Source organism: Argopecten irradians, chromosome 4, assembly GCF_041381155.1.
Source record: "Argopecten irradians isolate NY chromosome 4, Ai_NY, whole genome shotgun sequence".
In the NCBI taxonomy this organism is placed as follows: domain Eukaryota; kingdom Metazoa; phylum Mollusca; class Bivalvia; order Pectinida; family Pectinidae; genus Argopecten; species Argopecten irradians.
Genome location: NC_091137.1, coordinates 12,563,395 through 12,684,763, shown reverse-complemented (window position 1 = coordinate 12,684,763; position 121,369 = coordinate 12,563,395). Strand labels below are relative to the sequence as shown.

Below are 121,369 nucleotides of genomic sequence, written 5' to 3'. Positions count from 1 at the left end.
GGCTACAGGTGGCCTAGTCTGTAGGCCTACTGATGGTTTTTATGTTTCTTTTCCAACATAAAGCCACCGTGTAATGTTAGGCCTATAGGCAGAGAAATACATATAGATCTAGATATATATAGGGTATTGTTAGTGTCCTTCCTTTACGCATAAGATATTCAAAATGTCACGTTCAGGGCGCTGTGGTTATGACCAAATAAGCAATATTGGCCACCGGAAGAGTATGATTGGGTTTTTTTTTTTTTTTTTTTTTTTTTTTTTTTTGTTATTCAAATGTCACTTAGATCTAAATCATTTTAAAATGATATGATAACAAACGACAACAGAGATCTGTCCAAGTCCCTGAAAAAAGCTGTGCCTACGCCTATCACTCACTACCGTTCTATTGATTTGAACATATTTTATTTGCACGTTATATACAAATGGGATTAGGCACAAGTTGTTAACTTTATGTACACTAGAAACAAAATCTAGGTATATTTTGCACAAATCTTTTGATAAAAGAAAATTGGGAACTGGCAAGTCCATTTTGTAAACTGAGTTTATAAAAGATTTCCTACATTACAGTTATAGTATGATAATGTTTAGTTAAATCTATAAAGAGGTAAAGATGGAAAGTTATGCTCTTCTTTTATAAAAAAAACCCATATCCAATACTGGCGTATTTATAAAGGATAGTGGAGGAAATCCGGAGGATCCGTAGATAATCATCTAACTTCAGAAGTGTACGATTGGTATTGGCGACTGCCAACGTCAGTGGTTTTCGAACAATGTAGATTCGAACAATGTAGATAGTGGTGGATTATTTTTTGTGTTAAGTGTTCGAATGCCATGTGGGACAGTTGCCAGGTTGTGACCGTTGGTCGGGTTTTTTTCTTCAGAGTACTCCGGTTTTCCTCCATCAATAAACCTGGCATATCCTTGCTCGACCCTGGCGTTATTTGGACGTTAACTAATACCATATGGATACAGAGTATTCAAATGTTTCAGGATTACGTCCAGTTTGACTGTTTTCATATATATACATGTACATGTAGTCAAGCATGAGTATGGCACGTGATCAACATTGTCTAATGTCATTAACAGAGTTACCCACAGATGTACACAACATACATATCCGAGTTATCAAAAAGTGTTTATTGTATTGTAATCGGTTTTTTTAGAAGGGAGGCAACTCTAACAAATGAAATTATGGAGCAATTCTTCTAAGAATATATTCTATGGGGTGCGGTAATAAAATAATTTACAAATATCTCGCACACATGCTTATAATTATGGAATACTAACAGGTAAATTGTACATGTATGTAAATGAGAGTATGTATAAACCGTTGATAAAAAATAATAATACGAGGCCCAGGGGGCTTGTATCGCTCACCTGCTGCTTTTTGTGTGTGTGTGTTTTTTTTAGTAATTATCATAAAACTACTACAGTTAGAAATAGCAAAATCAACCCCAAGATTTGTTTAATTCTGAATCACAACCATATAACGATGCTATAAATAGAAGAAGTTTTTTGTATGAGTGTCACAATATTGACCCCTTTTTGCCCCGCCCCTCAAGTCCACCATCACCATTTCTGTAATTTTGAATCTTCAACCGGTATAAAGATGCTACCATTGCAATAGGCCAAAAAAATGTCTGTTTAGGGTTACTCGACCGACCCAAAAAAACTTTAACCCCCCCCCCCCCCCCTTATATTTTTTCCATATTTCTACGGAAAAAAAATTACAAAGTCGGGATTTCGATCTCAGACTCCGACCATCATTTTAGAATGAAAGACACTAAAAAAAATCCTCCCGACCGACCGACCCTATTTTTTGCCAATGTAACCCTAAACAGACATTTTTGGGCCTTATGATTGATATCCCATACTTAGTTTCAGAGAAGATGTCGTTTATATGGAAATGGCATAATTGACACTCTTGGCCCCACCCCACCCCTGATACCTCCAGGGGGTCAACCCCACTATTTGTACAATTTTTTTTTTATCTCGAATCTATAAGGATGCCACCATTGCATTATGAGTGCTATATCGTGTTTAGTTTCAGAGAAGATGTCGTTTATATGAAAATAACCAAATTGACCCTTTTTGCCCGCCCCTCAGGGCCCCAAGGGGTCAGCCCCACCATTTGTACAATTTTCAGTCAAAATCTTATTAGGATGCTATCAGTCAAATTTCAACGGTTATCGAGAAGAAGTCGATTGTTGACAGACGGACGGACTCTGGACGCTGCAATAAACTGACAGTGAGCTGCTAAAAACATAATGTTGTTTTCTAAATGATGCCTTAAAGTTCTTGGAAGTGTCCTTTTACTTACTTCTGAAAATGTTTGTGTGTTTTCCCATCGTAATCATTAACTTAATTGATCATTTTTTAAAGATACTCCACCGCCGACAGAGCATACATGATATTCATCATTTGAACAATAATTGGTGTTTAATCGTGTATATATATGTCTAATTAACACAAAAAAATAATACGAAATAATTTATTTTGCCATCGGTGCATGCGCAATCAGAACTTCATTCCATATAGGATATAGTGCCATGGAATTTTTTCGGGATGCAATTAATTATTTTTTATATCTTTAACTTAAAGTAAAATTTAGAAGCTCAAACTTTTCAATGGTGACAATGGTGGAAAGTAAGTAACTTTTGTAACTGAATAAAAATACTAAATCGTCTGCTCTTGTTTTTGAAAGTGAAAAAATACCGTTTGTCAGCGGTGGAGCATCTTTAAACTAAACTTTATTTATTGCTTTCTTGCATCCATACAAATGGATCGATAATAAAGCGTTACTTAACACACAGTACATTTAAACAACAACTTACACCTTTATCAAGCCAGCTTTCCTCAGTTCAAAGGAATTTTTAATAGAGTTGTCTAAATCCTGTAGAAGTTGTAGATCATTAGAAGATAAGAGTCGTATCAAATTTTCAAATCTGTTAGATAATGGTTAATTACATGTACATCTTTATGTCCATTAAAGAAAAATTGTACTCATTGTAGAGTTAACGGAACACTTAAAAACGAAATGGGTTTTATCCTCAATGTCATTACAAAATTTGCAAAACCACAGAGGACGGGGAATCCTTTTTACACTACCCGCCTCGATTTCTAAACTGTGGTTACTAATTCGCAGTTTTGCGAGCAATTTTCTCACTTCAAAATCCTTTAGAAAGACAGATTTCTTCCTTACAGTTTTGTTTAAATTGTTTACTATGGTATATCTTAGTTGTAAAAATGGCGTTGAACGTACCTTGTATCGATTCCTTGAATAATTGCTTCAGACTACATTTTAACGCCCTACTGGAATTGTCATTTTCAGAGTTAAAGTAAAGAAATCTTACTTTCCTTTATAACATTCGCGGAAACGCAGGAAAATCAAGAATATGTTCCACTTTCATGTATATTTTTACAGACAGTCAGTGCTTCTTTCACCAGGAAATTGATGTCTTTTTGAGAAATCCTTAAATAATATAAAGCTTGTCAGGAATTTCTATTTTGATCTTTCAGGATATATATGTCATCGGTTCATTAAAAAAAGTGAAGTATTTATTTGTTGCGCTGACTTTGTCAATTTCAATTCATTTTTGTCCTTAATGGATATTTAGAGAGTAGTAGAGTTGTGAAAGTAGCTTCCTTTAATGTTTTATATCATTCTCAACACGTCGTAAATTATTACTCTCAAATTGTTGTCATTCCTTTACTTATTGTAGATATTTTTATTTAATTTTCCTATGTGATCGGAACCCCCGAGTATCGAGGATGCGATATTCTGTACGTGAGTGTGATTATCTTAATTTACCAATGTAGCTCACACTAGCTAATGTTATTTGTATTAAATATGTGTCTGAAAACAAAATGTATTTCAGTGTAGTTTTCGTAATTAAAGAAAAAATGTCACACAACATGATATATAGATGTCATGTCCTGTCCATTACAATCTTTCCTGTCTTTAGGACTTGCCAAACATTAACCAATCAAATTCGACGTTACAAAGCTACTTCCGGTTTACGTGTAACCTGCCATTTTCCTTCCACGGTGGAGATATTTTGCCGGTGTGCAATATCTCTAAATTCTTAATCTCAAAAGCACATGGGAACATGTTAACGAAGTTTGAAACGAAGTCTGCAAGGGTGAAAGGTAATAGAGACTAGATAAAATGTGCAGGTTTCGCTAAAACTTGTGGTTGTAATAGGCCAAGTTCGCTGCACGACATTTCGTACCCTTCTACTATCATCATATCAGAAACGTTCTAAGTGGTACTGTATTCTTCATAGATGAAAAAAGCAGTAAATGCTAGTTTGTTAAATACTGCGTAAAGAAAATATCATATCGTTGGTAGTTTTTGTGTTTTATGTTAATTTATTAAACGAGGTACAGCGAGTCGTTTCGGTACCAAGTCGTTTCGGTACCGAATCTGCTAATGTTTTATTAAACATTTTTGTTTGTACAATATGTACAAGGAATATTGATAAGTCATTTACTACTTTCATATAAAGTCTTAATATATATACACAGTCACACCAATTTAAAGTTGCAGTTTTAATTTGACTACAAAGACGTGTGATACATAAACATTGTATCTGATAAATATTTGTGGGAGGGGTGGATACCGTATCAAAAAAATTAAATAAAGAGATTCTAAAGTCTACATATTGTTTGTGAAATATGTGCTTCTGTTATTGATATACTAGTATGCTAATTAATGCATTGTATATCATTATAAAAAAAATTCAGTCTAAAGTCCTGACTGTAAATATTAATTGATATATGGATTTCCATATATACATTTAAAGATGCTCCACCGCCGACAGACCAAAAATGATATTCATCATTTGAACAATAATTGGTGTTAAATTGTGTATATAATAATCTAATTAACACAAAAAAATAATATAAATAAAGAGATTCTAAAGTCTACATATTGTTTGTGAAATATGTGCTTCTGTTATTAATATACTAGTATGCTAATTAATGCATTGTATATCATTATAAAAAAAAAATTAGTCTAAAGTCCCAACTGTAAATATTAATTGATATATGGATTTCCATATATACATTTAAGTACTGAAATAACATTTACAAAAAAACAAAAGCAATTTCTGCAAGCACTGAAACGACGGGTCACCCTGTATTTCATCAACATCTGTACCAAAACTACTTGAAATTCTTTTAGTGCATTCAGGGATGAAAAAAATGGGCTTCCAAATTAGGGTACATAGAGTTAATAATGGCGATAAATTTGATAATGACTTTGACACCCACCAATTTCTTAAGTACAAAAATGTAGCATGGGATTGTATCCAGTACTGCATTCCTCATCACAATTATGTCCAGTTTAGATACAGTGGTTGATTGAAGTGTATCAGATTTAGTGATACTCACCCAAAATTTGACCTAGTTGGTTTAATATTGCAATAATATTATTTTCAGGTTTATCCTTTCACCCTAAAAGGCCTTGGGTCCTGGCCAGCTTGTTCAATGGAGTTATCCAGTTGTGGGACTACCGAATGTGTACACTGATTGACAAGTTTGATGAACATGATGGTAAGAAGTGTCAGGAGAATTTAATCCAAAAACTATTATTATATTGTCGAAATAAACAAATGTGATATCTTAACATTGATATGATTGGATAGGAAGACAGGGTAATTTGAATTTGAAACTCTTAAAGCAATATATTTACACCCAACATTAATCATAAGCTATAATTCAGATGGATGAATTCGTATGAGTAATTCGATTGAGTTGGATTTCTGTTTATTGGAACATGTCACATGGTTGTTAAAAGATGAAGTAAAGATGTTTCATTATTTGTTTTATGTGTTTACAGGACCTGTGAGAGGAATCTGTTTTCACCAGCAACAGCCCCTGTTCGTGTCCGGCGGTGATGACTATAAAATTAAGGTTTGTTCAGAAGCTAAGAATTCAAGTAAATAGTAGGGTCGTAACAATACACCATTACACTGATATATCAATAATATTGATTTTTCATCCACAACCACAATACATGATACATATACTTTGTATCTCAATACCTAAAATCTTTATTGAAATTGAGTTGTCCGCCTTTACATGCTCTTTTCTTAAACAGGAATTAAAATGTGGCAGTGAAAACATTGGCTGTCTGCACCTAAAGAATTATGTAGATTGTCTGTACAAGAACTTGGCATATTTAGTTGTCATGTTTCTGTATCGACAATGACTTATTCACCTATGACAGTAAACATGCCTATGCTCCTTTGTTTATGTCGTCTTATAGCAAGGTTATATGTTGGAAGATGTCGGTAATATGATATTGTTACAGCCCTAGCAATTGTAAACACCGATTGTGATGTAATAATTTGAATTACTGCTCACATTTAGTGTTATCTATCATCTAAGAATTATAATTGTTTGGAATATAGCATCTAAATATGATTCAAATTTGGAGTAAAATAGATACAGTAAGCTAAGGATATTGCCAATAGTCCATATGTCTTTTAAAATTGAAAAATAAGAAAAGAACAAACAAAAGCCCAAAAAAAGGTAAATAAACATAAGTCATTAAAAGTGTCTATACACTTGTGCTGAATTACATGGAAAAAGATTGTTTCTTGCTTTACTTAATTTGTTGTTATAAATTTTGGAATTAACATTTTTACCAGGTATGGAACTACAAACAAAGGAGATGTCTATTTACACTTCTTGGTCATCAGGATTACATCAGGACCACATATTTCCACCACGTAAGTATTCAACTTCAATTTTAACTTCTGGAGATTTGAATATTAAAAACTGCACACATAGGAATTAGGATATTCTTGATAAAGCCAATTTTCACATATGATTTGTACATGAGCTTTTATAATTTGATGTTACCATTATATTTATCAATGTTAGATAGAGGTTTCTTTAGACTATTGTTGTTATTTAGGAAAGGAAACCCGGATGGATTCAGTAGATTTTACCTGTAAGTCAGAATGTCTAGATGGATAAAAAAGGTTCTGTACATGTTTTGGGTAATTTACAACAAAGTGTTGTTTTATGAAGGATCTTGTTTATAGTAGAGATATATTTCATATAGGAATATCCGTGGATTTTGAGTGCCTCTGATGACCAAACAATCCGGATATGGAACTGGCAGTCACGTAGCTGTGTTTGGTATGTATGTTATCACAGTGTGTATAGCTACCAGAAATGTTATTGGTTTGACCGATATCAAAAATTATTTTCAACTTAATGTTTGATACATTTTTAGGTTGGTAAATATATAGTTTGAGTCATATCCTTGGAAATTATATGCTTCACATTTCTATAACAGTCTGTGTATGACTTGTTGTTTTCACAGGTCAGACACTTTATAATGTTTATTGAAGAGAAACTATATGAAATGTAATGAATTAAGAGTTATCCAATATATCTATAAGAGTTATTCTATTTACCAATATCTTAAGATTAAAAAAAAAATTGAGACTATTAAATCAATGGTGCACACAAGGGCGACAGATGTACTATACCTTCCATAGGTAACTAACACTAAACAACCAGCAGTACAGTACTAAGACATTGACTCATCGTTCAGTCGCCGTCTGGTTTATCGACAACCAGAGAATAGTTGCCATATGATTCTCAAATTAGTTTTCGTATATTTCAAACCTTATAAAAGCTACAATGTTTTGAGATACATATCCAACTTTCAGTGCGAAGTAAACTATAATAATGTGTTTACATAAATACAAACAGCTATCTACAAAGTTTGATTATTTTATCTGTTGTTTATTTAGCATTTTGGCTGGCCACAGTCACTTTGTGATGTGTGCGATGTTCCATCCATCAGAAGACTTAATAGTATCAGCATCCCTCGACCAGACTGTCCGTGTCTGGGACATCTCTGGTAAAAATCAGTATTTAGTTTTTTGTTTAAATTTTTAAATATTTGTAGAGTTTTTCAGCAATTGTTACATTTATTTATGATCTACTGCAGATCTAGCCTGTATGGTATTAAGCACTCTGTGACAAAAAATGTGGTAGGTTTATCAAATTTTGATACCACAACTACTGATGACAATATCTAATAATGGGCTTACCAAAAACAGTATAGTCCTTGAGTTAATATGTAGGCTCTCTAGATTCTTCCATACAACAGTCTCTGTATTTTAAGATTTGATCCGGTAACTCTGTAATGTTTTTCTATAAAGGTTTGAGAAAGAAGAATGTGGCCCCTGGTCTGCCACTATATTTTAAGATTTGATCCTGTAACTCTGTAATGTTTTTCTATAAAGGTTAAGAATGTGGTCCCTGGTCCGCCACTGTATTTTAAGATTTGATCCCGTAACTCTGTAATGTTTTTCTGTAAAGGTTTGAGAAAGAAGAGTGTGGCCCCTGGTCCTGGCGGTATGAATGAGCGGTCCAGAAGTCCTGGACAGACAGACCTGTTTGGTATGTCTGATGCTGTGGTCAAACATGTATTAGAAGGACACGACCGTGGTGTCAACTGGGCAGCCTTCCACTCAACACTGCCCCTCATCGTCTCGGCTGCGGACGATCGACAAGTTAAACTGTGGAGGATGAATGGTAAACATTACATTGTAGCAGGGATTTAATGACAAGATTATCACTGAAACTGCTGCTATTGCAATCTTATTGTATTGAAATTCTGTCTGAAAGAACAGTCCTGCTGAAAAGTTTATAGTCAACCAACTGTTTTATGTCTTCTGCGTTGTCATGTCTGATTATGATCTCTCATCTTAATGTCTCAAGTATCTGAATTTTTATATTAATACAAATTTTATAAATCCTTGAATTATTTCAGGAGTAATAATATTGATAGAATGTGAAAGTTGTGTTTATTTCCTATGTTTTGTTGCTGGAATGTTTAATGTGATAAATGACCACAATTTCAGAGTCGAAAGCCTGGGAGGTAGATACATGCCGTGGCCATTACAACAACGTGTCAAGCTGTCTGTTCCATCCTCGCCAGGAACTCATCATGAGTAACTCGGAGGATAAAAGTATCCGAGTATGGGATATGAGTAAAAGGTAAGAACTTCTAGTTACTAGTTTCCCGATACATTCAGGATATGGAATTACAAAAACAATATTGTATATGATATTTTCAAGTCATTCCTTTAATTATGCCAGAATATTCTGTATCAAAATTTATTTCTCAAGTCAAAAATTTTGCAATTTTGGATTAATACAGGAAATATATTGCTAAATGAGTGTCTAATATTTATTCATTACTAACTTTCCCAGATGAAGTTTCTGACACTACAGTTGCAACCAATTATGCAGTATTTGTGTAAATCATTGTACATAAATTATTTAGCATCATTCCGTAAACTGTACCAATCTTTACTGTTACCAGGACAGGCGTGCAGACATTTCGACGTGAACATGATCGGTTCTGGATCATGGCTGCCCACCCCAATCTCAACATTTTTGCTGCTGGCCATGACAGTGGTATGCTTATCTTTAAGCTCGAGCGAGAACGGCCAGCATATGCTGTCCACAATAACATCTTGTACTATGTGAAGGAGCGATATCTCCGACGTCTAGACTTCACAACAAACAAGGACAACCCGGTGATGCAGTTAAGAGGGTGAGTGGCGATCACTAGATGTATTAACATTTCTGTATCATAAATAAATTCAAATCAGACTTCATAGATAGTCCTCTTTAGCTTTCAACATATTCAATGTTTCAACTGAAATGTTCATCTGAAAGAATAGGTTATTGCTTAGCAAAAATATAAATATACATATTTAAAGAACTATTTTACTATCTTATAAACTAAAATTTCCAAAGAATTTGAAGCCTGGTTTGAATGATCATGTAACCTTTACTAGTGCTCTTCTTTTAAGTTTTAATGTTGCTGAAAGCTTACACAATTCAAATGTTTGTGATGCTTTTGCCTACCTGTATTTTTCATGTAAACTTACACCTTGCTGTAAAAGCAATCTGCACCACAATTCTGTTAAATCTCCTTAGGTGATTTTAGAGAGGAGAGGCTTTATGTACTATACATGTGATGTAGAGCTTGTTGTTTTGGCTGTGGTAGCCTGATATTGTGTCTATCTATCTTCAGTGCTGGCAGGGGTAACAAGTGAGTAGTAGCCTGGCAATGTAGATTGAAGTGTTCAAACAGTGGACAACACATTAACACACATTCTCAATATGCTTTCCATGTTTATGTTAAGTTTGTTGCATGTCATGTCGTCAATAGCTGTTTTATAAATGTAGAATTCATAAAAATGTTTTAATTTTCTTTCATTTTGACTAAAAGAGCTACAATAATGACATGTGCTCAGAAATATAAATCTTTTTAAAAATGCAGATCTGTTCAAGGTCTTAAAGATCAAGCATATTGCACCCTGTTATGGTAAATGTACTTGTCAGCTTTATTTAGAAACTTCATTGCTCAACGTTGTCAAATCTAGCCAGATTAATCATTGTAAGATCTGTGGAGTGGTGACTGCCATATACATAAATAGTTGGAAAGCATGATAATGCATTTTGAAGGTATCAAATAAATCCTTATTTGACAAGTTTACTGTGTACTATATATCACACATAGACCTGGGTTTGTCATCCCCAATAACTAATTACCTGCACTTTTTACTTTGTCACTCACATAACAATACCTGTTAAAATTTCTAAGACTTTTTCTGCAAGTTTTCTTGGATAGGGTATGATTTAGTCTCTTTTAGAAAATAGCCTAAAATTTCCTGTCTATGACTCATTTTGTCCTATAATTGCCTTCCTTGGGCTCACTTTGTCCTGTAATTGCCTTCCTCTGGTTCACATTGTCCTATTATTGCCTTCCTCTGGTTCACATTGTCCTATGATTGCCTTCCTCTGGTTCACCTTTTCCTATGATTGCCTTCCACTGGTTCACATTGTCTTATGATTGCCTTCCATTGATTCACTTTTTCCAACCTATGACTGCCTTATATAGAGACACACTTCTCATGATCACTACAATTGCTTTCCTGATTTCCTTGCTTCATTATTTACTTTCTTCTAATATTGTATTATGATTTCATTTACAAATTTAAAGCAAGGTGTGTGTCACATATTTATAATTTTAGAGGAAACATTCATTGCCTTTTTGCTGTGTTCTTTAGTTATAGTTGTTACTGTTGAGAGATAATCTCTGTTAATATTAATTTTCATCTTTTAACTTCCCTCTGTAAAAAGTTGTCATGCTTCCTATGCCAGTTGGTTTATTCCCTATGTGTAAGGGGCTGTCTGTGTTAATATACTAATTGGCATACATTTAACATCTGATTACTTAGGGTTGAAATCCATCATCTGACCAAACTAAGTCACCTATCATACTTAAGGCTGAATATCAGATCTCTTTCCATTAAGTAATTGCTGAGTTGCATATATCTTTGGCGTGTGAATGTAATATGAATGTAAATGTTTCATGTTGTGAAATATTGCCCGCATATCTTTTATGTGATATTTGATAGATGTATTTTAGATTGATGTTGTATCTTTGCTGTTTATTGTATCACAGATGTATCTTTGCTATATAATATTTTATAGATGCAGTCTTGGTATGTGATATAGATAAATCTTTTGTTATGTGATACATTATGTACCTTTCTGTTTACAGTGGTACCAGGTGTCCAGTATACAGTATGTCCTATAACCCGGCCGAGAACAGCGTCCTTCTCTGTACTAAGTACAAATTTATATCATGAACTCTTTATAACCCTCGAGACACACAATTTATATATACCGCCGAAACAGCGTCCTTCTCTGACAGTAAGTCAAATTTACACATGATACCTACTTTATATAACCCGTCCGAGAACAGCGTCCTTCTCTGTACAGTAAGTACAAATTTATATCACTGATACCTACTTTATATAACCCGCCGAGAACAGCGTCCTTCTCTGTACAGTAAGTACAAATTTATATCACTGATACCTACTTTATATAACCCGTCCGAGAACAGCGTCCTTCTCTGTACAGTAAGTACAAATTTATATCACTGATACCTACTTTATATAACCCGGCCGAGAACAGCGTCCTTCTCTGTACAGTAAGTACAAATTTATATCACTGATACCTACTTTATAAACCCGGCCGAGAACAGCGTCCTTCTCTGTACAGTAAGTACAAATTTATATCACTGATACCTACTTTATATAACCCGTCCGAGAACAGCGTCCTTCTCTGTACAGTAAGTACAAATTTATATCACTGATACCTACTTTATATAACCCGGCCCGAGAACAGCGTCCTTCTCTGTACAGTAAGTTCAAATTTATATCACTGATACCTACTTTATATAACCCGGCCGAGAACAGCGTCCTTCTCTGTACAGTAAGTACAAATTTATATACTGAACCTACTTATATAACCCGCCGAGAACAGCGTCCTTCTCGTACAGTAAGTACAAATTTATATTTCTGTACTGATACCTACTACTTATATAACCCGTCCGAGAACAGCGTCCTTCTCTGTACAGTAAGTACAAATTTATATCACTGATACCTACTTTATATAACCCGTCCGAGAACAGCGTCCTTCTCTGTACAGTAAGTACAAATTTATATCACTGATACCTACTGTATATAACCCGGCCGAGAACAGCGTCCTTCTCTGTACAGTAAGTACAAATTTATATCACTGATACCTACTTTATATAACCCGGCCGAGAACAGCGTCCTTCTCTGTACAGTAAGTACAAATTTATATCACTGATACCTACTTTATATAACCCGGCCGAGAACAGCGTCCTTCTCTGTACAGTAAGTACAAATTTATATCACTGATACCTACTTTATATAACCCGGCCGAGAACAGCGTCCTTCTCTGTACAGTAAGTACAAATTTATATCACTGATACCTACTTTATATAACCCGGCCGAGAACAGCGTCCTTCTCTGTACAGTAAGTACAAATTTATATCACTGATACCTACTTTATATAACCCGGCCGAGAACAGCGTCCTTCTCTGTACAGTAAGTACAAATTTATATCACTGATACCTACTTTATATAACCCGGCCGAGAACAGCGTCCTTCTCTGTACAGTAAGTACAAATTTATATCACTGATACCTACTTTATATAACCCGGCCGAGAACAGCGTCCTTCTCTGTACAGTAAGTACAAATTTATATTACTGATACCTACTTTATATAACCCGTCCGAGAACAGCGTCCTTCTCTGTACAGTAAGTACAAATTTATATCACTGATACCTACTTTATATAACCCGCCGTCCGAGAACAGCGTCCTTCTCTGTACAGTAAGTACAAATTTGTATTACTGATACCTACTTTATATAACCCGGCCAAGAACAGCGTCCTTCTCTGTACAGTAAGTACAAATTTATATAACCCGTGTCCACTGATACCTACTGTATATAACCCGGCCGAGAACAGCGTCCTTCTCTGTACAGTAAGTACAAATTTATATCACTGATACCTACTTTATATAACCCGGCCGAGAACAGCGTCCTTCTCTGTACAGTAAGTACAAATTTATATCACTGATACCTACTTTATATAACCCGTCCGAGAACAGCGTCCTTCTCTGTACAGTAAGTACAAATTTATATCACTGATACCTACTTTATATAACCCGGCCGAGAACAGCGTCCTTCTCTGTACAGTAAGTACAAATTTATATCACTGATACCTACTTTATATAACCCGGCCGAGAACAGTGTCCTTCTCTGTACAGTAAGTACAAATTTATATCACTGATACCTACTGTATATAACCCGGCCGAGAACAGCGTCCTTCTCTGTACAGTAAGTACAAATTTATATCACTGATACCTACTTTATATAACCCGTCCGAGAACAGCGTCCTTCTCTGTACAGTAAGTACAAATTTATATCACTGATACCTACTTATACAGAACAGTCCTTCTCTGTCAGTAAGTACAATTTATATACGATACCTACTTTATATAACCCGCCGAAAACAGCGTCCTTATCTGTACAGTAAGTACAAAGGCAGGGTTCATGATGAATATGCTTCATTTGTAATAGGTATTTTTTTAGCAAGCAATCTTGTTATGGCACATTCCCTACCATGGTTTTAAGTGCTTATAAATAAGTTATGAAGTGCTTAAAAAGTATATGTTTAATGCCTATATTTGAAGTAACAATTTCTGTATGAACCCTAAAAATGTATATCCGATATACTTGTATAACCCAGCAAAGAACAGTGTCCTTCTCTAGACAGTAAAAATTTTGTTCTCTGCTTATGTCACTTATGATTCCTTTAATACTTTGAAATACTGATATATCAACAGATTTAATTCAATGAATTTAGGAATGAATTTTGAAAAAATCTTAAAGGGGAAATAGTCATGTTTTGCTTCATCAAAGTAGATTTAAAAGTATGCGTATATGAAGAGAAAACTTTCTTCTTAGTTACACTGTATATTTGTACTGATGGATCTTTTCTTTCTAACAGAGAACAAGTAACGTTGATAACTCCACTTATGACCTCTACGGTATCCCCAAGGACAGTGACTCATCCAGTCCTGATGGTATGTAGTTAATCCAGGCAAACTGCCCCTACTAACCATGATAAAACCTCTCCATCAGTATTACCTGGCACAGTCTATGGGAATTTTGGTCACGAAAGATAAAGTTTGAAATATGTTTATGTAGGAAGAGAAAAATCTTTTAAAAACAAAAAGATTACAAGATTGTACTTATTTAAACAGAATTTTAATTTAATGATAAAAATATTGTGCACTTCTGTTTGGCATTAATAACTGATTCTGAAGCTTAAAATTTAAGCTCAAACAGTTTTTTGTAACTTGCGCTTATATATTCAAAAAGCCTTTTAAAGGAATCAAATCAAATGTGTTATTTAACTGATATATATATTTCAGCCCCAGAAGGAAAGCGATCCTCTGGTTTGACAGCAGTTTGGGTGGCAAGAAACAGATTTGCTGTATTGGACAGAACCCACAATGTAAGTGCTTTGAAAGGGATAAAAAATAGATGGACTTCATAATATCTTGGGCTTAATCATCTTATATCTATACTAAATTTCTGACAGGCATATGTTTGTAATATGGCTAAATCTGTCTCCTATTGATTCTTTTGTTCTCTTTGGTTACGGTAAAACTAAAGCACAGAAAATCAAAACCTCCATATGGGAAGTCATTGTAATATGTGTCATTACTATTACATCAAGTGATAACATCTTATGTCAGTTCTATAAGCAATGCTTCTCTACTATTTATTTCTTGTTTTACAGATTGTAATTAAAAACCTGAAGAACGAAATTACCAAGAAGCTACAAGCACCAAACTGTGATGATATCTTCTACGCTGGGACAGGGTGTCTCCTTCTGAAGGATTCTGATGGCGTTACGCTGTTTGATGTACAACAAAAAAGGTAAAATGTTATTCAAATAATGTTACAATTTCTAAAAGTTTCTTTTAGGCTCAGCATTATGTAGTATATAAATAGAACCTTTGAGGAAATAAAATACTTGATGCTTAAGTCTTATCATTTTTATAACACCCAGGTATATTGGTGCACTTACTATGGACCCTTGTCAGTACTTAAGTTTAATCTCTATTTTACAGAGCCCTTTCCTCCGTGAAGATATCCAAGGTGAAGTATGTGGTTTGGTCCTCAGATATGTCACATGTCGCCCTTCTCAGCAAACACAGTAAGTTCTTGTTTGTACCTGTACTGATATGGCTTCTAATAGAGATGGAGTGAGGTGTTTGTAGCTGTCTCAATTATGGACAGATCTTGTACTTCAGTATAGATTAATAGAATCTTTCACCCCCTTTGGGGTTAGACAGGAGAATCTCAACCCGAGGGGTAAGATTCTTAAGTTGACAAACACAAGGCTTCATACAATTGTTGAGCACGTGCAAAGATCTTGTGTAGTTTGTCTTTACCGAAGATAGAAAAATCTAACACAGGTAATATTGTGGATAAATGCTACTTTGACCAGATTTTAAAGGCCCACAACAACTGACGGAATTGTGAAAATTAACATTTAATTTATCTATTAGAAATTGTTCCAGAAACTATGATTAGTGTAGTATTTATAGTAAGGTAATAATTTTTGGGACGACAAAATTATCAATCTTGTTTTACAGTGACATTAAACTTTAAGATTAAATTGTTTCAGTTAAGTTATATATCTTTAAATGTAAAATCCCATTGAATGTAGCTGTAGGCATTCTGTTATCTGATATATGAAAACCTAAGGACTAATCAGTATTTATTTCTGTTTTCCAGTCATCTCCATCTGTAACAGGAAGCTGGAGAACTTGTGTACCATCCATGAGAACATTCGAGTTAAGAGTGGAGCATGGGATGAGAGCGGTGTCTTTGTGTATACGACAAGTAACCACATCAAATACGCACTCACCAACGGGTATGTATTCTGATATTGTCGCAGTGATATTTTCATGCTCATATACTACTGACTTCCTGAAACGTCATTTGACAATCAATTAATTGACTATAAAATTACCACCCATGTGGTTTTCTGCTGGAACCAAAGTTTCATCTGGGAGTAAACTACATATTGAAGCTGTTAAGTAACCGTAATTGAAATGTGATAAATGATCTACCTTGGCTGTGTCAATTCATTATTTAGATTCCGTATTGAGCTTTCTTGTTATGTGTATGAAAATTAAGTTGTTTTGCATTTTTACATTACCGCAATCCAAAATATCTATATCATTTTCATAATTTGGACACAACATATGTGAAATTACTATAATGTTGTTATATTTTGCTCTCAGTGATCATGGTATCATCCGTACCCTGGACCTGCCGATCTACATTACACGAATCAAAGGCAATAGTGTCTATTGTCTAAATAGAGAATGTGTCCCTGGACGTCTGGTCATCGACCCAACAGAATTCAAGTTCAAACTCGCTCTTGTTAACCGAAAATATGAAGAGGTAAACAATTTAACAGCTACTCAATCTGCTGAATTTAACATAATCTAGTGCAGGGTTAATCATCAGACACATAACAAATTGTGTAAATTCCTTCCCTGTCCTTTGTTTAAATTGCAATGTTAAAAGTAGAATTAACATGTAGGTACATCATTATCAGTATTACATTAAAAATGATATATTGCCTTATATAGGTACTACACATGGTGAGAAATGCCAAACTTGTTGGGCAGTCGATCATCTCCTACCTACAGAAAAAAGGCTACCCAGAAGTGGCCCTTCACTTCGTCAAGGATGAGAAGACTCGCTTTGGTCTTGCCTTAGAATGTGGTAATATTGAGGTTAGTATTCCTAAAATCAGATTATTAAAACACAAATATATTATGTTGTCTGCCCTTATTAATTTGTGTTGCACTCGGAAGATACAGAACAGTCTACAAATTAATACCGTAAAAACTTGTGTAATTTGCGCACTTTTTCTGTACAAAAATAAAATTTGAAGTAGGGGGTGCGCAAATTACATTGATAGAGTAGTTTTAAAAAATTTACGGGGAAAAAATCTGTCCATTCTGAGGGGCTGGTGATCTATGAATGTTGAGGTACCGCTCTGTGTATAGTAGCCATTTTATATAATAAAAGGTATTAATGATTGTAAAAACAATGCCTCACCTATTATAGTGGATTATCTATGTCTAATTAAAGTGTTAAGTTATGACCACGATGTCTTGTTTACATTTGCCCCGAGAATTTCAATGGCGACTGACTGAAAGCATGGCTTCTACTGACAGCAAGAGATGTATACCCTGTACACCTCGTAGTGTAATGGGACAGCCACAATCAGTGACTTTGGCCGGGTCAATGTAGTTTACCTGTATTTTTTTAGGGTAGAGAGGCTATAGAGAGAGTCTGTAGAGAGTGTGTGTGTGTATACACAAACATGTTTACCCCGGCTGCAGGTCGTGTGCAAAAAGTCAAAACACACGTGGGATTTATAAGATGCCTAAACTGACCTATATATTTAGGACTTTCAATAAGTGATTTGCAATTGCATTACTGCAGAATTAACAAGCTACAAGATTAGTGACATTTTCAACAGTTTTGGTGTGTATAATTAGCCTTTAGCTTTGCACATGAAACTCCGTAGGGCCCGACTGCAGGCCGTGTGCAAAAAGTCAAAACACACGTGGGATTTATAAGAATACGGGAAGATGCCTAAACTGACCTATATTTAGGACTTTCAATAAGTGGTTTGCAATTTTATTACTGCAGAATTAACAAGCTACAAGGTTAGTGACATATTCAATCGTATTGATAAATATAATTAGCCATCAGCTTGGATCTGGTACCGTACAGGTAGTGAGTTTACTCACAATGTGATTGTTGCAAGCTAACGTATCCGCTAGCCGATTGCTTTTGATTGTTAATGATCTCAAACACACTAATTTACTTATTGTGACAATTTTAAACAAATAGATTCTAATCTTTTTGAATATTCCTGATTACTATTCATGTGTAATATCTCAAAACATTGACATGTGCATGGAGTACGGCGAACCGGACCGCCGATGTTTTGGGACATCTGCAAGATATTTTAGTTTCAGGTTACGGTGGCCAATAAAAGAAAACAAACACAATGTGGTTTTAATGTTATTTCTTCTTAATACAACACTTCTTTGTGCAAGTTTTCAAGCATTTCTGGGGAATATTTAGCATTGAAATTGTCACCTTCATACATCGATTTTGGGACTCCCTGGACATCGTTTTTCCCCCAAAAAATTGATGCGCAAAATATACTGATAGTAGATTTTTTTCAGCATTTTCAGCCCTAAAAAGTACCTGCGCAAATTACACTGGTGCGCAAATTATACAAGTTTTTACGGTAATTCTCCCACCGTTCACTGATTTGTCACAGGTTTTAACCTTTATAGATTTTTTTGTCCACCCCTACTAGGGTATGACAGATTGCGTGCCCTAACTTTTTAAACTTGAAACTCTGTTTATCTTGTTGTTGAAAATGCTTATGTAGGCTATTATCTCCTCTTTTTCTTCAGTATATGGGAGAAAAAGAATCATTCCCTACCTATGAGGGTGTAACAACGAAATCACAACCCTCGGGGAAGTTCCTGAATGTCCAAACCTCGGCAAGCCTTGGGTTTTGATTTGTTGTCACACCCTATAAGTATGGAAAGATTCTATTAATCTTTAAAGAGAAAAGTACAAATATAATTTGTTATTTTGCACAGAAAAGATATTATTTATACAAATATTAGACAATGGATTTCAAATATAAAAATTTGGTGTGGCAGATTGCATTGGAGGCTGCACGGTCGCTGGATGACCAGGCGTGTTGGGAGAGGCTAGGTGAGGCGGCTCTACTCCAGGGTAACCACCAGGTAGTGGAGATGGCCTACCAGAGGACAAAGAACTTTGACAAGCTCTCCTTCCTCTACCTCATCACAGGAAACTTAGAGAAACTGAAAAAGATGATGAAAATCGGTAGGATTCTCCAAAACTTTTGTCCTAATTTCATCTTAACCATAGAGAAACTGAAATAGAGATTTGGTATATTTGTTGTAAATGGTGATCTGTCATCTTTAATAGGAAATCTGGAAAAGCTGATAGTTGGTACACTTTTGAAAATAAGTGCATGTCTTTGGAAATAAAGAGAAACTGTAGGAGTTAAAAACTTTATACAGAATAAGGTGTGTGAAAGCTGTATGAACAGAACTATTGTTTCTTGTTATAATTACTATAGATACAAATAGAATATATATGGTTTCTTTGTGAACACTATAAGTCACCAGTGTTAAAATACATTTTGTAGATATGAATTTTATCTTGTAGCTGAGATCAGGAAGGATACGAGTGGCCACTTCCAGAATGCTCTGTTTCTGGGTGACGTCAGTGAACGTGTGAGGATCCTGAAGAACTGTGGCCAGAGTAAGTTATCATATTTCATGATGTGACATCAGGTTAAGATAGGAGATGCCTCAACTTTAATATTTTAGTTTTTGTAGCCTGGAAAAAATGTATTGAAATATTTTATTTAAGCATTGATGTAACTATTCGCGCAGCAGATTCTCACAAAGTTTGCAAACAAAATTTATTTCATACCCCAATAAAATTAAAAATTAGTTACATTAATGCTTATTATTAATTTTTCAGACTGCTTGATATCACAAAATACGTTAAAATGTACGATTCCATTGATTTTCCAAAAGATTTTTTTTTCTTAATAAATACGCAACGTTGACGTCTCTATTGTGATGCGTCATTATCAGGTTTTTCTTCATAGTATATGAAGAAAAAGAATCTGCCAATCACAAAGTCAGATTTAGTATGAAAACAAATAAAAATTGATTATCTCTTTGTTAGTAGCACCAAAGACATTTATCTGTAAGGTACTTAAATGAAGATATGCAGAAAGGGATCAAAAGAAAAAAAGAAAATGAGAGTATTTGCATTTAATGAATGATATTAGCATTGCTATTCTGCTATGATATTATAGATAATAGCATCAATGATATCCAATCCTTTTGTTTAAAACAATCAAGTATTTTGAATTGATAACTGATGATTTATTTAATGATTTGCCTACCTATAATTATGTGTTTGATTTGTTTTAGATTCCTTGGCCTACCTATAATTATCTGTTTGATTTGTTTTAGATTCCTTGGCCTACCTATAATTATGTGTTTGATTTGTTTTAGATTCCTTGGCCTACCTATAATTATGTGTTTGATTTGTTTTAGATTCCTTGGCCTACCTATAATTATGTGTTTGATTTGTTTTAGATTCCTTGGCCTACCTATAATTATGTGTTTGATTTGTTTTAGAGTCCCTGGCCTACCTATAATTATGTGTTTGATTTGTTTTAGAGTCCCTGGCCTACCTATAATTATTTGTTTGATTTGTTTTAGAGTCCCTGGCCTACCTATAATTATTTGTTTGATTTGTTTTAGAGTCCCTGGCCTACCTATAATTATTTGTTTGATTTGTTTTAGAGTCCCTGGCCTATCTGACTGCTGCTACACATGGTATAGAGGATGAGGCTGAACAACTGAAGGCGAATTTTGGTGAGAAAGATCGTACTCCTGACTTGTACCCAGCAGCCAAACTTCTCCACCCTCCAGTTCCCATCATGCAACAGGAGAGTAACTGGCCCCTCCTCACCGTATCCAAGGGATTCTTCGAGGGGGCAATGGCAGCTGGTGGAGGTAAGTCTGGACATAAAGTTTAAATGTTTTATATACAGAAAATCTAGTATATAAATCATGCAGTTAGATCTGTTTTGTGAGTCTCCTGAGTTATCACTATTTAACTTTAAACCAGTGCAGCATGTACAAGATGTGACGAATCATAAGAAAAATTAGTTGTGGTACACACCATGTTAAGTTCTACAGCTTGTGTCAAATTAAAGATCAACCACTACACTCTAAGTGTAAAGGCTGTGAGCCCTATTATCTTCACATTTACTTTCTGGTATATATTGTTATCTACTGTTCATAAATTTTGAAGTAAGGAGACACCAAATGCATCTATGTGTTTGTTATCTAGGTAAAGCCAAGGGTCTGGCTACGGCAGCATTAGACATAGAGGATGGTGTTGATGACGGATGGGGAGCAGATGTGGATAACATTGACCTTGGTGATGGTATGTAGTTCAATATGGATCTTTAGTTGTGTTTGCGGATTATACAGTCTAAAGTCTAGAATTATCTTTGATCCATACTTATTGATATGATGTTATACTAATAGTTTTGATGTAGCGCGTTAGCGCTACATGTAGAATATTCTGTAGCGCGTTAGCATGTAGAATATGTCTGTTCATTGCGTTCATACCACCTTTAACGCAATCAAAACACTGTTCAATCTTTATATTTACATAAATAAGTCTACTTTTACGTCAAATTTAAAACGGTGATGGTTGCTAAGTTGGGTAACTACGGTAGTCAGGATGACCGAAGATATAGTTCCGATTGTTGAATGTTATAGCTGCAGTTTGATTTGAAATATAACAATGACACCTTTAATTATTTTTAAATTATATTTTTTTTTTCCAATTTGATAATGTATCAATAATGTCCATTTCGAATAAAAATTGAGATAACCAAGGCGGAGCGACTACCGGTATCGTTGTCAGGGTAGTGATGCGGTCCGAAGTGGAGCGAGCCGCCATATTTGATTTTCAACCGAGGAAAGTAACTGTGAAATAGTCTGTTGACCAAATGGTATGACTGTTGAGCTGCTGAAGGTTTCTAATGTATGTATCGGTCTACGTACGCGATATAGACTAAATTCTTCATAGTCACGACTTTTATTTTATTGTACGGATGATAGACAAGTGTTTGCATGGTGTGTGACTGACTTAACTATGGGATTCCTTGAACATTCCTGAGGAAAGCCCCAGCGATTCTTTTTGTTGTTTATTACCGTTACAATGCTTGAACACATATTCTGTTTTGATGTCAAATACATTTTAATTGGATCTAATAACAACTCTTTATTATTATTTTGAATCCGATAACGATGAAACTTTGTTTACATTTCATACAGTAGGCCAACCGAGTAGGCTAATGACGAGCATGTTATTGTCTGTGCCGCCTAAGGATCAGTCTTGAGACAAATAGAAGACCGAAATCGTTTTTTAGTTTATTATTAATTCAAAGCAAATCTGTCATCTGTGAAAAGGTAAAATGTAAATTAAGTAATTATAGTTTATTTAGATTATCATATGACGCAAAATCTTACCGAAGCGTGAACTGGAAATCGTCCGATCCTACTTTGGGTTTGTATTCATACGTCGTTGCGTTTACGCTAATTTGAACGCAACTCCCCTCCCGTTGACTATATAGAGGCATATGTAAATATATGATGTTATACTAATAGTTTAAAAGTCTAGTGACAGAGCGTACACTAGGTTACATTTAACAGCTTCTGTGTAACAAGTTTTGGACCAGACTTTTAAAGGAATGTTATGCAAGATTTAAAATTGTGTAAGGTAAAAAATAAACAATAAAAAGGAATCTTCAGGGACCTGAATATTTCACTAAAAACAAAAACTGATGGTTTAGAATTTGATATTTAATGTAGATATTTGTTGATATAATTCTGTATGGAGGAGATGAAGAAAATTTTAGATGACACAATTTGGTTTTGGAGTCAGTGGTAAGATTGAAAAGTTCTGGTTTTAGATGGATTTGGAGGTGATGGAATGGATGAGGATGACATTGGAACAGGAGAGGATGGAGGAGGCTGGGATGTTGATGATGTAGAACTTCCCACCGACCTTGACATTGGTACCACCCCAGTGGCTGGGGAGGAGGGCTTCTTTGTACCACCCACTAAAGGACAGAGTCAGGCACAGGTCAGTACAGTTAGGATTTAATCTCCAATATTTGTACAAGGAGACAAAGTCTTAAGTGACCTATTCTAATAGCTTTTTGTCAGTTGTCATATATCTGTGAACAACTTTCATTTTTTACCTCAGTAGTGGGGCAAAAGGGGTCAAATATTTCAAAAAATGTTGAAATCCTTCTCTGTAGAGCTTCACGATATAATTGAATGAATCAAATGTTCTTCATAGATTGAAAGACAAAATTAAAATAGAATAATTGACTCTTTGCAAATGCTCTTCCAAATTTAATTATTTTACCAAAATTTTTAATCTGATAACATTCTGATAATTTAACAAAACAAAACAAAAAAGAGAGGAAAACTAAATATATTTTCACATGTGTCTTAACAGACATTAATAGGGTGCATGGGGTCAAAACATTTTGACGTTTTTGAGACATTCTGTATCAAAATCCAGATGACTATTAAGGTCCATTGGCCTGTTGTGAAATATTCTATTTTATCTGATTTCTAGGAATGTTATGATTACGATATGTTTTAATCTTTTAGATACATCTTTTGCTCTATTGATGTTTTGTTGTTGTGTTTCAGGTTTGGTGTAACAATTCCCAGTTACCCGTGGATCATATCTTAGCTGGATCCTTCGAAACAGCCATGCGGGTAATTGAATAAAAATCAATAATATTATTTACACACTTTCTATGCTGTATGCTCATAGTTCAAAACAGTTATAATTTATGTTTACATTAAGTTACTAAATACCATTCAGATAAATTTGTTGTTGTTATTAAATTTGAATCTTGAATAGAATTTGATTTATGTATAATTGATTCATAGGATAATGCTAAAATAGGGTTGTACAATGTACTGTTTTTAAACTCTAAACCTCGAGTCGAAGTAAGAAATTATTGTTTAATTTAGATTAGATGGAACTGAGCTAGAATAGCAGATTTCAAATTCTGATAAAGATATTTTAAGGCTGTAAATGATGGGTAGTTTGACTGTATTTTAAGGCTGTAAATGATGGAGTAGTTTTGACTGGAGTAGTTTTGACTGTATTTTGATTTGTTTTGTTTGTAGCTGCTCCATGACCAGATCGGTGTGGTAAGCTTTGATTCCTATAAACAGCTGTTCCTACAAACATACAGCCGAGCAAGGACGTGTTTCCAGGGGGTACCATCACTGGCACCAATGTATGGCTTCCCGCATAGAAACTGGTGAGTTCCAATACAGCTTCAAAGGTCAAGCTGTAGGCCCAAAAAAACTTCACAATAGTTTGGAAGGACTTTCACAATAATCAGCATGATTTACTCAATTTTAGCATAGATAATACTGATTTTTGTGTTGCAGTCATCAAATCAGGGGTGTATACATATAGTAAAGCCACTGTCTGTTTAGTCTTATACTGACCCATGTTAATATGTTCTCTCTCGTCCCAAGGACACTGTATTATTACTCAGGTTATCATTTGTTCATATTGTTTTATTTATTCATGTATGATTACATAAAAAATAAGTTAATTGTGCCAATATTATTCGTACAGTAAAGTAGGGAGGCTTTACTAAAGTTCCTTCACAGTAACTCTAAATGAATACATAATACATTGAATTACAGGAAGGAGGCTGGAGCCAGGAATGGTATGGCCGCTGTTGGTCTGAAGTTAAACACACTGGTTCAGCAGCTACAAGTAGCCTACCAACTAACGACATCAGGGAAGTTTCCCGAGGCCATCCTCAAGTTTAGGCATATCTTACTTAGTGTTCCTCTCCTCGTGGTCGACAACAAACAGGAGATTGCCGAGGTAGATGTCTGATGATAGCTGTTGTGTATAAATCGGGCAGGGATAATTCAGTGAATCAAAACTTGTTTATCATTCATTAAAGCAAAGTTATTTTCATCTATCACTTACTTCGCCTTTATCATATATGATGATTTTACAGCTTTAATAATTTTACAGCTTTAAAACATGCTGGGAAAATGTATATCAATTGATATCTTCAATAAAATTTGGTGAATTTGACATTTACTGAAATTTTACACCAATCTCTGTGTGCAGGCTCAACAGTTGATAGAGATATGCCGAGAGTATATAGTGGGGTTGTCTATGGAACAGAAGAGGAAGGACCTTCCTAAGGCTACACTAGAGGACCAGAAGCGCCTCTGTGAGGCAAGTATCAGAGGAACATTTTAATTAAGATTAATGGAAATTATTATGATGTTGCTACATCATAGACATCAAATGTTGCAAAGTCATTTGTATATATTAAAAATAATGTCTGCTATTTTCATTCAACTTATAGTGATAGAAATGCTGTTTTGTTAGTTCAGAACCTATTCTCATTTATTTCTTTAAGTAGTCATTTGACCTAGAAATGTAAATGCCATGGAGTTGAATGATTATCACCTAAATAGATATACTAGCATGATATTTGGGAAGTTTTAAGTTTCTAAAGAAATTTATGGAGACCTGAGCTGGATTTTTTATATAAACAGACCAATTACCTTGGCCAACCCATGGCTTGTTGCGCTATATTTTTTCTGTTCCTCAGTTTTATAATCAATATACATGTGTTACAGATGGCGGCCTACTTCACTCACTGTAGTTTACAGCCAGTACACATGATCCTCACTCTCCGAACTGCACAAAATCTCTTCTTCAAGTTAAAGAACTTTAAAACAGCTGCATCATTTGCCAGACGGCTTCTGGAATGTGGCCCCAAACCAGAAATAGCAACACAGGTATGGATTTCAGGAAGTACCAAAATCTGTAACCTCAAATTGGTTTTTGATCCCTGCCATTGACAAAACTTTTTGATGAATGAGGTTGGTTTAGGTTATAAAACAAGAGGAAAACTGCAACCAAAATAAGAAACTGTTGATAAGACTATTATTTATAAAACCGTTGTGTCTGGAAAAATCTACTGCTGATACATTAAGTAGGAGAAATGTTACTAAATAAACCAGTGCTTCAGATTTAAGATGTTGTGTACTTTCAGACAAGGAAGATGTTGGCTGCCTGTGAGAAAACCCCAACAGATGCACATGAGCTGAAATATGATCAACACAATCCGTTTGACATCTGTTCTGCTTCGTTTACCCCCATATACAGGTACAGTATCTGATATAGGTTGTAAGATTGGATGTATTTGTATCAACGAAGGACATTTGTTGTAATGGATTATCTTCATGAAATTTTTTAGCTTTTTACTTATTTTGCTTGTTTGTAAACCAACTTATTTTCATATGTGATTATTTTTCGCGATGATGTGATTATAATTCTAGTTTGGGGTTGTGGTGACTATGATTCATTGTTAACACTCCAAATCTATGATGGAGTACTGTTTTACTCTATTTTCTCCATTATTTTGGTAACGATGGAAAAATAGAGTATGAAAATCTATAAAATGTTAAAGTTGAATTTTAGACTGTTTTAATAGTGTTTATTGTCTTGAGTCTGTTATGTGTATTTTGAGATATTGAGTGGTTTTTGTTTACGTTAAGATGTATTGATGTTACAGAGGAAAACCAGTGGTGAAATGTCCCTTCAGTGGAGCTTGTTATCATCCCGACTATAAAGGCCAGGTGTGTCGGGTAACACAGGTAAGGATTTATATGTCTGGTAACACAGGTAAGGATTGATATGTCTGGTAACACAGGTAAGGATTTATATGTCTAATGTATTAAATATCCTGATTGTCATGGATATAAAAAAACTTCTGTTTTAAATTCTCTGTTCGTCATAGATATAAAAAGAATTGCCATGGATACCATATTTTTTATGCTAAAATTATAATTGACAATTATCTATCAAAACCTTTTTTTTTTCTTTTCAGGTGACTGAGATTGGAAAGGACTGTATAGGATTAAGGATAAGTCCGATACAGTTCCGGTAAGGAGTGATGCAGATAAATGAACAATGAAATATACTGTTGTATAGATGATAAGATATATACAGCAAACAACTTCCAAGTATAGACAGTTTTAGCAGGAGTATGGTAAAAGGATTCTCATGTGTTCTGGAGAATTGAAATAAAAACTATGCTTCATGAGCATCTAAATATTTAAATATACTGGAATTAACAGTGGTGGTTACAACAAGGATATGTGAATTATCTCTCACAGAAAATTTTTAAGAATACTTCTTACTTTTCTGTGAACTGATAAGGAGTGCTGGATGAGTGAACTTTAAAGACTTAGAACATTTGGATTACATAGTAGTACCTATGTACTACTTATGGAGTATATATGATAATTGTGACTTGTGGAGTACGGAGATTGGTGATATCTGTGGTGTTAAATTATTTTATGTGTATTTATGACTGTGATAGCAGAATGCGAGGTGACAAGCAGTTCTCAAGTGCTGGGCGATATAATCTGAAAATTTCACACGGAATTGACACAAGACCGAATTATCGAAAATAATGCCAACATCTAATGTGCAACATATTGTTTCAGTAAAACAAACTAATATCCTTTCTAAAAATGTTCAATTCATAATACAAGTTTTTGTGAAATAACTTTTGTAAAAACAAGTTTTCCTATTGTTGTGAATTTCCCTGCCAATTGAATGGGTAGAAAATGTGTAATTTGTTTTATGCAATTAGATTCCTGGTATAAGTATAAAATCATGTTACATATGTTTACTTTAAATATTGCATGAACATCAATAAATTCTGAACATTTATTTTTGTCTTTTTAATTTGTCATGGTGCTTACTCATAGACCTCATGTAAATTTTAATCTTCTGCAATTTCTGAACAAATTATTTCAAAGTAGTAAAATTATTATTACTTAGTACATCTCTTACTCCCATGGACCCGGACAGATAACAGACAGGTTTTTCATTAACAATAAAGAGCCTAGGCATGCCCATTCTATATATAGACATTCCTCTAGGAGATGAAGACAGAGAAAACACAAGGCTATTTATACAAATGATAGATTTTATTACTCTGATGACATTGGTGATATATGGTGATCACAGACAGGTACAGAGTTTGGATTTCAATGATAACTTATGGCTTTGGTGAGAAAAACCTCCATGTAAATGATGTAATTTTCATATATATACAATCATACCTACAAGATCTTTACAACGTAACAAACAACATAGCACTAATCATAGACCAAATAGATGTTTATCAACGATATGTTCATATTACAATACTCTAAACTGATGGAAGATCATCAATGATAATCAGAATTAATTTATGCATTTAGCACATTGTACCTCATACATAATTTCTGATACCCAGTGTGTTTTAAAGAGAGATCTTATGAAATTCTCTTCACATGTAAATATTATTTAAATGTTGAAGTGTTATGTATATATATGGCAGCAGTGTTTCAGTGCCAACTTCAAACATACATTTGTAAGTTATCAGTAATTATTTTTGCTTTATTAGTTAAGGAAAAAAATTAAAACTGCTAAAATAAATGTATTGTAAGATTCATACATGACGGTAAAAACACTTCTGGGGTTTGTCTCTCCAACATGCACATTAAACCTGTACCTAATTCATGATTGGATTCAAATAAAATATTTATTAGTGATACTGGTTAATTCTCAAAAACATTAAAAGGACTTTATGAGATGCATGCATAAAAAAAACTTATTGAAAAAAAAAAAATGTAAAATTTTTGGAATACATGTAATGTACATATATAAAAATGTAATCATTTAAATCAATGATATAATTGATGTTTTTTTTACTATCCAGGTATATTAATGTAAAAAAACTTCAGAAAAAAAAAATCACAAAGTATAATTTGTTTAACCGGACACTTTGTGTCTGGGAGACTCCACGGCAACAAGTGAAATTAGTAAGAGTCTGGTTGAATGAGATTATGAAAGTTGTTACCTGCCCCTTACATCAAAAACAAAAATTTACCCATTATTTCAATCAAAATACCCCATATAACAACCAAAATATGTACCCTTTTCACCTACAAAAATTCTTTCAAATATGTTAAGAAAATTGTAACAAAGTAAAATCTACAAAATGAATTAGATTCAGTAATGTCTTAAGTTATTGCCCATGCAATCTTTTTGGGTCAATGATCATTTGCTTTAATAATAAATTTATTGCTGGAATGTTTTGTTAATATTAGCAACTCCTATACAAATATACAGTAATCAGTGAATATTTTAAAAGCATATTCATACAAATTAAGCTTATCTCCACATACTCTCATACCATATTTACTTTAGCCAGGCCTAAGGCAGGCTCCACAGTCGTAGCACTTTAACATCAGCACTTGTACTTCACACTCATTGCTCATACACTCATTGCATTCAACCTTCACTTTGTAACAACTATATGTAATAGTAAAAAAATATTCTACATGTGTTGGATAAAAATTTACATTAAAAATTGCAGTATGTAAAAAACTCATTTATTTATTTGTAAACAAGATAAATCATTCTCTCCTATTTATGTTGGATAAAAACTTACATTAAAGAGCATAAATGATATTCATCATTGAACAATAATTGGGGTTTAATCGTGTGTATATATGTCTAATTAACACAAAAAATAATATAAAATAATTTATTTTGCTTTTGGTGCACGTGCAATTCGAACTTCGTTCCATATAGCATATAGTGCCACGGAATTTTTTCGGGATGCAATTAATTATTTTTCATACTTTGAACTTGAAGTAAAATTAGAAGCTCAAACTTTTCAATGGTGGTAATGGTGTAAAGTAAGTAACTTTTGTAACTGTAGAAAAATACTAAATCGTCTGCTCCTGTTTTTGATAGTGAAAAATTACCATTTGTCAGTGGTGGAGCATCTTTAAAATATGCAGTATGTAAAAAAACCTCAATATTTTATTAGCTTATAAACAACATAAATCATTCTCTCCTTTCTATATTTCAGTTATCATTTACAAGTGCATAGTAGTCATACCATTGTTTACATCATACATGAATATAGAAGGCATCAATACATGTGTACACTTGACATTACAAAGTTTCAGTAGATGTCAGGTCGCCGTTTGGACAAATGAACCAGAATTTAAAGCATTCTTTATTATGTACATGTATAGCATTTAGAAGATGTTAGATAAACCTTAGTGGTATCTCATGGTTACATGTATACAGGTGAGCAAAGAATGTCAAATGTACACATATGCTTTTACCATGCTTACAAATGGAATTTCTTCAGAAACCAGATGATTTCATAAAAATAGACATGTTAGCTTCTTTAACTTGTTTAAGCACTTATTTCTGTAATAACAATGTCGCTATGGCGATGCATAAAACATAAACGAACGAGTAGGAGTTGGTTGATGCTGAGGCTCGGATTTCTGTCAGGGTTGGGTCCACATACACCATACCACCTGTAATACAAGAAAATCACTTAAAAAAGTCTTATATTATTGGACTGGCAAGTCACAAAGGGACCCAATAAGTTTTACCTTGACCTTTTAATGTATGAACATTGACCCGTCCCCCTGACCTTGACTGTAGGTCAGTGAATTTTGATCAATATTTTGATCAATATCAGATAAATATGACCTACAGTATTGTTAAACTATATCATTTTTTTCCTAGTTGAAATCCAAGATGCCTGCTGTGACAACCATTTTGTATTTAGCCTGAATAATTGACACTATTTTACCGCTAAATCCTCAATAGGCTTTTATCTATAGAAAATACATATAGTATATATAATAATTGAACTTAGATGTTTATTGTATATGTATTTCTAATAGCAGGGTGATAGTAAGATGATACTGTAAGTTTGACATCTTGTTCTTACCTAGAGTGAAGAAAACTGTGGGTGATTTTTTACCAGCTCCTCCTCCACTGTACCCTGCGATTCTCACAGCATACACAATATTTTTCTTAAGTCCCTGGATAATATATTCAGTGGGCTTTCTGTCAACTCTGACCTCTGTGGCGGTACGGAAATTCTCATTGGCTTGCCAGTAGTAGATCTATTGAAAAAGAAAATTAGGAGATGTTTTAAGAAACTGGTCACCTTTGACTAAGGTTAATTTAAAGAAGGAACTGTAATAATGGTTTAGAATCCTATGTTGTAAATTAAGTAAATTGGTTTGGAGTTCATAGATAAGTTTTTTATTTCCAATAGGTGTCAGGAGCCAACCTTTTCATGTAATCTCAACTACTAACAAAATTCTTTGGTATAACCTTATGATTCAAACCTTATATAAAGGATTTTTTTTTTTGGATAGATTTAAACTTTTGAATGGCTTCATGTAGGAATCTCCTAATGCCCTTAACCCCATATAACTTACCATATATCCTCGGAGAGTATCCTCTGCTACTGAGGTACTTATACCTCTCCAAGTGATCCTAACGGCCTCCGCCCCTTGGGAGTGGACATGCGTTTCCTGGGGGTACAGGAATGGAGCTGTAAACAGTCACATAAGTTTAACATTACATTAATGTTAACACCAAAACATGAAATTTCTCATTTTGATACGTTATCCAGAATAAGGTCCCTCCTCCTACAATCAGCCACATTTGATCCTTATTACAGATATGTAAATACAAAGAGATGCTAATTAACTCATTCACCCATGAAATTTCATAAAAGACTGTTCTAGTCCTTGTTTGAGGTGAATTTAAATACGTCCTTACAGGTGAATGAGTTAAGTTCGCCTGCCTAAAGTTTCATTTTTCTATAACAGCCAGTGATGTGTTACAAGAACAAAATGTGCCATACTTCAGGTAAAGTTTTCTAACTTTGGCATAAGCTAGTTAACACGCCACGACTATGAAGCGGTACCAGAGAACTTACCTGGATTTTTTGTTTCCTGTGTGTACTTCTCACTGAGTGGTCCCAGCCCAGCTGTGTTGTATACTTGTACATCAAACCAGAAGTAGCTGTCAGCCTCTAGACCAATCACAAGGCCTGCATCTCGTTGTCCTTGGTAACGTATAAACTGTTTTAATGGTGGGTCTTCATTATTATTTGCCCAGTAGTTGATCTGTATGGATAAAATGCATATATCAAATACAAGTCCATCCTAACTTTGGTGAATAGGGATATATTTGTATTTGAATTCTATAAATTCAAGTCAACCTGGGATATCTATACACAAACCTGTCCAAACTTAAACTCCTATTTGAGGATCAAGGTATCTAAGGGGAGATAATCTGTGGTAATACTCCTCTTGAATAACTTGAACAGTGACAGTACTGACCTGGTAACCCCTGACGAGGCCTTTCATGGCTGTTCTGGTGTTGGGTACTTGTGTCCAGTAAACTTCCATGGCTGTAGAGTTGAAGCCTTCAGCATTGACCTTCTCTGGAGCAGCAGCAGGCACTGCAATGTCAAGGTCACACAAGATTTAGCTATTAGAATTTTATATACAAACCATTGCCTTTCTCTGGAACATGTAGATGAAATAGACTGACCAAGTTAAGAATTGATTACTTACATCCTTCTGCTGAGTAGATGATGACTTCCGTGGAGTTAGGCCCCCTGCCATAGTCATTGAATGCTTGAACTTTGACCTCATATTTCATGTAATAATTGGTATCACCAACTTGGTGAGTATATCTTGTTGTGTTCACATTGTTGATCTCACGCTGTTGTAAAGAAAAAGTTATTTTATATTAACGACCTTGAATAAAACGACTATTTAAAAAGTAATTTAAATTAAACTAGATTACAATGAACCCCACAAAATCATAGTAATGATTAGTATGTATATATATTTTTTGAAGGGTTTTGATTGTAAAGATAAATCAAATTTGGGATCTTTACCTTTAATTTACTCTCGCATATACACAATTTGTTTTTCAGCAGACTTTACTGTATCCGATATTGTTCTGAGTCTTCTAACATAAGGATTTACTGAGTTTTAATATTCAAGTGTATTTAAGCCACCAAAGGAAGAGAAAAGGATTATCAAATTTAATTGTCCCATACCGAACTCCATTGGTGATTTGGGTCATTGGAATAGGTTCGCCAGTACACCATGTATCGCACATTTGGACCTCCACGGTAAACTTGGGAGAGTACCTAAGGGAGAAAACCATGAAAACATATGCTGTTAAGGTAAAGTAAAAAATAACTATTTCATGCTACATGTCTTAATGAAAACCTCAAATGAGAACAAAATTAGTATTAATATCAAGGAATTTCATAAATCTTACTTTCATTCTACCATGAATTAAAGGACTTTGCTATATAGAGATTGACTACACTACCTGACAATGGTGAGATCACCCACACTTCCTGACTTACCTCCCAGACCATGGTGAGATCACCCACACTACCTGACATACCTCCCATACCATGGTGAGTTCATCCAAAGTTCCTGACTTACCTCCCAGACCATGGTGAGATCACCCACACTACCTGACATACCTCCCGACCATGGTAAGATCACCCAAAGTTCCTGACTTACCTCCCAGACCATGGTGAGATCACCCACACTGCCACCTCCACCATTGACACCTGTTGGGGCTCTAGAGGGGGGAGCAGGCTTGGTTTGGTAAACCTCTGTAAAAGAATTGCTGTAGCATTTCAGTCTTGTATCGTTGGAAAGAAACATTAATAAGCAGGGTTTTTGGGGATGGTATTTGCATAAGTTAAACCTGTCATTTGGACTTAAAACCCCAAAAGTTTTTTACCGAGGTACTTTATTGTTTTCTCTTACTTTAAAACCCACAACTGCACTTTTATCAAGGCCATTAAGTGTTATTATTCCAGGGTTTTCCCCCCTAATTTTGATTGACTTACGTGATGGTTTACTGTGGACTCCGATTCCGTAGGAGTTGGCAGCCTGTACTCTGAACCTATAGCCATTTCCTGGGTCAAGGCCAGAGACCATAATGTTTCTCATGTCCCGTGCATTTCCATCGATAACAGTCTCAATATCAGGTACTCCTGAAAACAAATTAACACAACTTTTATTGAATTTTTCAGATGATATTGATGGAAGTATTCAAGAAGAACAAATCTGTCTAGAGAGGTCATTAATGATGGGTAAATAGAAATAGAGAGTTTTGTCAGGATTGTCTTTGTACAATCATGATTGATAAATGCATTTTTGGACAGGTATTTTTATATAGAGACGTTTTTACATTCGGGTTATTGTGACCTTATATATAGGTGTACATTGATAAAAGTGGCCTTTAGGTGAATGAAGTCTTTACTTTATAGACAGGTTATTGATTCATACTTATATTTATTTATAGAGTATGTAGAAGTGGCCTTTATAGACAGATCTTAGGTAATAATGAGTAGAGATCAGCAAGTATTTTGATATCAATTTTGCATTTATAAACAAATTATTGGTTATAGCTGAAACAGACATGTATACTAGTATATTGAACTAAACTATAAAGGAAACCTGTGTATAGTGACCTTTTTGTGTTTTCCCTTCAGTGGTCGTTATAGACAGGTTTGACTGTACTTGACATAGATGGATTTATCATAGATCTCTACTGACCTGCTCTAACAGTAACCCAGACATCTGGTCGGATCACAGCCTCAGCCTGAATGATGTAGTAGTCGATAGGGCGGCCATTACTGTCTCCAGGGAACCAGTACAACATGATGGTGGTCGTCGTGACGGTATGAGGATCGGCAAACACACCTCCACATTCTCCAGGTGGACCTGTGACATCACATGATCATATGGCAAATTGTCATTCAGATTCACATAGGGTTTTTTTATTTTCTGTGTTTGATTCTCATTTTTATAAACTTTTTATCAATATTCAGAAATGAACAAGATGATAAATTCCTACCCAGAACAGCGAGCTTCCCAGCAGTATAGGCCTCGTTGAGTGGTGTCCTAGCAACACATTCATACTCGCCCTCGTGTTTAAACTGGACATTCTTTATGTACAATCCTTTGGAGTTGGAATGGGTGCCCTGGCAACGAAAAAGTTACTTGCTTAATAATAGTCCTTACAATGCAACAAAAACTGTAGGATCATCCAAAATTAAACAATGGCAATATAATGGATTCAAACTTAGGCAATGGTTACCATACCAATATAATGATACTACATGGATTCAAACTTTGTGAATGTACAGAAGTGGAGTTGTTAACATAAAGGTACTTAGTGTCTGAAAACTTACCAATGTATAATGTACATCATTGGCGATATCCAACTCTCTGCCGTTGAATTTCCAAGCATACATGAGATCGAGAATAGGGTCATACGAAGCCTCACATCGAAGGAAGGCAGTATCGTTGAGGTTGACCTCCATTTTTGGTGCCATAATCCTGTTCATAGATGTTCCCACTGTAAAACAATAATATTCACACTCAACAGGAGAAAAAATCAACCAAATGCAAGACTTTACCAAAAGAGCACTGTTTCCTGATGTTCTATATCCATTACAGGTTTATGGTCTCATTTCCTCGCTATAATATACAGGATATTGACCTGAGTTGAACCCTATGACTTTCTATCTAAATTACAACTTCAGTCGACTCGAGTTGAATTTGTATAAAACTTACATCTGATGTTAACCTGAGTTGAATTTGTATGAAGCATACATCTGATGTTGACATGAGTTAAATTTGTATATAACTTACATCTGATGTTGACCCGAGTTGCATCTGTTTAAAACTTACATCTGATGTTGACTGTATAAAACTTACATCTGATGTTGACCCGAGTTGAATCTGTATAAAACTTACATCTGATGTTGACCCGAGTTGAATCTGTATAAAACTTACATCTGATGTTGACCCGAGTTGAATCCTGAGCTTCGCCATGTTTGTTTACAGCTTTACAGGTGTAGAATCCACCATCATTCTGGTTAATGTTGCTGATGTGTATGTCGCCATTGACACGGATTTCGATATTTCCTCCTGTTGAGAGTGGCATGTTACCGTTTTTGAGCCACTCAATTTGAGCCTTAGGTGCGGCCTCTGGGTTACAGGACAAAGTCAGGTTACCACGCTGAGCGGCGTCCTGACTCTCCTTCATTGGTGATTTACTGAATGTTGGTGCGAAAGCTGGAAAATAAATACCAGTATGTCACACCAAAAAAATAAAACAAGAACTGAAGAAAATTTAATCACAAATGGAAGTACAAACCATAAAGATCCACTGCATCAGTGACAGAGGCCATATTTATTAACATTCTGTATAAGCCACAATTAGCTGAGTGACAGAGACTGTATTAAGCTATTTAGACACGCTCCATTAGCTGAGTGACAAAGACTGTATTTAGCTGTTTAGACACACTCCATTAGCTGAGTGACAAAGACTGTATTTAGCTGTTTAGACACACTCCATTAGCTGAGTGACAAAGACTGTATTAAGCTATTTAGACACACTCCATTAGCTGAGTGACAAAGACTGTATGAAGCTATTTTGACACACTCCATAAACTGAGTGACCAAGACTGTATTAAGCTATTTAGACACACTCCTTTATCTGAGTGACAAAGACTGTATTAAGCTATTTAGACACACTCAATTAGCTGTGTGACAAAGATTGTATTAAGCTATGCAGACACACTCCACTAGCTGAGTGACCAAGACTGTATTTAGCTGTTTAGACACACTCCATTAGCTGAGTGACAAAGACTGTATCAAGCTATGCATACACACTCCACTAGCTGAGTGACCAAGACTGTATCAAGCTATGCAGACACAAAGACTGTATTAAGCTAAGTTGACAAAGACTGTATTAAGCTATTTAGACACACTCCATTAGCTGAGTGACAAAGACTGTATTAAGCTATTTAGACACACTCCATTAGCTGAGTGACAAAGACTGTATTAAGCTATTTAGACACACTCCATTAGCTGAGTGACAAAGACTGTATTAAGCTGTTTAGACACACTCCATTAGCTGAGTGACAAAGACCGTATCAAGCTATTTAGACACACTCCATTAGCTGAGTGACAAAGACCGTATCAAGCTATTTAGACACACTCCATTAGCTGAGTGACAAAGACTGTATTAAGCTATTTAGACACACTCCATTAGCTGAGTGACAAAGACTGTATTAAGCTATTTAGACACACTCCATTAGCTGAGTGACAAAGACTGTATTAAGCTATTTAGACACACTCCATTAGCTGAGTGACAAAGACTGTATTAAGCTATTTAGACACACTCCATTAGCTGAGTGACAAAGACTGTATTAAGCTATTTAGACACACTCCATTAGCTGAGTGACAAAGACTGTATTAAGCTATTTAGACACACTCCGTTAGCTGAGTGACAGAGACTGTATTAAGCTATTTAGACACACTCCATTAGCTGAGTGACAAAGACTGTATTAAGCTATTTAGACACACTCCATTAGCTGAGTGACAAAGACTGTATTAAGCTATTTAGACACACTCCATTAGCTGAGTGACAAAGACTGTATTAAGCTATTTAGACACACTCCATTAGCTGAGTGACAAAGACTGTATTAAGCTATTTAGACACACTCCATTAGCTGAGTGACAAAGACTGTATTAAGCTATTTAGACACACTCCATTAGCTGAGTGACAAAGACTGTATTAAGCTATTTAGACACACTCCATTAGCTGAGTGACAAAGACTGTATTAAGCTATTTAGACACACTCCATTAGCTGAGTGACAAAGACTGTATTAAGCTATTTAGACACACTCCATTAGCTGAGTGACAAAGACTGTATTAAGCTATTTAGACACACTCCATTAGCTGAGTGACAAAGACTGTATTAAGCTATTTAGACACACTCCATTAGCTGAGTGACAAAGACTGTATTAAGCTATTTAGACACACTCCATTAGCTGAGTGACAAAGACTGTATTAAGCTATTTAGACACACTCCATTAGCTGAGTGACAAAGACTGTATTAAGCTATTTAGACACACTCCATTAGCTGAGTGACAAAGACTGTATTAAGCTATTTAGACACACTCCATTAGCTGAGTGACAAAGACTGTATTAAGCTATTTAGACACACTCCATTAGCTGAGTGACAAAGACTGTATTAAGCTATTTAGACACACTCCATTAGCTGAGTGACAAAGACTGTATTAAGCTATTTAGACACACTCCATTAGCTGAGTGACAAAGACTGTATTATGCTATTTAGACACACTCAATTAGCTGAGTGACAAAGACTGTATTAAGCTATTTAGCCACACTCATTTGCTGAGTGACAAAGACTGTATTAAGCTATTTAGACACACTCCATTAGCTGAGTGACAAAGACAGTATTAAGCTATTTTAGACACACTCCATTAGCTGAGTGACAAAGACTGTATTAAGCTATTTAGACACACTCCATTAGCTGAGTGACAAAGACTGTATTAAGCTATTTAGACACACTCCATTAGCTGAGTGACAAAGACTGTATTAAGCTATTTAGACACACTCCATTAGCTGAGTGACAAAGACTGTATTAAGCTATTTAGACACACTCCGTTAGCTGAGTGACAAAGACTGTATTAAGCTATTTAGACACACTCCATTAGCTGAGTGACAAAGACTGTATTAAGCTATTTAGACACACTCCATTAGCTGAGTGACAAAGACTGTATTAAGCTATTTAGACACACTCCATTAGCTGAGTGACAAAGACTGTATTAAGCTATTTAGACACACTCCATTAGCTGAGTGACAAAGACTGTATTAAGCTATTTAGACACACTCCATTAGCTGAGTGACAAAGACTGTATTAAGCTATTTAGACACACTCCATTAGCTGAGTGACAAAGACTGTATTAAGCTATTTAGACACACTCCATTAGCTGAGTGACAAAGACTGTATTAAGCTATTTAGACACACTCCATTAGCTGAGTGACAAAGACTGTATTAAGCTATTTAGACACACTCCATTAGCTGAGTGACAAAGACTGTATTAAGCTATTTAGACACACTCCATTAGCTGAGTGACAAAGACTGTATTAAGCTATTTAGACACACTCCATTATCTGAGTGAAAAGACTGTATTAAGCTATTTAGACACACTCCATTAGCTGAGTGACAAAGACTGTATTAAGCTATTTAGACACACTCCATTAGCTGAGTGACAAAGACTGTATTAAGCTATTTAGACACACTCCATTAGCTGAGTGACAAAGACTGTATTAAGCTATTTAGACACACTCCATTAGCTGAGTGACAAAGACTGTATTAAGCTATTTAGACACACTCCTAAGCTGAGTGACAAAGACTGTATTAAGCTATTTAGACACACTCCATTAGCTGAGTGACAAAGACTGTATTAAGCTATTTAGACACACTCCAATAGCTGAGTGACAAAGACTTTATTAAGCTATTTAGACACACTCCATTATCTGAGTGACAAAGACTGTATTAAGCTATTTAGACACTCCATTAGCTGAGTGACAAAGACTGTATTAAGCTATTTAGACACACTCCATTAGCTGAGTGACAAAGACTGTATTAAGCTATTTAGACACACTCCATTAGCTGAGTGACAAAGACTGTATTAAGCTATTTAGACACACTCCATTAGCTGAGTGACAAAGACTGTATTAAGCTATTTAGACACACTCCATTAGCTGAGTGACAAAGACTGTATTAAGCTATTTAGACACACTCCATTAGCTGAGTGACAAAGACTGTATTAAGCTATTTAGACACACTCCATTAGCTGAGTGACAAAGACTGTATTAAGCTATTTAGACACACTCCATTATCTGAGTGACAAAGACTGTATTAAGCTATTTAGACACTCCATTAGCTGAGTGACAAAGACTGTATTAAGCTATGCAGACACACTCCATTAGCTGAGTGACAAAGACTGTATTAAGCTATTTAGACACACTCCATTAGCTGAGTGACAAAGACTGTATTAAGCTATTTAGACACACTCCATTAGCTGAGTGACAAAGACTGTATTAAGCTATTTAGACACACTCCATTAGCTGAGTGACAAAGACTGTATTAAGCTATTTAGACACACTCCATTAGCTGAGTGACAAAGACTGTATTAAGCTATTTAGACACACTCCATTAGCTGAGTGACAAAGACTGTATTAAGCTATTTAGACACACTCCATTAGCTGAGTGACAAAGACTGTATTAAGCTATTTAGACACACTCCATTAGCTGAGTGACAAAGACTGTATTAAGCTATTTAGACACACTCCATTAGCTGAGTGACAAAGACTGTATTAAGCTATTTAGACACACTCCGTTAGCTGAGTAACAAAGACTGTATTAAGCTATTTAGACACACTCCATTAGCTGAGTGACAAAGACTGTATTAAGCTATTTAGACACACTCCATTAGCTGAGTGACAAAGACTGTATTAAGCTATTTAGACACACTCCGTTAGCTGAGTGACAAAGACTGTATTAAGCTATTTAGACACACTCCATTAGCTGAGTGACAAAGACTGTATTAAGCTATTTAGACACACTCCATTAGCTGAGTGACAAAGACTGTATTAAGCTATTTAGACACACTCCATTAGCTGAGTGACAAAGACTGTATTAAGCTATTTAGACACACTCCATTAGCTGAGTGACAAAGACTGTATTAAGCTATTTAGACACACTCCATTAGCTGAGTGACAAAGACTATAATAAGCTATGCAGACACACTCCATTAGCTGAGTGACAAAGACTGTATTAAGCTATTTAGACACACTCCATTAGCTGAGTGACAAAGACTGTATTAAGCTATGCAGACACACTCCATTAGCTGAGTGATAAAGACTGTATTAAGCTATGCAGACACACTCCATTAGCTGAGTGATAAAGACTGTATTAAGCTATGCAGACACACTCCATTAGCTGAGTGACAAAGATTGTATTAAGCTATTTAGACACACTCCATTAGCTGAGTGACAAGGACTGTATTAAGCTATTTAGACATACTCCATTAGATGAGTGACAAAGATTGTATTAAGCTATTTAGACATACTCCATTAGCTGAGTGACAAGGACTGTATTAAGCTATTTTGACACCCTCCATTAGCTGAGTGACAAAGATTGTATTAATCTATTTAGACATACTCCATTAGCTGAGTGACAAGGACTGTATTAAGCTATTTTGACACACTCCATTAGCTGAGTGATAAAGACTGTATTAAGCTATTTAGACACACTCCATTATCTGAGTGACAAAGACTGTATTATGCTATTTAGACACACTCAATTAGCTGAGTGACAAAGACTGTATTAAGCTATTTAGCCACACTCATTTGCTGAGTGACAAAGACTGTATTAAGCTATTTAGACACACTCCATTAGCTGAGTGACAAAGACAGTATTAAGCTATTTGGACATACTCCAATAGCTGAGTTACAAAGACTGTATTAAGCTATGCAGACACACTCCATTAGCTAAGTGACAAAGACTGTATTAAGCTATGCAGACACACTCAATTAGCTGAGTGACAAAGACTGTATTAAGCTATGCAGACACACTCCATTAGCTGAGTGATAAAGACTGTATTAAGCTATGCAGACACACTCCATTAGCTGAGTGACAAAGACTGTATTAAGCTATGCAGACACACTCCATTAGCTGAGTGATAAAGACTGTATCAAGCTATGCAGACACACTCCATTAGCTGAGTGACAAAGACTGTATTAAGCTATGCAGACACACTCCATTAGCTGAGTGACAAAGACTATATTAAGCTATGCAGACACACTCCATTAGCTGAGTGACAAAGACTGTATTAAGCTATGCAGACACACTCCATTAGCTGAGTGATAAAGACTGTATCAAGCTATGCAGACACACTCCATTAGCTGAGTGACAAAGAATGTATTTAACATTATGTCCCCCTTATTTACTTACAATAGACTCGGAGCTGAGCCTCACTGAAGGTGGTTCCATGAATGTTAGTGGCAGAACACTGGTACATCCCATTGTGGGTGTCTGCGTTGGCGTTTGTGATGGTCAGGACATTTTTACTGACGGTAATTTCAGGTGTAGATGTTGAAATCTCCACTCCATTATGATACCAGGTATAGTACGGTTTAGGCTGACCTCCGGCCTGACAACGCCAGGTCAGGTGAGCACCTTCGTCAATGTGCTGGGGACGAAGTGGTACCAGAAAATATGGTCGCGCTGTAAACATAAGGTCATATGTATATCATTGGAAAAACTGCAATATATTCACATCTATTAATTAAGGAATGCAGAGCTTAATCTGCAATATCAGTGGCAATGCTTTGATAAAAAGAAGATACAATGTTATAAAATGAAATGTTTGAGAAAAGAAAAGGATGCAGGTAAATTTCAAGATATTTCAATAATTATTTTTTTGTTTTTGCTTTTGTATTTTGCTATTCCAGAATGAATACTAGTACATTTACGTCATATGAAATAATAAAATGAAAATCTATATAAATCATGAACACATGAAAATGGCTCTTATTTAACCAGTCTACATTAAATTTGTGCTGACTGACCTTCTAAGGTAATAGTGACCGATTTGGAGTCACTGGCAGCGTTACCACGGCTGACCAAACAGGTGTAGGTGCCTTCGTCCTCACGCTGGATGTTGTCAATGGTCAGCACACGGTTAAGGTCGCTAAGCTTTGTTCTGTCAGGCAGTGGTTTACCGGCGCGACTCCACGAATAAGTCCAGGAATTCTTATAGTTCTTAGCTCTAGAAGACAAAAAGGATAGAGAATATTCTCATTAAATAGAATAATAATTCAAGTTTCAAATCGAAGAAAAAAAAAAAAAAACTACCGAAAACTCACAAAAAAAGGTCGAGTGGCTATGAAACCTGATTTTCATCATTTTAAACATTACCATTGACCTACACTAGGTACTTACGATCCATAGGCAAAACACTCGAGTCGTAGCTCCTCTCCTCTCATCGGAGGTTTAGGGAAGACTGCAATAAAGTCGTTGTGGATATCGGGACCCCAATCTGCTCTGGCAGCTACAAACACAACAATCCAGAATCTCTGAATTTCATCACAGATAGGCTTATCTGATCAATTCTATCTCAACAAGCTGCCATTGCTTTGAAAGTTTTCGATGAAAGATAACTCTATACTATAAAAACACAGAATGTAACCTGTACTTATTCTAACAGTAATAACATTTCAGCACTTTTTGCAACAGAGATTATGCCATAAAACATACACAAACTGACTGTACACTAGCTGTCTATCAAAATGCCTGGGAACCACACGTCACTTTGTACTTAGCATTGTCTATGCTCCGACATTTGCTCTGATAGTGAAATGGTACACATAGGTGTGTGAGCTTGAAGCATGGCTATATAATGTCTGGTGATCGGTCAATTCATCATTGTTCAAAATTGATTATGCCCTATTTGATTGCTGAAGTATAACTATGTTACCATTAATTTGAATGCGTACCTGAGTCGGACACACTGAGAAATATGGGTAGACTAGTCTTGCTGGGCGGTTGACGAGATCCAACGACAGTTGAGGATAATCCTGACAAAGTAACCTGACAGTAGTAGTCTCCCTGGTCTACCCGCGTAACCTCGGTAAAGTACAGCTTGCCATTGGCTGACAAGAACATGTAGGGCATAAGTTCGGTGTAGATGTACTCGAACCCAGATCCACTATAACTCTGCCTCATCCAGTTATACACCACATCTAGAGTAACACATCAAACAGAACATCAAGACACTTTTCCCTAATCAGACATCAGAGATTTTATATCCAAATTCTGCTGGTTCATACAATGTTCCTCATTTCACAAATTGTATCACTAGAGACAATGACAATGTTTAAAACAATATCTGAGACATATTACTTGGTATACATGTATATCACATCAGAAACATTTACCTGGTTTATAACATCAGACACATTTACCTGGTTTATAACATCAGACACATTTACCTGGTTTATAACATCAGACACATTTAACTATTTTTATAACATCAGAAACATTTACCTGGTTTATAACATCAGACACATTTACCTGGTTTATAACATCAGACACATTTACCTGGTTTATAACATCAGACACATTTACCTGGTTTATAACATCAGACACATTTACCTGGTTTATAACATCAGACACATTTACCTGGTTTATAACATCAGACACATTTACCTGGTTTATAACATCAGACACATTTACCTGGTTTATAACATCAGACACATTTACCTGGTTTATAACATCAGACACATTTACCTGGTTTATAACATCAGACACATTTACCTGGTTTATAACATCAGACACATTTACCTGGTTTATAACATCAGACACATTTACCTGGTTTATAACATCAGAAACATTTACCTGGTTTATAACATCAGACACATTTACCTGGTTTATCACATCAGAAACATTTACCTGATTTATAACATCAGACACATTTACCTGGTTTATCACATCAGAAACATTTACCTGATTTATAACATCAGACACATTTACCTGGTTTATAACATCAGACACATTTACCTGGTTTATAACATCAGACACATTTACCTGGTTTATAACATCAGAAACATTTACCTGGTTTATAACATCAGACACATTTACCTGGTTTATAACATCAGACACATTTACCTGGTTTATAACATCAGACACATTTACCTGGTTTATAACATCAGACACATTTACCTGGTTTATAACATCAGACAACATTTACCTGGTTTATAACATCAGACACATTTACCTGGTTTATCACATCAGAAACATTTACCTGGTTTATAACATCAGACACATTCACCTGGTTTATCACATCAGAAACATTTACCTGATTTATAACATCAGACACATTTACCTGGTTTATAACATCAGACACATTTACCTGGTTTATAACATCAGACACATTTACCTGGTTTATAACATCAGACACATTTACCTGGTTTATCACATCAGAAACATTTACCTGATTTATAACATCAGACACATTCACCTGGTTTATAACATCAGACACATTTACCTGGTTTATAACATCAGAAACATTTACCTGGTTTATAACATCAGAAACATTTACCTGGTTTATAACATCAGAAACATTTACCTGGTTTATAACATCAGACACATTTACCTGGTTTATAACATCAGACACATTTACCTGGTTTATAACATCAGACACATTTACCTGGTTTATAACATCAGACACATTTACCTGGTTTATAACATAACACATTTACCTGGTTTATAACATCAGAACATTTACCTGGTTTATAACATCAGAAACATTTACCTGGTTTATAACATCAGAAACATTTACCTGGTTTATAACATCAGAAACATTTACCTGGTTTATAACATCAGACACATTTACCTGGTTTATAACATCAGAAACATTTACCTGGTTTATAACATCAGACACATTTACCTGGTTTATAACATCAGAAACATTTACCTGGTTTATAACATCAGAAACATTTACCTGGTTTATAACATCAGACACATTTACCTGGTTTATCACATCAGACACATTTACCTGGTTTATAACATCAGAAACATTTACCTGGTTTATAACATCAGACACATTTACCTGGTTTATAACATCAGACACATTTACCTGGTTTATAACATCAGAAACATTTACCTGGTTTATAACATCAGAAACATTTACCTGGTTTATAACATCAGAAACATTTACCTGGTTTATAACATCAGACACATTTACCTGGTTTATAACATCAGACACATTTACCTGGTTTATAACATCAGACACATTTACCTGGTTTATAACATCAGACACATTTACCTGGTTTATAACATCAGAAACATTTACCTGGTTTATAACATCAGAAACATTTACCTGGTTTATAACATCAGACACATTTACCTGGTTTATAACATCAGACACATTTACCTGGTTTATAACATCAGACACATTTACCTGGTTTATAACATCAGAAACATTTACCTGGTTTATAACATCAGACACATTTACCTGGTTTATAACATCAGAAACATTTACCTGGTTTATAACATCAGACACATTTACCTGGTTTATCACATCAGAAACATTTACCTGATTTATAACATCAGAAACATTTACCTGGTTTATAACATCAGACACATTTACCTGGTTTATAACATCAGACACATTTACCTGGTTTATAACATCAGACACATTTACCTGGTTTATAACATCAGACACATTTACCTGGTTTATAACATCAGAAACATTTACCTGGTTTATAACATCAGACACATTTACCTGGTTTATAACATCAGACACATTTACCTGGTTTATAACATCAGACACATTTACCTGGTTTATAACATCAGACACATTTACCTGGTTTATAACATCAGAAACATTTACCTGGTTTATAACATCAGACACATTTACCTGGTTTATAACATCAGACACATTTACCTGGTTTATACATCAGAAACATTTACCTGGTTTATAACATCAGAAACATTTACCTGGTTTATAACATCAGACACATTTACCTGGTTTATAACATCAGAACACATTTACCTGGTTTATAACATCAGACACATTTACCTGGTTTATAACATCAGACACATTTACCTGGTTTATCACATCAGAAACATTTACCTGGTTTATAACATCAGAAACATTTACCTGGTTTATAACATCAGACACATTTACCTGGTTTATACATCAGAACATTTACCTGGTTTATAACATCAGAAACATTTACCTGGTTTATAACATCAGACACATTTACCTGGTTTATCACATCAGAACATTTACCTGGTTTATACATCAGACACATTTACCTGGTTTATAACATCAGACACATTTACCTGGTTTATAACATCAGACAACATTTACCTGGTTTATAACATCAGAAACACATTTACCTGGTTTATCACATCAGACACATTTACCTGGTTTATAACATCAGAAACATTTACCTGGTTTATCACATCAGAAACATTTACCTGGTTTATAACATCAGACACATTTACCTGGTTTATCACATCAGAAACATTTACCTGGTTTATAACATCAGACACATTTACCTGGTTTATCACATCAGAAACATTTACCTGATTTATAACATCAGACACATTTACCTGGTTTATCAACATCAGAAACATTTACCTGATTTATCACATCAGAAACATTTACCTGGTTTAATATAACATCAGACACATTTACCTGGTTTATAACATCAGACACATTTACCTGGTTTATCACATCAGAAACATTTACCTGATTTATAACATCAGACACATTTACCTGGTTTTATAACATCAGACACATTACCTGGTTTATAACATCAGACACATTACCTGGTTTATAACATCAGACACATTTACCTGGTTTATAACATCAGACACATTTACCTGGTTTATAACATCAGACACATTTACCTGGTTTATACATCAGAACATTACCTGGTTTATAACATCATCAGAAAAACATTTACCTGGTTTATAACATCAGACACATTTACCTGGTTTATCACATCAGAAACATTTACCTGGTTTATAACATCAGAAACATTTACCTGGTTTATATACATCAGAACACATTTACCTGGTTTATAACATCAGAAACATTTACCTGGTTTATAACATCAGACACACATTTACCTGGTTTATACATCAGACACATTTACTGTTTATAACATCGAACATTTACCTGGTTTATAACATCAGACACATTTACCTGGTTTATCACATCAGAAACATTTACCTGATTTATAACATCAGACACATTTACCTGGTTTATAACATCAGACACGTTTACCTGGTTTATAACATCAGACACATTTACCTGGTTTATAACATCAGAAACATTTACCTGGTTTATAACATCAGACACATTTACCTGGTTTATAACATCAGACACATTTACCTGGTTTATAACATCAGAAACATTTACCTGGTTTATAACATCAGACACATTTACCTGGTTTATAACATCAGACACATTTACCTGGTTTATAACATCAGACACATTTACCTGTTTACATCAGAACATTTACCTTTATACATCAGACACATTTACCTGGTTTATAACATCAGACACATTTACCTGGTTTATCACATCAGACACATTTACCTGGTTTATAACATCAGACACATTTACCTGGTTTATCACATCAGACACATTTACCTGCTGTATAACATCAGACACATTTACCTGGTTTATAACATCAGACACATTTACCTGTTTATAACATCAGACACATTTACCTGGTTTATAACATCAGACACCATTTACCTGGTTTATAACATCAGACACATTTACCTGGTTTATAACATCAGACACATTTACCTGGTTTATAACATCAGACACATTTACCTGGTTTATAACATCAGACACATTTACCTGGTTTATAACATCAGACACATTTACCTGGTTTATAACATCAGACACATTTACCTGGTTTATAACATCAGAAACATTTACCTGGTTTATAACATCAGACACATTTACCTGGTTTATAACATCAGACACATTTACCTGGTTTATAACATCAGACACATTTACCTGGTTTATAACATCAGAAACATTTACCTGGTTTATAACATCAGACACATTTACCTGGTTTATAACATCAGAAACATTTACCTGGTTTATAACATCAGACACATTTACCTGGTTTATAACATCAGACACATTTACCTGGTTTATAACATCAGACACATTTACCTGGTTTATAACATCAGACACATTTACCTGGTTTATAACATCAGACACATTTACCTGGTTTATCACATCAGACACATTTACCTGGTTTATAACATCAGACACATTTACCTGGTTTATCACATCAGGCACATTCACCTGGTTTATAACATCAGACACATTTACCTGCTGTATAACATCAGACACATTTACCTGCTGTATAACATCAGACACATTTACCTGGTTTATAACTGCAGACACATTTACCTGGTTTATAACATCAGGCACATTCACCTGGTTTATAACATCAGACACATTTACCTGCTGTATAACATCAGACACATTTACCTGGTTTATAATTGATGTTACTACAGGACACTACAGCTCCATCATAAGCCTGTGCTGGTACAGGGGCATCCTGGACATTTGAGAATTCTGCCAGAACTGTAACACAATTAGGTGACAAATCAAAATCAAAAGCCTCAACTACGAAATCAAGCTGACTAGGAAATAAAACAACAGTGAATAGTACTTAAAATTGGTTATTTCATTATTCTTGCTCACCAATGTGCTAACTAACAGCCAAATAGCAATTGTATAACTTATTCACAGCCAAATGACAGTTGTATAGCTTACTCACAGCCAAATGACAGTTGTATAGCTTACTCACAGCCAAATGACAGTTGTATAACTTACTAACAGCCAAATGACATTTGTATAACTTACTTACAGCCAAATGACATTGTATAGATTACTTCAGCCAAATGACTTTATGACAGTTGTAGAGCTTACTCACAGCCAAATGACAGTTGCATTGCTTACTCACAGCCAAATGACAGTTGTAGAGCCTACTTACAGCAAAATGACAGTTGTATAGCTTACTAACAGCCAAATGACAGTTGTATAGCTTACTTACAGCAAAATGACAGTTGTATAGCTTACTAACAGCCAAATGACAGTTGTATAGCTTACTTACAGCCAAATGACAGTTGTATAGGGTCACTGATGATCTTGCCGTACATGTTTTCCACCTCGCATCTGTAGTAGCCAGCGTCCTCCTCCTCAGTAGGCATCTGAATGGTCAGTTTACCATTGGTCAGCGTGTAACGTAGATTGGTGGTGGGAGTTACCTGGGGGAAAAAATCATGACATTCTATATTTTTTCGTTTTATTTTTTTTCCTCTCATGAACTGAAGTAATTGACCGATCGCCAGGTGTAATATAGCCACGCCTCGTGCTCACAAACGCACGTATTTCTATTCAATGTCGGAGCAAGCATCGTAGCACACACAATACAAAATACAAAGTCACATGCGGTATGATTGACAGCTGGCGATACGCCGATTGTTTTCAAAACCTTATTGTGTTATAATACATATCTGGTACTGTATAGAGGTTGGATACAGGATACAAGATACCATACTGGCTACTAGATACAAGAGAGCCATGTCAAATCATGTCGAGACAATAAACAACATCAGAATTGTTATTCTTGTGAAGGAAAAAAACAATGGACTAATGAGTTAAAAACCTCTTCATTAATGTTGGCTTCATCATCACCGCGGTACCAGCGGTAGACAGGGGCGGGATTGGCCAGGGCACGACACTCCACGTACGCCTGTTTGGAGGACGGAATCATAATCACGTCTTCTGGCATCTTTGTAAACTGTGGTCCGTACATCATGTCCACCTCATTTGTGACGTACGTCCCAAATCCTGACAAAAGAAACACATGGTAAGTAACATCACTGTAAAAACTATACTCAGTAAGTAATATTATATTTATATCAAACTGTATCTTTCTGTAAATAACCATTGACTTCAAACAATGATTGTCTAGTCCCACCTATAAATCAATCTTCTATCATTGCTTTATTTACTCAAATATACCAATAACTAACTCAAACTCCCTGGTAAGCTTTGCCAACATAAACCAGCATACCCTTAAATAACTGCCCCTCTCAGCCATAACCATAACCACCAGATAAATCCATACAAAATCCATCAATCATAACGTTTTGTAACAGAGCCATACATTTTACAAGTTGATAAGAATTGGCTTTGTTGTACAGTAAAACAGCTATAACAAACCTCTGGGGACCAACCAAATCACTTTGTTAAGCATAGTTCATTATACACATATTACAGATATCTTATAAAAGAACCACGATGGGGAATGCATACATTTAACCATGGATTGGTTGTTAGTGTGTTCACTGTTTTACTGTATTTTCCTACTGATGACAAATGTCAATATCCTTCACATTGGTGACACCATAAATGAAGTTTTTTAGGAAAATGAACAAATACATTAACAATGAATATTAACAACAATATTGGACTTTACCATACCATGAATGACATTGGTTTTGTTTGTATACTTACGGAAATCACGATCTTTATTGAGAACCATATATGCCTGATCCAGACTAATTTCACAGATGTAGTTGAGTTTGTCACTGACTTTTGCCAGTCCAAGTTTGAACTCCACACCTTTAAGTTAAGGAAAGAAATGATAACTTCAGTGTACCCCGAATATAGTCAATCAGTGATTTCAATCAATCATCAGTTGTCACCATGTTAATCAAAAACACATAACATACATAGGAGAACATAACTAGTGAAGCTTTAATTACTTTTACTTGTATAAATCAGAGAGATGACACGACCATGTGAGAATGAAACACATCAGTTTACAGCCTACCAATAAAAGTAAAGTGTGCTGACACTTACCCACAAAGTAAAAAACAAGAACCTTTCCAGATCCCACAGATGCGAGAACAGGCTGAAGACTAGTGTCAAGGTCAGTGGAGTCGCCCATCCATCGGAAAAGCCGCGGCGAGGTGAGGTCCTGTTCACCACTAGTTAGCCATTGGCTCCTACACACAAAAACAATTCAAAGCTGCAGTAGTGCCCTGCTCTGTATTTGCATTGTTGTACGATGGAACAGGCAACCTGCTAACCCTTATTGGGTTATAACATATCCTTATCTGCCCTTGAGGATAGATATATATATATTGTGACATTACATTTTTTCAGTAAAAGCGATGTGAGTTTTGCTCATGAAGTAATACCATTACAATCAATGCTTTGGATAACTCTTACATTAAAAAAAAGATGGAAAATTATGGTTTTTATCAACTCACCAGTTCCATAATTTGACAAGGTTCATTTTGATCACATAATGTTGTAGATCAAACATTGCGGTAATATTAGAATTGTATGTGGTTTCCAGTTATGTAAATTTCCCATAGGCACTAGGGTTGGTCTAAGCACATTTTACTCCTAGATATCACTTACGGATACTTACAGTAAGCGGTATACGTATACGGATATGTATGTATTGGAAGGGGAGCAAACATTATTCTTAAAATACTTCATATTTTCTATTTTCATGTTTTGAATACAGAATTTAAAATAATCTCATATTATTGTAATTTGCATGCTAGAAGTACAATACTCTTTAGCGTGTCAATATACCAGCTCAATTGAATATGCACGATCGTTGTGTGACTGCCGTGTATATTTTACCTGTGTCACAGTGTGTTCTGTGTGATACCTGGGTAACAGGTAGGATTATATGGTTAAAATTATAGTTTGATTCATTTTACAATGTTTGATTAATATTATGAAATCAGAAGAAGAGGGAATTACAATGTGTATATCACATATGAATAAAATAGATGCAAAATAGAAAATATGGAATGCGTTATGTGTAATTGTCGCTCCCCTTTCAATATGTATCCGTATACATATACAGCTTATTGTAAGTATCCCTGATAAAAGGCTTAGAGTTCCCTTGGTTATGCATTGAATTATGGCACATTAAACTTTATTTGATCAGCATGAAAATAAAACAACCACTAAAATCTGTTGAGTTACAGCAAGAAATATGATTGCACATATTGTATTTTCTGTACATTGTTTATATAGCCATTACAGTCATTGTGCTAACCTGTATAAAAATTGCCTGAAAATTTGATTCGCTGAAATAATCACTATTTGTTCATGCTAAATGATCCTGAGATTGTTTACCTGATACCATCATTTGTCTGTAAGTAGTTATTTATGAACGTAAACTCATTCATATCATTGACAGCAATCAGATGGGCTCCAGTGTCCTGTAACCAGAAAATAAGATTCTTCAAAACTTAAAACTATAAAGGTATATCTGAGAATTAATTTTAAAAATGAAATGTTGATTAAAATCTTAATTACTTATATAAACAGGTGACTGGGATAAAACAATCTGACCTATACTAACTCATATTTGACCTATTTTTTAAAGTTGAGTGGTCTTATACCTGAACTAGATTTTACAGCTAACCAATGAATTTCATTATATATTGTTTGGATTCATCATCACCTATGGGTTTATATCTTACAGACACATTCTGAAACATTCAGAATGGATGATATTTGGTAGTAGAATGGAATGAATGAGGAAATGAATAACTGTCAAAAAGGACCTACAGAACATAAACTGGTGGCTATTTCATAAGTCTGCTGCTCAAATACAAACTGATAGCAGTTCTGGCCGATATCATCTCGCACCCATCCCAAGGGACAATCTACAAAGTAAACAACAGGTGTGACATTATATCATACAGATGTGACATCATAACATACATATGTGACATATCATACAGGTGACATCATATCATACAGGTGTGACATCATAACATACAAGGTGTGACATCATAACATACAGGTGTGACATCATAACATACAGATGTGACATATCATACAGGTGTGACATCATATCATACAGGTGTGACATCATATCATACAGATGTGACATCATAATACAGGTGTGACATCATACATACAGTGTGACATATCATACGTGTGACATCATACATACAGGTGTAATCATAACATACAGGTGTGACATCATATCATACAGGTGTGACATCATAACATACAGGTGTGACATCATAACATACAGGTGTGACATCATAACATACAGGTGTGACATCATAACATACAGGTGTGACATCATATCATACAGGTGTGACATCATAACATACAGGTGTGACATCATAACATACAGGTGTGACATCATATCATACAGGTGTGACATCATAACATATAGGTGTGACATCATAACATATAGGTGTGACATCATAACATATAGGTGTGACATCATACATACAGGTGTGACTATATCATACACATATAGTGTGACATCATAACATAAGTGTGACATCATAACATACAGGTGTGACATAACATAAGGTGTGACATCATATCATACAGGTGTGACATATAACATATCAGGTGTGACATCATATCATACAGGTGTGACATCATAAGTTGACATCATACATACAGTGTGATAATAAACTTATAGGCATGACATCATATCATACAGGTGTGACATCATAACACACAGGTGTGACATCATAACATTTAGGTGTGACATCATAACATACAGGTGTGACAACATAACATACAGGTGTGATATAACTTATAGGCATGACATCATATCATACAGGTGTGACATCATATCATACAGGTGTGACATCATAACATACATATGTGACATCATAACATATAGGCGCAACATATTATACAGGTGTGTCATCTTAACATACAGGTGTGACATTGTATCATACAGGTGTGACATCATATCATACAGGTGGTGACATCATATCATACAGGTGTGATATAACTTATAGGCATGACATCATATCATACAGGTGTGACATCATAACATATAGGCGTGACATCATAACATACAGGTGTGACATCATAACATATAGACATATTATACAGGTGTGTCATCTTAACATACAGGTGTGACATTGTATCATACAGGTGTGACATCATAACATACAGGTGTGACAACATAACATACAGATGTGACAACATATCATACAGGTGTGACATCATAACATACAGGTGTGACATCATAACATACAGATGTGACATCATAACATATAGGTGTGACATCATATCATACAGGTGTGACATCATAACATATAGGTGTGACAACATAACATACAGATGTGACAACATATCATACAGGTGTGATATATAACATACAGATTTGACATCATATCATACAGGTGTGACATCATAACATACAGGTGTGACATCATAACATACATATGTGACATATCATACAGGTGTGAGATTGTGACATCATATTATACAGGTGTGACATCATAACATACATATGTGACATCATAACATACAGATGTGACATCATAACATACAGGTGTGACATCATAACATATAGGTGTGACATCATAACATACAGATGTGACATCATAACATACAGGTGTGACATCATAACATACAGGTGTGACATCATAACATACAGATGTGACATCATAACATACAGATGTGACATCATAACATACAGGTGTGACATCATAACATACAGGTGTGACATCATAACATACAGGTGTGACATCATAACATACAGGTGTGACATCATAACATACAGGTGTGACATCATAACATACAGGTGTGACATCATAACATACAGATGTGACATCATAACATATAGGTGTGACATCATAACATATAGGTGTGACATCATAACACACAGGCGCAACATATTATACAGGTGTGTCATCTTAACATACAGGTGTGACATCATATCATACAGGTGTGACAACATAACATTTAGGTGTGACATCATAACATATAGGTGTGACATCATAACATATAGGTGTGACATCATAACATATAGGTGTGACATCATAACACACAGGCGCAACATATTATACAGGTGTGTCATCTTAACATACAGGTGTGACATCATATCATACAGGTGTGACAACATAACATTTAGGTGTGACATCATAACATACAGGTGTGACATCATAACATACAGGTGTGACATCATAACATATAGGTGTGACATCATAACATACAGGTGTGACATCATAACACACAGGCGCAACATATTATACAGGTGTATCATCTTAACATACAGGTGCGACATTGTATCATACAGGTGTGACATCATAACATACAGGTGTGATATATCATACACGTGTGTCATCATAACATAAAGGTGTGAAATCATAACATACAGGTGTGACATCATTACATATAGGTGTGACAACATAACATACAGGTGTGACATCATTACATATAGGCATGACATCATATCATCATACAGGTGTCACATCATAACATACAGGTGTGACATCATATCATACAGGTGTGACATCATAACATAAAGGTGTGACATCATTACATAAAGGTGTGACATCATAACATATAGGTGTGACATCATAACATACAGGTGTGACAACATAACATTTAGGTGTGACATCATAACATACAGGTGTGACATCATAACATACAGTTGTGACATATCATACAGGTGTGACATTGTGACATCATATCATACAGGTGTGACATCATAACATATAGGTGTGACATCATAACATACAGGTGTGACATCATAATAACAGGTGTGACATCATAACATACAGATCATAATATACAAATGGCATTGGGTGGAATATCAATACATGTTATGATATAAACTTTAGAAGTAAGACATTTACTATAGATGTGCTGGACATGTTAATGACACAAACATAGATAACATCATATCATCATTATTTGATAACTTTGGATAGGAAATCGTGGACCTCAGTGATAGATACATTTAAGGTAAGTGTGTTACAACGAACGAAACGACTAACACATTTTCCAGTAAATGTTGTGTCATGATTATTCTGCTAAATCAATCAGAATTGTGTCCCTGTGATTACCGGTTTTAAAGACTACATCATGACATACCGTACCTATTATAGATAGCATACCGTATTTTCCGGAGGATAAGTCGCAACTTTTCTATACAGAATACACCATGCTCTGGTAAATTTCTACTATTTTGTGTGACAACGCTACGGTAAATATTCCTATGTTTCGTTAGTCCTTTTTATACTACCTATACATGCCTAACTCTAGCTTCTTTTAAATAATTTCGTGTGTTTCAAACAAGAAATTAGAATATCTTACCTCGTATCTGGGCGCTGGCCAGGTAAGTACATATGGTATAGATCAGAAGCCTCAGCATGTTGTCATGGCAACCTGAAAACCAAATAGTATCAGTGGAGTGTGAAAGATCATCACTTTAGCAACAACCAGTCATATTTTCTGCCAATGACGACATACAAAAAAATTTTGAAAGTTTTTTTTATTATTATTGATTTGTAACACACGAGGATAGAATGGCTAATGATGTCATTTCAAATATTGTTTCGACCTGAATGACAGAGACGTTAATGATGTAACAAAAGAAATACATATCGTTAAGTCTAATTAGGGATTCATACAAACAAATCGTTATTTGAACATTTCAATACACCCTCTTGTATACTTAAAGATGTCAATGGCAGTGCATATCAGCATCCCGTCGATCAAAGCAACCAATTATCCGATGAAAGTCTGAGAAAGTCAGCCTTAATGCCTACCCCGACAATGTTCGAGTTTAGCGATACATGTCACAAATCTCTCGAAGTCGAATATCCAATATTATCATATTACTCTACTGGCCTGACGTTTATTGCGTTATGAACAAGTATTTTATTAATTTTGTTTTATGTTGTATGCTTCAGTGAGATAGAACTATCATCGGCAATGGTTTGAACTTAAAACAAAAAAGCGATACATGAACGACTGACACGCACTTCATACATGTAACACATCGTAAATATAGAAATTCGGCCTTTAAATAACCTAAGCTACTACTAGAGCGTTGAGTAATGATAAAGAAACAAACAAGCATATATATTACTGATCCTTATGCACTAGTTGCACGATGTCCGTAAAAGCGTTTGTTTTGATAACCTTTTGGTTTTGATGACAGGGTGAATCGGCTGTATCTGGACACCAGATCATTGTAAGTTGTCAGGTTTCTCTCAGATTTACATAAACAGGCTCCAATATCATACCGATTATAAAAACTTCAACAATCTATGATGTCTTTATTTTTTAAGTAAACTGATATCAACCCTTGCGATATCTGCACCTCGCGATTAAAACTAGCGGATTATGGAGAATAAAATGGAACACAAAAAAGGTAGAAATTTGATCATCTTTTCCCGGGTTCCCATCTTTTGGATCTTTTATACACAGGTTGATGCTTTGCTGTAACCTGACGTACATGGGTAAGTACTATGTAGATATATCTAGTCATTTACATATCTGGACACGGCGGTTATTACTCGGCTCGACAACTGCCTGTGTGTGAATGAGATGAGAAACCGATAGTGTCCAACTATACTGGAGATTTTTTATAAACATGTATCAAAAAACAAATTCCCACTGAAAGCGTACATGTCTATAAAGTGACAAATTAATTCCTTGTTGAATGTTTTATTGTGTTATATGAAGTACGACTAATTTTTTTTATATAAAGTTGAATGCGTTAATAGGTGTGTGAAGTATGCCTATTTATTCTAAGGCGCGCGTATTTGAGATATCTCTGGTTAATACTAGAAATATTAATTTATTGCTAATTTTGATTTTAAACAATAACTAACAAAAAATGCCATTTGATCGTTGTCCATTTTGATGTCAAGCGTTTTGTCCTACAGCCCTTTGGTAAACGGGAAACCAAAAGAGTCGACTCACTGGAATCCCTGTTACACCTATATAAGCTACAGTAACTTCGTAAATGGTTTCACTTTATTGGTGAATATTTTGACAAGTGTTCAATGCTTGCTTCAGATTTAAGCGAAATGTTACAGATTTGAGGTGTTCACAAATCCGAATTATTAAACTAAGTTAACTAAAGCATATTCCACTAAAACCTTGAAACCGTCAAAATACCAGACCTTGTCTATATAAATCTTAGATCGGTTAAAGTGCGACAGCGTCTTTATTTCGTGAAGTTGTACACAAAATCAATGGAAGATGATGTCACCGTTTACGTAGGCGACCAGCAATTTCAATATGTAATTTATCTGTTAGATTTCGAGTCCAGACGGAGGTTAAGTTACTTAGCGGGATTTCTAACACGTGTCAACATTGCACAATTATTGGCTTGATTTTGTGCAGCAAACCCACGAGACGCGACGATTAGTCGATACCATAAACAACCTCGATAAATGTACCACAGGATTTTCGATAAACATAATACATGTAAATACAATCGACGACACTGGCATCTGCTCGTAAATTACTACACCACAATGGTGACAAATCGACAATGTTCGCCAAGGGTCCGGAATCACTCTTACATAAGTCTCTACTAAAAGTTATTGAGAAATAAAGTAATTTCGTTCGATCAGATAAATGACTCGTGATGTTCCATGTATTATGAAAACCAGACTTATTGAGTTTAATTAACACCTATCGTGGTTTGTGCTCCTGATACACAGCCAAACCATCATGAGATATATTTAGATTCAACATCGCTCACAAAAGGGGACGGGAATCAGTTGACGTCCGTGCATAAATCATGATTGAATTGTAAGCTAGACCCCTAAAACGTAAAAAAAAAAGTTCATTAGAGATTCGGAATAGGTCCGAATAAAAGAATGCTGTAACTTAAGTTTCTCAGTTCATTTGTCCACCTAGTTTTCACATCTACACACTGAGTGTTTCAAATGTGCCAATCATTGGTCAAGTTCTGGAGTCCGAGGGACAGATGGCAGGTCGTATATATAATTAAGTTATCAAACTGGATTCACACCTGATATTGGCATCATCTGGTTCATATTGTCTGGAGTTGGAGCTAGGTAGGTGTTGCTTCATTGTCGGAATCGCCTCAAATTACCGTAATTATCTCAGAGATACAACATATTGCAGGTAAACATAGTATATTCAACCCAATATACTAGTGTGCCTTTTGTGGTCAATTTGTTTGATCGATTGTCGACTTATCATCTTAGCGATCAAACCAGTTGAAGGCAAAGAGTCTAATAGAGCGGAAAATCTCTCTATTGGCCAACAGCTGATCGTAATGGTCATATAGCGGTCAAAGAGTCAACCCGGGTATACAGTGTGAACAATATGACGTAACGTTGTTGGTCACGAAAGTAGGCCAACGTGTATATATATGCTTTCACGCGGAGCATTTCCGACATTGTTACCTGATGTTTTAATGTTACGTCATGTTTCGTTCAAAGAGCTAGCTGGAACAACTTGCAAGTACAAAATTGTGTGAGTGTTGAAGCTAGCAAGACGGACTGCAAATGCATCAAATGAACCATTTACCTGTATGAAATATCTGCTAACTGAATCTGAGAATTAATTCCATGATTGTTACAATTTTGTTTTCTAGTTAAAACAAATGAAAAAAGCCAGTTCTCATTGAAAAATGAAAAAAGACAAACCAATATCTGAAAATGCATAACCTAAAGTGAGAGTTTCGATACGGTGTCAATGTTTTTACCACAATTCGTACTTTAGATCAGAGGACCATTGTAGTTTGTCTACATTTATGATGTTATAAACTTGATTTTATTGCAGGACCTTTGATGATTACGTTCGAGTGTTGACAAAGTGAGGGCGGCCATGTTTACAGGACTTGCTAACACGTTGAGTACACACTCTGGGCCTCTGATGGTGGGCTAATATTCAACACAACTTTCCTTATCACCACTCTAGGTAATATATGGTTGACAGCAAAGGCTAGCGATCAACAGCACACTCTGGGAGCACATTGTAATGATTCATTCTGTATTCTAGTTTTTTACGTCTAATCTTTTATTGGAAACATGGATGAAACACTTGGTGGTACAATGGTTTTCAGTACTCACTGTATTAACTTGACTTGAGGACAATACGGAATGCTATCAACCTGGAAAAGTTGCGCTAATCGAAACCAAAGTCTACATAACCTTTAAGGTTCATTCAAGAGTATAATAGTGTTATTTAAATGTTAAATTGCATATCTTATAATGATCCTACATGTAATGACCGCAAAAGGACCGGAGATACACTTTAGATTTGTCAAGAAGATTTCTAAATGCATTATTATATAAAGATGTATAAGTATCTAAAAGATTAAATTCCATTCTGAATTTTCTTCTTGATTCGGCGATCGAATCAATCAAAGCCAAGTCCATGGCCTGCAATTTGATGTAGTATTTGATCCGAGTGAATCAAACCACAGGGACCTGGCACGAAAAAATTTAACCAACAGTTACTATACATATATAATAGTATCTATAATATATATATGTATACTGTTAGTTAAAAATTTTCGTGCCAGGTCCATAATATATATATATATATATATATATATACTGTTGGTTAAAAATTTTCGTGCCAGGTCCCTGTGAATCAAACTGAACCCTTTGATGCCACAAGAGAAAACTAATCCACTACTCCTTCCGACATACTTCTCGAAACATCACCAATGTTACTGTATGTTGATATATGCAAAATACCAACATCATATTAAAACTAGACACAGGTGCTTTAAAATTCCAACATTTTAATGAAGACACCTCGTTTGGAAGTATATCAGAGATAGTGTGTATAGACGACCATTACACTATGTAACACCTAGGCCTTCAGACAGGCTTACATTATAGGTAGGTTTATAGCAAAATCGATGGTAGACTGCATAAAATAACAAAAGAATAACTTATATTATCTCCTCGAAAAATCACTAGAAGTTGAGACGCAGCTTTTAGTATACGTTTAAAACAAAATTTCGTCGCTGTGGTTTTAAAAAGGTTCGTGATGCAAAGGAATTTATGGTGATTTTCAAGTAAATTTAATTATAGACACCATTTTGTTGACTATGTTGCTAGAGTGAAGATACTATCTAACTTTCTAACGTTTTCGGATATCCCTGGTAGGTATAGGAATCCTTTTGGTGTATTACCTAAGCGTGTTCATTCATTTGTATTATAATGATGTTTGTACCTGGATGCTATTTATAGAATTGATCAGTACAATTTCGAATCGATTCTGTATCCTCAATGCCACCTTTACAAGCGAAATTAGGATTTTTCCTAAGAATACGAAAGCATTGTCTTCTGTTAGCATGATATTGTTGTCTATTTCTTAAACAATGACACGAAATCACCTTTGCTGTTCTGACGAACGTTGAACTCCTAGTTCAATACTATGAACACGTGACGTTATGACAAACTCTATCGGCCATTTTGAAAAAAAGAAACTGCTTTTTTACATTAAAGATTTCAAATGAACCATTCATAATGTCAGCAGAGTTTTGCGATACTTACCCCCGTTCTATGTCCTTAACGTTTTTAACATTTTCATTTTAAATGGATGATAAACAATCAAGTACCCGTATGTAACAAAACAAGCAATGTTTTTAGCAAATCGCAATTAGTTCCGTGTTTGGAATTCCGCGTTTATTATACAACAGCTTGAAACACCACCCAGAGAGGCTAATTTCCAATTCAAACCTACATGATTTTTGTTGCCCTTATGAACAAACGCAACTGTCTATTTCGTTTAGTCTTTAGAAAATATGATTTTCAAAGCTTTGCTATTTCAAGATTGCTCAACGCCTAATATGGGATTCTGATATCGGTAGAATGATTAAATGAAGAGCAGATTCCTTAAGTGGTTTTAGCCTCAGAGCAATGTTATATATGCAGTACTATGTTGACAGTATCAAAGTACCAGATTCTCGATCGATATGTATTTATGGACTAAATGTATGTGTACATTATGACTGTATATATTGACATTCTCTAGTCCTGCACGACAAAGCTACATGTACAATAAGAGGATATAGCAATACTATAGGTGTGTCGAGGGGTGAATCATGGCTTCAAATTTTAAATATAAACGTGAAGTCACCAATTTTATACCCGAAAGGCTAGGTAATAAACATATATCGCTGTGTTGTGGGGGAAATTGTATCTGAAGCCACGGAATTATACAATAAAGAGGCGGGTAAACGAGCCCCCCTATTCCCTCATTATAATGTGAATCCCTTTTGAATCCACGCCAGATCCAGCCACAGGTATCCTCTAAATTTTACGTAGAGTTTTCCAAACGGATTCTATCATGTTATACGTACCTTGATTTTTTGAAAATAATTCCAATGAATGAGAAAATCCGGCACTATCCACGGAGATATCGCTGTCGAAGACACACCTGTAGTGACTATAGCAGAGACTGGCTACGCATCAATGACCGCTAACTATTCCCAATAGTAAGACCCGCTTAAAGCTATCCGAGTACACGGTACAGGTGTGCTGTTCACCTGTATAGTCAGACAAAGGTACAGCAGTGGTATAGGGACGTGATCAGGCATTGGCCGGATGTAAATAACACACACATACATTATTCACCATATACATATATATGTATAGTTCAACAGTTGGAAATCAAAGTGTCTTAATTATCGATAACATTATTTTCTTTCTTGTCAGGTAATTTATAGGAGTGGGAAATACAAAATGTCAGGTTGATCGAAATATTAAAAAAATGAGAGCATTTAAGGATAACCCAACTTAAATGTACCTCATGCTGAAACCCTTATACCTTACTTTAGCTGATGATATCGGCTTGTTCACAGTTGGCCACAACGGATTAAAAGCAACACCAACTTCTCGAACAATAAGGCACCCCAACCCTGGCATCTCTTATCAAAACACTGATGTGTATTTATATTTGTTGCAATGCCACAAATGTATATACATCACTCTTCAGCTTGGGGAATAAAATGTTTGTGCTGTAAAAAAACAAAAAGCAAAAACTTTGACTTCTTACCTCTTCTAATAAGGGGTATCTCGGAGACAAACGTAGCTATTCTATCCACAATTTCAACACATACGACAATATGGTGATTCACTGGTGATTATGTCAATGGTTGAACGGAATTTCTCTTATGCTTTTTAACCATTTCAAACTATTAAACAGGTTACACATAAACGTCTAAACAAATGCAACGGCGGCAGCGAATGATCTGGATACAAGCGTTGGTCACCTGATGGTGGGATCTGGATTGTCCGAACTCTTAGAAACAGTATATGCTCCAACAGCAGTATCCCACATGATTACTGGAAAAGCCTCGCTAGAGCGGCCCGAGGTTTTTTCTTCTTACAGACAATGCACTGACTGCTAATATCCTGTCAAAGATATACAACATACACATTCCTAGAAATCCAGAATTTCTCTCCAACGAGCCGGAAGGAACAATACAGCAACCCCAGAGTCAGAAGGCTCTATCAGAGGCCATTAATCTTTTAGATGCTCTTATGAATGGTACGACGTCAATCTAGGAGGTATGTGCCAGTAACGCCATCGTCAATATCAATTCAAAGATTGACGAGTTCAGGATATCACACAAAGGCTTCAGAACGTCAAACCTGTGGTTCCAATTCATGGACATGGTACAGATCCTTAGAGATTTCATTAGAGCAGAAAGAACAGGAAATTGGAAGCTACATTTACAATCATTGAAAGAAATGCTCCCATATCTCGCAGCTGCTGACCACAACCTGTATGCAAAAGCAGTTAGGATATATCTGCAAGACATGAATGCTCTCCCAGAAACTCATCCATAAGTATATTCTTTCTTAGATCGTGGATACCATGTCATCAGAAGATCTGATAGTATTGGCGCGGCCTTTAGTCAGATTTAGCCATAGATCCTCTTGAGAAGCATCAAAACGTCTGGTGGTTTAACAAGAGGCAGAGGTATGACAGAGAGTCAGAAGGCTGAATGGATCTTAGCAATGCCAGACTGTGCAGAAATGAACCTAGCAATGCAGGAGCTAACATCAATAAAGGTGGGGTTGCAAAATCCGCCCACGTGCCGATTTTTTTTCAAATTTTGCTGTGTTAAAGGTCTAGGTACATAACTACTTTTTATGTGTTGTTTATTTATTTTGTATGTTTTAAAAAGGCATAAAGGGCCTGAAATGATATTTTCTAACTTTGCTTTGGGTATGTGGCAAGGGGACCCCTTCTGTCCATCTTTTGAACATAATTTTTATTTTTCAATTATTTTTGTTAATAAAAGATACTTCATTCTTTATTTCATATCCATTTATAATGATGTTTACGAATTATTTTTACGACAAATTGATTTTGAATAAAAAAAAACTTCAAATTTTTGTCAGGTTAAAAATTGAGGATATTGTTTTTGCTCGAAATATTTGGCATGTTATGGATTTTGTCCACACTTTTAAACCATTTTAAAAACATGCTATAGGTATAATCTTATAACAGATACTTTTTCAAAAAAATTGAAGTCCGGGAAAACAGCATTTCATAGGCTGAAATGTAGCGAGGGGAATTTTCTAAAAAATCAATATTTGCCCTAGTTGACCATAAATTTTAAATTATCATAGACACCATAATAAAACAACAGTTAGTGATAGAATTTTTTGTTAGTTAACATATGTACTCTAAAATTATTGCATTTCTATTCATGCATCTTCCCCACCAGTACAAAAAAACTAACAACTAGATATACTCTTGGGTGAAACAAATAGTTTCTCTTTTCATATCAGAAATCAAATAATTATTGGAAAGAAATATATTTTCGTCAGCAACTTAAACTCAAAAGATACAAATTAAGATTATCCATCTCTCTTATGTAGATAGAAACTATTTTAAATTGAATTAAAAATGATTGAAGAGGGGAACAGAGTTACATTTTAATTTTAAATAAAGTATGTACAATCTAAAAATAATACCAGCACCACAAAGGCTACAATCTTAATTTTGAGCAATCAGACGGCTTTTATTTCGAAACAATGCCAACAATGTATTTAAAACTGTTACTATCTCATTCGGCCTACCCCATAACCCATATGTACCAATTTTCACTAATATCTAATAATATCTAAATTTCAACCAATCAGAGACCTCCATTTTGTTTCCATGGCAACCAATCGTTTAAAAAGGGATTCCATGTTATTCAGCATATTTTATAACCCATATATACCAATTTTCACTTAAATCTGACAATATCTAAATTTCAACCAATCAGAGGCCTCCATTTTGTTTCCATGGCAACTGATCTTTTTGAAAGTGTTACCATGTTATTCAGCATACCTTGTAACACATTTATACCAATTTTCACTTAATTCTGACATCATTTAAATTTCAGCCAATCAGAGGCCTCCGTTTTGTTACCATGGCAACCAATATTTTGAAAGGTGTTACCATGATATTAAGCATCAAAAATTATTACTGTGCACCGATTTTCACTTATATCGGACTCTGGAATCATAAACTGGAAATGTATAAATAGGTATACTAACAAAGAAGTGTTCCGTTGCTACATGCACTCTCTGTTTGAAGTCACTCAAAAACAGTTTTCCCGGATTTTAACTTTGAACCTGATTTACACATAGACAGGAAATATCATGGGATTATTTTTAAACGGCGGTTAAATTGTGGACAAAACCAGTAACAGGGTGAAATAAGATGACAAAGAGCAATGTTTCGTTTTCGTTTTTTCCAAAAAGTGTTAAATTTTCGTAAAAAATATTATTTCAAACAAAATTTTCCGTTAAAAATCTAAAAGAAATGACTTAAATACAAAGTATACGATCTACTCAAATGATTTATGAATAAAAAATGTAGAATATTTAACAAATGCTAACCTTTTTTGTCATGTTTGTGCAGGTAGTTTTAATGAAAATGACTACAAAGAATTCAGGCCCTTTGGGCCTTTTTAAAATCACAAAAGGAAAAAGAAGTGTCATTTTAAAGGGACAACTAGTAGTACTTACAATATGCAAAGTTTCAAGAAAATTGGACTGTGGGCAGTTTCTATGGGATTTTTAATATTAGCTTGAACACCACATTTCCGAACCAGTGTTCAGCACAAAGAAGAGGGCATGTAAAAGAAAATGCACGACTGCGCAGATATATCAAAGCTTACCAATTTCATTTCTGTAAGTGATCTATTAATCGAAGACGAAAAGCTGAGGAATATCAAAACTGGTGATACTGCAGACTCTAAGGTGAATGTCGACATCGCAAAATAAATAGGAACGGCAATTTTAGACTCCATGAACAACGTTAGCGTTGCTGATTTTACCTTTAAGAGAAGGAATCAAGTCATTAGAATGAACGAGAATGTCTCTTTCAAGTTGAGAGATGAAAGTACATAAATAGATCCTCAACTGTTGTTCCTGAGATTTATGGCAGCTGCTGACAACTTTGAAGATGATAGATCTGAAAAATCTACCTTTGAACTGTGTAGCTTTCCAAGTGTGCAGCACATGATATCGCGGATGGAGGATTCCATTATGTCATCGATGGTGGGTCGCTTCTTCATCGGTACTGTGGCAAAATGGCTCGACTTTTCATCTGCCAAAGATACCTTGACTGCATCAAGTACGCCCATAATGATTGCACCGTGGACTTTGACGGTTATTCATCAGGTCCAGATACGAAAGACGCAATTCATCTGAGACGACTACGAGGAGTCATTGGTATTCAGGTGAACTCTACAGAAAACACTCCGTTTAGAACGAAGAAAGAGATGTTTCTAGCCAATAATGCCAATAAAGAAAGCTTCAACAATCTTTTGAGCAGAAAGATGTGAACTCTACAGAAAACACTCAGTTTAGAACGAAGAAAGAGATGTTTCTAGCCAATAATGCCAATAATGCCAATAAAGATAGCTTCAACAATCTTTTGAGCAGAAAGATGTCTGAAAACGGAATTGCAACTAAAAGGGCAACATCTGGCGCTAATGTGTTGATTGCACAAACTGCTGTATCTACGGCACTGTCAAAACCAACTGTCTTGCTGGGAGAAGACACCGATCTTCTGGTAATACTCCTCTTCCATATTGATTTGACCACATCTCTGCCTTTGTATTTCAGATCAGATCACATCTCCAGAGGGAAAATCAAAGTATGGGATTTACAGAAGACCAAAACTGTTCTTGGGTCCGATGTTTATGAGGTTCTGCCGGTTATACACGCATTATGTGGTTGTGATACCACTTCAAGAATGTACGGCATCAGCAAAGCAACAGCACTCAAAAAGATAAGCAATGATGAATTCTTGAAATCACAATCACGTGTCTTTCTTACAAAAAGTACAAAAGAACACGTGATTCAATTTGGAGAATATTTAGTCACTGCTTTGTACGGCGGGGTTATTCATGAAGGTCTAAACCTTCTGAGACATTGGAAATGTTCACACCGCGTTTTAACGAACAAATTTGTGTCCAAATTCATACGATACCACCTACCTCAGCTACCAGTAGTTTCCATAGCATGAGAGCATACCTTCAAGTGCAATCATGGGCAAATATGTACCCTTGTGATTGGAGTTTGTCAGTTGGCAATGGACTGTTATTACCTACAAAGACAAATAAACCCGCGGCTCCAGAATGCTTGTTTCAGGTCATCAGCTGCCATTGCAAAATGAACTGTGACTCAAGATGCTGTAGTTGTAGGAAACACGGACTAGAGTGTTCTGTAGTCTGTAGGGAATGTAAAGGGAAAAGTTGTTCCAACTCATCCAGACATATGGAAGATGAGGCTTAGTACGACCCATTAACATGAACAATCATAAGACGTAATAATACTTACAACTACTTTTTTCTTAATTTCAAATTACTGACAATAACTTGGAATAAGAAACAGTCATCTCGCCCTTATGACATTTTTCTTGAACTAGTAATAATTACAATATATAAGGATGGTTAAAAGGAGTTTCATGAGTGTTCCATGAAGATATACTAGTATTAATGTATAATTTATTCAGGACTCTGATCTTCAGCGCGACTCTGATCCTCAGCGCCGTTTCTGTAATGTCATAATTATGGGACGAATCGCCCCATATTTTACACTCTGTAACGTGTAAACATTGTTTAAATTTCCTGCAACCACGATCACGGAGAGTACAGAAACTTTAAAACTTACCAGGGTTACTACAATGTATTTCTTGTCTTAAGTGATATTGATACGTCCGAAAACTGTATTGTTCGTTCAAATTGTGTCTTTGCCATAATGCCTTTATTGGCGGTAAATATATCTTACAATTTTGGCGTCAACCGTTGTCGTCCATGCTGCGTTGGTGATGAAGTAAGTGTCGGTCTTATCAGCGACAAGAAAAGTCTTGTTTTCTACATCGAAGTATTCGTCTGCAGCTGGTGGTATTTGTGGTATAGATACAGTTGATGCAGCTCCGGTGTCGACTGCTTCTTTGTAGGTCAAACAGTGGCGTAGGAAGATGAAACGTAATGGGGGGCAAAGGTCCTCAATATTTTGTAACCCCCCCCCCCCAACTCACACACAACCATATATGCTTTATGTACATTTTTCATATATCATTAAATTTAATCATTGTACACATGTATAGACAGTGAGGTCGCTAAAAGGAAATTAACGAATACGCAAATTGGCCAAATTAGCGTGTGAGCGTCGAAGGCGCGAGATTTTGGTGTTTTAGGGGTCTGAGGGTGACTCCCGAAAAAAAATATTGTAATTTAGAATGGCTGAGATGAGTTTTACAACGTATTTTGATGGTTTTGCGAGCGCCCGAAAGCGCGAGATTTTGGTGTTTAGGGGGTCTGGGGCCTCCAACGGGAAAAATATTACGATTTAGAAATGAGGTTTGATGAATTTCCGAACGCCTGAAAGCGCGAGATTTTGGTGTTTGGGGGGTCCGAGGGTCTCCCCCGCAAAAAAATTACGTTTTAGAATGGCTTAGATGAGTTTTACGATGCATTTTGATAAATTTGTGAGCGCCCAAAGGCGCGAGAATTTGGTGTTAGGGGGGTCCGGGTGTCTCCCCCGGAAAAAAATACGTTTTAGAATGGCTGAGATGAGTTTTACGATGTATTTTAATGATTATAAACAGCGTTCATAATGGTAATTTTTCGATTTAAAAAGCTACCTGCATTTAGAAATGATAATTCTTGAGAATACAAAAACTTTCATTTTTTCTATAGTCATTTTGTTCGTCCGTGTAGATAATGTTAATTTAATTGTTCTCAGACTGAGGAATTGCTAAATAACACTGAGGTTACGTAGAAAATAAAAAGGAACAGTTGTTATCAACTGCATGCAAAGTTTGTACTATGTGGTGTTCACTTCCGAGTACCAGTGGATAGTGTTACAAAACTATGATTATGGGATATTATTAATTTTGTTTCTTAATGATTTTTTTATGATTATATTTTCGACGATTTAACGTTTGTCAGATATTCAGTAATTGTTAATATATATTTATTCCCTGCAATACAAGAATGCATGTATTATATATCTGCGTATGGATCAGTTATGTTGTGTTCTGCGTATGGTTGTGTTGTTGTATTGTTTTGTGGTTGTGTGTTGTTTGTTGTGTGGTGTTGTTGTGTGTTTTGTTGTTGTTCCGTGTTTGTGTAGTGTTGTTACATATATGTGATGTTTTTGTGATGTGTTGTTGCGTTATGTTGTGTGATGTTGTGTTGTTGTCGGGTGTTGTGTTGTTGCGTATTGTTGTGTTGTTAGGTGGTGTGTTGTATTGTTGTTGTGTTATGTGTTGTGTTGTGTTGTGGTTGTGTGTTGTTGTGTAATGTTGTATGGTGTGTTGTTGTGTGATGTTTTGTTGTGTGACTTTGTGTTGTGTTATGTTGTATGATGTTGTGCTGTCTATTGTTGTGTTGTTAGGTGGCGTTGTATTGTTGTTGTGTTGTATGTTGTGGTGTGGTTGTGTTGTGTGATGTTGTGTTGTGTTGTTGTGTTGTGTTTGTTGTGTGATGTTTTGTTGTGTGATTTTTGTGTTGTGTTATGTTGTGTTGTGTAATGTTGTCGTGTGTTGTGTTGTGTTTTGTGTTATGTGTTGTTGTGTAATGTTTTTGTTGTTATGTTGTGGATGTGTTGTGAGATGTGTTGTGGTTTCGTGGTGTTGAAGGTGTCGTGTTGTGTTGTTGTTGTAAAAACGAGTTCTTATGGGGTCACTTTTCACCCCCGGGGTCTATTTCAACGGGTCGGTGTAAAAAGTGCGCTGAATTTCAGTTTTCAACGGGTTGTCTCGCATAAGATATAAAAATGACAAATTTTCATCTTTTTCAAGAGACATTTTTTAAATAGTACATAATTAATTGTCTCCTAAGATGTACATTTTAGTCTAGTTTTAAATGTGTATTTAAATTTGTACTTTTAGTCTAGTTCGTGTTTGACATTATGTGCTTTTTAACGCTCGTTATTAGGAAATGCGCCGCTATAACCTGCCCCCCCCCCCCCCCCCCCCCCCCCCGGGTCCTACGCCCCTGTCAAACGATATCATTAGAGTACATTGTGTGGAAATCTTTAGTCCACGCATAAGTCAGGGAGTGGATTGAGCTTTTGACTACAAATATCTCATTGATCAACACTACTTTTAAAAAAAACATACTACAAAATTCACGATGTCAAACGCCTTGGATCCATCATAGCGAGTCAGTGATGGTATATTTCATTTCGCACGTAGTTATTAAACGTGAACCTGTTAAGAAGGTGAACATCTCACCAGGGTATCGAAGTGACCACCGGGTGTCGAATGTCTTGTGTGAGGACTCCTCGGTGGAAATGGCGTTTTATAAGTTGTGCAAGGGTCCGTTTGATCGTAACTGGTAACATTAGTGATATATAAAACAACTTTACATTATTTAATTTCGTTACACAGCTAAGCATTAAGACGCCGATGTGCCCATTTTGTCTTGTTCACGTTGACTGCTATTGAATCATTAATCTTCATGGTAGCATGTAACACTTCCACCACAAAATTCTGTTTTGGCAGGATTGCGAATGTGTGGAAATGCTGATCTCGTCAGGTTGACAAAAACTTAATCAGATGGAACTACAGGGCTCTTTATCTATGGTATTTTGGTTGCAGTCTTTGACATAATGGAGTGTTAATGGTTGTTTGTCGGTGGCAACGAACCACTTTTCCGGAGAAGCAAAAGTTGCATTATAGAAATCGGTTTGTTGATTGTTGCGAATCCAATTCTGAAGCCTCAATGTATAGTAGTAGTAGTAGTTGTAGTTTCCAGTACGTTCAGAACTTGTGGTAAAAGTTCGATTTATTACCAAAAAAACCACAGATTGTTTATCAAATACTGTTACTAAATTTTAACCGTGGAAAGACTTAACTTTGTTATTATTTACCAATCTTCCATTCTCCAATATATTTCCTTGGCGAGCTCTTTGCTGACTCGGTCCATGATCTAGTGTTCCTATCTGCCTATAGTGTATTGGTTTTAGTGGTTTACACGTAAACAATGGTTGTTGTCTATAAGCAACTCTACAAACTGCCACAAAACTTACGGTATTTAGGAGGGGTAATACTCAAAGCATTACAATGATATCGTGCTTGCAACTTCATTAGCGAGATGTATTCAGTACCATGTTCTCCACGAAGCGTCGTGGCTAGCGGAGCTCCGGTGCTTTGTCGAACAGCTCATGGAGGATTTCAATCCGGACCCATAAATCGTGGTCCATTTGAGATAGTCCGCTAAACCTGCCTATATATTAGGCTTTTTATTTTTTTTCCCTATAATATATTAGGCAAAAAAAAGCATAATAATATATGCTGGTTTAGCGGACTACATTTGAGAGGCATCGTCTGAGGGGGTACATTGCAATTAGACAAGGTACATGTACAAGTACCTGTAGAAATTCCAGATTACTTCAGTTTCCTGTATTTCACTATTGATTCTGCAATAATTCCACTGACTATAGCTAACATATCTATTGCATGCCTCTGTTTTTTTTTAGCATATCCTGGTACGTAAATGTGATATGTATGTCAATAACTATTAGGGGCCGAATACTGGCTCCTTATTCATACATCCATTCTGATTCTAGTCTAAACACAATTTGTGATAAATTCGTAATTTACCTGAAATATAATCACTAAATACGTCAACTACTGGCAGGTTCTGTAGGCTTTCGACACAAGTAAACACGAGTTATCTTTCTTGCTCCTAATTCTTAATAAAAAAATCTTCCGAATTTTCCAAGAGTTATCCTTCTTAGATTGTGTCAGAAATTGCGTTCTTCATTTTCTCACTACACTGGAGCTTTATTTTAAAATCTATATGATCAAAAAGTGACTTAAGAATCTTTTCGTTTTTTTTCTTCTAAAAAATGCATTCATTTGCAATGATAACTTTTATGTAAAAATCATGAAGAATGGTTATTACAGATTTTTACTTGTCTCTGGAGAACTTACAGCAAGATAGAATGATAAAAGTAACTTGATCATTTAACCAAGGATTAATGAAAAGTGAACCATTACGTAATTTGGTAAATAGTATTTCCAGTTTTTCTCAACAGTTAATGAATGTAAGGAGAATTTTGATATGTTAAAATGAAATTTTAGCTGCCCAACATGTACATGTGATGGTCGGCTTAGAAAACCAGAAATAAAGAAGCTTGTATGACATTTGTATATAATATTTTATTGTTCTTTAGCCTGTATACTTGTTTTTAAAACAAATAAAGGAGATTCATGATAAATTAACAATGTATTTTCTAATTAAAAAAGGTGTATAATGACATGTAGCGATAAATGGAAGTATGTACACATAAAATCACAAGTATTACAGTTGGGGCTCATTATTTATACAATTAAGGTGTTACAGTAAGCATGGACCAATCTCGTTCACCCGATACAAGGCCAGCTTCTGTGAATGCTTTATTGGGGGATACTAGTATCTGCATCAAATATTGCTTTTATCTCTTATTAACTGTTTGGATTCTTTGATCTTGGTCATTCCTGACTCTATATTGCGAAACTATTAATTAAAAAAAATAACATAATGAAATTTGATCTTAAATGACGGTCACCAGCACATTAGAATAGAATTACTACATGGACTTGATGTTTCAAAAGATTTTATGCATGTGACCTTAAATACAATGATAAAGGTTATAATGCTTGAATAAATACTCTCGGGTTCCTGATAAAATTTGCTTACAGTTATTAATCTCTTAAAAAACCTGCTTTGATATTGATAGCATATGACAGTTACTGATTTGCATTTCCAGATGTGGACATATCCACAGAACTCAGCCTGATAAAAATAAAATACCATTAAATACACAAGTTTTGATGGCTACAGGCAGAGCGAGAGAATAAAAAGATGTTTCTAGGCACGATATAGAGTCTACAACATGAAGTATATTGTCTCCCTTCTTGACTTTGGGACAAAATATAGACAAATCTAAGCTCAAAGCTCTCAATTTTTACTTTTATTTCTGGCATATCAGAGAAAGACAGACGGACGAGACACCAATGTTTAAAAGTCGGAACATTCTGATGAAGCATGTTAAAAATTTCTGTAGGTCAATAGACATGTAGAATATAACCTTTGGTTTACGATACACAGCACCAGACAACACCCGTGTAAATAGGTACATTAATGGATTGCTCTTTGAATTCTCTCGTATCTGATTTATCACCTTGATTGGCATAGGAAGCTCACAGTAATCCAGAGATCAACATTTCATAAGATATATCCCCTTCTTTTCACAACCTGAACAATATCCCAGATTTATGTACCCTTGACAACCAATATTACAGTACCCTACAACCTTAACAACACCCCAGGTACCCCACACAGTCCAAGGTCATAACGCCATGTCACAACCAGAAATGAAAATATAATGTTTCTCTTGGCATGTAACTCATTCCTCATATTAAACAAATAAATATCATCTTATTTAAAATATTAGCACTAAAACATGTTTCAGTAAAAAGCACCACTATCCATCTAAACACTGGTCCCTTAACGGGCTGTTTAGTGTCCTAGCCCTGTTCCTCAAACACATTGGTCCCTTACAGGGCTATTTCATGTCTTTGCCCTCCCTTGCCTTGTCCTGCACTAATCAGGACTACACTGACAAGGTTCCTTATAGGCCTTTACATTGTTCTTTTGCTCCTGCCTTTGTCTCGTACCAATCACAGGGCTGATAAGGTTCCTTAAAGGCTGTTTTTCTTCTTGTTTTTTTCCCCATAAAGAAGTACAACAACTCTGGCAAGATCCCATTAAGGGCTGTTAAGTGTCTTTTCTTTGTCCTCTGCTCTTGTCTGATACCACACAACATCTGCACAGTCCCTTAAAGTGCGGTTTCCTCATGTCGCCGTCCTGTACCAAGCACACCCATATCTGTAAGACTCTGTCGACTACCACTTCCTCCTGTACCCTCGTATCGTGCCTGTTCCCGACATTCATCTCTCACCCTCATCAGTAGCCTCTGAAGCTCTCGATTATTAGGAGCGAGGCGTGTCGCTTCCTTCAGGTCCTCCAGAGCTGCGTTACACTGCCGGTTGTCGCGCTTGGCCCGAGCTCGAGCATAGTAAGCCTCAAAACATTTCGGCTTTAGTTCCAATGCCTTAGTAGCTAGGTCTATGGCGGAGTCCCATTCCTAAAATAAAAAAGTATCAAATCAAGACTAGGAAATATTGGTTATTTCTATAACTAAAATTATACAGAATTGTTTGCTCTAATGATAAATTATGTGTATATAATTTAATTTCCTATGTTACACTCCTCTCTATTGGTTGTACCTTTGAGGTTATATTTCTAAAGACCATAAGAATTGTATGTCAAGTATTGTGACGTCTTATGTAAAGAAAGTTTTCACGTTTGATTTATTGTAAAAGTAAGTAAAATCACGGAAATTTATGCCTAATTAGTATCTAATTGAGTAATCTAAATTAAATTATAAGCATCATTCTCAATATCATTTTGGTTTATAAAGTCATAGACAAAACACAGATGGACTTTCCTTTTCACTGCTGCAAAGTGTCTATGAAAAATGTCCTTCTATTTCTTTGTCTATGACTTCATAAACCCTAAAAATATTGGGATTAATGCTTAAAACCTTCAGCAAATGCATTAGTACTATATATGTATAAAAGTCATTTGCAGGAAAAACAATTTTACTCTAAAACTTTCAGAAATATATACAAATGGAGAAGAAAACCTAAAATAATAGAAGGGTACAAAAATTCAAATATCAAAGACACAAAAACAGAAACATTCCCATACAAGCAGCCTCAACAGTAAAGCAAAACTTCAGATTTGCCTGGCATTTACACCGAAGCAGTTGGAGTGTCAGGTTTGAGGAAACATTGAATAAAAACCACACACAAAGAGCTTAGTTCATTTGTTAAGCCCTAATTTTTTACCCCCGACCCTAACTTTTTTTCCACTTTTCTACAATTTTTTTTTTAAAAAGTTGGGATTTAGATCTCAGACGCCGGTTCCGTCCATCATTTTAAAGTGAAAGACACTAAAAAAATAAACAGAATAAAAGAAAAAAAAAAAAAAATCCTCCCGACCGACCGACCTTATTTTTTTGCCAATGTAACCCTAAACAGACATATTTATTTTTGGCCTAAATGTAAAATCTTATCATTAGGATATGACCACAGAAGTTATGCAGCAACTGGTAGCTGTACTTACACTGAGTTTACATTTACACCGGGAAAGGTTGAGGAGCAGGTTAAGTTTAAGCTGTACTTACACTGAGTTTACATTTACACCGGAAAAGGTTGAGGAGCAGGTTAAGTTTAAGCTGTACTTACACTGAGTTTGTGTTTACACCGGAAAAGGTTGAGGAGCAGGTTAAGTTTAAGCTGTACTTACACTGAGTTTACATTTACACCGGGAAAGGTTGAGGTGCAGGTTAAGTTTAAGCTGTACTTACACTGAGTTTGTGTTTACACCTGGAAAGGTTGAGGAGCAGGTTAAGTTTAAGCTGTACTTACACTGAGTTTACATTTACACCGGGAAAGGTTGAGGAGCAGGTTAAGTTTAAGCTGTACTTACACTGAGTTTACATTTACACCGGGAAAGGTTGAGGAGCAGGTTAAGTTTAAGCTGTACTTACACTGAGTTTACATTTACACCGGGAAAGGTTGAGGAGCAGGTTAAGTTTAAGCTGTACTTACACTGAGTTTACATTTACACCGGAAAAGGTTGAGGAGCAGGTTAAGTTTAAGCTGTACTTACACTGAGTTTATGTTTACACCGGAAAAGGTTGAGGAGCAGGTTAAGTTTGAGCTGTACTTACACTGAGTTTACATTTACACCGGAAAAGGTTAAGGAGCAGGTTAAGTTTAAGCTGTACTTACACTGAGTTTGTGATTACATCGGGAAAGGTTGAGGAGCAGGTTAAGTTTGAGCTGTACTTACACTGAGTTTGTGATTACATCGGGAAAGGTTGAGGTGCAGGTTTAGTTTAAGCTGTATATGGAAAGGTTGAGGTGCAGGTTTAGTTTAAGCTGTACTTACACTGAGTTTATGTTTACACCTGGAAAGGTTGAGGAGCAGGTTAAGTTTAAGCTGTACTTACACTGAGTTTACATTTACACCGGGAAAGGTTGAGGAGCAGGTTAAGTTTAAGCTGTACTTACACTGAGTTTACATTTACATCGGGAAAGGTTGAGGAGCAGGTTAAGTTTAAGCTGTACTTACACTGAGTTTACATTTACACCGGGAAAGGTTGAGGTGCAGGTTAAGTTTAAGCTGTACTTACACTGAGTTTACATTTACACCGGGAAAGGTTGAGGAGCAGGTTAAGTTTAAGCTGTACTTACACTGAGTTTACATTTACACCGGGAAAGGTTGAGGAGCAGGTTAAGTTTAAGCTGTACTTACACTGAGTTTACATTTACACCGGGAAAGGTTGAGGAGCAGGTTAAGTTTAAGCTGTACTTACACTGAGTTTACATTTACACCGGGAAAGGTTGAGGAGCAGGTTAAGTTTAAGCTGTACTTACACTGAGTTTACATTTACACCGGAAAAGGTTGAGGAGCAGGTTAAGTTTAAGCTGTAGTTTAAGCTGTACTTACACTGAGTTTATGTTTACACCGGAAAAGGTTGAGGAGCAGGTTAAGTTTGAGCTGTACTTACACTGAGTTTACATTTACACCGGAAAAGGTTAAGGAGCAGGTTAAGTTTAAGCTGTACTTACACTGAGTTTGTGATTACATCGGGAAAGGTTGAGGAGCAGGTTAAGTTTGAGCTGTACTTACACTGAGTTTGTGATTACATCGGGAAAGGTTGAGGTGCAGGTTTAGTTTAAGCTTTACTTACACTGAGTTTATGTTTACACCTGGAAAGGTTGAGGAGCAGGTGAAGTTTAAGTTGTACTTACACTGAGTTTGTGTTTACACCGGGAAAGGTTGAGGTGCAGGTTAAGTTTAAGCTATACTTACACTGAGTTTGTGTTTACACCGGGAAAGGTTGAGGTGCAGGTTAAGTTTAAGCTGTACTTACATTGAGTTTCCGTTTACACCGGGAAAGGTTGAGGAGCAGGTTAAGTTTAAGGTCCTTGAATGTGTTGAAATCCTCTCGGATATCTTCTCGAGGGAACTTCTTGAGAGCGTACTGATATCTCTGGGCAGCATCCCTGATACGGCTTTTCTTGTAGAGCACGTTTCCATCCTCCATGAGTTTGTTGAGTAGAAGTAGCATCATGTCAGATTTACCAGACGCCACAGCCCATGTGGTTTGACCTGTAATAACACCACATAATCAAGTATATATCAAAACAAACACACAAAAACTTACTTTTAACAAAAAACTAAGTGTATTAAACTTACAGTCTCCAAAACATATGCATATTTTTATTTTCATAGTTTCAGTTCAACCACCAAGGATGCTATTACATATACATGAAAACTTTGCATACCTAGTTTAGCTCCTTTCTTCAGGAAGCAAACAACCACTGATGTGTTCCTGCGGTCAATTGCACGGTCCAGTGCCCTCATGCCATTAAGGTCAGCATGCTCTATTTGGGCACCCCGGTCGATGAGTGCCTGTACTACCTGAGCATCACCATGGAATGAGGCGAGCTGGAGAGGAGTACGACCACATCTGTCGGTGTGATGGAGGTTTGAACCTCTTTCCAGTAACATCGATATAATGTGGAGATGACCTTTCAGACAACCCCAGCAAAGGGAGGTAAGTCCTTCCTTGTCCACCTGGTGAATGGAGCAACCTGACAAAATACAAGGGAGACAACAATTGTAATAGATGTCATACTTCAACCTGACAAAATACAAGGGAGACAACCACTTTAATAGATGTAATATTTCAAACCATTGAAATTCAAAGGGAGACAACCACTATAATCATACACAATAAAGATGTCATATTTTAACCCGACAGAATACTTACTTGCAGAAGTGTATTTTAATTAGGTTTATTTACAGTCACAGGTATCCTGTCAAAATCTTCATTTAAAACTGATATTTCCATCAAAACAGGCTTTAAGTATTAGCTTATAACTAAATTCCTGACTACTGCTATATCACCTTTAAACCCTTCATCAAGTATATAACTAACCTTGGTTAAGTAACATTTCCAGCACCCCTATATGTCCCTTGTAGGCTGCGATCATGAGAGGCGTGCGACCATATTTATCTGTGTGGTCAAGTACGGCCCCCGAGGCGATGAGAATCTCTACAATGTGCCAGTGACCAGCGTCCACACTACACAGTAAGGGTGAGAAGGACTTGTTGTTGGCCTGCTGAGGTCTGGCTCCTTTCTCCAGAAGGTACTCTACTATGTCTTGTTGTCCATGGCCACAGGCCGCCGTCAGAGCTGAAACAGGCAGAACATGTTGTAGATATTCTTATGTTTTTTTACAACATTAAAGACAAAGACTCGCTGGTTATTTATTTTCCAAATTAATGTTTATTAGGGAAATTCCTGATTGATGATATTTAACATAAAATGGTCAGTGAAAGAGGAATGATTTTGTGTGTACTTTGTGGTTTGCCTTTGGGAGAGCGATTATAAAACCATAACCCAAATACCTGGTAGCTGTTTTGTATATTTAAGGTTGAACTGCAACCACAAAAATATGTTTTTACACAACAATACCATTTCATGTTACTGTATAACTGTTTAATTTTGTGGGTGAAAAATGTTCATGATTTACTGTTTGCGGTACATTCACGAATTATCTCTGTAGCCTTTAAAAGTGTCATTCTTATGACAGGCTTTAACACATAAAACCATGATTTTAATCAATTTTATGAGGTATTAAATTTCCTGAATTAGGATAGATCTTCAAATTAAGCAAAAATATTATCTCTGTGAATATTAGCTACTATACAGTCATCTGTAAGTATTTTTTCAGTGACCCTCTCAATTCCAGGATAAATGGATGTTCTTTTCTGAAGATACCGTTACAAGGCAATGTATTTATTTTCTAGTCAATCTATTTCTCTTGGTGCACAGTAAATCAACAATTGTTTAAATCATTTCAATACTCACGAGTTTCTCCTAATAATGTGTCGACACTGTTAAGACCGAACCCATCATAATTCTGAATGCTGGGATGTAACAGATAGTCACATATCTGAAAAGGAAAGTAAAATTAAAATTAAGAGAATTCACTCACACACAGGAAAATTGGGTGTTTTTAAATAAATCATAACACATTTTTGGTAACAAATATGCTATGTCTATGGATAATCTTCCATATTCTGTATTACCCCGCCAAACTCCCCCTTTTCTCATTCCATAAGATTACGTTCATTACAATAAACAGTTAACATTAAGCACATGCTTTGGGAATTTGTAAACATTAGTGTGAGACTACATAGAAACATACATTTCTGTGACCCAGAGCTGAAGCAGCTACAAGAGCCTGCTGCATGGCCTCAATCTTAGTCAGCTGACCATCGTAGGAAGACCAATCACATTGCAGCAGATATTCTAGGGCCTCAAGGTGACCGTGCATAGCCGCGTGGACTGCCGGACATTGTCCATTGTTGTCTACGTGGGATAGCTGTGAAGAAACAAATTAGAAACTAGATTGAAGGTGTGCATCTATATCAAAGACAAGAATAAAACTAGAAAATGTCCGAAAGAAATAATAACCTGGATCCATATATCAAAGTGGACATGGGTAACATTATATAATCCTCACTCTTTCTTTGTTATAGTATAAAATCTAATGTTGAACTGGAAAGTTTGGTCAAAAAAGGATGGGAGCTTACCCTGGCGTTTCGAAGACACAGCATCCTCATGACATCAATCTGCCCAGCAGCAGCAGCATAACATAGAGCTGACATTCCAGTCTCTGAAACAGCGTCGACACTGGCATGAAACTCCAGCAGTAGACCAACCATATCTGAGAATCCCTCCCTAGCCGCCACACACAACACTGGGGCCAAGTTTTGGTACTGGGTACGAGAGTTAGGATTGGCTCCAGACAACATGATCAGTCTGCTTACCTAAATTCAAACACAACCACAGTAAAAGATAATTCACACAATAAGGTAAAGCAAGTGAAAACAAAAAGATAAATAGAATTTAAGTCAATTTTATAGCTCATGCCTTGTAGTAGAATCTCTAGTTTGAGAATATTTGAGACTTAGTGTAGAAGTCATTTCTTTACCACTCTGATAGTATTTCCCCGGGGAAAGAATTGGCTAACTGATTTCTTTCCTGGGGGAAAAAACTGGCCAGCTGATTATTTCCCCCCTTAGCTTCACCGTCCATTATTTCTAGGGTGGGGGTTGGGGATATTGGCTAGCTGATTCTTTCCCCATTCCCTGTCTACTTATTTCTAGGGTGAGGTGGGGGCTACTGGCTAGCTGATTTTTCCCCATTCCCTGTATATTTATTTCTAGGGTGAGGGTGGGGGCTACTGGCTAGCTGATTCTTTCCCCATTCCCTGTCTATTTATTTCTAGAGTGGGGGGTGGGGGCATTGGCTGTTACCGATATAAGTAACAACAATTCACTGCTTCTGCCTCTGACTAGCAATGTATATAATGTTGTGAAAGAGATGTCTGTGTACTAACTTTGACATTGGGTGAGTACAGATTTCTGTATGACACGAGAGCAGCGTTGAGATTGTCCGAGCTTTGTGACATCCAGTACGCCTGCATATCCCGTGACGAGTAACCCCGCTGTTTACTGATATTCTTATAGATGTGAGCCTTGAGGATGTGGTGTCCTAGCTCGATTGTCTTGTCTTCATTCAGCGGAGCACTCAACCGTGACAGCTTAAACGCCATCAGAGCATGTCCTTGTCTGAAACACAAATGATACTGCACATAACCTCCTTTGGTCAAGGGAATAGTATGTGGTACTAGTTTAAACATTGTACATTTGATAATTGAAATATAAGATTTGATGATAAGAATACTAAATTAACACAATCAAATATTACTACATATCTAAAGTCAGTCTCCAAATTGAACTTGCAAAACAGTCGACTAGACATAAATGTAAACATTTCATAAAGCACTCCTTGTTAATAGGTCTGTGATATGAATAAAATTTTCCAAAATTCTGAAGAATCACCTGTGTTCATTTCCCTGAAAGCTGATCACAGCAAAAGATTATACTATAAACTTTAATAATCATTCAGAGTGTAACTAATCAGAGGTTGTCTTCATAGAATTACATTAGCCATAACTGTGAAAAGGGTCATTTTTGTTTTTTGTTTTGTTTTGGAAGCTTTTTCATTTTCTTCCATAAACAGCATTACTAAATATTTTCACAATAAAACAATGTCAGCCCCATGTGTATACCATTTTAATCTACCAGAGTAAGTTCCTTTTGTTTCACTCTGTCAGTATAAGACCAATGAAGTTAATACTGCTGACAAATGATTTCTTTACTATGTCGATGTGTTTGCCACTCACCGTAGATCACAGAGAAACTTTTGGTTGTCAGCGTCATCTCTCCTTATCAACCACTCCCTGAACGCTGGGTGGAAAAACATGTAGGTACTGTCCCTTCTCTGGTGCATAAAGCCTGATAACACACTCAGACGATTCTGAAAGTCTGTCCAGGAAAGAAAACGGTCAGTGTACCCAGAATTCACAGTCTCGAAGATTTCCGTGGCATTGAGTGGATAGAGGGTGGCAAGACAAACACTTAAAATGGGCGACACTTTCTCAAACGATCGTACACTCTGGAACTTTAAATTAAAATTTAATAAAAACACCTCGGATATATTCATTGGTAAGATTTTGTAGTTGGAACTCTTCAGCACCACATTCCCTTTCTCTATCAGATCCAGAGTTAATTTTGTGTATAAGAAGGAGCCCTTACTTAAAGTCTGCAGATGAACACAGAATTTTATTTGTGTTGATAACTCCAGTTTTCCATTAAGAGCAATATTGTTTTTGATGTTTGCACATGTTTCTATCCTAAAGTTGATGTAGTCCTGAATGTCTTGTGCAATGAGTTCCTCAAATCGACCACGGTCGATACATACATGATCGTACGGAAGTGACCGCGTTATCTCCTGTAGAACACTCTGAACTGTAATCACTGGCTTAAGCCACAGAGGAAAGTCTTCTGCGTGACGCACCAAGAAGGATGCAATAGTGTCTCCATAATCAGGCTTGTGGAACTCAGCCTCATTCAAAGAGTCTATGAGAATAAGACAACATTCAGACGCTATGCGCCCAGCTTCCTTCAATGTGTTAAGGGGCTCGATGATGCCCTTCAGGAAAGCCTCACTGGGATTTTGAACACATTCCTTCAAGCTGAGTACTTGCTGAAGTTGGGGGTCCTGTAGCAGCATTTCTCTGTACGCTGACAGCTGTGGGGCGTGGGACAAGCGTGCTGCTACACTGTGTATAAACTCAGGAACCAAACAGGTGGCATTGTTGTCCGCCTGACAGAAGTGGAACGCGACGACCTGGGACGCGAGGTTATGGAGTGCATTGTAGTTGAGACTGACGTCAGATACAGGATGATACTGCTGTGAGTTGAGTGTGGAGGTGGGACTGACACCCTTATGGAACACCTTGTCTCGACTCATACGATGACTGTTACCTATAGATAAACAGCATTAATATATCACTGTTAAAGTTCTGATATTATAACATGACACGTACCACTAAATATATTCATTCACATATTATTCTTTACATGTATTTTACCAATATTTTCATTCATTATCACAGCTTTATTGAAGCTGATGAGTTGTTCTCATGATTAAAATTTGCAAATTTACCACTCAGCTAACGATGTTGCCAAATCCTTTCACACAATGATACGATTTTTTTTTTTTTAAAGTAACAAACTCACCTTCCACAAGGTCACTTGGCGAGCCATCATGGAAACAACTCAGGTGTACCAGTTGTTGGATAATGGCCGTTTTACCCGCCCCGATGCCACCAGTGATTACAACTCCTCGCGTCTGGTCCACCATGTCCCTATGTAGGATCTGTACAAACAGATAGCAGATTCAGATGAGCAAAGGTTGATATTAAAGTGGGGGTTCCACGGGGAAATTATTTCAATTTTATCATCTCGAAGATTTAATCTCTGTTGTCTTTGATCTGTATATTTCACCATATAAAAGGTCTATGGCAATCTTTTTATTACAAATTTTGATTATATTTGAAGAGGAATTTTTTGCATTACTTGAAATACTATAATTATATGAAGCCTGTCAGACGACATCTTACCGACAAATAAAATTTAGGATATTGCAATGACACAAATGAAATATAGACCTCATTGTGATGTCACAATTGCATTAATGACTCGGTGTTTCCAAAACAGAAACGTGGGGTTCATATGCAAAACATAAACTTGTATAAGCCAATGAGAAGAGTGGGAGCTAAAACATTTTAATAACATATTCTGATATCAATAACTCACTTTTTCTAGTTCATTGAAGAGCCATTCTCTTCCGGAGAATTCCGACTTTCCCTCAGTGTGAGGAACTTCCATTTCCAGAGGAGTCAGACGGACCTGAGGAGGTTTGATTGGTGTGATTCTCACTGTAAGTAATAAAAAGTTGTATCTAATAGTCCTCACTTACAGATACTAGCCAGCTCGAGGTTTATACAGTGAAACCTGTCTAATCCAACGCTATGAGGGCGGAAGATGGAAAATTTTGGTTGGATTAGACAGGTTGTCAGAAAAGTCAGGTATTGTTCATAAATTCTGTTGACTGCACTTGTATTTAAATCTCTAGTGCTTACTTACCAAACGCTACAAATATTAGCAAGGTAAAGATTTTTATCAGATTATGAATAGATTTCAACTTGATGCACTAGAATGGACCAGACCTGGGAAACATTCGGGAGTGAAAAAAGCGTGAAGTTTATCATAAAAACAATGAGATATTGTCATACCTCTGCTGTCTGAGTGACTAAATGTGGCTCGCGCTGATGACCGGCGGAATGAAGACCGACCTCTGTTGAAGAGTCCTAGGTCTTCTATTTGACCTGGTGTTGATGCTTTATGAACAAAGAAGTTTGGAATAAATCAATTATCTTATCAATTCTCTGTTCCTAAAATTTTGGGAGTTCGCCTAGATATGTACCTTCATAACCAGAATCAATGGCTAAAAAGTTTTCTCTAAATCATCCATTTTAGTCTTTTTAACAAAACAAGAATTTTATATTGAAAATTTGCAGTTATCTCAAATACTTAAGAAGGATTTTCATAGGTACACTACACTTGAGATTGTAAAGGATAATGTAGACTTACTTGTGATAGAGTGGGGGCGCTGTGCCGTGTTGTTAGGGCTCATCTGTGAAGCATCAGAGCTGTGATCCCGACTAGGGAACAATGATCCCAGCCCCATGTGTATACCTGATCTCTCACTACTAGATGCTGTAAATACAAAGGTATATATTGATGCAACTACACACATACAACCTTTATTTCATATCACTGACGACCTAAAACAGCGGCAATGTGCGGATTGGGACTAACCATTCTTTAACCAATCACTTCATTTCTGCAATGAGCTGTACATTCTTTGATAAACAAAAGACATTTAAATTCAACGAAAATGAATCATAAGTGGAACTCTCTTGTACTGGAGATAATGATGTGTACCTGTAAGCGTGGAAAGAGGACTAGTGTCGGAGATCCCATGTTCTGGTGTTGCCTCGCCACTGGCCAGCGACGATACGCTTGTGAATGTCTCCTCGGTCTGGTTGACTACCTGTGAGTTTGGTGACATGGTGTCAGAACGATCGCCTAGAAGTAGTCCAAGACGATTTAACAGGTCATTCTGGGCAACGTCTGGTGGCGGCGGTGGGGGACTCACCTTGCCTACTGTTAACGGGTAAAATGTTATTAATTTGGTCAGCAAAAAGTTTAACATGCACAACCTCTACAAACTACCAATGTATGAGATAAATCATTACTCTGGACAATGAATTATGATGGTTGATAGTCAGGAACGAAGTGCAGATAAGTAAAAGTATTAGGTATAAGGTTAAAATGGGATCAGTTTACTAATTACAATAGTATGTCTTGATTGGGTGATGTCCTTAATATTATATCTACACAATATTGAAGCATTGTATACAGAAAATTGGGAAATAATCATAGTTATAGATATAAACATCAGCAGAATAATGGAACTGCCAACGTTTAAATGCCATTTCCTTGGACAACAATGATATGTTGAATTAACTTACAAATTATCCAGCCTCAAATTGATTACTTACCAGATAGGTCACAGTTTCTGGAATACAGTCTAAAATTATCTATACATTTAAGATACAAGGGTTTCATACAATGGGGAGATCATCTATATTACTGTATTATACTGTGATACACACCTTGACTAAAACTATTGCCTGGCTCCAACAAGTGGACCTCGTTGTCTAGTCGGGACAATTCATCAAGACTGTCATTGGTTGTCATGGTAATATTATTTGCACTGAGACTTGGGGAACTGTTGGCAGGGCTATACTTCTGTGCTGAGGGTTCGGGTCGGTAGTTTTTTGCAGGTGGAGGAATTGGTGGTGGGGTTGCTCCTGTAGAGGCTGGGGAGGTCAAAGGTCGGAAATATCGTGGTTTGGCGGGAATAGGTGGTGTCTGTTGCTGCTGCTGATGAGGATGAGGCTGAGACCCTACATAATAAGGAAGAAGAATTTTAAAAACTTTTGCTTTATTTCTAATATCTCAAACATGATTTGAAATGTATACTGTATGTGATTATACCTAGCGCCTTTCATATATAATTACGAATATGACCTTCACCTCTGTTTAATGTTAATAACAACTTTTGAAATCATCCAAAAAAACCAAGACTTTCTTGGCAATGGAAGCATTGGTAGAAGAAATGGAGAGTAGGAGAGATTTTCAATATTTTTTTGGTTAACTCGAAATATGGCAGTCACCAAAGAATGTAGAACTTGTTACTGAATAAAACACAGAAATCTTTCTACAGCCTGTGAGATACCTACCTTGATGTAGATTTGCTGGATTATAAGGTGTGGCGTATGTAGGCGTATTTGTGGGAGAATCACTGTGATGTTGTTTATTAATGGGGCTAAAATAGCCATTGGATGATGTTTTACGATATGGATCACTCCCGCGTCGATTCTGCTGTGGATGAGAATTCACTGGACTTCCTACATAAGACAGAAACAAAAACATTACAATCAGGTTAAAATAATGAAATATTGCTCAGGAATAGATGTACCAAAGTTTTGATCAGAAAAGCTTTTTCTCATGTAAAGTAACAAACTAAAGTTTTCTCATGTAAAGTAACAAACTAAAGGATACAGTAAAACCTGTCTATAAAGACCACCACACAGCTAAAAAAGAAAACAAAAATGTCTTCATACACAGGTCAAATTGTGTGTTGAAAGTGACCATTTTGGACTCTAAAATGGTCTTATTAAGCATGTGGTCTTTATACAGAGGTGGTCGCTAAGGCAGGTTTGACTGCCATATTTGTGCCAGGTAAGCTCAAGACTTTCAAAATGACAGCTACCTTCATTGTTTGTCCTTTGTTTATTTATCATACCAAAGAGATATGAATAAATGCTTTTGTGATTCCAGGTTTAGATAAAGTTAAATGGTGAGACTCTAGGTAAAGTAAAATTTCACCAAAGGTTGTCCAATGAGCTGATTATGATCATTTACCCGTGATTATCTACAACAATGCTGCTGTTGACTTGTTTTATCACCACTGATAGGCCTATACATACTGTTATCACACATGGGACAGCTTTCGTAGGTGACCAGGCAGGTAAAACACAGCTCATGTCCACACTCTTCCACCAACTTTCTCCTCCTGCCTTTATCGAACGGCATGTGACATACCGGACATATGTCTGCACTTGATCTATCCATGTTTAGCTCCCGAATCACATCAAGGTCTGGAAAATAGTAAACAATACAACTTGTGTAAATAATGAAGATACTTAATAAATAAATAAATAAATAAACAGAGACATTGTTTGACCAACAATAAGGTTATCCATGAAGGTACATCAATGTTTGTTTGTTGTATGTATTATCAGCCAAAGAAGTTCCAGGGTCATCATTTCAAGGTTAAATCTTCGAGTAGTCGCTGGAGGCTACCTAAATGGACAAGGCACAAGACGCATGTAGCATACCATCCAGAGCAAAATGAACATGTTGTCTACAAACAGCACTACCAAAACCTATACCACATAATCCTCACAATTTACATGACATTGTGATCACAAAAATTTAATCCATAAAATAAGCTGTGTTAATTAAGTCATACATACTCTTTGTGAAGACTGCAAAACTTTTACCGTATTCATTGAAAAAAAAAAAAAAAATCAAAGCTAAATCATGAAAAACATGTGAATTATGCAAACATGTTAAAGTATTGATAGGTCATACCCAATATATCCAGTATGTAAAGTGTTGGGTTGTACCTCTGTAGTGATTTCTAGTTACTAAGATATTTCTGTGGTATAAAATTAAAGTGTGGTCACAGTGTAAGATGAGACACATATACTCATACAATAAACATCTTACAACTTGTTTGGTTTATTTCAGTGCTTTCTCACCAACCACAAAAACCACAAATGTTTACATAGTCAAACTACAAACGTCTGCCGTATAGCAAATTTAGAAATTCCTCAAACATGAATGGAAGATATTAAACTTTCATGGACATCATTGGGTTAGCAGTTCAATTGCATTAATTGAGATTATATTCATTGTGCACTAATTTGATGCTCAAAGACTTAAGTTGTATCCACATATAACTTCCCGTTGTGGAAAACGTTTTCACTGTTTCACAAATGAGAACTTTAATATATATGCCCTCTCGAGTATGATTATATGGGGATGTTGACAGATTTGAGAAATAGACATCACACCATCATTCAAATGAAATAAAGGCTAGTTACGTGACATGACAATGTATTGAACATTTTAATACATAATACTTTTCTGGAATAAACATCCTTATCTACTGGCCGGTAGGTAAAATCTACGTCTTGATTATGACATTGTTAGGATTATGATCTTCCTCCATTAGGATACGCCCTGGAGTATTACCAGGTAAGATGACGAACTACCAAGTACCGACATCTTATATCTAACTCAAAGGACACAGATATCTTATATTATAATATGAACTAAATATAACATAGGAAATTATCATGTATCATCTTTCATTTCAGGATTCTAGTATTTGAACTACAGTATGTAAATGGCTAATACGCAACCACAATGAAACAAAACGTGCTTGTTAATTTCATTGTCCTTTCTGCCTAGTGAGATATGTAATTTTTATAAATGAAACACGTTGATGAGTAACCTGTCCAAACACGGACATAAATATTAAGCATGCATATCAGGTACACCTACGCTTACCTGAGATTTTTACCTGAGATTTTTACCTGCCATTACATCGGCATTTACAACTTTGACTTACCTTAGGGATTTTGAGGCTAATTGTCGTGTATCCGGTGCTTTGACATGAGAAAACAGAGGCAGCCCACCCCCCTCCCTATGGCCACGTCTGACGGGATCAACACACATACAGCACGCTGACTCGCCTACACATAGAGCACCACCAGTCTGTACACATGTCACATACCTATGTTACATGTAGCCCCTTAACTCCCATACCTACCTGTACAGGTAAAAAGTCACCTATGGTCTCGCTCTATTTACAATCAGTAGAATTTCTATTCACAATTTACAGACTGACGTAGTATTTCTCCGGTATACTCTAGCCTGTATTTTGTTACTTTCAGTAGATTATAGACTCGCCCCGACTCGACAGGATGTGCAGTATATACCATACAGGAGATAATCACCTCAACCATGAACCATGTTTGACAATTGTCAACCTTCACCACATACACATTTTTTCTAGTCATTTATTCATGTCGTCATCTCGGTATTATGTTCAGGAATTTTAATGTGATAGTGAAAATTTTCATAAATGCTGGGAAAACATTGGCATATGACGAAGTGTGAAAAGAACCACAGCCCCGCTAAATGTCAGGACAATATCAGCATACCATAAAGTAATTCTTCAAAAGACAGTTATACTCAAGAGAATAGAAAGATTTGTAGACAATACAAAATCTTTTTATTTTTGCCATATTTTGACATACTACCAGGCAATCCTTCATTGACATTTACAGACAAAAAGGCATTGACACACAAGTATAGATTGGTCCCCACATTGACATATAAGGACATACTGGTCCCCACATTGACACATGAGGAGAGACTGATCCACATATTGAAATGGTCCCCACATGAGAACGGACTGGTTCCCACATTGACATATGAGGACAGACTTGACTACATATTGACATATGAGGACAGACTGGACCACATATTGACACACGAAGACAGACTGGTCCCCACATTGACATATAAGGACAGACTGGACCCCACATTGACATATGATGACAGACTGGTCCCCACATTGACATATGAGGACAGACTTGACTACAAATTGACATATGAGGAAAGACTGGTCCCCACATTGACATATGAGGACAGACTTGACTACAAATTGACATATGAAGACAGACTGGTCCCCACATTGACACCCGAAGACAGCCTGGTCCTCACATTGACATATGATGACAGACTGGTCCTCACATTGACATATGAGGACAGACTTGACTACAAATTGACATATGAGGAAAGACTGGTCCCCACATTGACATATGAGGACAGACTTGACTACAAATTGACATATGAAGACAGACTGGTCCCCACATTGACACCCGAAGACAGCCTGGTCCTCACATTGACATATGAGGACAGACTGGTCCCCATATTAACATATAAGGACAGATTGAACCCCACATTGACATATGAGGACAGACTGGTCCCCACATTGACACCCGAAGACAGCCTGGTCCTCACATTGACACCCGAAGACAGCCGTGTCCTCACGTTGACACATAAGGACAGACTGGTCCCAACATAGACATATGAGGACAGACTGGTTCACATATTGACACATGAGGCAGACTGGTCCCCACATTGACACATAAGGATAGACTGGTATCTATATTGACATATGAAGACAGACTGGTCCCCACATTGACACACGAAGACAGACTGGTCCCCATATTCCTTCAATTATATTTTGCATTAAATCAGACAGTACCACAGATTCTGATAGATTTGGTGACATTTCCAGAGATTATTAACCATAACATTCTCTATGAAATGAAATGAAAATCCCCATATGCAATATGTGAACATAAGCAATCATACATTTTGACAGTGATTTAAATGGGAGAGTATGCCAATCATCACAGCCACAATAGATATCTACCTGTATGTTGTTCCACTGTTCACCCATTAGACTTTTGGAGGACATCCTCGATTATAAATTATAGGTTTAATGGCTTCCGCTGTGCACCTCAGTAGGGGTGGGCCCGTTACCTGAACAGGTGTATACAGGTACATATACGGGTAACAAGTCGCTGTACGCGAGACAATACACAGCTAATCTGTCATTGTCTATGGAACAACCTACCGCTGATCCACAATTCATTAAGGCGACTCAGATAAAATCTAAGCTGTTTTTGACATGTGGGAATTAATTCAGCTTACAACACAAGGAGTTTTCAAGGAGTTTTCACAGTATGCTAACAATACAGAATTTAAACTCCCGATTTTATGAATGAACCAATTTTTATTGTCTTCATGAATAATTTAATTTACATATGAGTTTATTGTTCAAAAGTTCATAGCATAAGAAAACTGCTGAATGGTCCGAAAAATTACCTAGATAAAACCAAAGAGGAAGCAAGAATTAGCCTCCATGTTGTTTCCTGTTACACACAATGTTTGTAAAACATGATGCCTCATGTTGAACTTTTTAAATCCTTTATCTTGTTGACCCCAATTTGTCAGGTGAGTGATGCGTAACCTTAAGGTAAAGTTGCGGTTTAGAATAAAGGTTAGTCATCGAGAAACTGCTGGTTACTGATCTAATTGACTGGTTGTGAACCATAGTAATTATATAGTCAATCCTTACATGGTAAAATAATGGAGAAACTTGTACTGGAGTGACCACTAATTAGTTGGATTTATAACGTATATTCATTTATGAAAAACTAGCCAATATCAGATGGAGAAACGCAAACAAAAGGTTAAACAAAACGTAAAACAATGGGTTCCTAAGAAATCTGTATAAAAAATCATAATGAATCGGTACATTTATATGAAAAATACATCTTAACTTTGTCACTAACAAATTAAATATATATTCAAACTAATCCTCGACTCCAACGGTACATTTCTATTACACCAATCACTGATGCATGTTCTCTTTAGTTCAACAAAGATCTTTGTCAATTATATCCTTTAGATCACACAGGTAGATGATTACGGATATGGATGATTAGCCATGACGATTTCCTGGGATTTTATCAGTGATTATAGAATCTGTATAACAGAGAATTTACCTAGCCTCACAGCTTTTCAGTTCAGATGTGTTTATGGTGGACACATTATATGTATATTAACAAACACCTAAAGCTTTCTGTGACCTACAGATTCCATTAAAACCACTGACCTATTAGATGACCAGGGGCTACTTTTTGGCCTAAATACCTGGCCAATCAGCAGCACATTAAAATCTTACAGAATGACTCAGAATCAGAGGGAGTGCACCAACAGGACGACATTTTGTTTGATGTGCTGCCAAGGTGGATGTTATTGCTAGGTTATCTCCCTTGGTCTAAAACAGACTAATACTATAAAAGTCAATACTGTTTATATATTTTATTTGTTGAATTGGATACTTTTCTATTGTGAACAAATGACCAGATTGACAGAGAATTTAAATGACCAGCTAACTATATTGACACACATGGTGACAATCTGATGATAAAATCAGACTGACACACCACCTGTCCTGCTACTAACTGACCACCCACATCCGACACATATTAAACCATAAAAATCAATCTGCTACAATAACTGACCTGGACCAATATGCTAGAGGCTAATGTCATCAATTTAATACAACCTGCGGTAGTAGTCACCTGTTCTAGTACGTGGCCTCTCTGAAAGTCTTACTATTCCAGGGATGGTTTCAAGTGTAAAATTACACTGTAATATTGTGAAGAACTGACATTGTCATTATGTCCTACCATTGATGGAGAAAAATCTGTCTACTACAACAAAAAGTTAGAAAAATAGTGAATGTTTCAAACATAAAATGCAAAGGCTCAAAGTAAATTATTTCAATACCTTATATTACTCCATACCATTAACACATTTGCATCATAAAAAACAAACTAGAAATTCTGTAAAAGATATATCTATAAATGCTCCCTTCCATATGAAATCAGCTAGGACAGGACAGGATGTTACAAACATGCAATGCTTAACAAACAATACACCTCACCCATTTCAGGTAAGGTCATAAAAAATATTATCTATTAGACTAACAAATAATTCGATTTTTCTTTTTGCTTATTTCTCCATAAGTAATAAATCAATATAGTTTTATACGTGAGCCTGTTATGGATACTGACTTAATGCGTCTATTACATATAATGTTACAGAGCATACAATAATTACCCTTATTACGAAGTCACTCATGGCAGACTCTCTGTTCGCTCGGCTAGGATGTATATACACCCATACTAAGTAAACACTTGACTAGGTCGGCAGATATTTTTTGGCAGTATAATCACTTTGTGGTCTTTACTCAAATCAATAATACCTTGTGAGTGGTCTAGTATAGCGTGTGAACTAGAATTATAAATAATTAACTAAATACATCCACTGTCTTTAATGTGATCAGTGCATCTTTCCATGTCTATCTATTTCCTCTAGGATTCTTCCTTAATGATGACCCTACATTTTTATACCTTTATCATCCTACTTATCATCATCTTTCATCATTTAGCAACTTCCCTTACACCTGGTACATGATAGTATAGGTGTGCTTGTCACACACCTGGTACATGACAGTATAGCCGTGCTTTAGAGTTTGCAGTAAGATTGTGTCTTCTTGTAATGGTACAGAAATATCATCCAAATTTATAGTGCTATATCACTGTAATGTACTAAAAATTAGGGCATCCCATCAAACTACAATACACAGGCACTAGTATAGTCCGTCACTCCCCTGTATGTGATGAGGGTGTTAGTATATGTGTGCTTTCAGCATTTAGTATGCTTGTATTTGTCTCATTATGATAGAGTGGAATCATAACTCAATTTACAGTGCTATCTCAGTGAAATGTACTACAAATTCACACTACACTGTAACGAACAGAGCTACTTTCCTATTTGTGATAAGGATTCCAGTGGTTGGAGCCTTTAAAATGCTTTTGTCTCTTTGTGATAGTATGGAACTATTGCCCAAATTATAGTCCTATCTCACTAAACAATCCTTCAATCCATGGAGACAACAACCAGCCATATCACACATCAAAAGAGGAACCACACTCGCCTTCATAACCTGGCATGACAAGGGGGGTTTCTCTACTACAGGGTAATACATATAAATACCCCCAATAACTTCAATATCAATTTTAGTGAATGCTTTATACCAAATCTTATATATATATATATGTTATAGTGCTAAAATTCTGAAGCCTTCAAAATTACAGAAAAGGATTATTTGTGGGCAAGGGGTTATTTGTGGAAAGTAGATTATTTACCACAGGTTTAGTTGTGGAGAAATTTATAAACAGGCATTGAAACTTACGATTTTTCAGTTTTTATTTCTCAAAAGAAACCAGAGCCAATGCCAAAACATTGACTAGGATAAATACAGCATTCTGTTAAGCTAAACTTTTAAGAGAGTTTCTAAAAAATCCAAGGTAAAGTAAACAGAGTCAGAAACAGACTGATATTCTTTCTTCATGTTGACTCCCTGTATACAATCTATCCTCTATAGAAATATCGAATCTTATTTTGTGGAAAAAAACTTTGGATGAAAGGTCTAAAATAGTACAGTTACATATTAAGTTAGTCAGACGACGGCTAAAAATATAATTTTCCATCTGACTGTACGGGTCTCTCGGTATAATTTAATTTAGACCAAAGTACTGACTGTGAGTTGGAATAATATTTGTGTGATATGAGGCTTACTGGCTATACTATTTAATATCGCCTGATACAAGTTCTTATCCATTACACTCCTAGAAACATCTGTAGAAAAAGGCAATGTACTTAACTCTTATAGGGCTCCCTTTTATGTAGCAGAAAGTCCATTAAAAATATCTCTGCTATCTCAGTGCCATTTTTTCCTGAATTTATTTAACTTACCGGTTTTTTTCCTTTCTGATCACTGATGTGTCTTTGCTCAGGTGCCCAGGGCCTTTGTTGCAGTTTATCACAAATAATAGGCCCACATTGCTTGTACCACATTTAAGTATGTGCACTCGCTTGGCAGGCCATGTTGACATTCTGCCAACATTGTGGGATTCATTTATTATACAGTACACATTGGAAAGTATCTTTTTTGCTTAAATGGAATTTGAGCTTATCAAATAAAATAAATGAGTTTGGAAGAACCTTTGATGATTTTACAAGATTGAAATGAAAATGATCGGAAAGTTTTTACGTATAAGATATGTTCATTAGTTAGTCTATCCATTAAAATAGTGCTATGCCTATGGCTCATTCGTGCCCTATAGCTTTCTTTTCTTTTTTCACAGGTCTTATTTTAGGGAGCTAATAATTAGTGCAGTTTTACTTGACTACAGTACAAAACTCAACAAGGCTTTTGCTACCTGTGTATTCTTGACTGACAACATTTTTCACTGGTAACAATTTCAGAAAGTTTTATCTAAAACTTATATATCCCATCAATAGGACTAATATACCTATGCAGCCCCAAATTCATGTCTAGACATAAACTATCGAAATGACAATGTACAAAAATTATGATAAATCACAATTCAGAACATTAATCATAAACCTAATGTATTCATAAAACAACAACCACCTGCCTGGTATTAAGACGTGTTTGATGCCTTTTGTTGTCTCCCCATGCTATCACAGGATGAACACATGCATTAGTGAGATGTTCACTGATCTTACCTGGTTCATTATAGCTTGAACGCATAGTCTCATTGCCCATGACGTATTTCAGCATGAATTTATACAGTTATCACTCATTCACTGTATGTTGGTGTCATTTGTAGATTTATTACATTTTACAAATACTCAAATAACTGTTTACTAAATTACCTGTAACTTAGCAGCATAAATAATATAATTACTGTATACTGATCTCCCAGGGGCATATTACAGCATAAATACAGTAATTACTGTATACTGATCTCCCAGGGGCATATTACTGATCTCCCAGGGGCATATTACAGCATAAATACAGTAATTACTGTATACTGATCTCCATGGAGTACCTTATATTACAGCATGATTTCAGTGTACAGCAATCAGTATACATACTGATTTGGCAACAGGGCACTTACAACAGCATAAACACTGTTATTATTTTATAATAAATTCCTGTAGCTTATACAGTAATCACTGCATACTCATTCATTAATTGCTGTAAAATGCAGAAGGGCATATATTACAGTACAATTGCAGTAATCATTCGATTTGTATTCTGATTTTCTGTAGCTAGGCACATAACAAGTAAAAGCTATTACTGTATACGGGGCTGTGGTGGCCAAGTGGTTCAGATGTAACCACAAGTCTTCAACCTCTGGGTCATGAGTTCGAATCCCATGTGAGGCAGTTGCCAGGTACTGACCGTTGGTCAGTGGTTTTTCTGGTTACTCCATACAATCAAACTTGGCACATCTTTACAAAACCATGATTGTTAATAGGACATAAAACTAAACAAACTAAATTAAACCAAATTAGTGTAGACAGATTTCCCATGATTACAGTAATTACTGTACTAATATCCCAGGGTGTATTACAGCATGATTACAGTAATTACTGTACTAATATCCCAGGGTGTATAACAGCATGATTACAGTAATTACTGTACTAATATCCCAGGGTGTATTACAGCATGATTACAGTAATTACTGTACTAATATCCCAGGGGATATTACAGCATGGTTACAGTAATTACTGTACTAATATACAAGGAGTGTATTACAGCATGATTACAGTAATTACTGTGCTAATATCCCAGGGGTGTATTACAGCCTGATTACAGTAATTACTGTACTAATATCCCAGGGGATATTACAGCATGGTTACAGTAATTACTGTACTAATATACAAGGGGTGTATTACAGCATGATTACAGTAATTACTGTGCTAATATCCCAGGGGTGTATTACAGCCTGATTACAGTAATTACTGTACTAATATCCCAGGGGTGTATTACAGCATGATTACAGTAATTACTGTACTAATATCACAGGGGTGTATTACACCATGATTACAGTAATTACTGTACTAATATCACAGGGGTGTATTACACCATGATTACAGTAATTCCTGTACTAATATCACAGGGGTGTATTACAGCCTGATTACAGTAATTACTGTACTAATATCACAGGGGTGTATTACAGCCTGATTACAGTAATTACTGTACTAATATCACAGGGGTGTATTACACCATGATTACAGTAATTACTGTACTAATATCACAGGGGTGTATTACAGCCTGATTACAGTAATTCCTGTACTAATATCACAGGGGTGTATTACAGCCTGATTACAGTAATTACTGTACTAATATCTCAGGGGTGTATTACAGCATGATTACAGTAATTACTGTACTAATATCCCAGGGGTGTATTACAGCATGATTACAGTAATTACTGTACTAATATCCCAGGGGTGTATTACAGCATGATTACAGTAATTACTGTACTAATATCCCAGGGGTGTTACTGTATTACAGCATGATTACAGCCACTGATTCCTAGCGTACTACTTCGAGTTTTCTTTATCTCGCCATGTGACCTGGTTTGGGCCTAAGGCCACAGATACAGAGTCCTACATGTGGCTCAGAAAAAAGTGATAACCTACATGTCTGTTAATGTCATTATATCTACAAAAGTTCAAACAACCTACAAAGCATCAGGGAAGCTAATTAATAACTTTCTAAAAAGTTTTATTCCAGAAAAAAAATCTGTATAGAAAAGCTGAAAAGTTGATTTTTGTGGAATAAAATACTGCAGAGCAATGATAACTGATGCAAAATCAATGATGTTTCATTAGTGTTTAGGAGAGAGAGAAAATCACAGAGAAACCTATTTTGTCAGTTCACATGTGGTAGAATCTGGGCAAGAAGGTGGAAGAAATCTTTGATGATAGTCAACAACCTGTGTCTTCACTGTAGTGCTGACCTATGAATTGGTACGTGACAGATAAAGGGCTCTGTAAGAGTACAAAATGGAGGAGAGTCCGGAGACTGTCAGAGTGCTCTAGGTCAGGAAACATGAACCGCTCTTCACTAGGGTTCATATTGAACACACAACTCTTACAAAATATCATAATTGGTTTAGAGGTCTTTCAGAGGAATGTCGATTATTTGTGGACAGACAGTGCATGAAAAGGGACAATTTGGCACCTGCAGTATGTCTTTTCAGAATTTAGTGGCATTTAAATTAGTTTCTTTCAAGTTAGTTTGTAATATTTACTTTTAAGGAATACCTATGTGTGCATTGTATCATTAACAATAAAATATTGAATATAAAAGTGATTGCATTTTATTTCCCACCCTATTTAATATATGTCCTGATAGACAGGGACCTTGTGCACGTGTTAAGATGTCTATATAACTCATGTCTATTCAGTATTACAGTTTGGTAAATATGTAAACAGATGTAATTAGATCCTCCTGGAATATACCTGTCCCGTACCTCGAGGTAAAGCTAAAATATTGGCCCCCTGGGCATAGTACAGGAAAGAGTGGATATGTAGGTGGGTAAATCAAGGTGAGGGAATCACCTATTTCTGAGGTATGATGCTACATTAAGGCTTATCAAGTACCCTTTCCCAATCCTGACACTATAACCATGGGATGGGGCTAGTCCCTTCACCTTCCCTAAACCCCAGTACTGCCAGATTAGCAAGAATATTTTTTTCCAATGAACCTTTGCAAGGCATGCCAAAGTCAATTTTGTCTGGTTTATAAAATAAAAGTATCCAAGTAGAAACTAGAAATGTCTATAAGACATAAATACCCGTGCCTCCACTCCTGCTATCGAAGCAGGGGAATAAAAATGTCCTTTGGACTGAAGAGAAATGTGGCTGTTTCAAAATCAATAAGTCGCTTCATTAGAGATCACAGAAAAGTATAAATAAGCCAAGTGTTTTCAAAAGACAATAAAAAATCTTTGGAAAACTATTTGATCCCAAATAATAAAGAACAATGATAGACAACCGTTATGACGTATGTGGAAGCCTGCATCATACACTGCATTGCCTTTGGAATGTTAAATAGGACGAAAGTCAAGCTAATTCAAATTGGCAATAACAAATGTTAAAATATATTCAAAACTATAGACTTGTCAGACCAAAAAAAAGCCCCAAGAATCCCCAAGCAGCCATCATTTGTAACAGCAGCCATCATTTGTTACAGCTCGGTATGTCTTTGAAGCTCCTTATCATTGATCTGATCATTTAATCCGAAACTGAGGGAAACACTGAAGTCAGCGCCAAGTGTAACTTAATACTCCTTCCACAGACAAGCTGAAATAATCATTATGTATGTGGGGGGATCGGGAATGTGAAGTTGTACTCCCTGAAATTCCTGTATTTGATCCCCACTTCTCCACCCCTAGGGTCATACCTATGGCGTAGAAGCCATTCATACAATCTATGATACTCTTGCTCCATCAGTATTCAATCCAAATAAAGGTTTGGTTTCTTTGACCCACACACTTGACCCTGATACCATTTCCCTAACCCACGACCCCCTCCCCACTTTACTACGCCCACAGCCCACATAGTTTCATTACCACAGAAACAGTGTATAGATGTAATGAAACTTAGTCTATCACCACATTCCTCTGACCCCAGGGTCCAAACAATGTCCAACTGTCATCATACTTCTGGCTACAATTATTGTCAAATCAAAGTAAAATTACCCTGACTCATTACACTTTTATAAATGTCATGCCTGTAAAGCTGTAGTTAATTCATATTGTGGCCTTGACCGCAGAGGTAAATTCATATACAATACATACCACACTCCTCCTTGCTGTTCCTTGTGTCGTCAAGGTAACGACTTTGTGACTGGGGCGCTAAGTCCAGGGGTATATCTGCAAGTGAGGACACACTGTAACTCCATAGGCGATTGATTGCCGCCTGTTGCATCACAGAAGTCGTGCCCATTGTTGGTACACATGACTGACGTTCACGCAACACTGACCAACTATTACTACGGGAATGTGATGACATTGACACACAATCAGAATTTCTTGGTGACGTTGATGAGGAAGAATTCTGGCTGCTTGCATTTTGCGCAAAACTTCTCGGTGAAAGAGAAACACTTAAACTCCGTTCACGAGGTCCTATATGTTTGTCTTCATTTATATCTTCATCTTTTCGAGATCTCATTGTCAAACTTTCATAGGATCCCCAATGCTCACGACTTGAAGCAGCTCTGTTTCCTAGAATTTTGTATTCGTCAATGTTTGGCAGTGCTCTTGGAGTCTTTGATAGAGATGATTTATTGCTGTATTTATCAGGTGACCCTTGACCTTGACTTGTGTCTTTACTGGGACTATAACTACGGGGACTAGAATTTCTGTTCTGGGCAAGGCCAGGTGACTGAGATCGTGGTGATATCTGCCCCCACTCCGGTGAAGAGGCTCGGTTTGTTGGGGGTCGGTAACCAGGGGATGCAGACCTGCTAGGTGAGCCAGATCTGTCCACTGGGGACACACCCCTACTAGTGGGAGACAGAGATCGGTCACTCTGAGATGGGGACACTGATCGTAAGTCTGGAGGGGTTGAATAAATCAATTCCCCTTCATCCTTGAGGGCACGGAATACCAACATCCTCCTAGCGTGCATGACCTCTTCTGGAGATCTCTTCTGATCATCAAGGGTTTCAAATCTTCTCTGACCGATTTCAACTTCCAAAGACCGGCGTTTACGATCATCTACCTCAAGAGACCTACGTTTCAAATCTCGCTCTTTTCTTTTCTCTGAATGAATCTGGTGTGAAGTTCTTCTCATTTGTACACTAGTTCCCATTGCTACTGACCTTGGTGTGACATTTTTAGGTTTTACAAGGTCAACTGCAGGTGCAGAATTAGTACGTGGACGGAAATATTCATTACTGAGATCCATAGTGGGTAATGGGGCAATACGTTGCCGTACAGAAATCTGAGCATACTCAACATTATTCTTGACCTTTTGATTGGTCCAGTTAATATCAAGATCAAGGTCATTATCCATGGTCAGACTGTTCATAGAATGAGACTTCATGGACATTTTGGACAGACTAGCTTGTGATAGTGATAGGTCACGGTTCATAATAGCAAGAGCTCGCCTCTTAGAAATATCTTCTAGTTTTTCTTCATATAGGGTATGAGACACATTACGCATGTTACGAGCAGAGAGACGGGGAGAGTCTGTGCTATCTTTACGCGTGAGTGACCTGCGTAGTGTATCACGTCCCAATGTATCTCGTTCCTTATTGTCTATATAAGTGATTGAACCGGCACTGTGACTAGAAGGGAAATGACGACCACGAGATGGTGCAGAGGATGATAAAATCTTTGATTCCGATTCTGATGTTTTTAGTTTCCCATTACGTATACTGACTGGCTGGCCCGTGTCAGGTCCTCCATCTTTTGATGACTTCCTGTTTGAATTCTGTCCCGATTTGTTGGATCGGAAGCTTCCTCGTTTGGGTCGGGACTCTGTGAAGGATGAGCTTCTCTCCCTTGGCGGTGATTTGTGTCGGAATCTTGACGTGATCCCATTAAAGGATCGACTCCTAGCCCTTGTCTCTCCATACTGCTCCACATCTTTCCGCGATGAAGACTTGTTGCCCATTGCAAGGCTCTGAAACGTTATAAACATAATGGATCTTAGATAAAATAGAAGCAAACCAAGGATTTGATGACATCAATCTTATAGATTTCATTGTCAGAGACTGTTTTCAGTCTTATCACACACATTTTCATGTCTAACTTTCTTACTGATTCTAACAATGCTCACCAACCACAACTCTTCCATATCTGTTGTACTTCCTGTCAGGGGCAAGTATGAGTAAGGAAGTAGAAAGGGGGGGGGGAGGGGCAAGTAGGGAGGGTGGGGAGGGGGTCAAAAGAGGGGAGGGGTGAGTAGGGGAGGTACTGTTATATAATGTAAGTAGAAAGAATAAAAAAGATGTCCAGTTCATAAAACCTTGTCTTAAAGAGTAATATAGCTCCTGATGAGGAAGCTTGTACGGGAAAACCCAAGGATAGTTCAAACTCACTATATCAATCGCCTATCGTGTATACAGAAACATTCCCAGCGTTTCATAACCTAACTCTTTCTCTTTTAAGTTCTTTTAAAGATATAAAAGCCTAAACCTGCTTAAATACCCCCTCTGGAAAATTATTAACAAACAAAAAAAGTCTGAATTGTTATGCCCTGACTCATCGAGTCAGATCACCTTATACATATAAATAACTATAAATTGTTGTGATTTGATGATATCCAAGGCTAAACTTCAATAAAAGTGACAGAATAATTTTGTTTACGGGTGAGCCTATAAAGTATACAACACAAGGAAAGTGTCAACCTATTGAACCTGGACAATAAACACGGTGTTAAGTTATCAGACCTACATACACATATACACCGGCCAGGTAACATACATATACACCCTCCGGACATTAACTTATAACTCTCTATAAATTATTTTCATACAAATATTTTAAGTATCAATAAATGCTAAGCCTGTTCAAACATACATCTAACTAAACTTAAGGGAGGCTAAACGCTGTCCAAAATAAACTGACTCCGATACAGTAAATGGCGTGATGGTGTGTATATTTACCTGAGATGTGACAAATAAATGTCAACACTTTCCATGCATAATAATCAAAGGTAACAAAACCCCACAGATCCTGAAAACCTGCCTGGTTATATCACTAATGAACATCAGCTCTGTCCATATCACATGTCCGGTGCCATGTCCTATATGCAGCGTGTTACATTCGCTGTGGACTATACCCACAAGGCCATATGCTCTTTCACACCTGTACGTAGCGTCGTCTACCTGGACAGGTATTGTTTACCTGTGTCACATGGTACCGACCTCGTCTACGGGATAGTAGATCAATACAGGTGTCGAGCGTAATCCCTATACCTAGTGAACTACACAGGTACAGCTAAATGTGCAGGTAATTCTTTTAGCTGTGTTTACTAGGACATACGGGTTACAACTCTAATCTGCTATAGGGGCTTAAATATAGTAACTCTGGTAATACCAAGATCTGTACTGAGTGGAAGCCTCATTATAAATCAATTGGGTTATTCTATACATATTAACCCCTTTACATGTATAGGTCTTACCTTAGGTACCCAACTAAGGTATTTTTAAAGTTTTAAGAACTTAATTCCCAACAATATAGTACTTTTAAACTTTTTGCTTACAGAATTAATAGAAATAAAATTGAATTAGGTCAATAAATAGTTAAGGGAAAAAAACTTGTCAATTAATGGGTAATACTGACCACCAAAGAAAGCTAAGGGGAATAACTTCTGTAAAATAGTCTCAATATTGAAAGTTTAATGTACATCAAAGAGCGCAACTACAGTAGGACATATTATTATAGACTGCACTCATTTTTTGGAAAATAAGAAAATAACATAACCTCTAATTTACAATTGTGAAATTTCGGACAAAAGAGGATTCAGTAAACATCCTAAACATTGTTGTGGGGAAGAGAGAATTAAAATCAGTAAAGAGGCTAGGGGAGGGAGAAGGGTGGAGGGGAGGGGATGGAGGAGGATATGGAAGGGGTTAGAGGTTATGATAAATATGCGTTCTAGAATTTACCATGCAAAATAATTTATGATGATTGGACAGGAAACGTGACAGAATGTTATGTAGGTTTCATCATTTCTTATTATAGTGACAGGCAAGTATTCACCACTGCCTGAAGGTCAAAATATTGTATAGAGATACAGGCATGTTAAATGACAATCAGATAAGAACTTTGATGAATCAAGCATGAATATTTTTAAAATGTCCTTAACCAGAGTACCATCATTTCAGTTCTTTTTTTGACATGATGCATACAAAATATGTATTTAGAAATCACCAATTATGATAATTTAAACTATACATTTTCACCTTCTAATTTCCTTGTTCTGAATAAATTAAAGTTATAATAAGGCCGTAGTCATTCCCTAGAGTTATAACATTTCGGCCAATGGTCAGATGGTCAGTGTGACTTTCTAACATGAACCAGCTGCTATTCAGGATGTGGTTTTATTTATCAGAGAAATGTAAATATCCCTAATGTGTATACTTTACCTAGGTCAGAAACTTTACTGTCAGTATGTTAGATTCCAGCAGGGGTGGTACTGAATCTACCACTGATTTGGAGATATAAACACTAGTAATCTGGTCAGAATGTTCTACATAGCTGGCATCTGAGAGCACCTGCTACCAAAAAAACCTCTCCCTCCCAATTGGTACTTGGTCCCCCTCCCTAATGGTACTTGGTCCCCCTCCCCCTCAAAAACCTTTCTATCCTTTTCAACTTAGAGATCCTTCGTTTTTATAATATCTCCACCACTCTTTTTCTTTTTTTCTTGATGAAGAATCTCCTAAAGAATCTCTTCTCACATCCATTCTCCTTCCTTTAACATCTAGAGACCATCTGTCATCTCTTTAAACTCGTATAGACAATATCTTTCTCTCCCCTTTGGAGACCCCGCCTTTCCCCTTCCCCCTTTTCCTAAATCCCCCCATTTTTCCATCATGCAAAGATCCCTTTCACCTTAGAGACACTCTCTTTCCATACTCAGTCATAAACATCCCCCTCCTCACCTCACCCCACTTTCACCCCCTTCCCCACCCTTAAGTAGTTTATCAACATACAACAGGTGCCTAATAGAGATTCTAATGTATGAATTCCATTAAAAACTGGAATTCAAAGACATGTTTTAATGTAATTGTCTCCTTACACGAGTTATCTACTACAAAGTTAATTTTGGTCGATCATGGTGACATAAAGCTATAATGAAACATGTGTCTAATACTTCCTTTCCCATTAGATGTTTGTATTATATGTTTACTTGGCCAGAGGCGAGATTGGAATTCAATGCTTTTACAGAAGATCTATAATTCAAAACATTGGGTGATTTTTGTAACTGACAATAGGTATATGTAGTCACTCCTGCCCATCCCCAAAATGTGTGTTACATGGAGCGTGACCACAAACTTCCCTACAGCGTATCATAATAATTAATCCAAAGCGTCCCTATACAAACACTTCCTCTCAAACATGTTCACAATGATACCATTAAAATCCTTTTTCACAACAAACCAGTGTCGTTATAATTATTCCTATACAAACCATGTGTAAACTATCACATACACAACATTCCAATACAAAGTTAAATTACAAAGATATTGCAATATTTAAGTTGAATAACATGATTATGTACATACATTATATATCTTACTTAAGAGCATACATATAAGCCTATCACAGCTACTGGATTAACTTCAGAGATTTTACCTCTATGTAACCTTGGTTTTAATGAGCCTCATACTAATCATTACAATAATCTCAAACAAATCTGCAGGCCTCCACTCAACCCCCATCCTGGACCCACCAGTAATCCCCTATAGTGCTACTACAGAATCATTCCCAACCCTCAACTTCAATCTTAATGAATCCGAACCCTCACTCCCACCAATCTCTACTTACTAGGTATCACCCACAAAAATATAGTAACATTCATTACAACCCTGACTACGTATCCTCATACAAGCTCAAAGTATAACAGCAGACACAACATCATCACACTGATTCCAACTCAGACCAATCCCTAGCCTCACCACCAGACACCCTAATGTCAATCCTCACACCCTATCCTATCAAACATGATCAATCTACTACTCATTAGACCTTTTCACCAATCCCTACCCTCACCACACCCTCACACAAATCCCCACCCTCATTATTAGTAACCACCTTTACACCATTCACTACCCTTACCACACCTTCACACAAATCCTCACCTTCACCAAACACCCTAAACAACCCCTTCAGCACCCCATACCATCAAACTAACCCCTTCAGCATTCCATACCCTCATAATAACCGAATTAGCAACCAATACCTTCACACCAAACACTTTCAGCACCCCATAGCCTCACACCAACCCCTGCAGCGCCTAATAGCCTCACATTAACCCCTCACACTCACCACCTCATACCCTCACAACAACCCCTTCAGCACCCCATAGCCTCACACTAACCCCTTCAGCACTTCATAGCTTCACACTAACTCCTATAGCACCAAATAGCCTCACACTAACCCCTCAGTATCCCATACCCTCACAATACCACCTTCAGCACCCCATAGCCTCACACCAACCCCTGCAGCGCCTAATAGCCTCACGTTAACCCCTCACACTCACCACCTCATACCCTCACAACAACCCCTTCAGCACCCCATAGCCTCACACTAACCCCTTCAGCACTTCATAGCTTCACACTAACTCCTATAGCACCAAATAGCCTCACACTAACCCCTCAGTATCCCATACCCTCACAATACCACCTTCAGCACCCCATAGCCTCACACCAACCCCTGCAGCGCCTAATAGCCTCACATTAACCCCTCACACTCACCACCTCATACCCTCACACAACCCCTTCAGCACCCCATCATAGCCTCACACTAACCCCACTTCATAGCACCCTCATAACCCCTTACACCCTCACACAACCCCTTCAGCACCCCATAGCCTCACACTAACCCCTTCAGCACCCAATACCCTAATATCAACCCTTTCAGCACCCTATACCCTCACACTAACTCCTTCAGCACCCCATAGCCTCACACTAACTCCTATAGCACCAAATAGCCTCACACTAACCCCTCAGTATCCCATACCCTCACAATACCACCTTCAGCACCCCCATAGCCTCACACCAACCCCTTCAGCACCCCCATAGCCTCACACCAACCCCTTCACCAACCTATACCCTCACACTTACCCCTTCAGCACCCCATAGCCTCACACTAACCCCTCAGTACCCCATAGCCTCACATCAACACCTTCAGCACCCTGTAGCCTCACACTAACCCCTTCAGCACCCTATACCCTCACACTAACCCCTTCAGCATCCCATAGCCTCACACTAACCCCTTCAGCACCCCATAGCCTCACACTAACTCCCTAGCACCCCATAGCCTCACACTAACCCCTCAGTACCCCATACCCTCACACTAACCCCTTCAGCACCCCATAGCCTCACACTAACCCCTTCAGCACCCCTATACCCTCACACTTACCCCTTCAGCACCCCATAGCCTCACACTAACCCCTTCAGCACCCCATACCCTCACACTAACCCCTTCAGCACCCCATAGCCTCACACTAACCCCTTCAGCACCCCATACCCTCACACTAACACCTTCAGCACCCTATAGCCTCACACTAACCCCTTCAGCACCCCATACCCTCACACTAACCCCTTCAGCACCCCATAGCCTCACACTAACCCCTTCAGCACCCTATACCCTCACACTAACCCCTTCAGCACCCCATAGCCTCACACTAACCCCTCAGTACCCATACCTCACACTAAACACCTTCAGCACCCCATAGCCTCACACTAACCCCTTCAGCACCCTATACCCTCACACTAACCCCTTCAGCACCCCATAGCCTCACACTAACCCCTTCAGCACCCCATAGCCTCACACAACCCTTCAGCACCCGTAGCCTCACACTAACCCTTCAGCACCCTATCCCTCACACACCCTCAACCTAGCCTCACACTAACCCCTTCAGCACCCATAGCCTCACACTAACCCCTTCAGCACCCCATAGCCTCACACTAACCCCTTCAGCACCCTATACCCTCACACTAACCCCTTCAGCACCCATAGCCTCACACTAACCCCTTCAGCACCCCATAGCCTCACACTAACCCCTTCAGCACCCATAGCCTCACACTAACCCCTTCAGCACCCCATAGCCTCACACTAACCCCTTCAGCAACCCTATACCTCACACTAACCCCTTCAGCACCCATACCCTCACACTAACCCCTTCAGCACCCCATACCCTCACACTAACCCCTTCAGCACCCTATACCCTCACACTAACCCCTTCAGCACCCCATAGCCTCACACTAACCCTTCAGCACCCATACCCTCACACTAACCCCTTCAGCACCCCATAGCCTCACACTAACCCCTTCAGCACCCCATAGCCTCACACTAACCCCTTCAGCACCCTATAGCCTCACACTAACCCCTTCAGCACCCTATACCCTCACACTAACCCCTTCAGCACCCCATAGCCTCACACTAACCCCTTCAGCACCCCATAGCCTCACACTAACACCTTCAGCACCCTATACCCTCACACTAACCCCTTCAGCACCCTATACCCTCACACCTAACCCCTTCAGCATCCCATAGCCTCACACTAACCCCTTCAGCACCCATAGCCTCACACTAACCCTTCAGCACCCCCATAGCCTCACACTAACCCCTTCAGCACCCCATAGCCTCACACTAACCCCTTCAGCACCCTATAGCCTCACACTAACCCCTTCACCGCACCCCATAGCCTCACACTAACCCCTCAGTACCCCATAGCCTCACATCAACACCTTCAGCACCCTGTAGCCTCACACTAACCCCTTCAGCACCCTATACCCTCACACTAACCCCTTCAGCACCCCATAGCCTCACACTAACCCCTTCAGCACCCCATAGCATCACACTAACGCCTTCAGCACCCCATAGCCTCACACTAACCCCTTCAGCACCCTATACCCTCATACTAACCCTTTCAGCACCCTATAGCCTCACACTAACCCCTTCAGCACCCCATAGCCTTACACTAACCCCTTCAGCACCACATACCCTCACACTAACCCCTTAAGCACCATATACACTCACACTAACCCCTTCAGCACCCCATAGCCTCACACTAACCCCTTCAGCACCCCATAGCCTTACACTAACCCCTTCAGCACCCCATACCCTCACACTAACCCCTTTAGCACCCTATACCCTCACACTAACCCCTTCAGCACCCCATAGCCTCACACTAACCCCTTCAGCACCCCATACCCTCACACTAACCCCTTCAGCACCCCATAGCCTCACACTAACCCCTTCAGCACCCTATACCCTCACACTAACCCCTTCAGCACCCCATAGCCTCACACTAACCCCTTCAGCACCCCATAGCCTCACACTAAACCCTTCAGCACCCCATACCCTCACACTAACCCCTTCAGCACCCATAGCCTCACACTAACCCCTTCAGCACCCATACCCTCACACTAACCCTCAGCACCCATAGCCTCACACTAACCCCCTTCAGCACCCCATAGCCTCACACTAACCCCTTCAGCACCCATACCTACACTAACCCCTTCACACTAACCTACCCTTCAGCACCCCATAGCCTCACACTACCCAACCTGCCTACACACCCCTAGCCCTATACACTACACACCCTTCAGCACCCATACCTCACACTAACCCCTTCAGCACCCCATAGCCTCACACTAACCCCTTCAGCACCCCATAGCCTCACACTAACCCCTTCAGCACCCTATACCCTCACACTAACCCCTTCAGCACCCTATAGCCTCACACTAACCCCTTCAGCACCCCATAGCCTCACACTAACCCCTTCAGCACCCCATACCCTCACACTAACCCCTTCAGCACCCCATAGCCTCACACTAACCCCTTCAGCACCCTATACCCTCACACTAACCCCTTCAGCACCCCATAGCCTCACACTAACCCCTTCAGCACCCCATACCCTCACACTAACCCCTTCAGCACCCCATACCCTCACACTAACCCCTTCAGCACCCCATAGCCTCACACTAACCCCTTCAGCACCCCATAGCCTCACACTAACCCCTTCAGCACCCTATACCCTCACACTAACCCCTTCAGCACCCCATAGCCTCACACTAACCCCTTCAGCACCCCATACCCTTCACACTAACCCCCTTCAGCACCCCATAGCCTCACACTAACCCCTTCAGCACCCCCCATAGCCTAACACTAACCCCTTCAGCACCCCATAGCCTCACAATAACCCCTTCAGCACCCCATAGCCTAACACTAACCCCTTTAGCACCCTATACCCTCACACTAACCCCTCAGTACCCTATAGCCTCACACTAACCCCTTCAGCACCCCATAGCCTCACACTAACCCCTTCAGCACCCCATACCCTCACACTAACCCCTTCAGCACCCCATACCCTCACACTAACCCCTTCAGCACCCTATACCCTCACACTAACCCCTTCAGCACCCCATACCTCACCTACCCTACCTAACCTCACCATAGCCTCACACCCCCTTCAGCCACCCCATACCCTCACACTAACCCCTTCAGCACCCCATAGCCTCACACTAACCCCTTCAGCCACCCCATAGCCTCACACTAAACCCTTCAGCACCCCATAGCCTAACACTAACACCTTCATCTCCCCATACCTTCACACTAAACCCTTCACCACCCCATAGCCTAACACTAACACCTTCATCTCCCCATACCTTCACACTAAACCCTTCAGCACCCCATAGCCTCACACTAACCCCTTCAGCACCCCATAGCCTCACACTAACCCCTTCAGCACCCCATAGCCTCACACTAACCCCTTCAGCACCCTATACCCTCACACTAACCCCTTCAGCACCCCATAGCCTCACACTAACCCCTTCAGCACCCCATAGCCTAACACTAACCCCTTTAGCACCCTATACCCTCACACTAACCCCTCAGTACCCTATAGCCTCACACTAACCCCTTCAGCACCCCATAGCCTCACACTAACCCCTTCAGCACCATATACACTCACACTAACCCCTCAGTACCCCATAGCCTCACACCAACCCCTTCAGCACCCCATAGCCTTACACTAACACCTTCAGCACCCCATACCCTAACACCAAACCCTTTAGCACCCCATACTCTCACACTAACCCCTCAGTACCCTATAGCCTCACACCAACCCCTTCACCAACCTATACCCTCACACTTACCCCTTCATACACCCCATAGCCTCACACTAACCCCTCAGTACCCCATAGCCTCACACTAACACCTTCAGCACCCATACCTCACACTAAACCCTTCAGTACCCCCATAGCCTCACACCAACACCTTCAGCACCCCATAGCCTCACACTAACACCTTCAGCACCCCATACCCTCACACTAACACTCAAACCCTACCACCAACACTCACACCCCCATACCCTCACACTAACCCCTCAGCACCCATACTCCACTACCACCATTCACCACCCCATACCCTCACACTAACCCCTTCAGCACCCCATACCTAACACAACACCTTCAGCACCCCATACCCTCACAACTAACCCATCACCACCCCATACACTCACACTAACCCATCACCACGCCATACCCTCACACTAACCCCTCACCACTCCATACCCTCACACCAACCCCTCACCACTCCATACCCTCACACTAACCCCTCACCACCCCATACACTCACACTAACCCATCACCACGCCATACCCTCACACTAACCCCTCACCACTCCATACCCTCACCACTCCATACCCTCACACTAACCCCTCACCACTCCATACCCTCACACTAACCCTTCACCACTCCATACCCTCACACTTACCCCTCACCACTCCATACCCTCACATTTACCCCTCACCACCCCATACCCTCACACTAACCCCTCACCACCCCATACCCTCACACTAACCCCTCACCACCCCATACCCTCACCCCTGTTGTTATTCACACCAATGCCCACTAATCCAATATCTATCTATAGAGCCCCACACCAATTCCACACCTTCACCCCTTAGATCTTTACACCTCGTGTCACCTATAGAATTAACATGTAACTCAGTGTAAGTTGAATTTGAATGGCTACTGTACCTGTTAGATTTCCATGTGTTTACATCCTGGGCTCCAGCAGAGAACACTTCCTTGAGAGTTTTCTTCAGACAGGTTCCAGGTCACACACTTGCCATGATAACGGTACACTGCTCCACATTAAGTTTTATAAATAATCCACAACATTTAGGACCTCAGGTTACCACCACTGAGCCCATGTACTGCCTGTACTAGTGGGCCTGAGTAGTGACTATAATCTACCAAGTACACTATTCAAGTAGTATCTTCCTAATTGCCCAATCAGATTTCACCTCCTCCAAAATTTGAAATAATTGGAGCATGACTTACAAAAAACATAAAGCAGGTCCCTATAGCGACCAGATGTATGTTGGCAGTCTCAGCAGCCCGCCAGGGAGATGAAAACCCAAGATAGTGACAGGCTCATATAGTCTCTCACACACAGACAGACATTCTTTGTAAAAAATTTCAAATATTAAAAACAAACAGATTCTTAAGAAGGTGTTTAGTATATTTATATGGTTTAAAGACCTGTCAGTCGAAATCATAAGAATTCTCGGTGATGAAGAAATGAGTGAGTGATTCAATGCTTGGAGATTATAAATGGGTAGGTAGCTATTTAACTGACATTCCAGAACAACAGCATCATTCACTTATAAATGTCTTCATGTGAAATGTGCCAATTCCAGTGTACTTGTTACTACAGCTATTTTAAAAATTATCAAAATGTTCATTTTATTGAAGGGCTTTTACCTTTGAATATCATTTAAAACATTTGGGTTTTTCTTGTTTAACTTATTGGTATAATTTAAACTTGATTTTAAAAGTAGGCGTCGATATCAGGATATGGTTACACAACATATAGTAAATGATTTCGATTTGAATTGTATAATGATAATGATTTCAGGGTGATTTGCCATTATAAGCAAACTACTATAATTTTCAGTACATAAATCATAAAGACTTAAATGATTTTGATTGGCATTTATTTTGAATTTTCTCATTAGTAACAAATAGAAAAAAAACAAAATTCTCAAGAGAAACATGTAGAAATACCTTTACACAAAACAGGTATCACCCTTGTGAGTAGGTTCTCGTTTGGTAAAATCAGTTGTTGGTCTCAAAAAGTATGAAGCGGAGCTTTGACAAGGTGAAAGTCTGCATGATTGCTAGGTAACTTAAGTGAAGTTTCCAGTTGGAGTATCAGTCTGGCCGTGTCACTCTCCTAGATGTTTCCTTCAAATATACCAACAGATGACATTCCCAACGGCCTCATGTTTCTTGTTGGAGAAGGACTTGGACGAATGCGCAAAGAATGCCAGGAACTGTAGTGTTTCGTAGAAAAAAACCTGTTGTTATTAGATCGACATTACGTGATGAGGAAGGAATGCAGTGAAACTAAAAGTTTCTGTAGAAGAATGGTTGCCACTGGTTTTAGAACATCTTTAATAAGGCAATATAATTCATTGATAAGACATGTAAGTCAGAGGTCATTAGTTTGTAACTTAATTGTATCCTTGAACAACTTTCTACCTCCCAGTTTGACTCAGCTGCAACTTTACAAGTGATATTGTGCCTAAATGGCAGCCCCTGCAGTTTCCTCTCAACTAGTGGTCAAGATATTAGCCTGTTATAAAAGGCCCAATAATCACAAATCATATGAGTCACTTTTATTGTGAACAGATTTGAGACTGATAAGTTGCTTATGTAAATTATCACTTTGATTAAAATATGAATAGCCTAGTATTCAACAAATCGCCTTTGTTGGAATGTGACTCAAACAGAACATTCAAGACCCCATACAATATACATACATCATCTATGTTGTAAAGCAATTTGTGATTCTGTAGCAATTAATCATAAAAACAAACAAGTTAATACATGTGAAGTTTTTGTTAGGACAAATGTGTGCGACAACTTTAAAAGCCCTGATAAAAGCATTTGTTTTGTGATCAGCATTAAAATATAGCATGACAACATCCCATATAACTGAGGACTCCACGGTTCAGGTTCCATAAACCCATCAACGATACAGTTTATAGGGTAGGGTCCACAGCACAACTCACACAATTTGAACAGTTCAGTGCATTTTGTACCAGAGATGTCTTGTCATGCTACAAAATACAGTAAAGTGATAATTCTAGTAAATGATTGTCGTAAAATTGTTGCTCAATATCTTCTAGAAAGAAATCATCCTAATTCTTTCAATGAAACCACCCACACTCATGTAGGCTTAAACCATCCGAGACGTCGCCAGGTAAAAAGTGACAGTACTAAGTAGCATCACCAAATCTTTACAGTCCATTTACTTAACATGTCAGTGATGATAAATTTACAAACCAATCTAAATATTTATTCATCTTTTGATACGTTGAGATTTCTGTTTTAAAAGGAACCCTTTGGTGAGTAACACTCAATGTTTTACTGAGAACCTTTGTAACATCACACTGCAACTCATCTATTCAAATCTGATCACAGGCAAGTATGTCCGAGACCTAAATGTCCTGTCCTCCATACAAAAGAGGACACGATACTACAGGATTGGACGAATGTGAGTAACACTCAATACTCCCATCTTATGGTCAATCTGAAGAAATTTAACCAATTTAATTGCAGGAAATAAATGGTTTCCTTCACTTGATAACTGTCATCACAATTTGTCTTTAAATTAAGGATGTCAAGATTTAATGAGTTGTAATAAATAGTCTAAAGTCAATATTCTGTGTATGACAGCACAGAGTATTAATGAAATTAAATTGTTGCCTTGCTTACCAGCTTGTGTAATTTTTTTTACCAAAACCATCTCTGTTTAGTTTATTGTCAGAATTATAGTATTACTGTATTTCTATTTCTGAAAGACAGTAGTAGATGACCAATTTTCACACATGACACAGGCCTCTGTATCACAGCTATACAAATCAATCCAAATCTTTGTTTAACTTCTGTAAAACTTAACACTCCCATGAGAAAAGCTAGAGCTCTTGTGTAAACAACACAGTTAGATATTATGTAATCCAAAGAAAGCTTTGTAGCCTGAGCCAGGTCTGCAACATTTCAGTCACTATCACATCAAACATTCTGGTAAAATGCTGAATAAACTTTCATCAAATGTGTTTTCACTAAAATTTATTGGCATATGTACATGTAGTTATCAAATTATCTACTTGTGTATCCGTTAATTTAGGATAAAATCACAATGCTAATTAAATAGATTTGAGCTTCAACAGATATGACCTACCATATATATATTCAATTTAAGAACCCTTCATTATAAGGGGTACAGTATTCAGGAAAGAGGTATAAAATGTAAAATAATGTGGTATACAGTACCTACCTATACTGATAAAGCAGCACCCTGACTTGTCCCTAAGCATTATGAGATCAACATTTATACAACTTTCTAAAAATCTACTAGTGGTCTTAAAAAAATTGTCTTTATTTAACTGCAGGACAAAATAAAGTGTCAAAACCTGTATGTTTCATTCATGTTGTCCTAACACTACACTAAAAGGTAACTATCACACAGGTGGATTTGTGAGTATGAAAATTACAGCACATACAACTTTAAGTCCAATAACAGCATCAGTGATGTAATCAACATTTTCATGGTTTTTTTTACATATATGCAAAGTTAAATTATATTTTTTTCAAAATTGCTTATATTTTAGCAGAACAATGATTTTGATATTACTACAGTAATTAAGTAATTTACCTCAGTTGAACATTACCTATATATATTGGATCATACTAACCAAGAAAAAGAAATGATTCATTACATCATTTCACATAAATCTCATAGAATTTTGAAAACAGAGAAGGAAATCCTCCTACAACATTAACAATATGTACATTAGACCATCACATTCCTGAAAAGGAGATAAACAAATGTTTCACAAAGGCTATATTCTATACAGGCAACATTAAGATGTATGAAAATTTTCTGATGTAGAAAATGCCGAGCAGCTGGTGACTTTTTGCAGTGGCAGTCTGATTTTAAACCAAAACTGTTGGCTAGACAGACGATACAGTTCTCTTCATGCTAAAGTTATCCAACATATCAGAAACTTGAATTAAATAAACACTGATTGCTATTACAGAGACGATAACAAACTTTTTATCAATCAAAATGTGTGGGAAATGAAAGATATTTGAAACCCCAGCTGGTGGCCTCCAGGGCCCACAATGGGGACACAGTTACTATGACAACATACATATGCACTCACCTACCGGGATGATCAGCTACCACTGATAGCTGTGTCTGATTACTTCATTATCGACTCTGAAACAGTACAGAATTGTAAAGTCAAATTTATATCTCAAGTCACTTTCATAATATCTGAAATATTTTACAGAAAAAAAAATGAAATGTGTATAAATGTTTTAAGGGGACAAACCTGAGAGTGCAATTAACATTCCAGCACAAGTCTGGATGGTCTTTCAATTGCTACAATTACATGTTGTTTCATACGCATTCCCTTTAATTTCGGTCACATGGACTTCCTAATATTCCAACTCCCAGTCCATGAGTAATAAGTATGATGGATCACAAATCACAGGGATTTGGTACAAGTTACAAATCCACATTTCATGATTTATAGTAACATATATAGATAATAAACAGTTGAAATGTGTACCAAGTCCCTGTGATGTCAAAGACAACATTAGTTAGTTATGTTGGTTTTGTATAAATAAGTACCACAGATCCCAAAGGAATTCTGGCATTAACTTATTGAAGTTTTTTATATACCTAATAACTTACATATGATTTTAACCTCATGGTTACTAATATAAAATAGGGTGCTTATTAGTGAGCACTAGTTTTAAATAAATATGGTAAGTCAGACGCGTAGCTGAAGGATGTTGGATGTGTAAGCATTTTTTTTAAGGTGAGCGCCACAGGCGCGAGAAGGTGGGAAGGGGTCCAGGTGAGTCTTCCCCGGGAAAAAATGAAAATCTTATTTCAAATTGTGCCATTTGGTCGCTTTTGGCAGTTTTTGTGTTATACACCATTATGCAAAATAGGTAACATCAAATTGGTCATACTGATAAATCTGTAGGGTTTATCAAATGTAGTTTAGTCTTGTGATGACAGGAAATATGGACTTGTCATTTCCAGCCAGGTACGTTATCTTTGATGCTGAGTGTTCAATAAATGTGCACTTATACTGACTTGGAAGATATGAAATTTATCCCATCTGTTAGCTAGAAGATCTGTTAGTAATTTAAAAGATGATCCAAAAACAAATAGGTAACATCTTTATTTGTTACTTTCCTATCGTTCAAGCTTTGATTTCATCTTTCTTTTCCACTAGAGAAACTTGTTTACGAAACGTATGTGAGTACAAAATACATATCCACATAAAGACTGAATCGTCTCATATGAGCGTATCTATAAACGACAACAAAAAGAAAAGGAGCTCATTTTAAGAGACAGATGATTCGGTCTAATCTACATACAGAGTACTTATGTTCTCCATACAATGATCTCTAATCCACGACTTCCAAACCTGAAATGCCTAGAATCAAATTAATTTTCCTCTCAGACAATAAACCCTATTAGCACCTCCAGAATTAAGTGGCAGGTCTATCATGAGGGACCTGATTTATCCCAACAAAGTAGTTTTTTGACTTATACTATTCCTTTGCTGTTGATACGGAGGCGAGCTTGGCTAGTCAGGAATATTATCAGGTAAAACAATATACAGGTTTTTTAATATATTAAATTATCAATAATTCCAAAATGTATAAACTATAACTCTCAGTCTTGGTATAATCATTCTAAAACAAGTTTCACAAAAAAATACACATTAAACTCCAAATAATCACTATGGGGGGGTGGAGGCGCAACGTCCTGGGTTATGGAAAATGTAGAAATTCTTGATGGAACCGGCCGTGGATTCAAAAGAATACAGAGGCCTCACTTGTAATCCAGGTAAATGTATAAAAGAGCGAGTCCAACATGGTAGTTCCCTCCAGTAAGCTGATTTTTTAATCATATAGTTGTTGAAATGTTTCGACTCTAAGCGAGTCATCCTCAGAACCGATCAAAATAGTTCTGAGGACGACTCGCTTAGAGTTGACCCATGACACAAGACTCACCTCAGAGGGTACTTTTCTATATCTAACTGTATGCTTTCTAATGTAATTTAGCCAAATTCATGAGGTACCACAGCCAGGTTTATTTTAATCGGCAAAAAATACCAGATACAGCAAACCGCCTGATATTGAAACTAGTGCTGGAACGGTTAATAAAATGCCAAGCGGTTAACCGGTTAAATGGGGCCGCGGTGGCCGAGTGGTTAACATGTCCCGACATATTACCACAAGCCCTCCACCTCTGGGATGCGGGTTCGAATCCCATGTGGGGCAGTTGCCAGGTACTGACCGCTGGTCGGTGGTTTTTCTCCGGGTACTCCGGCTTTCCTCCACCAACAAACCTGGCACGTCCTTACATGACCCTGGCTGTTAATAGGACGTAAAAATAAACAAACCAAAGGTTAACCGGATCGGATATTATGCGCAATAAATATCCATAATCATCATCATTGATGGACGTCATTACTGTCAGAAAGAAGAAGAGGAATTGGGGCCTGTGTATGATTCCTGGTCAAGACACTGAACAGGAATGTCTATTTCTCTGTTCAGCAAATACATAACTATCTTTCAAAACTTAAAACAGAGAAATCACCTGGACTGGATGACCCTCACCACTTGAAAAACACAGCATATTCTATAAGAATACCGCTAACTATCCTGTTCAATCAGTCACTGACCACCGGAGATCTACCACTAGATTGGAAAAATGCAAAAGTCTGTGCAATATACAAAAAAAAAGGTGACAGATGTGAAACTGGTAATTATCGCCCGGTCAGTCTGACCTCAGTTGTATGTAAAATACTAGAAACCATTATAAGGGAGCACATAAAGAAACACATGAAGACCAACAAATGCTTTTCTACAAAACAGTACGGCTTCATGTTAGAAAGGTCCACTTCTCTACAATTACTTGAAGGTTTATATAAATGGACACATGCACTGGACAATGGTCATGCTATTGATTGCATATATATAAGGATTACAAGAAGGCCATCAACACGGTCCTTCACCAACGTCTCCTCAATAAACTAGGTGCATATAACTTCTCAAGTCAACTAATCACTTAGATCTCAAACTTTCTTATAGGAAGGCATCAAAAAGTCACAGTTAACAGGGAAGATTCAGAGTGGACAAAAGTCACTTCTGGAATACCACAAGGTTCAGTGCTCGGACCACTTCTCTTTGTCATCTTCATGAATGAGCTCCCAAATCTAGTAAACTCTGAGATAGATCTTTTCGCAGACAACACAAAATTTTTTAAAATAATTTCCAACGAAGAAGATAGGAAAATCCTGCAAAACGATTTGAACACCATGAGTATATTGAGTTAAGATTGGTTATTAAAAATGCACCCCAACAATTGTAAACACATGCATATTGGAAAGTCTACAGATACAAATCACCATTACAACTTAATAAATAAACAACTGCTAACTACAACAAGTGAGAAAGACATTGGAGTAACTATAGTATCAGATTTAAGCTTTGAAAACCAAATCAGCAACAAAGTAAAAAAAGCCAATTCAATGTTTGGTATGTTACGTAGAACATTTCATTTTATGGACACACAGTTATCTATACCATTATACAAATCACTTGTCAGGTCACAGCTAGATTACATAAGTTCAATCTGGTATCCGTACAAAAACAAGGAAATTGATCTGATAGAAAGTGTTCAACTACGTGCCACTAGATGCCTGCCCAGACTACAGAAACTGCCATACGAGGAAAGGCTGAAAAAACTGAAATTGCCCAGTTTATCATAACGGTGTTTGTGCGGGGACATGATTGAAGTGTTCAAAATGATTTTTGGATTATATGATAAAGACTGCTGTAACTGTATAAGCTTATGGTCAGATGTGGCCCCAAACATAGTGCTAGAGGAAACTCAAAAAAACTCTACCCCCAACATTCAACATCAACATTGAGGAAAAACTATTTTACTGTACCAACTGTCAGAATTAGGAACTCTCTACCAGAATCTGTTATCATCACCTAATATAAACTGTTTTAAAAATAATTTAGACAAATTCTGGGAAAGCCAAGACCTACTCTATAATTATAGAGCAGAGTTATCATTATGAACTGTGTTAACAATAAAAACATGAATACTTTAAAATTGTCAACATGGAAATCTAACATTTCTTAAAATCTTTACTTAATGAAACTATAAAGATTATTACCTGCAATGCTACATGTACATTATTTATCATGTATGTATTTATTGTATGATCATGACTCCAGTGTAGAGGACCTCAATCCTGTACTGGAAAATAAACTTAACATAAAGATGCTCCACCGCCGACAGAGCATAAATGATATTCATTATTTGAACAATAATTGGTGTTTCTGCCTAATTAACATAAAAAATAACATAAAATAATTTATTTCGCCTTTGGTGCATGCGCAATCATTACTTCATTCCATATAGGATATAGTGCAACGGAATTTTTTCGGGATGCAATTAATTATTTTTCATATTTTTAACTTGAAGTAAAATTAGCAGCTCAAACTTTTCAATGATGGTAATGGTGTAAAGTAAGTAACTTTTGTAACTAAAGAAAAATACTAAATCGTCTACTCCTGTTTTTGATGGTGAAAAAATATCATTTGTCAGCGGTGGAGCATCTTTAACTTTAACTTAACTTAACATAAGTGAATTGATATTGCAGTTATTCGGTGATATATGTTTCTGTTCATGGAAGATGGTTGTACGACTACGATAGTATTATATAAAACTGTGAAATTTATGGGGAAAACAGGGATAATAATTAAAAATGATCGTTCTAGTATAAAAGTAAAATGTGTTAAATACGGCGTGATCTTGTATACATCCAATACATGTAGTCTAACCACAGGCGTCTGCATCTGGTTTTGGAAAAATGAAATATCCTACCCCTACTTTATGAACATATTTTTATCAAACCAGAAGCAGACGCTTGTGGTCTCACCGATGCCTGTCAAAAATGTCAAATCTTGGGCCGGGGTTTGTATTCGTGTTGGCTGATTGGTTTTGATGTTTGCCTATTTATCAATATAACACTGGCCTAATTAGCAAAGTAACATTTTCTGTTGATAGAAGTTTCGATATCATACCGTATTTATGTCGTAGTCTTTAATTCCTGTGTTTTGTCTATGGACTTGGAGTTGTCTGTTTATTTCGTCGCCATATTGGCGGAAGTGGTTACGTTTGTTAGGTGCCTTTTGATTGGTTCAACATTAGGTCCCGGGACGTGAACGCCCGAAGGATGGGCGCACTTGATTCGGTTATGGCCGACGGTAGATAACTCGTATATTGATTGTGGTCGATTAACTGTGAAGCAAAGTTTTTTCCCAAATTATATCGAATGAACCCCCTGCTTTTATAGCTTAGAGACAGCCCTAACATAATT

At 36.9% G+C, this 121,369-nt stretch overlaps 3 protein-coding genes across 11 annotated transcripts; 1 reads left to right on the top strand and 2 right to left on the bottom strand.

The window, feature by feature from the left end:
• Positions 1–3,992: 3,992 nt before the first annotated feature.
• LOC138320649 (coatomer subunit alpha-like) lies at positions 3,993–27,950 on the top strand. Of its 2 annotated transcripts, XM_069263779.1 has the most exons (31): positions 3,993–4,149; positions 5,443–5,556; positions 5,843–5,916; positions 6,657–6,737; positions 7,076–7,152; positions 7,776–7,885; positions 8,350–8,565; positions 8,895–9,030; positions 9,359–9,592; positions 10,079–10,096; positions 11,615–11,683; positions 14,441–14,514; positions 14,866–14,948; positions 15,237–15,376; positions 15,571–15,656; positions 16,241–16,379; positions 16,753–16,915; positions 17,107–17,253; positions 19,219–19,408; positions 19,757–19,852; positions 20,917–21,129; positions 21,470–21,565; positions 23,106–23,278; positions 23,860–23,928; positions 24,349–24,485; positions 24,883–25,069; positions 25,325–25,435; positions 25,846–26,007; positions 26,265–26,377; positions 26,787–26,868; positions 27,102–27,950. In XM_069263779.1, the coding sequence occupies exons 1-31, from the start codon at positions 4,110–4,112 to the stop codon at positions 27,159–27,161; spliced, it is 3,690 nt and encodes a 1,229-aa protein (XP_069119880.1). In that variant the 5' UTR covers positions 3,993–4,109; the 3' UTR covers positions 27,162–27,950. The 2 variants fall into 2 exon arrangements, with proteins under 2 accessions (XP_069119880.1, XP_069119881.1); XM_069263780.1 differs by lacking the exon at positions 10,079–10,096.
• A 2,019-nt stretch (positions 27,951–29,969) lies between these two features.
• LOC138320647 (contactin-3-like) lies at positions 29,970–62,897 on the bottom strand. Its single transcript, XM_069263777.1, has 26 exons — positions 62,717–62,897; positions 56,719–56,790; positions 53,200–53,297; positions 52,762–52,847; positions 51,460–51,605; positions 51,112–51,219; positions 50,258–50,442; positions 49,703–49,856; positions 49,075–49,170; positions 43,538–43,783; positions 42,984–43,092; positions 42,611–42,810; positions 41,994–42,266; positions 35,950–36,231; positions 35,343–35,509; positions 35,006–35,132; positions 34,705–34,872; positions 33,993–34,139; positions 33,658–33,752; positions 33,177–33,269; positions 32,683–32,833; positions 32,446–32,567; positions 32,040–32,229; positions 31,534–31,649; positions 31,035–31,212; positions 29,970–30,612 (listed from the first exon to the last, which is right to left on the bottom strand). The coding sequence occupies exons 2-26, from the start codon at positions 56,774–56,776 to the stop codon at positions 30,494–30,496; spliced, it is 3,714 nt and encodes a 1,237-aa protein (XP_069119878.1). The 5' UTR covers positions 56,777–56,790; positions 62,717–62,897; the 3' UTR covers positions 29,970–30,493.
• A 10,125-nt stretch (positions 62,898–73,022) lies between these two features.
• On the bottom strand, positions 73,023–121,169 carry LOC138320645 (protein TANC2-like). Of its 8 annotated transcripts, none has more exons than XM_069263772.1 (19): positions 121,074–121,169; positions 116,105–116,160; positions 87,556–87,726; positions 86,806–86,973; positions 86,176–86,469; positions 85,442–85,663; positions 85,088–85,213; positions 84,730–84,834; positions 84,251–84,372; positions 83,672–83,810; positions 82,273–83,416; positions 81,424–81,655; positions 80,615–80,851; positions 80,227–80,403; positions 79,887–79,971; positions 78,951–79,208; positions 78,295–78,603; positions 77,880–78,118; positions 73,023–75,017 (listed from the first exon to the last, which is right to left on the bottom strand). In XM_069263772.1, the coding sequence occupies exons 3-19, from the start codon at positions 87,698–87,700 to the stop codon at positions 74,709–74,711; spliced, it is 4,311 nt and encodes a 1,436-aa protein (XP_069119873.1). In that variant the 5' UTR covers positions 87,701–87,726; positions 116,105–116,160; positions 121,074–121,169; the 3' UTR covers positions 73,023–74,708. The 8 variants fall into 8 exon arrangements, with proteins under 8 accessions (XP_069119873.1, XP_069119875.1, XP_069119871.1 ...); XM_069263774.1 differs by having other exon boundaries at positions 116,109–116,160; XM_069263770.1 differs by lacking the exons at positions 116,105–116,160; positions 121,074–121,169 and adding exons at positions 99,976–101,806; positions 111,906–112,071.
• Between the last annotated feature and the right edge of the window lie 200 nt (positions 121,170–121,369).

Excerpts from the sequence above, each read along its gene's own strand:
- LOC138320649 (XM_069263779.1), top strand. The coding sequence starts at position 4,110 with ATGTTAACGAAGTTTGAAACGAAGTCTGCAAGGGTGAAAG. Across the intron at positions 5,917-6,656 it reads GTGATGACTATAAAATTAAG|GTATGGAACTACAAACAAAG; the intron begins GTTTGTTCAGAA and ends CATTTTTACCAG. Across the intron at positions 7,153-7,775 it reads CAGTCACGTAGCTGTGTTTG|CATTTTGGCTGGCCACAGTC; the intron begins GTATGTATGTTA and ends TTGTTTATTTAG.
- LOC138320647 (XM_069263777.1), bottom strand. The coding sequence starts at position 56,776 with ATGCTGAGGCTTCTGATCTATACCATATGTACTTACCTGGCCAGCGCC. Across the intron at positions 43,784-49,074 it reads TAACATCAATTATAAACCAG|ATGTGGTGTATAACTGGATG; the intron begins GTAAATGTGTCT and ends GTGTTACTCTAG. Across the intron at positions 36,232-41,993 it reads GGCTCAGCTCCGAGTCTATT|CTTTCGCACCAACATTCAGT; the intron begins GTAAGTAAATAA and ends TTTATTTTCCAG.
- LOC138320645 (XM_069263770.1), bottom strand. The coding sequence starts at position 101,797 with ATGGGCAACAAGTCTTCATCGCGGAAAGATGTGGAGCAGTATGGAGAG. Across the intron at positions 80,852-81,423 it reads TGTACTCACCCAATGTCAAA|GTAAGCAGACTGATCATGTT; the intron begins GTTAGTACACAG and ends GTTTGAATTTAG. Across the intron at positions 79,972-80,226 it reads CAGCTCTGGGTCACAGAAAT|ATATGTGACTATCTGTTACA; the intron begins GTATGTTTCTAT and ends TTTCCTTTTCAG.